The sequence below is a fragment of the Battus philenor genome, unplaced genomic scaffold, assembly GCF_028537555.1.
Source record: "Battus philenor isolate CCGP_79_NKW_IND1 unplaced genomic scaffold, ilBatPhil1.0.hap1 SCAF_6, whole genome shotgun sequence".
NCBI lineage: Eukaryota > Metazoa > Arthropoda > Insecta > Lepidoptera > Papilionidae > Battus > Battus philenor.
The window spans coordinates 827,089-938,616 of record NW_027181726.1 but is presented as its reverse complement, the minus strand read 5'-3'; the positions used below and the strand labels follow the sequence as shown (position 1 = coordinate 938,616).

At 35.6% G+C, this 111,528-nt stretch overlaps 4 protein-coding genes across 4 annotated transcripts; 1 reads left to right on the top strand and 3 right to left on the bottom strand.

The window, feature by feature from the left end:
- Positions 1–1,138: 1,138 nt before the first annotated feature.
- LOC137930293 (uncharacterized) lies at positions 1,139–16,854 on the bottom strand. The gene is made up of 4 exons (XM_068773521.1): positions 16,832–16,854; positions 16,201–16,383; positions 3,427–4,615; positions 1,139–3,118 (listed from the first exon to the last, which is right to left on the bottom strand). Exons 1-4 carry the CDS (start codon positions 16,852–16,854, stop codon positions 1,187–1,189), a joined length of 3,327 nt encoding a protein of 1,108 aa, XP_068629622.1. The 3' UTR covers positions 1,139–1,186.
- A 5,532-nt stretch (positions 16,855–22,386) lies between these two features.
- On the top strand, positions 22,387–25,927 carry LOC137930572 (lymphokine-activated killer T-cell-originated protein kinase homolog). The gene is made up of 5 exons (XM_068773863.1): positions 22,387–22,528; positions 22,647–22,942; positions 23,732–23,927; positions 25,086–25,283; positions 25,388–25,927. Exons 1-5 carry the CDS (start codon positions 22,423–22,425, stop codon positions 25,540–25,542), a joined length of 951 nt encoding a protein of 316 aa, XP_068629964.1. The 5' UTR covers positions 22,387–22,422; the 3' UTR covers positions 25,543–25,927.
- Positions 25,928–30,186: 4,259 nt separating this feature from the next.
- Positions 30,187–95,922, bottom strand: LOC137930449 (ankyrin repeat domain-containing protein 29). The gene is made up of 8 exons (XM_068773702.1): positions 95,676–95,922; positions 40,293–40,403; positions 36,278–36,376; positions 35,649–35,747; positions 34,796–34,894; positions 32,727–32,924; positions 31,832–31,927; positions 30,187–30,551 (listed from the first exon to the last, which is right to left on the bottom strand). The coding sequence occupies exons 1-8, from the start codon at positions 95,685–95,687 to the stop codon at positions 30,357–30,359; spliced, it is 909 nt and encodes a 302-aa protein (XP_068629803.1). The 5' UTR covers positions 95,688–95,922; the 3' UTR covers positions 30,187–30,356.
- An 847-nt stretch (positions 95,923–96,769) lies between these two features.
- LOC137930506 (oocyte zinc finger protein XlCOF7.1-like) lies at positions 96,770–107,636 on the bottom strand. The gene is made up of 6 exons (XM_068773781.1): positions 105,709–107,636; positions 104,855–105,331; positions 100,725–100,736; positions 98,604–98,705; positions 97,918–98,074; positions 96,770–96,999 (listed from the first exon to the last, which is right to left on the bottom strand). The coding sequence occupies exons 1-6, from the start codon at positions 107,634–107,636 to the stop codon at positions 96,784–96,786; spliced, it is 2,892 nt and encodes a 963-aa protein (XP_068629882.1). The 3' UTR covers positions 96,770–96,783.
- Between the last annotated feature and the right edge of the window lie 3,892 nt (positions 107,637–111,528).

Here is a 111,528-nt window from a genome sequence, read left to right as displayed (position 1 = left end):
GGCTTCATCCATATTAAATTTAAAAAAAAAAGTCATTTTAAAATGTCATTGTCTATAAAACAGCAAGACACGTACCAGTTAATTCTATATTTCATTATTTATATATGCTTATATTATATTAAATATATGTTGATCCTTTAACTAGAGTGTTAATTGCTAAATAATTCCACAAGATATTGATATATACATAGGTAAGGCATTTTGTAATAAAAAAAGTTCTTTTGCCGTATTTCCAATAACGATTTTCAAGTCAATCGATACATAAAAATATATCCGTATATGGTATATCTATTACCAGAGACATAATAGATCATTTGCGTTAAGAATGCCATGAATTTATTAACGCGAACGAACTATAATATCTATTCAATTTGTAATTCCTTGTCCCCTACACTTCTACAAATCGTTGTTCACACATTTTTATAACAAATTTATAATTGGATTATATATAGATTTACAATGAAATATTTATTCTAGTTTGGACTCACATTAGTAAAGATCGTGTTACCTTTTACCAAAACAAAACCTTTCTTACAAATACAACATAAGTTCTGACGATAAACTTTACAATTACAAGCAAACGGTGGTAAATAAGTAACTTAAAAATAAAGCAATGGAAAGTATTCACACAACAACGGCTTGAACGTGAAAAATTATTTTATAGATATGTACAGAACTACTTTAACTTATCAATTACTTAGTTATTACATACCTGCGACTCAATTTTCAGTCGCAATTTTTATTTTGAAATCCTATTAAATATGCGTAAAATACGAATCTTACAGTATTTTAAAAATATATAATAATTCGTCTTACCAATATTGTCCGTTAATTCTCAACTTTTTCATGGAGTAAGTTAGTTATTCTTACCTATAGTTTGCACGCGTTAAGAGTGAGTTATAATTGTCCGCCGGCCTAATTAATTTTTGTTCCTAATTAGAAAGTTAAGTAATAGTAAGACAGTGATCAGTTAAGGGTATTCTTTAAAACGCAACGGTTGTGATCAATGTTGTGTTTAGCAAGCAGACAATGATGTTTCACTGCAATCTTAACGCGAACGACTTATAGGCTAGTTTGCTTATAAGCTCTTATATGGAGCTAAATATAAAGCTAGCTCTGTTCAGAGATAATCTTTATTAATGTCCAGACCGTTTTACTTCACGACAATTGAAACCGTATTGTAGTTTCACTTCGCGCCGATCGACTTTGGTTCGAGCTCTTCGTTGTCCTCGTGCTCGGGCACGTAGTAGAGCTCGTAAGCGGGAGCCAGCTCCACCGTCACATTGTCGCAGCGGGGGTCGTAAGGTACGCGGCGTGCGTAGCCCAGGCTGGTGTCCGAAGGCTTGTAGAGACCTTTCAGAAACGCTCTCGATGACGCGACCTCGCCGTACCCTGAGTGGTCGTGCGTCACGGTATTGTTGAACAGAATCGGGAAATTACCTGTGTAGCGCGCTTCGTTGTGGTTGAAGTTATCGACAAACCTCTGGAGCACGTCCTTCCGGAATTTCGCGTCGTAGTCGTAATTAAAGTTGTTGTTCGATTTGACCCTTTCTTTCTCCTGCGCGACCAGGTCCGCGATGGTGATGGGGCGCAGTGGACTCTGCGTGTAAGGCGTCAGGTCGGCGTCGCGGTCGTAATCGTAGTCCTTAGAGGCCTGATTCAGGAAGTCCTTGTAGTTCTTAATGACGTATGACGCCCGGTTGTATCCCTCGTGGTCGGTCACCCCGTAGGTCGTTCTGGGCTCCGTAGTCAATTGCGGGGGCTCGGTGTGGTACAGGTTTCTATTGTAATAATTCGGTTTGAATATCGTTTCTATATCTGGAGAGAAAGGATGATGTTTGCCTTGGTTGGAGTGATTCGATTCGTCCGGAAGCCGCGGGTAGTACTTGCCCAGCGAGATGTCTGCAGCATTCAAGACCGGAGTGGGTGCGTATTTCGGCGCCGCTATCTTCGCGTTGGATTTTATTTTATTTTCAAAATCGCTGTCATATCTATTATACTTCGGCCGTTGCGTGATTCGCGGCGGAAAGTATTGCACTGTCGGCCTTCTGTCGGGCACGTAGTGCGCTAGGTGCGTACTGAACTGGTATTGCGCGTGTGGCGGCGGTGAAGTCACGGGCGGCTCCGTGATGTAATTGGGAGAGGAAAACTTTTTCAATTCCAACTTCGCCAACTCCAAATATTCCGATTCATCTTCTTCGGAGACGTCATAGTAATCGAAGATGTTGAAATATTTTTTTCCTTTTTCTATAATGGATGAATCATATTTTACCTTCTTTTCGACTTTTTCTTTGGTCAAGGTTACTCTTTTCGTGGTCACTGCAGGCTGTGTGGTGGTCAGCGAGGCTGCCGTGTCTGTAGTCAATTCTGTAACGGTCTCTGTGCTTGTGACAGCAGTCGATGTTATTGTAGAAATACCTGTAGTTGTGGTTGCCTCCTCGCTGACCGTCTCCGTCGGCACATATGTGGTTGTTATATCCTGCAAAGTACTCGTCACAGTGGAAGAGGGAACCGTATTCTGAGTGCTCGTATTTTCCTCTGAACTATTAGTTTCTTCGTAGTCTGAATAAATAATGTTACCGAACAAGTCCGCTTTCTTCTTTTTGGTCTTCCGTTTCTGTGCTATTCTCTCCAACCTCTCCCTCAGATCGGGGACGTCACTCTTGCTATCTCTGAACATCATATCTCTCCATTCAGTCTCGGTCTTATTTTTTAAGACTTGAGTCAATGGTTTCGAGGAGTTCTTTGGTTTGAAAACGATTCCCAACGAACTGATGCTCTCGTTTCTCCAGCTGTTGTCATCGGGGTCTCTCACGAACTGTTTGGGCGGCAGTACCTCAATTTTCTTCATGGGTCTGTAGTTTGGATTGACCGTGTACATGACGGTGCTCTTACCTTTGTCTTGTATAGGCTTGACGTTGAACGAGCCGTCGTGGTCGGTGACTTCTGAGTGAGTCGTCTCCTCTGTGTCGTGTGTCGTTGTGTCTGTAGTTATGTGATTTGAAGCAGCCAGTGGTGTGGAGGTGCTGTTGACACGTTCTTCACTCTGTTTCGCAATTTCCTCATTATTTTTAAGAGAAGTCTCTTGTAACATTTCCTCTTTGATTGCGTCTTCATCCTGGAACAATAAAAATGTAAAATTACTATATAAATAAAGTTTCCTTTTATATATCATATTTTGCCCTTGTAATATTATTGAGAGAGAACAGACCGTTAAGATTAATCTCTCTCAATAATATATTTATTGATATAGGGTGTTTTTTGGATTTCAGGTCTTTAGAAATTTGGGTTCTTTTAGGTTTTCCTGTGACTGTCTTTAAGCAGCGACAAAGGTATAATATTATGTACACAAAGTATTTGGATTGCCAATAATCAACGCGTCACCAAGATCATAAATGAATCATTAGTACTATGTATTTAACTTACTAAATATCTCTGCGCTCCCAAAACACCTGCTAAGCTGTTACTGGTGTGAGATTCTTCGTTGTTATCTATTGCTGGCGTCGTGTTATCTACATTCGTAGTGATCTCCGGAACGTCACTGGCAGCTGTAGTCTCCATAGTTTTCGACTTCGACGAGTAATTCAGAAATCCCGCTCGTCTTGACGACACTGACTCTACTCTAGGCTTCGGTACTGTCATTTTGGTCAATACCTTTATTTGTTGAGTTGTTGGCATATCATGGTAGTTTGATGTACTTGACGTGTCAGATTTAAACATTGATTTAGTTGATGAAGTAAAATCTTTAGTTACCTTCGTTAAAGAGATAACGTCAGTTATTACGGAGTCGTCTATAGCAAAGCGAGTTTCGGCACTACCCTTTGTATCATATTTTTGGGTCGATACGGGATATTTGCGAGGGGTAGTTGTTCGTTTTCTGTCTATACCCATATACCTCCTCCACGCCGGCATATTGGCATTAGTGACTTCGTAATCACTATCGGTTGTTGAGGTCGTGAATTCTTTTAAATGTATGTTATACTGATTTGTGGAATTTGGTAAGCTATCCTCAGATAGAGTTACATCGATCCCGGTGATCAAATCATCAAATACAGTGGTTGTTTCGTCGAAATTTCCGTTTGGTCTTTTCTTAATGTTTTCAACAGACGAAGCCATAGAATTGTCCACCTCCGTAGATTCAAACGATTCCGTTTCTGTCTTATTTCTATTTTGCGATTTTGAAAACAAAACTTTTTTTGAAATTGCCTTAAATGAATCATGTAAAGATCTGTTGACTTTTAAATTAGAAAACATTCTACTATGATTTACTGCGCTGCTTGGGGAACCTGTCGCAGGTATTAATTCAGATATTGGATTCATTGCATTCATGTTGATGCCCACTGTAGTTACTTCATGCGGAGACGAAGAAATTGTTTCTACATTTCTGATATCTTCATCGCTGCTCGTGATTGGAGGGTCTATCCTTTTTTCAGACGTGCTTACATATACACCGTTGGGCCTTTTAAAGTCATGTTTGACTTCTAGATGCAAGCTTTCATCGACTGCTAAGTCTTGTGGAGTTTCTTTTGTAGCGTTGTATACACTTCTTATTGCAAATGCGTTCACTTCTGTTCCGGCGAAGATCAACACGCTAACAAAGCAAAGCGCAAACGTTCTGAAACATAAATATATAACGTATTAATATCTATTATGCATAACCTCGTGCAAAAGTCTATGTATGTTGACAATTTTACAAATTTTTTCCACTGTGTTGCTTTATAAAGTTGCTACAACGTATTCCTTCACAATTTTATATAATTATAGTAAAATAACTTTCGGAGAATATTTGCGTCTATCTGAAATTTCACCCGGAATCAACAATGGTAAAGTTAAATCACGAAACTACCACTCTATTTACATAAATATGCAATTGCACGAGGCTTATTTTTGTTCGTTGAATAAAGCCTCGGGCTGTATAACAGTGTCCATCACGCGGCGGTAGCAATATCACATCACACGAACTCGTGCGTGTGATGTCACACGGACGGCACTCATGATGCGATCGCAAGGTTCATTGATGTGGCGAATATGGCAACCGCACAGATGATGGCGCAACCTGAGAATGGCAATTTCAAATAGGGTGAGGGAGAGGATGCACAAACCGTCGTGAAAAACCAACAAAACACCAATGATTTAAGAACCAAAGATTTAAATTAGGAAATAGTTTAAGATACTTAGTAAACCATGTAAAAAAATCGGTAATATTCAAGGTAATTGCAAAAAACAAAAACGGACGCTTATGTCTGTGGAATATACAAAACAATGTAGTTGCAAGTCTTAGTCGAGTTACTCAATGACAGTAAGTAGAGACTTTCGCGTGTGTTAAGGGGCGGCTCTAGCTCGTGAAGCGCTCGTGTGCAATGAAACCCTGGCGCCCCCTAGGCCTGGCCCCCCACCCGCGGCTATAACTATTAACTTTGCCGTCATAACAAGAAAGTTATTTCATATTCCAACAAGCCTTTTTATAAGTAGGTATAGCTTCTAGTATGGTATTAGTTACGCGTTACTGTCTTAGGGAGCGCCGCGGCAACGCCTGTGACGGCGGCCCCCATGTGCAATGCACACCCTGCACTATAGGTTAAGCCGCCCCTGAATGTGTTACTCTGTATTTTTATGAATTTAGATTCCACATTGCATCTAATTTTACCAATAATCACAGCCCCTTTTTATCACATTTGACAACTATATCTAGATCACGGGTATAATCCTTCTTCTTGCAAACATCTTCGTTGTGTCTACAATCTTCAAGAATAAAGTTTTTAGCTCACAGACATCTGTTTCCATGAGCTCAATTTTGACGAAGCTGCACAAAAGTAAAATGGCTAACAGAATAACATCACATACATTGTTGTCATTACCTCCAAGATCTACTTGCCCTGGAAAAGAATCCTTCAATTAATTACAAAAATATGTATTTAATCACTGAGTCATTAGTAATTATTCCATTGTTAATAACAATCAAGAATTTATGACGTTACCAAAAGACTATATAATCAATAAAGGATTGATACATTCACGTATGACCTCAAGCATGAACAACTCGTCAATTGTAGCAATTGTGATAGCATAACGCGATTCTTTCTAAATATCTCCATTGTCTATTCTATTGTAAAAAAAACGTAAGTAGTATTTTTTGGCTTCATCGAATATCTGTGGACGAAGTGAATCATGTATATTCATTTACATGCCAGAAGAGCACAACTATATCAATAGAAAGCAGAATCAAATTCTTCTTTTCAGCCGATGGACACCCACTGCAAGGTTTAGGCCTCCCCCAAAGGTCGCCACGATGACCAGTCTTGCGCTGTCTGCATCCAACTACCCCCGATCTTAACAATGTGCTATGAAAACATGCTCCAACTTAAAGCTAAACGCACCTTGATCGCAGAGAAACCCACATCAACTTTGAGGTTTTATTTGTGTTCATTTTTACAATATCCATAATACAATAGAGCAGGGATGAGCAACACGCATGCAGCCCTCGAGGCAAGTAAATTTTAATTTTTTTTTTATAATTTTTTTATTATGCCAGAATCAAGGCTTTAAAGATAGTAAAAGTGTCTAATTAGTTGTAAATCGGTTGATTACGAACATAAAATAGGTTTAGAACATAGTTTGAACCTTGAATATATACTTTTTTTTTAAGGCCGACTGTTTTTGAAACTGCGGCCCTCCGACCAAAAAAGGTTGCTCGCCCCTGCAATAGAGCAATTGATTCCCAAGCTTTATTATCACTTAGAAATCCTTCACACTTCAAGTTTCTATTAAATTTATTACAACATATTTCAGACTTATAAGACGTGAACAAATGGTGGTAGCCCAACGGTACAAAGCTAAGACTTGCGACCATTGGCCGCGGGTTCGATTCTCGTGAACCTTGACCTCTCGACCTTGCATATTTTAAACTTTTGTCTTCTGCGTACCATAACAAAACACTGCGGTCGCAAACCCGCCTGTCAGCGTGGCGATTATCCCCCATAGATATCCTTGGGTGAGATTGTAAAACCTTTCACAGATGTTCACAGAAGATGAAATAATAATATGGATCTTAGAGAAATGTATGACATTATTATTTTTCGATTTATTTATCAATATTATAATACATCTCTGTACATCTAAATTTAACGATGATAAATCTACCTACGATATCATTACTTTGCGATCACATTGTTTTCGGTACGTTAAGACGCGCCCTGTTGCGCTTTGGCTGAGAGATACTTACAACTGTGATTAAAATGTAATGTGAAATTTTAATATAAAACTTTCGAGCATTAGGAAGGCTGGTAATATTTTTTCCTAGGTTAATAGGACTGTCTATAAAAATGGCAAAGCGCTTGTTTATCAAAAGCTTTAATTATATCAATTTCGTCAAAAGTGTCAAATCTCGATTGGTGCCAAAATCTCTTAATCATTTAAAAAAAAAAACCGTCAAAAATTCGACTTATATCGTTCCACAACCACTGTATTCGCCTGATTTGGCTCCGTGAGACTTCTGGCAGTTCAGCAAACTCAAAAAGACAATGAGCGGAGGCGTTTTGGTATGATTGAGGACATAATAACCGAATCGAAGAAGGTTTTGAAGGCTTTACCGGAACAAGGCTTTTTAGACTTGTTCGAGGACTAAAAAAACGTTGGCAAAACGTTGGATGAATTTAATTTGGAAGAATAAATGACGAATTCATGCTTTATAATTAAATTCATCTTACGTTTTAATAACATTATTAAAAGCAGAGATGATTGGTGTATTATTCGTAGTAATAATAAAGTGCTCGTAAGTAATTATGTACAGTTGAAACTTAAAAAGGAGTATAAATCAAATACTGCATGTGATGTCAAAGTGTGCGGCCCTTCTTCGTCAATGGACATATAGCGACAGAGTTTTCATTCAATAAAAAATGTTATTACATCCATTCGAATTACATTTGAACGCGGGGCGGGGCTCCGGCGAAACTATCGGAATATAACGTCAGGATATTATCAAACATCGACCGGCAGCGAGCGCATCGATATTAAATCACATTGTAACCCATGTTTACATAATATCTATGCGAGGAGCTAGCCGCAACATAAACGCCCTGATATCGCTCTACAATCGCACCGCAGTCGCGTCACACGATGGTGTTGAAATATAACCTTCTTAGGGCAATTGGCAATCCAAACTCAGTCTCTCCATGAATAATTCTTCGAAGTGGAAAAGATCTTACCGGTTCCTTAACCTGGTAATAATTATATAGCCTGAACTAAAACTTACGAATAACATTCGCTATAAATGCTAAAAGGAAATTCCATGTGTCCTTGATAACTTCCCAATCGAATCAAGGTTTTTCTTTCCTGGTCGCACCGGAAAGAAAATTTTAAAAATGTTTCGAATGAAAGACCAGACAAGAGCAATCCGGGGCGGCGTCCTGTCACTTATCAACTTAAGAGCCTAAACAAGTAAAGAGCTTGCCTGCTTAATTAGGTAAAATAGACAAAACATGACAAATTATAAACTAGTAATTAATTAATCAATTACAATTAACATTGAATGAAAACTGTTTTCAGTTTAAATTTGGAATAAGATAAAAAAGGGAATAAGATGCCATTAATAATATTTTAGTATACATATTTAATTCAATAAAATGATTTCTAGCACGTCTATATTATTTCTATTTTGGGAACCAATTTTAAATATAATTATTAATCAAACATATCGTACATCGTATTTCATAAGTTTGTTATTATATTATCATTACTTATTCTAAGCCTAGATTACACTTCGAGTGTAATTTATATAATACGATACAATACATTGTACTTAATGTCAACATTAGAATACAGTAGCACAGTAAAACCGACTCCCATAACATAGCCGGTCTATGTAAATTACGTACACTGTAATGAATTTTGTAATATTATTAATGAGGAAATTAAAATTGTTGAGAATTATTATTGACAACGAACTGACCCGGCAGGGATTGTCCTCTTTTTTGGTCTTTGGAAGGAAGACAGAGTCATGTGGGTTTGCTCACATAATCTCGCATTCGCTCTTCTTCCTTCGTTCTTAATATCTTTTCCCCTATAACTCTAGTAGGAATTAAGTGCCTCCGTCCTAAACATGCGCATCATGAGACCATCAACATAAATAATCAATACAAAACTCATCAAAACGAAGTATAATAAAAAAAAAAGTTATTTCTACACCATACTATTTTTTGTAATGCTTTTAAATACACATCGAGCGATTAAACGGCAGTCAGGTAAACCAACAACTTCGTCATTATTTAACGCACGGAGCAGCTACAGGAGCCTGATAGAGCTAAATACTCCTAAAAGTCTAAGAGTGGAAGGACACGGAAACTTATCACTTAACGATTTCCCAGGATAACCTGTCCTGCAGAAGCATCCTTGGATAAGGTAACGACCCTCACCATCGAGGATTATGACGCGAGGAATACTTATGTGCATTGCTATTTCTATTTTCTGGTGGAAATATCTAAACCTAATGATTTTCAGTCACAAAAACAGGCGACATGCTCGATGTGATGATGTGAAAAACATGGATTTGCAGTATGACAAAAAATCTCCTCAACTGCTCTATCGATTTATTTATCGATATTACAAAACCTCAATGAAAATCGTAATTTTGAAATGGGTTAAGACAAAACAGATTTTTTTTATTTATATATATTTTTTATATATAGATTTGCTTTTCCCTACCCGCTTGACGAGGCCTGCACTACATTTTATGAGTGACGATTCCTGTTAATTTTTAACGTACAAAAAAAATTCTAGCCAAGTTTTTTACCTGTAAAAGCTGATTGAAAATATGCATTTATGTAATTGACACCCATAAATCCTCTGAGGGGTAGAATTTTGTAAAATTCGCAAATTACAAGGCAATAAACATTGTGGTTGTAGAGATATTGTGATGAGTCAGCACATAAGCGAAAATCTCTCGTACAGATGATTGTAAATATGCAGTAGATGCTTTTTTTACCGCTTTAAATCTTTTACACTTATTTCCAACTAACCTGTTCAAAGTAGTCGCTTTGAAAAATTTTACATTTTTTTATTGGAATGCGACAAGCCAATAACTTCTGACAGTAACATTGTACATGAACCTATTTCCAATCACCTTGTATATATTTAGATTATAGACAAATAAATCTATAGAAATCGCAACCAAGTTTATTAATTACAGAGTATGGTCAAATTCATTTTTTGTCTTAAAAAATTTGTGACCGAGCGGTCTTGAAAATTTACTTTTATACGCGAATTAAATTGAGGTAAGCTTGAACATTATCTCCTAGGACATCTGGTCTCATCCTTTTAATTATACCATTTTGAAGATCGTCGACCAAAAAACGTTGAGATGTCTTAATTTTCGCCGCGTTATTTTTCTTTTCTATCTACCGCGTCTGACCTTGACGCGGTGCAGCGGCAACTGTTTGGCTGCGACGGAGCCCACACGACAGTGAACTTTCTACCAGATAAGCCTCATATGTTAACATTCGATTCGCTTTGGAAATAACGCGCTATTGGAGCGGAAACCTCGCCGGTGCGTGCACGCCCGCAATTGTTCGCCCGATCTAGCGCAGCGGCCGAAAGTGCCTAGGCCAGTGCTTCTTAAACTTATACGAGCTCCCAAACCCTGGAAATTTTGAGAATTAATTACTTTTTAATTTTTAAATACTTCAATAGAACATTTGAAGAGAGCGTTCTTATCAAAATAATTTACGTATTTATCATTTATATATATTAGATCAGATAGACGAAATAACTGCCAGAAGAGTCCAATTTGATTGAATTAAATTCTTCTTCCTCTTTTCAGCCGAAAGACGCAACTTCGAGGTACTGCGCTGCCCGGATCCAGCGACTTCCCGTCACCTTAATTATGTTAGCGGTTCACCAATTTGATTTCACCTATTTACACAATTTATTTTTTACATAAAGAAGTGAAGTAAATTAAAATACATGTACCTATCTAAAAATATAAAGGACTTTTACGTTGTCGTCTTTCCATTCTATAGACGCCTATTGCAAGGTATCAGCCTCCCCCAAAGATATATATGAGAGTATATACCATAATCGCCACTTAGCAGGCGGGTTGGCGATTGAAGTATGGTTTTAGGTATGCAGAGGACACTGCTATCCAACTACTTGAAATTTGTTTGTGAGCAGTCGCAGTTTTTTTTTATAATTATTGCACAAAGCGTGAGTTATATAAGATTGTATCCCAGGAGTCGAACCGGCGACCTACAATCTAAAACTCAGTCCTCTACGACTGGGCAACCACTGCTCAGTCATGGCATCATTCAACTTTATAAAATAGAAACGATTGCTCTTATAAATGCGTGCATTTATAAGAGCAATCGTTTATTAATAAGACGTTATGTCAAATAAGTAATGAACTGTAATTCGTTTATCAGCCTCCGCCATCTTCTGCTGCCAAATGGTAGAGACCTTTTTTATTCAGGTCAATAAGTTTTGCATCATTTTACAAAAAAAATATATAGTTTTTCCTAAATCCATACAATTTCCTTAACACATTATCATTTCATTATCACTTCTCTATTTCCTAATTTATTGTCATGTCGACCGATTGCTTATTTATCACATATTTCTACTGGTTTGGCTAATTACTTTTGAAAGCAAAAAGTCTGTCGATATCTTGTCAAAAACTATGAATAAACATATATAAAGCCCCCGGTTTAAGAAACGCTGACCGAGTGCATTGGCAAATTATCTACTGCATATTGTGGTTTTCGTCCCTGCGACAGGCTCTTCTTACTAAATATAACGAGGATTTAGAACTAACAATCTGCCCGTTATCTTTATAAGCTTATATTCTTCTGATAGATACAGGTGTCCTAAATGTCTATCTATCTTTACAGTCTTCTGCTTATATAACAACTTCCAGAAACTATTCTGAAGCAGTCGATCCTTCTGTTTGGTTCTACACCTCTTAGACCCTCACGCAGTCTCCAATTTAAAACTTTTCTTTTACATCTGCTGTTGGCATATTGCTATATTCTCTCTTTTTTAGCACAAATATAAAATATAAAGATTATTCAAATCGCCACCCTCACCGAATAAAATGATCAGTTCGAAAATGCGGTTTTTCAGAATAGTTGAAATTATATAATATTGTTTATATCTCAAATGTTACACTTAATACCATAATCTGTGTATAATTTGAAATATAATTTTATATGGAACAATCTTTGAATATTTATATTTGAAAGAACGCTATGCGTATAATTTTTTATACTCGTTTGTGCTTTACCTTGTTCATATAGAGAAAAAAAAAAGAAAACTTTGTCTATCTCCGCCATCTTGAGCCAGAAGATTATGGAAAAAATTTACTGCAATTGGTTGCAATTAATTAAACTTTTTTGTGTGTAAATAATTCAACAAACGACTCTGTGAATGTGGTCTGTGTCTCTTTAAATAAAATAAAGAAAGACGGAAGAAGATATTAACTTTGCTTAATTAAAACCTCAAATTAATATTTACGAAACAAATTTAAATACATACATTGCCACACAATACATTTCCAAATATACATACAAGAAGTGTGTTCAGTTCAGTTCAGTTCTGGGGCAATCTTTCTGAACAAATTATTAGTAATTATAATTCATAAGTAAATTTAGTTATTCCTAACGTGTGAAATTATGTTTGTTGAATCATTTATATGATTGATATTATAGTGTATACATCAATAGTTTTATTTTATTTAAAACAGCAACTGTTTAATTTCTGGCCGGATCATCTCTACAGATCAGAGATTCACCCGATTGTTGCTTTCTACTTATAATGTTAAAATAATCGACGATTTAAAAGCGCATGTAAACGCCTACCCTAATAAAGATATTTTGTATTTAAATTATTAATTTACAAGATTAATAAAAATGTGTTCAATATAATAAACCAATCATTGTAATGGACTCGAGGAATAACAAGTAAAAAATTACTAATTTAATTATTTTAAAAGAATGATGTCCTTTAATAAAATAATGCTATTGATTTCAATAATAATATTTTGTACATTACTTTTCACATGATACAATCTTATATAATCCACACTTTTTGCATTTATATAGGATTGCCAGTGATCACAAATAAGTTTCCAGAGAATCGATCACCACACCGCGATCGCCAGCTCGCCTGCCAAGCGTGATGATAACGGTATATCACCCCATAGATATCTTTGGAGAGACTTATGCCTTGCAATGTTCATTCATGGACTGAAACGATTAAATTATTTACGGGAAAATGATGAAAACTCAGAGAAAAGTTACGTGCAGAAAAACATTATGTATGAATACATTATATAAAACCTTTGTGCATAAGAATAAATATAAATAAAAGAAAAAGCGATGCACACAAAAGTAACGCACGATATATAGAAGGATTTGTTATTACTTTTCTATATGCTTTACAAAATTAGTAACTGCAAATAATTTTTAGGTCACTGTGTACGGTTTACAAATCAACTCCTGTCTTTCAGACAACTATAGTATGGAAACAGTAGAGGGATATATAACGGGTAGTTAACGTATACAAGGATATATAAATATGTATGTAGCATATATATTTATAATAAATGCTGTTTAATACATAATTATAAATGTAATAATCAATTTAAACATCAAACTAACTTATTTCTCAGATATTAAACTTTCGTGGCCATTTTAAGTTGTATAATGTCGTTATAAGAGATTCATTTGATTCTAGATTCTATCATATACATAAATATCTGTCTCGTGAAGTAATAAAACAAGCAAGTTGATCATTTTCAATAATTTAAAGGGAGTTATTGAAAATGATTTATATTGTTAAGATCGATCAGAAGCAGTAAATTATTTGCCCTATATCCAACCTATAGGTAATCTCTGTAGGAGGCTTTTGTCCACATGTGGACGTCTTACGGCTAAAATAATGATGAAAGTGGATAATAATATAAACAAACAAAACGGTATAGACAAAGTTTGTTAACTATTTTATTTATTTTTAAACGGTTTTATTTAGTTCGACCCGTACGGAATTAATTTGTTTGTGTCAAAATTAGAAATTGAAATTTAAGCACCTTCCCGTTGTCAGATTGATCTGAAATTTGGTACACACATTTAATTTAGATGACAATACAATATAATAAAATCAATAACTTTATAAATCTAAGATGGCCGCCGATACAAAATGGCGGATTACGTATTTTATCTTAACCCCCTCAATATGGGTATCAAATGAAAGGGCTACACTAGTAAAACACGATGATTATGTCAAAATTTAAAATTCAAGATGGACGCCGTTCCAATATGGCGGAATAGGTACATATTTTTCCACAACCACCACAATATGGATATCAAAAAACCGTTTAATTTAAAAGTTTTTTAAATGTATTTATATAATCCTTGTAATACAATAAGTCTTTAAATTTAATTTGTGAGTTCATTAACCTCTGTTGTTGAATTTAATTGCATAATTATTATTATTTTCTGTTGCCCGTAATTTGCGATGATTTCTCCCCGATCCCCGCGGCCAATTCCGGTGTCGATTAAATATTGCAATACCTTCGCTACGCACAAGCCACGCGATGTGCGATCTCTGGCTAACATGAAATGTTACTTTAATGAACGATGTTTAATAAAAATTCAAATTTAAATCAGCCATCTTCATCAGCCTTATCATTAGAAGTAATTAATAGCTTTTTAGTTTTAATAAATCATTTAGAAAACCATTAATAGATGTAAAACATCAATCAACTTATATTTTATGTTCTAAATTTCTCTTTAAAAAAATTACTATAATATTTAAATAGATTGGAAGAAATCTTGTAAATAACCTGTTAAATATGATATAAGAGAAACCTTAAAAGGTGGAAAATTAAAAATTAATTAAAAGGTATAATGTTGTCTAACATGAATCTTTATTTAAAAATATCAAAACACATTGATGACAATGAAAGTGTTCATAATTGGCCAGTTGAAGAATAATTAAAAAAAATTATAGAACTCTTTACTGATCTTTCTTCTTATTAAATAATTGTTGTCGATTTTCATATATTACTTAAAATTATTTGTCATCGTCATTTCTACGTGTAAAATAAAAATGTGCCCCTATACTTCTCACAAGGTTTTACAGGATGTAACGATGCAAAGGTTGTTAAGGAATACTATATTAAGATGTATTTTCTAATTTTATAAATTAATACCTATATTTTTGGTATCCTTCAGTGTACAAAGCCTTGAATGTTACCTACATATTCACCTATTAAAGTAAAGTTTACCACGCATTCATTTCTGTATTCACCGGTAGCTTACAACATAATTACAAAAAGCATTTGCAATTCGTAAAAATGTAATAATAACAACCAAATTAGAGCGACAACCTTTCAGGAGATTGTTTTCAGATTTTATAAACCAATTGATCATCTTAAAAGACGAAGACACGTTCCTATAGCCATATAACAGTAGCTGCTCTTACAACAAATACACGATTGCTTTTGTAAAGCTTCTGTTATTATTGACTTGCTAAGGTGGAACAATGAACAACATCCAGAAGTTTCTAAAGTGTAAAATGAATCCTCTGATGTTATAAATACGGCAATGTGAGAAATGTGCCTGAAGGAAGATATAAAAGAACGCCAGATTCACGACCATTACGAAACATTGCACACTAAAACCTTATAAAGCCCAATAGCCTTCGTATTCTTTACCGAGAACGACACGGGGGTAATAAGTACACAGCTATGTGCTTATTGTCTCGATTTTCAAAAGCTTAAGTTAACAAACTCTCTATTTTATTCCATTTTTAAAGTACTCGACATTAAATCTTCATGTGACTGACATCAGCTCTAAATACACTATTAACTTAATTAATGAAAAATCTCTACGTCAGATTTAAATACAATTGTACAAGTAATATATCCAACTTTAGTTTTCCGTTAAAATTTCAAAGACTAATTTTAAAGACTTTTTAAAGTAATTAATGAAATAAAATATATTAAATTAGATTTAGGGCTGTATGTTTCGAATACTTTTGCCGAGAAATTTCGTGTGAAAAGAGCAACTGTCGAGTTTCAGTCCGACTCTTAGATGAGCATTTCGGGACTCACGGACAGACTAAACTGGCATTTTTATAATGGTGAAATGTTTATAGATTTAATAATTAAATTTGAATTGGATAAAATATACCAAAACTAGCTAATGCCATTACGGAGAGCTGTTTGCAAATACAAAGCCGAGGATCGGGTGCAGGTCATTGATAGAACGCAACAAAGTCATGTCCAGTTTGACAGGAATGTCCTTTGCGTGGACGAACTTGAACCAGAGTTGGAAACTGCACGCTCGCTGACGGTGAATGAATGCACCCGGGCAGTCATAGTCCGCCGCCTCGGCGCTGCAATTGCGGACAGCCGACGGGCATGTACACATTGGCATGTAACAATATGTAAATAAGTTTTTTTAAGCCATCAGTGCGTAAATTTAATGCATTTTTGTAATGTTCTAATTTATTTCGTGAATTTCGCAAAAGCCGCGCACTTGCAGAAGACGTTATAGGTATAACCGACTTTCCCCACGTGTTTTTATGTACACATTATTATTTAAATGTGCCCGTAAAACTTTCGAGAGATTCACGGATAGACATCGAATTGAATATCTCGATTCGAAATTAGAAATTTTATACAACATACAATTTTGGAATAAGATTCAAATTGTCTTTTGCCATAAAAAAAGAAACTGTCAAAAAGCGCGCCAAAAACGTTTCTGTCAATGATGAGTGAATATACGATTTATTTATGAATTGTGATTGGTAATTATTTTTTTCCGCGCTATTTCCCGCATACCTGAGAGAGTGAAGCGGTGACATCTTGTAGCCGCGTCACGTTCGCCGCATGATACACAACACGCGCGCGCCACGGCCGCACGGGTACTGAGCCGGCCCGCATCGGCGCAGGCGCATTGGCCAACCGGCGAAAATTAAAAAAATAATTACATGCTGTCCAATATGCCCGGCGTTAGTATCCTTTTCCGATTCAACACAATTTTTCTATAATTCGATAACCGGATCGTGCTTCTCTATCGGAAACACGACGACCAACTTGAACACAAAAAAATTAACTCGAAACGTGTGACACTAAACTGAGATCCCATTTCGGGGACGAAGGATTTATATAAATCTTTAAAGACGAAATTTAGTTTTTTGTACTAGACTTGGCGGCAGTGCCCAAATGGCATTTGCTGATTCCGAGAGCTTGACGTGGCGGGACGCAGAGTTTAAGCGCTCCTGGGGGCACCTTGACTCGGGCCGCTACATACATACTATTTTACCGGATTAGAAGGCTTCTGAGCTTCGGTGGATGCTCCACAGAGTGACTAGACTCAAGGTCCCCCACTAGAGGACAAGCGACCTCGACTTGGGCTGTAACTCGTCGATAACTCCCGTCCAACATTTCAACACAAGGGCTCCGAAGATGGACGAACTTCGGCTTGGCCGGTTGCTATTGCCTGGCTAACATCACTACTCAGACTTCGGAAAGCGTTATCGTTGGGAGAAGAAGTGACAGAAGAAACTCCATCAACGCTTCTATCTAATATGGTAGGGAGTAGGAGTTCCCTGTAATATACGATTCAACCTTTTTATTAAACCGTGTTATTTAGTTCGACACGTACGGAATTTGTTTATTTGGGTCAAAATTAGAAATTGAAATTTAAGCACCTTCCCGTTGTCAGATTGATCTAAAATTTGGTACACACATTTAATTTAGATGACAATACTATATAATAAAATCAATAACATTATAAATGTAAGATTGCCGCCGATACAAAATGGCGGATTACATATTTTTCCTTAACCCCCTCTATATGGGTATCAAATAAAACGGCTACATTAGTAAAACACGATGATTATGTCAAAGTTTAAAATTCAAGATGGACGCCGTTCCAATATGGCGGACTAGGTACATATTTTTCCACAACCACCACAATATGGGTATCAAAAAACCGTTTAACTTAAAAGTTTTTTAAATGTATTTATTTTCCGACGTAATTAAAACATTATTTAGTACTTTAGTTTATTCAAATGTATTATTAATATTACGGAAAACGTCGTGCCTTCAAACGTAGCACCGAGACCGAGTTTCCGAACGATGGTTTAAAAGGCTGTAAAGCGTTGCAAATGTCTAGACTAAGGATCCTGCGCGCTCTAGTCATGTCTGCAGAATCTGTAAATAAGAGTTCGGCAACAGTGACTATTCGACCGAAAACCACTGTCTCTCTTTGAAGCTCTCGAAAACAATTGCTTGCAAAAATATTATTTATATATATCTAAGCTTTTCCTTGGAAACCACTCAGAATCAATGCAAAAGTACAGAACAGATGTGCCTTATTCTAAAACGGACGGTTTACACTTATTTATACGACAAGTATATAGTCTTTCGTCGTGTTCTTTTGGGACAATTTACATACATGTAAGTTTCAACAACGTCGCTTGATGCAGGCAGTGCAAAACTTACAACATTATTTAGGCGATCTATAGGGAGGCTTAAACCTTATAGTAGGCGTCTATCGACTAGTATGATATTGTTAACTTAAATAACCGTTGGAGATTACTTAAACTAGTTAGTTAAATATATATTTAGATGAGATAACTCAGTGGTAGAGGACTTAGATTTACGAGAGCAGCTCGAGGGTGCGATTCCCGGAATACAATCTAACAACCTCTCCTTTACTCACAAGTTTCCATAGGATAGACAGCAGCGTCTTCTACGTATCATAATACCGCACTGCAATCGCCAACATGCCTGCCAAGCGTAGCGACTATATTACATCCCCCACATATATCTTTGGGGGGAGGCCTAGGTTTTGCTGCTAGCGTATATGAGCTGAAACTAGAGCGACAATAACGAAACAATTACTCATAATAAATAATAAACTTATAATTGCATTTACTAAGCATAATTGAAGACTTATGGAGATCAGAATTCCTCGAACAACTTTATTTCAAATTCGTCTAGGACATTATATAGTTAGACCGTGAATGCTGGTCGCGGTTCTAGAGAAGATCTAGATTAGCCATGGACGTCCGATTGCTGAAATGGTGATGATGATATTGCGCCGTGGGTAGGCCGCCCACTAGGTGGGCTTACGAGATAGTTAAGGTCGCGGGAAATCGCTAGATCCGGGAGACAGGACCGGTCATCGTGGCGATCTTTGTAGAAAACCTATACCTTGCAGTGGGCATTCATCCGCTGATAAGATGAAGTATCCGCCAAAAAAATCGATCTATGGACTTTTTAAAATACATAATACACCTATCCCCCGATTAACACGGTACTTGTTTTACACGTTTTCACTTTTAAACGGTTTTCCAAATAAGTTTTTTTTTTTGTTTCAATAACCGATTTTATTACCGCCTCTCATAATGTAAATGTTTCTGGTTCAAACATCGAATCGGCACAAATAACTTCGAGTGATGAAAGTGAATTCGAACCTTCAATTCTGAAAAAAAGAATGAGAGTAATTTCTGACAGTGACAAAGGATAATAAAACACCTTTTGTTTTATTTTTTATTCTTCTGTTTAATGTACTGTAATTAAATAAATAAACAGTGTATTCGTAATATATTAAATATTTTAACTTGTCAATGCATTTTCTTTTTATTTCTGTGTACACCTAAAATTATAGAAAAGAATCACAACTGTTAAATAACAAAATTATGCGTTTTCTGCAAGCTTTTCGATTTACACGGTTTTGACTTGAAAATTTTTTAATTTTCGATTTACACGATTTTCACAGGAACGTATCTTCCGTGTAAATCGGGGGATAGGTGTACTAAGCAAGTTGTTCCGTCACTGCAGTAACGCGCGGCACGTCACCTTGTCTCAATACGAGCACATTCTCGACGCAGTAACCGCGTTAGATAATTACATGGTCTAATTCATAATTAATGCGTTAACTGGCAGAAAATTATTATATCATGTTCCCATAATGAATAATTTAGCTTCAAGTGCTCGTATTATTACATAATTATAACATAATCCACGTATTATGTTTCAAAAACATAACGTTAATTCTATTTATTTTAAATCGTTTTAAATTCATTGGAAAAAAAAATTACGAGTAAAATGGTAAACAACAACGATTTTATTTATCCATATAGACCACAGAGTAAACAAAAATACATGTCCTGTCAATTTGAAGTCCAGTACAGAGTAAAAAAGGACATTAATAACTTTTTTTACGGAATATATATTCGCTTCTGTGTAAATGAAAGTTGCAAGTCTCCAGCAGAACCCGTTGTGAGTCTAAAGGAAACATTTTCCGCCATCTACAATTGTCTCAATTTCTACAAAAATACTGTTCATCTAATATCTCTCTACTGTACTCTACTGTATCTCTATTGCATTTCACAAAATCTGTTATAATGGATTCAAACCTGCACTTAACACAGCGACTGTCGTTTACCGCTACTCCTGTAATGCGATGACAGTTAATTTCATTTATACAAACCGTTGAAGGCTATAGGCGTGCGCCGTGTGCAGCGAACCGCGCATGAGTGAGCCTTGCTAGACAGAAACGTTGCTTGAAATTCTTCCACTACTTCTTCTCCCAGCGATGACGCTTTACAATGTAGTAGTAATGTTAACCACGAAATAATTACCGACCAAGTCCATGTTCGGACTCATTCTGGCAATCTTTGTTCAGGTTTCCTTCCGGGAGCTCTTGAGCCAGGTCATTCCATGGAGCACCCGCACAAGCGATTTAAGAACTTGGCGACCTCCAAATCCGGTAATATAGTAGTACATAGCAGCTTACGCTTCCTTTGGAGCCCTCAAATTTTGCTATATAAACGATTGTGGTGACTTTCTCACTTACATATTGAAAGTTCATACGAAGTCATCCTTTCTTCCGCGCCGAAGACACGCTTAGAATTTTTTTATAAATTCAAAATTTATTGTAAATCTATATAACCTACGCTACAATATACAAGTCAACATCAACTGTCTTGATTTGAAAATATATCTTATTAGGGTGTAAGTTAAGCGCCATCTACGCTCTGCGCCCTGGAAACAACAAATGACATTTGTCTGTGTTAGTCCTAGTCGAAAAAAGAACAAACCCAACGCTGGATAGATAAAAAAAAGAATTTTAGTAAATGAAAATTAAACTCTCAGGAATAAATACATCACTGTAATTTAGTCACGGAGATATATTATTAACAAAAGTGACTAAACAATATTATTTAGAAATACTTCAATATATTGAAATAAAAAAAATTAAGGAAATCTATGAACAGTCGAAATCTGTAGTAATAGACAGCAATGAATAGAAGAGAACTGAAGGACTCGCCTTAACCAGAGTTAAATTTATTTCATAGAAAATTCTTTAATTTATAACTCGTCATCTTTGTCCCCATAAAGAAAAGAGCTTATAAAGTAACATAATAAGCATGAAACAGTCAATCTGATACAATAGAATAAAATAAGGTATAGAATTATTTCATACAGCGACTACTATTTACATAATACAAGCATTGAATTGTGCGCTCGAGTAAAAAACATCGACCCAGCGACCACAGATAACGGATTGTGTTAACTACACATTTACAATATCCGAATCCGTGATTAAAAATATTCAATGTTGTATCGCTTCAAAATAATCATTATAAATCATTGGTTCAAAACTAAATTACTTTATTAATGGCATACACAGATTTCTTTAACACTAAATTGCACAACCATTACAGATACGTAAAAAAAACTAAATGCTTAATCTACTAAAATAAAGCATGGGTATAATAGTGTTGTGATATCGTATTCGTTTGCAGCGTCGCCTGAGAAACATAAAGCAGTTCATTTATTACAGATGTTACCTTGTCACACACTAGGTCTGTGTATTACAGAAAATATTAAAAAATTAACAATTATTATTGCTTAACTTGGCGATAAGGTTTTTAAGAATTCCAGATTTTAAATTAGCAAAGCCAAGTTAGCTAGTAGCCAGAAAGTTTCCTCATAAATGGCCATTAAAATCAACCCACAAATTTACTACTCGGGGGCTTTAAAGACATTGAAAATGTAATCACAAATATAACCAAAAGAACAATCTCGAGCGTCGACTCACAGGATTTATTCTCTATTTACGGGCAGTACTTATTGTAGCAGGACATTAGATAAACGCTCGGCTCATACAAAATAATTTTTTTTTTACATATTGTTAACTATAATTAATTAAAAAAAATTATTGTTGATATATTAATTTGTGTTTGATAATTAACTATAAAAATATTATACTATTAACTTATTAATTATACTGTTTTTAGACGAAGACGCTGTCACACGTCAAAGTCATCCGTAAATCTACCGTTGGAGTTCAAAACTTTGAAATTCAGAACGTTTATAGCTTTGAAAATATTGTTGTAAAAGAGATTTGTAATATGGCCGAATTTAAAACACCAGTAAAACCTAATAAACCTGCAAATGGAAACGACAATATATGTATTCCACCATCACCTTTTTTGAATCGGCTAGGATATGGGACTGGTAAATAAAAATTAGTTAATTTCATAATAAAATATATTGTAACATCTCACTATCTTATTTTTCTAGATTAAAATACTAGCAAGTGTGTTGTTCATCCTACTTTTCTCTGTTTGTTTAGGTGTATCTGTAATGCAGCTCGTTAGGTCACCAAAAGCAGGACAAATACGTTCTCCTTGGGCTCTCAAAATGATCAACAAGCGTGTTAAGCCAAACCGGGTTTACACGGAGAGGCTGCAAGCAGAAGCAGACTTGTTGCGGCGAATGTCCCATCCCAATATTGTAGGCTTTCGTGCATTCAGTAAAACGAAGATATTGTACTTGGGTATGGAGGCATGCGACTTGTCACTTGGAGATATGATCGAGAAGAAAGTTGAAGATGATTGTGAACCTTTCGCTCCAAAATATATTTTAAAGGTAATATAAATATCCATAAAAATGTTTATTGAACAAAACTTTAAAATATAAAATATGTAAGTTAGTACTTACAAAATCAACTAAGTTACATATGAAATAGCTTGAAGATTTGCTCGTTGGGAGTGGCAATGGATGGGAGAAATTACTTGTGTAACAGTCATTGAGGCATAAAGGTTCATGAGAGACGTCCATAAGTCAGTAGACATGGCATCGGTTGTCTTACCATTGGGTCGACCGAAAACAGAGTCGTCACAGGGAGGTGGGTGCAGGCAGTGCTAGACTAGTCATTGTGGTGATCTTTGAGAGAGAAGTACACCTTGCAATAGGCATCTATTGGCTGACATGAATAAATGAGTGTACCTTTCACACAGTCATTACACTACACACTTACACTAGTTTAGCCTACTCATGTTTAGTCAAGGGTCATGTCTTCTGCTCCGTGAACTTAGTAGCAATGAAGCCTTGGAGCTAACAGTAATAACAATCAGAAACAATAAGGGTCATGTACACTTGCAAGTTAATTGTTGAAGTATAGCTCATGAAGCCTGGTTCCACATGCTCAATACAGATGAACTTGTAAGAGTCATTAGGCTCATAGCACATTATGATCCAAAACTATCTCATCAATCAAAACAAAATCTCACAGCATTATTACCCATATATCTATTTGAAACCTTAGATATATAATAGTAATTTACAGGAATTAACCTTTAACAACGGTCTTCAATGTGGTTCATAGTGGTTTTCTTTCTATCATAACACAGTAAATACCAAGTAGTATATTTATAGGTTGCATCCGATATTGGAAATGCACTTGACTATTTGCACACAAAGATGCAAATATTGCACGGAGATATAAAGTCTTACAATATTCTGGTGAACGGTGATTTTGTTGTGTGCAAACTTTGTGACTTTGGTGTAACTTTGCCGCTTGATGAAAATGGTGTACTGGATAAGGAGAAAGCAGGGAAATCTGTTTACTATGGTAAATATTAAAACATCAACCATTATTACCTGAATTGTGATTTAAAATATGTAATTATTCATGTAATATTAAGGAAAATATTAATTCTAAAAATTTACATTCTTTGTTAAGGCATTCTCTTTCATTTTAGAAAACAGAATATCATATCATTGTATCCATTACAACACATTACTATTTATCAGATGTAAGTTGCTCACAAGAGTTAGTTTGCAATTTCTCAATGCAATTACAAAATTACTTTGAGAAACAGCTTTGGGATTGAATTTTTTTAAATAGGTTTGCAAACACCATAAAATAATATTGATGTTTATGATGAATTTCTTATATATAAATCTCAAAAAATTCATATATATGAGCTACTGCATCTTGGATCCGTGTGCCATCTTATGGGCACATTAATTTCAAGAATTCCATAGATTCACCATGCCAATGCTGGCTGGCTCCATCACATTGTAGAGTAGAAGACTAGGTGCTTGGGGCTGTGACAACCTACCCAGTATATCTCACTCTCTCATGAGAGATATGGAAAGGTATTGTGAAGGAAATTAGAAGGATGAAAGATGAGTATGGAAAAAAAATGTGTGAGATGTTACATAAATAAAGACTGTCCACCCATGATAGGAGAGACCACCAAAGGCCCCAAAAACGGGTCCGAAAAAAAAATCCTCAGTATACTTATGGAGAAATGCATTGGCCTCTTTTATTTTATTGACTAGGTTGTAGAACTTAAAGCATGGTTTTTATATTTCCCATATAGAAGTAATTTCAATGTTCTCAAAAAAAAAATTAGTCAAGATGAGAAGACCTCACCAACATATCCCTGAGGACTTAAATGTCCAATTATAAAAAAGGCTTGTGACATGTCAGATGATCTCACGATTTGACCTTATTAGCTTATTGTTGAATTGGACCATACTTTAAGAAATTGAAAGGCATTTCCTTCCTTATTATTTGTTTATATTTGAAATGTTGCTGGTGATTTTATAATAATTAGGTTAGTATGCTTATATTGGATATTGATTCTTTTTATGTAAAGACCTTCACCCCTTCCTTCATCACCTCACTCTGTCATTGTATTTAGCCAGTTCTGTGACATAAGTATTAATCTAAGTTAATCTTCAGTAAACAAAGATTTTATTGATAAATTGTTTGATGAAGGTACGGAAGCATGGAGTGCTCCTGAAGTTATCCATGGAGGAACAATTAGTAGTAAGAGTGATGTTTGGCCTCTGGGCTTGGTGTTTTGGGAGATGCTAGCTTTGATGCCGCCGCACACTCAAGTAGACGACACACTTGATGAAAGTGGTGACAGTTTTAACGAAGATTCCATGATGGACTACTTTTCCGACAGATATGGTAAATATTATTAATATTTCTGAAACCATTGATTTTTTTAACCCTTGTATTGTCTCAAACTTACCTATTTTTATGTTCTATTGAATTATATGATCTTCTATTAGGCACACGGCCAGTGGTGCCAGGCAATATCTGCCCAGTTCAGTATGAGCAGTCGCTGGCTCTTTTCTGCAGCTGCACCGAGCAAGACCCTGGAAGCCGTCCCTCAGCTCGTTTAGTTTCTGATGCGGCAACCTCAGCATTGATGTCAGTACCATAATGCAATATGTCACTGAAGCTCTACTTACATGAATATGTAAAAAAATTAAAGAGGTAAAATTCAAAATTGATATTCATAATTGAACATAATGGCTATAAGGTGATTGTATGTTTAGTGTTTATACTTATGTAAAATTATTATTCTTTATGATTTAACTACGGAAGAATCTTTTTGACACAAAACTGCATATGCCTTTGGATTGAAAATCTCCTTAAGCAACATGTCATAAGAAGTGCTGCTGTGTTGTGATAGCAATGTAAAGCACAACACTAATGGATTGCGATTATATGTAGAAAATATTTAATTTTAGATTTTCACTGTATTATTCAAGACAATTTTGTCGTACAATAGTGTGAAGTCTATTCAAGGCTGAATGTATATAAATTTATAACCAAGACAACATTGTAAATATCTTAGATATAACTTTTTGACAAATAACACTAACTGTACCGTAATGTGTGGCCATTAAAATAGTATAATCCTCATGGTATGCGGTGACATTGGACTTACTGTCCAGGTAGAGCTGGTCTCTGCCAACATAAAGACTGAATCGCTACATTGCCCACATTTGGCAACCCACATAGTTGACAATATGCATCTTACATGTATTATCGATATAGTTCTATCTAAATAGTAACGAGAAAAATTGAAATTTTATTTCATGCAATTAAACACACTGGTGCCAGTAAGTGCTATTGCAAATATATGGGGAGGTAAATGTTGAGCAGTTGATTTGGAATGGGATGATGGTGACATTAGAAATTTGTAATAATTTACATTGTCAGTCACCAATGACTGTCAGTCAGGACATGATTGGAACCGATGAAACCAATATTTTAAAAAAATATTGATGATCCTTTCTGATAAAAATTGTAAATTTTATCATTTTAAAGACAAGAAAATCCTATCAAATTCTGTATCAATTCTGTTATTTTTTTTTTGTGTTTCTTATTTCATCTGCGATCAGTCCGTGGACTAAAAGCGAATTTGTTGAGTGTTTATAGCTTTGGAAGGGGTCTCCCCGGTGGGAGACACTCCTAGTTCACCATCGAGCGTCTAGTCTTTAAGACGTTTCATGTACTGGATGCAAGTTAATTCAGAAGCCAAATCATTTGGGTGATTGTCTAGCCGATTTTTATAATTAGTAGATGACTGCTGGATCTTCTCCTTTACTGTTTTCATCTCCAGAGCTTCGTGGATTTCAACCATGGAGCGTTTGTTATGGTACGCAATATGCCATTTTATGGCCTTTGTATAATGGATATATTGGAGTTACAAGCGCTTCCCCAGAGTTGGATCCTGTATATCCACACAGGTTTGAGTATCATTTTGTAGATAAGGAGTTTGTTGTACAACGATAGTTTGGAGTTATGAGCCAACAGCCAGTACATAGACCGGAACCATATGTTTACCTCATCACACTTCTTTTTAATGTGGTGTTTCCATGTAAGTCTTCTGTCCAGGTGTATTCCAAGGTACTTCACTGAGTCACTATGGGGTAAGGTGTTGTTACCCAATTGTACAGGTAAGCAGTTTCCTTTTCTAAGCGTGAAAGTAATGTGGATCGATTTAGAGGCACTTGCCTTTATGCGCCACTTCTGCAGCCAGTCATCTACTTTGTTGAGGCTTTCTTGTAGAATGTTTGAAGCAGTCTGGGGATTTTCGCTACTTGCCAAATGCAGTATCGTCAGCGAATGTAGCATTCATCACTTGTGATGTCTGTGGGAGGTCTGTTGTATACAGGGTGTATAAGATTGGGCCAAGAACGGAGCCTTGGCGTACTCCAGCTAAGATCTCATAGGTATTTGATACGTCTCCACTTTCCCGTACCTGGAACATGCGATTCCACAAGTAGGAACTCATCAAGGTATAGTATTTGTGTGGTAGTAGCTTTTTTGTTTTGGAGAGTAGGCCCTTATGCCATACTTTGTCGAACGCCTGTTGGATGTCGAGAAACACAGCAGAGCAGTACTCCTTAGCTTGTCGAAGGTTGTCTCCTTAGCTTGAAGGGAATGTCGTATCTCATCATAGACCCGATGTACTTGCTCTATAGTCGAGTGTTGATTCCTAAAAAGTAATTCTTAAAATAAAATTCTGTTAATTGTAAATAGTTTATTTCTATTATATTGGGTTGTTCGGAAAGTAATTTCGTTTTTTTTCCGACAGAGGTTTAATTTGTATTTTTTCACAGCTAACTTCACACCTAAGTCATTGTTATTATATGTTTCAACAGCTTATATAGCAAGGCTTGTGTGTAAATAAGTTCAATTGATTTTACGCAGTGGTTTTTGGTCGGTGCAGTCTATTATTAATTTTAAAAGTAATGATATATGGGAAATAAAATACAAAACAATTTTTACAACAACTTTATTCAAGTAACATAAATAAAAAATCAACAATTCATAAGTTATAATGGCTAAAAACGTGTACTTATCCAGTAAGCGAGATAGCTTATTTTTAAGCATATGTTACTCATGTAATATATAACTTAATATTAGTATGAGATGTAAATAATATGAGAATCAATAAGTTGGTTGAGCATACCGCACCTTACAAATATATTTAACTATATACAATGTACAAAATAGGACCTTACAGTTAAGGCTATAAGGTTTAATTTTGACTTAAAGCAGGACTTTATTTTTGAGATTCGAATGAAATATCTATATTGAGTCTACCATTTTTATTTACAATGCCGACATCTGCAATAGTATCAAAAAACTAAATAAGAAGGCCGCTATTTAAAATGTGTAAAACAAGTGGTGTTTTAAAATCTAACAGATGTGAGGACCCTTTTGTTTAAGGTATAGATGTGAATATCTCTAGGGAGGGCGGCGCTGTACGTGGCTGTATTTTATTGCCGGTTCGATTTGGCCCCACATTGGGCGCCAGTTGTAAGATCCCTAACGTTAAATTTTAACGAATAAAACTACACAAATGATAATCTAACTTAGTTTAGTGTATATTGTGATGCCATTTTTAAAAATATATGCGAACGACAGCTGTTATTAGACTATTGAAATCTTTGTGGTATCATTCCCTTAAATAAAGGAGTTCCAAATCTGTTACATTATTAAATACCACACATCCTCCATTGTTATTTGTATTAAATTAATTTAGTGCCTTTGTCTTCTAGATTGATTAAAAAAACCTTGTATAATTAGTACAAAATCTATGCATATGCTAGATTCTCTGATACAAATGCTATGTTACTAAATGTTTTATCATTAAGGAAATATGTATTTATTATGAAAGTACTATGCAGCACCGATATGATCCGAAGTAATTTGTTCTGTTTATGTTCTACGTGAGGTATTTGTGAAGACCGGTTGTATGTTAGTGTATATTTGATATATAAAATATTTGTTATTAAATTCAGTGCGACACTTTTAAAATATTGTCTATGATATAGTTTTATTTTTATGTTAGACTAGCTGTGCCCACGACTTCGTCTGCGTGGAATTATATTTTTTTTATTTAAGATTTTTTGAAATAAATGTATCCTATGTTATTCCTTATTATATTAGATACCTGCCAGTATATGTCCCGTCAAAATCGGTCCAGCCATTTCAGATATTAGCCGGAACAAACGAACAAAAATAAAAAAAAATATTTTTCGTTTATGTACTGCATATATATATTCATATGCGCGTAAAAAGTTTTTTTTTTTTAATATTACAAACAGATACTCCAGTTTTATTTATTGGTATAGATATGTTCAATGTTGCCATATTGAAATACACTGAACTTGAGGGTAGATTGTGTTTTTATTAACGTTTATTATTAACATATTTACAATGTACTTGTCATATTAATTCTGTATGTTTATTAGGTTAATATTTTGCATGGGCTATTTAGGATGACACCCAAACTTTATTAAAAATTATGGCTATTGCCTTGTTTATAATAATTTTTACCGTTTACGTCAAATTTTTAGTGGTGCATAACCAATATGGAGTTTTTAGGTTACGGAGATTATTTAAGGTAACCTAGTAGTAATTTGAATAAACATAGTAATGTATATTAAATACACTTGCAAATATAATCCGGTTAGTTTTAGTTAGGCAGCCAGTGCAGTTTGGATCCGTAATATATAATTAATCAACAATTAATCTTTTCAATCTGTGTCGTCGTCATTCATGAAATTGTCGAACTTCACTCTTTTAAATACAATAACATTTTTAATTACTTTATATAGATTTGGAAGTCATATCCAAAACAAAATATTTGTATAAGCTTTGAAGCTATGTAATGCTGAAAAATGAACAATACATTCACACCTTTAGCTTTTACATCTACAACCAATTCTGTATAGGAAGCTAATAACAGTCGGTTTGAAATTCAAAATTCGTGACGTCACTTGTCAATTCTTATTCTTATGTGGTTGAGATATTATGTATTTAACTCGCAAAGTCCAAGTTGTTGAAGAACCGCTTATACAGGTTGGAACTCACGCTTATGGATGTAATTTTAAAGCTTTTTTATATGTCAATAACGTTTTATATAAGGTATGACGGGTAATGTGTTAGATGTTGTTGCGTGTGTAGGTAGCGTGGTGTGGGATTCGGTATAGGTGTAGTTATTCAATATTTTTGTCGGCTATATGTTGTTACACTATATACATGGATAAACATTGACTTAAAATTCAGTGACGTTATTAACGGAACCAAGTTGCCAAACATTTCAATTCAAGGTTTAGTTAATGTTAATCGAAATTGTTGCTGAGCTATGGTTTATGTACAAGATTTTATAGATGATGTCTGAGTGGGGATGGGTTAGCTGTTGGCGTGTGGGGGGGAGTGTGTGCCGCAGGATCAGGAGGTCTCGAGCGCGCGAAGGTAGGCGACGACGTCGCGCTTGCCGGCTGCGGCGGCGGCCTGCAGCGCGGTGAGGCCGGCGGCGTTGCGCAGCCGGTGCGCGGGCACATCACCTACCGCGCGCCGCGCCAGCAGCCTCACGCACGCCAGCTGCCCGAACATGGCGGCTCCGTGCAGCGCCGTCTGCCCGTTCTACACATCACCATCACAAAGGTGATATAAAGTGTGATAAAAATGTAAATGAAAGAAAAAAGATAAAATGTAACAAGTAATGAAAGGTCAAAGAGCAAAAGTGAAAGAAAGCAGAATTGTGGCATAAAAGAATAGAATGAAAGATTATGTGAAGAATGAAAGTAGAGAATGAAAATAAAAAATTATGTGAAAAAATTAAATTGCCGATAAAGACCCTGTCCCACCTAAGATAAGGGTACGAGAGGCCAAAAAAAAAAAGAAAAAATAATCACCATCACATCTCATACATCATCCAGCCACTGACATCTGTCTTTAACTGTAACTAGTTTTAAGGTTCTACCCCTGTTAAGTGGACCGACGCCATGTTAAGGTTTTTTATAGCCTCCGTTTTCTGGGACCTGTCGTTAACCTCTACACGTGGAATGGAGTAATGCTTCACAATTTCTTCTTAATTTCTAAAATTCTTTACATATCTTTCAGACATCTCCATTCATACCTCACCATCATTACCAAGATGGCTTTTATTTTTGGAAATCACAATAAAATATATTACAGCCTCAATTTGTACTTTATAAGTGTCCTTTTTTATACTTTATTATTTTTAAAAACTTTTTTTTTAATTCTTATTTTAAATAATACTATCACAGTAACTTTTATTTCCCGATTATGAAATCATACAACACTCTGCTTACGTAACTTATTTCTTTGTGTTATACTCTAAATGATTGCCTTGCAAAGCTTTAGGGACACAGAGCTAATTTCTTCCTCGCCTTCTAAGTGATGTTCCTAGCCTTAATACTTTTACCCAGTTTCGTCTCACAAACAGACCACATGTTAACGTTTTATAGCCCCCCAAATGACATACCTCTTGGTCACCACAATCTTCGGAGGGACAGGGTTTTAGCCTTTTTTTTTCACTCCTATTTTAATTTTTTACTCTCATTTTCTGGTTACAATCTCAGTCATACGTTCCTCTATTTTTCTCCACAGTGTCTCTGATTTACTAGTCTTCTTCTAAACACCACCATTCTTCCTTCTCTTTCGCTCCTATAATGTCACAGTAGGTTTACTTTTACATCACAGTACGACATTTTAAGGTTGCAAGAAGTCTCTGGTTGTGGACAGCGCAAGTCCAATCATCATGGCGAACTTTGAGGGTAGACATAACATATATGTCAAGACATCTTGCAATAGGCGTATTTTTTATTCATACACATTTTACATATTCTTTATTTTCATTTCCAGTATAATTGTAAATGTATTAACTGAGAGGTACTCACAGGCAGCAGGCCGAGATTGGGCTTGTACTTGAGGAGTTCGGACACGACGGCAGCGTGCCCCTTGTGCGCTGCCTTGAACAGCGCTGTCGCGCCGTCCTGTATGTACATACAGCTTTACTGTGATTGTGGACATGTTTGATGTAATTTAAAATAATATTTAACAGCCTGAGCTGAAGCTCTAATAAAAACCAATAGTGTCTCCGGATCGCTTCGGTCGTAATCCATACGCTGAAGACCACAGCGATCGTTGCGATGTTACAGATGTGGCAGCCGCGCACTGCCATCGCATAGACCAGGGCTTCTTAAACTATGGGTCGCGACCCCAAATGGGGCAAAATTCTAGGGTCGAGAAATTATAATGTCAAATATTTATATGTACCATTTTATAACATCACTAGAGTTGGCGGAATACAGTGGACTTGCAGCGTCTAGACACGCTAATTGGTGGAAGTTTTTAAACTAATATAAAGACAATTTTATAATTTTTTGTGCAATTTTTAATTTCAGATTTTTGTATGGTTCAAAACGAATTCTAAAACTATATATTTTCATATATATATGTATATTGTTATCTAATAAAAAAATCATCAAAAATATTAATTTAAAATCATGAATGGGGTCGTGAATGACAAAAGTTTAAGAAGCCCTGTCATAGACCATGCGATGCATTACTTACTACCCATCCGCCATTTCCAGCTGTTTCTAACCGGAACATCTATGTAGACCGGAGCCTGTCACTGACAGACTACTGTTGAATTCATAGATCCCGCGAGGTCCACAGGTTGACACCATGGTGTCCACCTGTTTGCACTTGTCAACGAGGGGATGCCGAGTAGCGGTACAGATCTTATGGCTTTACTTAACTGTAGCCTTATGTGTGAGTATGTGCGTGTACCTGCCGCACACGGTCCACGCGCGCGCCGTGACGTAAAAGAGCACGCGCTACCCGCTGGTGACCGCACTGCGCGGCGATCCACAGCGGAGTGGCGCGGTCAGCTCTCGCTGCGTCCACATGCGCGTGCGCAGCTAACAACGCTTCACACACTTCCTCGTGTCCGTTCTGCGCGGCGATGAACAGCGGCGTCGCGCCGTCCTGGAATGTGCAAATACTTTCCTGTAACTCCATAAGTTGATAACTAACATTGTATACATGGTGATTAATTATGAGTGTAAAAGTTTTGAAGGGGTTAATATGTAGTTCATTTGTCAGCAAAAAGATTTTACAATCATCTTGTATAAAATAATGGTTCAGAAATATGTTACATTACTTAAGTGTTAGAATTCGACAGCCAAATAATTCTTGGCAGTACCAAGTCTGCAGAGATACAGCGAATAATATATATGATGATTACTAATAAAATTAAGATTTTTTTCTTATACTACCAGAATTTAGTGATATGATTTAATTGCTTAATGGTTTACAATATTTGTTGATTGGTTGCATTCTAACACGCATTCTTTTGGTTTAAATTGACATCAAATGTTTGACTGCTATACATGTATATCATATACCTGTAGTGTTTTATTCAATGTATTGTTGAGAAAAGAACTGTTTTCATTATTTTCCTCGCAATTTCTTTTATTTTTCTCCCTATAAGAACGGTATTCGTTCAATATAATATAATATAGTAATTGTTTGAAATATTCTTAAATTTTGTATAAATACAGTGTACTCTTCGATTATAAAACTAACTGCCTAGTCATTTTGCATCGTGTCCTGCTTCTGAAACATGAGCGCCGTGATTATCTCTACGGATCGCCTTCACTACCAAGATGCTATTTTTTTATTGTTCCCGTATTGATGCTTTCGTGTGGTGTGGAGTTTCTTCAGCCACTTTTACTAATAATTTTGAGTACAAAACCATCATCATCATTCCGTCGGACATAAGCCACCACCACTTATGCTCAATACCACCACCATATATACCCAATACCACCACCATATATACCCTATACCACAACCATATATACCCAATACCACCACCATATATACCCAATACCATCACCATATATACCCTATACCACCACCATATATACCCAATACCACCACCATATATACCCTTTACCACAACCATATATACCCAATACCACCACCATATATACCCAATACCACCACCATATATACCCAATACCACCACCATATATACCCTATACCACCACCATATATACCCTGTACCACCACCATATATACCCAATACCACCACCATATATACCCTATACCACCACCATATATACTCTGTACCACCACCATATATACCCAATACCACCACCATATATACCCTATACCACCACCATATATACCCAATACCACCACCATATATACCCAATTCCACAACCACCATATATACCCTATACCACCACCATATATACCCAATATCACCACCATATATACCCAATACCTCCACCACATATACCCAATAACAGCACAATATATACCCCATACCACCACCATATATACCCAATACCACCACCATATATACCCAATACCACCGGTTGAATTCGGCCAGCACCCATTGTTTTCTAATGGCATGCTTGTCGGTCCTTGTTATATATAATATATACCACAGAACACAAACATGTTCTGAACGTCATATAGCCTACTCATAGCTGCTTAAACTCGGCAACCTCCTGGACTCTGTCGGTGGTTATTTTCTTTCGTCTATCAATCTTCTAATTCCTGATTTTATCTCGTAAAGAAATCCCGGGCATAGCCCTTTTCAAGGCTATGTCAGAGATAACGGTAATTCGGTAAGTAATAACTGGCAAAATAAGTTTATCTTAGATTTTTGTACACTGAGGGATAATGGAAGAGATATATTGTAGTTTCCAGTATGCTGCCCAGATGAGATGAATTCTGCGATCGAAGACCTTTCTGAGCACAACCATATACTGATTTAAATGTAAACTTATGATTTAAACCGAATTATAGTAAGATGTGTTTTATGAGGAGTACAGGCAGCTCACCTTCATGCAAGAATTGACGTTAGCGCCTCTCTGTATCAGCTCCTCTACGACGGGCAGGTGACCGCACTGGCAAGCGACGAACAGCGGAGTTCCACCGTCCTGTACGAATATAAACTAGTCTTTATTTTACATTTTTTGTAAACGGACATATCTTTAAAGCATTTTGTGTCAGTTACCCTAAAAGAGATATTTTATTCTAAATGTCAGCGTGATAGCTTTAAAATTGCGTAATAGTTAAAAATTAATAATTGTAGGGTAGAAAAATTTTCTAAACTTGAGGGTAGACCAATATTCGTAAGTATTTTGGTCGAACTGCCGGATCATTCGGACCTATGACGATATTACGCTGTTATTCGAGCATAAGAAGATTCTCCGAAACTGTCTTGTATTAGAAGCTCGATGTAATCAAAACAATGTTTGTGATTAACACTTCTGTTTTTAATCCGATATATATGATAGTGTGAACACTTCTTTAGCTTTCCCTCACACAGTCATATCTGTTTAATTTTATATTGTGTATATTGCAAGGTATTATAGATTGATTACGGCGCCTTTATGACTTAGAATTGGGATGATATGCAAATGGCACGTTCACACGCACTTTAAGCAGGAGTTATCGATGAGTGACGGCCCAAGTAAAGGTCTCCTCAATTTGGCACTTGAACTTAGTCACTCCATGGAGCATTCACGGAAGCGATCTAAGAGCTTGGCGGCCTCTAAATCCGGTAAAATAGTAGTATGTAACGACCCAAGACGAGGGTTCTCTGAGAGCCCTCGAGCTTCGCTATTTTGGAAAGGTCTTAGGTTAGGTTACTTTATGCATATTATTAAAGAAAGTGTAAATGTGCTATACCGTGCTAGGCGCGTCGATGTCGGAGCCCGCGTCGAGCAGCAAGCGCGCGATGTCCAGGAACCCGCCCTGTGCCGCGAAGAACAGCGCGCTCGTCCCTGTCTGACACAGAGCACATCTCCACATGATACTACCCTTTGTGAAGCACAAGAAACTATAGACAGACTCACTTTGTCTTACATCAATAGTTCTAAAAAACAAACTCATCATCTTTTCAACCGTGGAGTCTCCACTTTTGAGCATAGGTCTCCAGCTTCATATTTTTAATAAGCATACAACGTCTTTGAACGAGCTGGTAGACGCGGCGTAGGTAACCCCCCCTCCCCTACTTTTTGTTGTCGCCGGATGCGAGCAGCGTAGGACCGGTCATGCCTACCGGTTATGCCTTGCATTGGGCGTCCATCGGCTGAAAAAGAAGTAAGCTACCATGGGCTCAGAACGCCGATTTGCCCGGAAGTGCCGGCTAGAAATGTTTTATGAATATCTGCATTAATATATCAGTAGCACTTGTTTACGTCCTTATCCAAAGAGTAATTAAAAATCTGATTAACATATGAGACTGGAGTATCAAGTTACAAAGGGGCATAAGGTTAGATGTTTTTATCTCAAACACAAGGTGGTGAACGTCATACCGTCCTGCAGCAGGCCGGGTCTGCACCCTGGGCGAGCAGCTCTTGCACGCACTCCGTGTGCCCCATCGCCGCAGATAGGATGAGTGGGGTCGTTCCATCCTGTGAACAACAAGAGAATTATCTTTCAAGTCAAATTTGTGTTTAACGCCATCTCTCGTGCGTTAGTTAAAACGCGACTTCTAAATATAAAGTCACCACTACAGATGGCAATCATTTGTATTTATGTTTGTTTAGCACAGATATATTACACTGCAAGTTCTGCACATGCTTCCCCTCCAAGAAGACTTTGAAGAACTTTTTAGTCGGCAACTAATATCACATCTTATATCAACACTAGAAAGCTTTATTACAAATATTAAAAATAAATGAAAATGGCTTAAATTATTGGATCTCGCAAAACATTGCAGCTAAGTAGTGTTTTAAAAAAATTGATGTCCACAATTGGACTACTGTCTGCCTATTTTTATTATAAGAAGTTATATAGCTATAATATGAAAAAAATTGGTTTTTAAATCGATTTTTTATCACGTACACCCTGCGTTCCGTATTACAATATTTTTTTACATTTTCTTTAACCTGTGACAATTACCTTAATGAACGTAGTGTGGCATAGACCTAATAAACTAAAAGCTAGTCTGTTGCTAGCGGTCTCAAACATCTATATTTATTTTATGATCCACATAGGATCATTTGCAATGAGTTCTTGTGTACTTTTGAAACTAGAATCAGATTGACTTCCCCTATAATGTCATCCTTCATTTTATATTCATTCTTCTTCCTCTGTTTCAAAGTTCTATACCCACACCACCGATTGCGCTTTTCTTATAATAATAATAATTTTTAAAACATTTTCATTAATTTTTTTTTTAATTTTTGGATCGAACTCTCATTGCTACCCAAATGGCATTCGCAGATTGCACTGGTTCGAGGTGGCAGGGCGCTGAAGGCGCCTAGCCTAAGACCTGTTTAGCATGTTAGTATTTTTTTATAGACCCGTTATTAGGGCCTTTCTTTCAACCCCTGTAAGTATGGACAGAGACTTTATTATTCATAGATTTAATATTTTTTTTCAGTTTAAGTTTTTATTTCGTCTTTCATATTTCACATTGTCTTTCGCACTATTCTTCATCCTTCTTTAACAAATTCTATCATTCTTTATCATTTTCCACACTCATTTCAAACATTGTACCACATTCTTTAACATTTCATGTAAAAATACAATGAACATTGTAGTTATATATATTTTGCGCACGGTCGCCTAATATAATGATCTTCGATTTAGGTTATGATGGACAGACATCATCAAAACTATCATTAATAAGTCAGTAGATGAATGCTCTCACTCCATCGTCAGAATCGACCGGACCTTGACTGTCTTGGTCACTCGGATAAGATGCACGAATGAGAAGAACTTAGGTTATGGCCAACATAAGTTTTTATCATCATCATTTTAGTCTTAGAACATCTGCTGGAGAACATCGCCCATAGAGTCGGTTGGAACCAGCCTTGATATAGCGTCTTCCAAAGATTTTAACCAGGTCATCTGTCCGCCTTTTGGGCGAACGCTTTAGACTACGCTTACCGATACGTATTGATTACCGTCCGGTAAATCCCTTACTCATTATTATAAAAACAAACATCGATCTGTTAATAGATGGCGTTGATAGTGTATAAACAACTTGACATTGACAATTAATTATGAAACAATTAAGTTGTCCAAGATACAAGGCGGCTTTGCGTGTCTCGATCTACGCTTCTGCACTTGCATCGTTTCTATTCAAATGCATTTATCAACTCGTGCGAGGCGCATTGATAATGCTACTTTCTTTTAATTTGCTACTAATTAGAACGAAGTTTCTTTGTTTTGAATGGATGAATCATGTGATTTTTTCTGTCTATACTACTGTTATTTTAACCACACCTTAGATGATGTTATGAACCTAGTATTGATTAGTATTTAAGTAAGAAAGTTTCTGTTTGTGTCAGTCCTTCTCCAAACTTAATCTAAAGCAGTCTTATTGGTTTACTATTACTTCGACTTGGTGTCTTAAATCTAGCACCACACCACAAACACACTGATAACTGACATGTTGATCTCTTGATGATAGAAATTTTGCCGGAGTTTCTTCACCTAGCGATAACGCTTTTCGAAGTGATATTAATGTTAGCTGTACAAGTCCTCTATATAATCCGACACTGGCTACCAATCTAATAGTAATTCAGTCCACTAAGGTGTTCACAGGAACGCTAAACGAGTATCTGGTAGTTCAAGTAGATATTCCATTTAGATTCCTTGTTTCCAGACATTCTATGACATGTCCCCCACAAATGACATAAAAGCTTCGAGTCTGCAGCGGCAGCAACCGTGTTTTATATACACCTTTCTCTGTCGCACACTTCTTCAGTCGCTCTCGCTTCAACAAAGCGTGTGATTGGTTGGAAAATTGGCATTGTGATTGGCTGTATAAATAAAGTTAGTTCTAGGATTCGTCAACGCAATTTTAGGATTTGGTATAAATATAAATAATTTCGGCAAATAAAATTTAGTTGGTTCTCTGCACTCGAGTTTAACTTTTAACTCTAAGAGACAGTCTCCTAAAAGTCTATCTAACCTGGAAGATTATCAAATGTGACGACGTCGGTCGAGGTTACCGGGGCTCACTCGAGGTTAATCTAGTCGCTTTGTCGCTTCAAACCTAGAAAATGAACGACAAAAACGACTGCGTCGAGTTGCCAGTCTTATAGTCCAAAGCGAATTAAAATTTGAACAAACGATGCATAGTTTATGTTTTTAGTCTTCTATTGTGTGTTCTATTCTATGTGGCACGAACTTTCGAGAAGATTTTTTTATTGTATTATATTGCTTGTTCGACGCGGCCAATGAGATATTAGAATTTTCATTGATTGTTAATATCTGATGTAAGACAATATTTTCGAGCAAAACTCTACATTTTACTTAATTTGACCTATAACCAACTATAATCTAACTTTATGTTTCTGTTAAAATAATTTTGCACTGACAAATTTAAGACTTAGGTTTAAAGTTTATTTCTGCACGTATAAATCTTGAAATTCTTCCTAAACTTTAAACGTCTCGAAAACAGGTCAAATTATGTCAAATCTGTGAGGGGATCTGCTCTCGTCGAGCGAAGGGGACGTACCTCTATAAAGAGGGAATTGACTTCCGTGAACATTTTATGCAATAACCTTTTCCCGACGCCGTATTGATTTTGTTGAAACAAACGCACGGGGCTAACGAAACGAGGGTATTACGAAAATATTGTAATGGAAAATGTATCTTTCCATTTTATTTATAACTCAAAATACTAATATAATTTTAGTTGGTTTTTTAATAATTAATACACATTATTCTTAAATAGTGATCTCCATTCATAGCATCCTCATGACTCGTTCAAAATTTCTGTACGTAATCATATACATATATAAAACGCATACGTCCTGAACTGTGCTTGCCAGTCTATGGTATGGTCACTCCAAAGCAAGAAAATGACCAATATTTAGCCACTTCCGCACATGCAGTGGTAGTCGTGCAATAAAATGCACAACCAACCACTCTGTGTTTGGCACTAATCGGTGTAACATAACTCCTAAAGATGCCCCGTGGAGGGGTGAAACACGTGTTGAGTGATTTGGCGGTGGCGGTTGTGTGATTCGCATTGTTTGCCGCATACGCATTTATCAGCGGGCTGGCGGGCGGTGCATTTTATTGCATGACTACCACTGCATGTGCGAAAGTGGCTAAATATTGGTCCTTTTCTTGCTTAGGATGGACTTCCGCGAGGTAACGCCTGATTCCATTAATTACTTCACTCCAAAACCTGAACGCTTCAGCGGGTGTCTATTCTTCGCACTATATGGCCTGCCTACTCCCACATCAATTTGTCAGTCCACTGGCCTATGTCAGCTACCTTCGTTCCTTTATCAATCTCGTCATTCTTGATTATAAATTTTCATAATCAAGGCACTTAAATATTGTAACTTAAACTTAACTTACCCGATCTCTGGAGTCGATATGAACTTTGCCAGTGTCGAGGAGCTGACGCAGCCGCTGACAGTCACCTCGCAGCGCGGCCAGGTGGAACTGCACGTCTGTTCGCGACTCTTTCTGCGGACAAAGGAGACAACTTTCTTAATAATAACGAATTAGACACAACAGCTTTTAATTTGAGTAAGCTTTTTGTTTTAACGACATAACGTCGCATTTACTTAGAAAGGGTGAAGGACAGTATTTTATTCATTTATTAGGTAGTCAAGAGTCCAGTTTTAAAGAAATTCCAACACAATTCCCGATAATTCAATCGGTACGGATTTAAAAAGAAATTGTACTGATTATAATGATAATGGTGAAAGCTAAGTTTTCATGCTTTAAGAAAATATTTTTGAAACAAAAACACATTTGCGTTTTCAAACGCAGCGGCTCTGGATGCGCGCTTGAAGAATGAGTCGATTTCCTTGCACGCGAGTGTAAAATTTCTATACGTTCCTTTCGCCTTGAACTCATTATCCTGAGCCTCACATACTTGAGTGTTACTGCGTTGTATGTGCAATTAACCCATTAATTTCATAATTAGGTCGCTTATACTTAGACATGGGGCTTTTTAGATCAATATACCAGGGTCAATAGGCAGACGTGATGAATCGACTTGTTGAAATAGCATCTCAAATCTATTCATCAAAGTGGAAGCAAAAGACATATTCGTAATTGCGCAAGAGATATATAGCTTCCTTTATACCTAAGTATAAATAAAATGCTTTACAGTTAATTTTTGATGGTGATTTTTTTTTTGTTTTATATTGTGTATCTTATCATTAGATACCATCACAGAAATTAAAATCTAGTTAGTTCATAGACTAGGAAGTAATTTAAATTTAACTTGATTTACTACGAAACAATACGATAAGAATGTGTCCATTATCACTTCTTATTGTCTCTATTCTGCAAGATGTAAGCCTACCCCAAAATCGCCTCGACGAGCGATTATTTTTACTTTTTCCATATCACTATGGATAATTTTAGCTGATTTTTATGTTCTCATGCGATACCCTATCGGACGAGTCAATACATTCGGATTATATGTTCAGTCACGACGAACTATTTCCATTAGCTCGCTGCATAGATAACTGTTTTATTCCTGTAACATCGCACGCGCAAGTTTTTACGCTCAATCTTCCAACCGTGTAATCGATTATGTGAAGTCATCGCTTGCAATAAGGACGCGATTCGCGTGTACAATCTCATTGACGCGATGTAATTTGTTTCAGGGGGTAAATGTGCGGCGGAACGCGAAATCGTGTTCAATATTAAGATGCGCATATCGATGTATGTAATTGCGCTGTATTAACCGGAGCAAGGTCAGGGCTGTGAAAAACACTAATAAAATTATTGAACTTTTCTTTACGAACACATATGTTTTGGAAGTTGTTATTTACACAAACGGATAGTGAATTGTTTGGCCGAGCTCCTCGTGCAAACTGGGTCATTTCACAAGAGGTGCAGATTATAGCAACAAACTTTGCATCTTAAAAACCTTGAAAACTAACGTTGGAGGAAATATCGACAATTTGGAGCCGGATGTTTTATGAGCAATAATTCAAAATGATGTAAAACTAGCGCAATTATGCATCAACTCGGGAGATGTCCGCTTGAGCCATATAATTTTTATGTAAACAATCTTACACTATCAAATAAAATATTTTTGTACAACAGAGCTCTTTTTTTAGTTTATAACAAACTGGCTGCCGGTTCAAAGTATGACATTACTTTTGCGCCACCGGTTATATGTCTATAACTAGTAAGCTATCCGTCGCTCGCTTTACAAACGCCTAGCGGGTTGAAAGTTAGTTTATCGAAAAGAAAAGATTAGAAAAATTGCAATAAAATTGTTAAAACCACACTTTTCTCTTTCATACAAGCCATAGAGTAAATTATAACACTATTAAACGTACGTAAACGTTTCACAGCTCCCTAGCTGTGACAAAACACCAAATCGAACCAAAAAGATTACCTATAAGGATCTAATCGATTAAGGATATCATTTTTAATAATAATGTTTTGTGGAGAAAACAGAATCACATTATTATTACACTTACGCAGTATTCAAAACAGTAAAATCTATTTTTAAAAGTGATCGATGTTTATCGAGACAAGCTGCCCCGCCCACTTCGTGAACTTAATCAACTCCGTGGAACTTCGTAGAATCCTTAGCAGACTTCTATTCGCCGAAAGGAATACTCCGATCAAATTTCAAGTCTCTATGCTTATTGATTCTAGAGATATGGTGATGAGCCATTACACACGATAAAATCTCGTATATTCACATACACTCCATTTTTGCACCGTCATGTTTTACAAGATTTTGAAAGAACACACAAAAATATTTTTTCCACCAATTTGTTCTAGCACAAATTCATATTTTTGTTTTAATTCTAATTATGACAGTGTGTTTCTGAAATTTATCTATGAACCAACAAAATACAATAGGGGGAATACCTTAACACTAATGGATGTGTTAGTATCTGGTCTACGGAGCAAAATTGTTCATTTGAATCAAACCCGACAGTTGTTTTAGACATAACTGATATATCTTAGAGGAGATATCTCAAGTAAGATTTCCCAATGAGAACAAAAGGCTTTTCACTAGAAAACGGCGCAATTGGATCCTTCGTCGTTTTAAATTGAAATTATGCAATTATAGGAGAGCTTAATTTGGTTCTATTTTCAACCAAATGAATTATTGTACTATTCTTTCCATGATCTGCACCAATGATTCAAAGTGATAATATTTATACATTGTATTTAATAAATGCGATTGTATGTGTTCCTGTGTGGATGCATGTGTGTTTAGTTTCTCTAACACTTGCTTATACTAACTGATAGATAAACAAACCTTTAAAGGTGTTTATCGGCTGTCAAATGATTATACGAATACCAAATAGGAGAACCGAACCCAACCGGGTATGGTTCGTTTTTTTCGATACCTAATAAATTGTGTTAGTGCTGCGCTTTATAAATGTAACCGCGATAAACATGCTTTACAGCGGTTTAGCGAGTGAACAGAAGTAGGCAAGCCGTAGATCACTTGGTCGCGGGTTCGATTTCCGAGATACAGTCTTTTATATAATTTACGCTTTGTGTATTAATTTGATATAATTGCCACTGTTCATAAACAAGTTGCCAGGGGATAGGGAGACACTGCGATCGCCAATCTTTATGTCAAACGTAGCGATTATGTTATATCCCCCATATATACCTTGGGAGGAGGCCGAGGCCAAGGTTGAAACTGGAGTCCCAGTGGCAGAACTATTACTACTAATACGATAAGATATATACAGGGTGATGGGGAACAGCGTGGGCGATTGAACAGTGTAGGCGATCCGAGGTAGGACGCTGCCGTTCATACTTTCACTCTACATTCAGTACACGAACAACAACACTGACTTAACCAAGAAAGCCTCGCCTCTAGTGCCTCATCCTACATCTGAGTGTCTAATGCAGGTTCGAAAACTCGAATGTTTTAGTTTAGTATAGTTCACGGACCCTTCACTCCCGTGAACTCATTTTCGATGAAGCTGTAAGTCCTAGGACTAATAAACGTTACAAAAACAACACAATACAGGGTAAATGGTTACAAGTGTAAAAACAAATCAATTAATGAATGGTAAACCCAATTCAAAATTGGTTTCAGTAAAAATAAATAATTTTTTTTAATGGAATCAGGCGTTACCTCGCGGAAGTCCATCCTAAGTAAGAAAAGGACCAAAATTTTAGCCACTTCCGCACATGCAGTGGTAGTCGTGCAATAAAATGCACCGCCCGCCAGTCCGCTGATAAATGCGTATGCGGCAAACAATGCGAATCACACAACCGCCACCGCCAAATCACCCAACACGTGTTTCACCCCTCCAGGTGGCATCTTCAGGAGTTATGTTACACCGATTAGTGCCAAACGCAGAGATACAATATACAAGACACATAATAATAATATCGTAAGAAAAATCTCTTTCACATTTCGGATTACTACATATTAAAATTAATTATTGTTCTGCTGTATCTCCTTGCAGAGTGTACAGCCAGAAGTGATTGGCTTATTGTATAGTGTGTTACACATGATAATGCAGTTTTGTGTTTACGTGCGTCATCTTGAGACTTGAAAGTGTGTTTCATTAACCCATAAATTTCACTGCAATGACTGACATGATCTAAGATGCTATTAAAGAAACGCAGTTTCACGTGAAAGATGCTTTTAGCCATAGCAATAAGAACTGTAATATAATTTTATTTTTGTGTGTGATGTTTGGTTTGTGTGTGAGCACAACTTTTATAAGATTTTATAAATTTGATTTAATATTTTATAATACTGTGTTAAGTGTTATTGGAATATGTTACATTAATTTATTTTTCTATTGACTTCTGGCATTACATAGTCTGAAGCGATTAAAAGTTCATATACTTTTTCTTAGTATATTATATGTCTATTTGTATTTATGTCCAAATTTATTACACTCTGAAATGTGTAGTACATTTTAATAATTATTTTTATAATGTACACCCTAAACTGCCCTTTCTTTCATGTCTCTCATCTCCATCCAGAGGTTGTCTGGTAGAGATCGCCTCGAGCAATACGATCGCCGCTTATACGTGTATATAAATTGTTTCTTTCTATATAAAGTAATAAACAAAATACCATTACGTTATTTATTATTTCTAAAACCACCCTTTCGACTCCAATGTCGAGTGTCACTCGACACTGATTTTGTTCCACAAGCTCCACTGTCGAGTGATACTCGACATGGTGTAATACTTCTTTTCGCGGAAAAATTTAAAACAGGAAAGATTTTTGTTACTAAAATGTTTGAATCACGAATGAATGAAACATATTCTAGAATCGCAAGATACTATAAGTCAATTAAATTTTATCGATGCTACATAACAGCCTTGGAGTGGAAAGGGTTAATATATAGGATGGTATAGGGTGTACCATTTATGTCAACAAATATCCGATTTTTAAAACGAAAAGTGTTTATTAATTTTTAATAATTAATTTAAAATAAAAAATATCACAGACGGCCTTTACGACCAAAAAGTTCTCGAGTAATGACCATCACTCGGAAGACGCGACGTTCATAGACCCTCAACTAAAGGTACTATGGCGATATTTGAAGGCCTTTGCACTGGGGACGACCTGACGTAGTGGTTGACATAATGATAATGAAAAACTATTATTAATAAAAAAAGGTTTTACATTTATATATCTACAGTTAACGATATGATATAATAAAGTTCGTAATCATTTAAAAATCTGTGCGATGAATAGAAAAAATAAAGAACCACCCATTAAAAATACAACTTTTACATTTACTCTATTAAATCCTTTACACCTATAACTAATCATCCTGTATAGCTTAACCTATTATTTATAATTGAGCTGCTGCGAAGGCACCAGCAGCAAGGCGTTATCGCTATAACATTCACAAATCGTGCACTGAAAGAATTTATTAGATTTTGAAACAAGCGAACCATACTCGGTTGGGTTTGGTTCGCTTATTTAGTATACGAATAATCTTTTGACAGCCGGTAAAGACATTTAAAGGTTTGTTAATGTATCCGTGAGTATATGGATATCTATGTTAAACTTATTTGATAATATGACTTTCAAACCGTCGAAGTTTTCAGAACTAACTGCTTTATTAAATCTAAAATAAAAATACCTTTAACTATATTTATTGATTTATTTAAATTATTAGTTCCGCTTTGTATCATGCAAAATGGTCATTTGACGATTCATGATTAGACAGTTTCATAGAGACTTGAACCAAATTTAATTCGCTTTATAGAGACATCCTTCAGGTTAAAATATAAAAAATAAAATTCGTTTATTCAACATTGGAACTTTTAACAGAACCCTTATAGCTCGACGATTTTATAATTTATTTTGGCTCTGTTTCGCAAGATGTTATAGTTGTGGTGAAAAAGCAGGAAGAATCTCCATTACGTATCTTTTAATAAAGTTTAAAAAATACATATTTATAAACATACACTTTATCAGATATAGTCTAAATAAAATCAAAATAATCAAGCGACATCACTGTCATGCATTCTTGTTATTTAAATATTCGGTTATTGAATAATAAGCCTTTTCCGTCAATTTACTTTTATTATACAGTAATATATACAGCATATTTCATTATGATATTACTAACTGTCCGAATTTCCGAAATTCAAGAGAAATGCCCGTTTTAAAATTGCGGGTTATATCACATACACAAAGTGTAAGTCGGTCACATGCTATGTAGAGTTATGTGTCGATGTCGGTGAACTCGGTCAGAGTTGCACTGTGGCGTGACGTCACGGCTGTTGCATCTCTTAAGGGCTCCCGTTACATCTGGATCGACTGCTATCTCTCTCTTTCAGTCAAGTGGATTGATTGTAACCTAACAACACTAATACGCTACATATATTTTAAAATCAGCACCTCTGTTATTTATGAAGCAATTTTTATAAAAAATTCAGAAATTGTAAAATTAGATGCATTATTGAAAAGAATTAAATTTCCAATTTCAAAAGAGCTCTTTATAAAAGGGCGAGGAACTTAAAGATGGAAGCTATTTTGAATCGCCAAAATGCAATGCAACGTGCTGAATTATGAGAATAAGCCTTTTTTGTGTTGTGTTATTTATAATATAGTTAATTCTGCTAGCCCAGAGGCTTTTACAGCTTCAACTGAGATGAGTTTACGTAGTGGAAGGATCCGTGATGTTGCAAAAAAATTGTACTGGATACTCCAGTTGCACAATGACGTTTGAACGAAGGTGGCAGCTCTTTGCGTGTACTTGGGACGGCAGCATGGACCACTTGGCAGTCTGAAGAAGGATCCGGATCTTCCCTTGAATCGCCAACGCTGTTCGCGATTAGGGGGCGAGAAGCTGCCCCAGGAAACGGATTGTGCGGAAACGGTTTTTATTTTGCGCTCGTGCATTTATACGGTTTTTCATAGCTTCATCTGTACCGTTCCCTTTGTTTTGGACAAGACGATAGCGAGCCATCGGTAGGCATTCTCAGATTCCCAGCAGACAAATGATTTAACGATCAAGTTTAATATATTGACTGTTGTTCTAAATACATAAATACACAAAGTAGGATACATTGTCTCAAATCCAAAAAAAATGTGGAAAACACGGATTATTTAGTGATCCATCAGTAACAGACGGAATGCGAGATACGATAAAATTCATGACCGATCCTTAATGTGTTAACATGCACTTTTAGTCACTATAGATGATTCAAAAATAGAAAAACTCATTTGCGTTTAAAAATATTTTTTGTCAGCTAATAAATTAAAACGAGCTGTGTATACAATACACATTGAAAACAATTGTTCAGGTTCAAGTATACATTACTGAAAGAGGATACGTTGCACGCAATACACCGGTGCGTTTATAAAGACGTTACGGCGTACATTGCGCGCTGTCGCCTGCAAATCGGTTATAAATCGCACAACTCCTCCGCAATGATGTGATTTTAATGACGATACTTATTCTTGTATCTTACCCGCGTTTCCGGTGACGAAAGCATTTATTACGGTAGCTAAATAAATAATAAGAACTATTACTAGTGGGCATTGGTAGACCAGAAGTAGAGGATTAAGACTTGCGATTGTAACTCTCGGGTTCGATTCCCAGGATATATATTCTTAGCCTTTTATAATTCACACTTTGGGCATTAATTATATAGAATTGCCACAGCTCACAAACAAGTTTCAACAGGATTGGCAGTGTCCTCTGCATACTATAATTTCAGAATGCGATCGCCATCTCACCCCACAAGCGTGGCAATTAAGGCATATTTCCCCATAGATATCTTTGCCTATGGTTTGCAGAGCGCGTCTATGTGCTGAAACAACGATTAGTGTGAGATCTCCTTTAAAAGATGTCGTTTAGATGTTGTGCCTGTGTGCGACCTTTTCTCCGGTCAAGGTGCGTCTAGAATCTTCATAGCTTTAGTTTATATTAAAAGATTATGGGGCATCGTGATCAATACAATCTTATGGCTGAACATAGGAAACCCACAACTGGACATAGACTTCCTCCGTAGACTTCTAGCTCCACTACTTGAAAGTGGCCTGCTTCGAATTAATGAACACAATAATTAATTAAAATTAATCAGTATCGAACTATAATATTTGCTCGTTATCACTTAAGTGATAACAATATTGAGTAGTCCCGTCTCTTTCTAACCAAGGTCACCAAAGCAGCTCGAAGAAATGCTCCTCTGAAATGGCAGCGGGCGTGGTATATCGCTCGTGAAACTGATAGCCGATGGGGCCCAAAGAGTTGCGATCGAAAGCCGGTAGACGATCCCCACTAGTGGGACTGACGATATAGTAAATAAGGTCAAAGTAAGTCGCTAGATGTCAGCAGCGCAAGACCGGTCATCGAGGCAATCGTTGAGGAAAGCCTACGCCTTGCGATGGGCGTGTATTTGATATGACATCAATCAATGCTCCGTACCAATATACTAATTACATATATAAAATTATCAAACATACATGCTTTTAACGATATAGCGAAGTTATTTTAGCTCGCTAAATATAGCACTTTACAAACTGGAGCGATGTAATTTTTGCACCGTATCCACCCAGACACTCAGTGCTGTATTGCGTAGGCGTGTAGAAAATACATATATATAGATTAACACAGATCTAAAAAGATGAAACCGTTTTGTCAGATAGAAGGTAGATATTAATAAGAAATAATATTACAGTGAAATCAAATCTGTAGTTAGATTTTCGTTTATATATCCGGGTTAAGTTCCAGAAATGAATTTTCTCTTGACAATAAATCATTCAGAAGGTTGTATAGATATTTTGCTGTTACATTTCTTACTCCTACGTCCATAGTAACACACACATATAATATATATATTCTAAAATATACTGATGTGTCCATTGGTTATGTCAATTAATGTATTGTACATCTTATCTAAAAAATCAATGACTTTAGAAAATATATATAATGTAACACCTATAAAGCTATTTTAAAATTCGAATAACTACATTTTAAAATTAATTATTGTTTATCATCTGTTCCTCCAGACTTTGTAACTGTCGCATTCAAATAAAAAAATGTATCATATTTAAGAGTGATCAGTTTATACATGGTGATTGGAGATAGATGTAAAAGCTTTAAAATTTTCTGACTATTGAGCACTGTTCCATTTTAAGTTTTTACAATTAAAATCAAACATCCTGTAGATCTAAACTACAATCGATGGATTACTACGTTTATTTAGTTTGTATATCACGCACGTGAAGACTCGTTTCAAGTGGTTTATATGGAGTTTTCTCGAAAGCATGTCTAGATGAATCAGACGCGATGTCGCCGTGAGAAGTTTTTATTGGCCCATTGGGAGGGGGACCCGGGAGCGTAGCGTTGTACGTAAATATCGCGTCACATTGACAGCGTCACACTTTTGTATGTTTGTATATTTAATTATTTTATACGTTAATATGTCATTTTATATTTTACAACAATACAATTTTTATATGTTATTTAATTTTTTACGTAACACACGCTGTTTTAATGGGTTTACGATACATATAATTTCGTAATGAATTTTCAATGTTTATAAATAAATAAATTTAAATAAAAAATAATGATATAACTTTCGTGCGTTTGAAAAAAGCCTTCTTTGGAGAAGGCTGCGCTGCTCACATTCAGCGACTTTAACAATATCATTGATCCACCTAATGCTACTGACTATTTTGTAGTCCACTACGTATTATCTAAATTGGTTTTTACTGCTATAAGTCCTTCGTATATTAAATAAATAAATACGATATGTAATCGGTTTATTAAAGCTGTACAAAGCAAGCTATTGCGACATCAATCATGTAATTGCAGCGAATGAGCCGACGGTCGAAAGCAAGCACTCGTGTAGTAATGATGACCTATTATATTCTATTTAGTATTAAGAGACTATGAAATGCCTCGTGCTCTCACGCTACTTGTGTTGATTTCATCGCAGACTGTGTTTACTTTCGACCTCTAACAACCAAAGACAACAAATTAATCACTTGTCAAAGTAATTTATTTTTGATGACATTTGTTTTAGTTTCATCATTATAATTTCATTATTCATGTTTACTGCTAGGTCTACGCTATAGACCAATATGATGCGACCTCAGCTTCCACCACCTCCCGAAGACCTTGACACGGTCATTTGTCTACCTTGTAAAATCGAACAAGGTAGAAAAACGGGCTATTTCTGTTTTAAACTCGTAGATTTAAAAAAAAATATGAGTCGATGATTCAATTGGTGGACTAAGGGCACCAGACTATCACTATAGGACTACTGTAAAGCAACTGCTGATGCTTCAATCCTTTGGACGAACAATAAAGGCTAGGTTTATTGTCGCTTCCATTTAAAACACTCCTTGCCATGGCAGTTTTAGAAAATTTACCTTACAGTCCGCGTGGAGCCTGTACGACCCACACTATAAAAATTAAAAAAGAGTCATTTAAAACGTATACTTTACACTCTTTAAATATTGCAAAGCTATAATTAGCGGGAAAAGGTTATAAACTTTAATACGTATGCGCATGCGTGATGTAAAGTTATCTAAATTCGACCCTACAATTTCTTTGTTTAAGAATCCTTTGTTTTTCAATGAGAATTGCAAATGGCCTCAACGGAAAGTGCAGCGGGGGTCGTATACGCCCCACATACAATGGAATGTTTTAAATGAAAATCGGCTTCGTAAATCCAAGATATAGATAGCGTTTACTGTAAGAAATCTTTGTAATAATGTCTCACAGAAATATTTGCGCAATTCGCAATCATCGCGCGATCTGAATTTTAAACAGGTGAAATTTTAAATCCTTTTTCAATATATCGTGCTCAATAGTCTCTTGTCTCGCTCTCCCGCGTAACGGTTACGAAAAATTTTAAATTTGAAATCGGAATTCTGCAACGGAACTACCTAAAATTATATATTTTTTAACAATTATACTTTTTACTGAGATATATATGTACACGGTGTGATTGTTGAATGTATTCTTCATCTATTAGCAAACAGTTTTCTAGCTTTTTATGAATTCAAATATAGTTTCTGTGAGTTCAAAGTCCGCAGGAACAGATAATAAAAAAATATTTATTTTATTATTCAGTAACCCGAATTTCAAAATGTTTTTTCTTGCTATATTATCATTACGTTATCTATACTGCCTGAAAAGAATTTGGAATATTTTGTACCATACATTAATTGCCAGCAAATGGGCTATAAATTCAATCAGTTAAAGTTTTAATGCCTGTAACCAATCATCCTGTATTATAGTTTGAAACCGACATATTATCCTAAAAACGTTGCTATGGACGAAGTGGTTGTATGTTCTTTCACGTCTGGTTTCTCCTATAACAATTCTTTTCGGCACTTATTGCTTGAAATCAATTGTACGCGGTGAACAATTATCGCGTTGATTCAGCGGTGAAGACAAAGGCGATGTGGCGCGTATTAAACAAAGGCATAGCTTTCGCTTGTATTATATTGCATAGCTTGTACGGATGTGAGGCCTGGACCATAAAGGAAGACCTTCGTAAGCGTATAGAGGCTTTCGAAATGTGGACATATAGACGCATGCTGTCCATAAGCTGGACTCAGAAGGTGACCAACGTCGAAGTTCTGAAACGAATCGGCCATATACGCGCACTAATGCTCACAGTAAAACGAAGGAAAATCGCTTACTTGGGACACGTTCTTCGACACCAACGATACAATCTCCATCAACTTATCATGATGGGAAAGGTCGCTGGTAAAAGGAAGGTTGGTAGGAGAAAGAAATCGTGGCTTCGTAACATTAGAGAGTGGACCGGAATCGCCAGCGCTGCTGAGCTATTACGCAGAACTAAAAATAAGGAAGAGAGCAGGAAGCTGATAGCCAACCTCCACTAGTTGGAGAGGCACTTCAAGAAGAAGAAGATAGCTTTCGCTTTTCTCGCCGGGCAGTCTGACGTTACGTATAATGCGCTTTAGACTGAGTGTCCTCTGAACCGTCTGGAACTTACAAAGTCAAAGCCTTTAAGGTTTAAATTTGAACGTCATAAGTTTATTTATAGACCTAGGAATGCCGAAGGACGACTCTCCGTGTGCTTTAAGAGTACTGACTTAGGTCTAAATAGGTTTAAGTTATTGTATCATCGTTTCAAAGTACCCTCATAAAATAAGTTAACTGTAATATACTTTACTTATTGTATTCTATTAAAAACATTGTATCAATGAAAGTTTAATTGTTTATTTAGGTATATATAGAAATAAACCTTGGGGGCAAGCTCGCCTCAAGGTCGCGTGAAGGCTCCGGATACCGATCGTCGTGGCGATTATTAATGGAAGCCTATGTCATGCAGTAGATTTCTATCAGCTAATATGATTAATATAAAAAATAAGGTATTATTTCTTCTTATATAATACAATTATGGCCTTACTTAAAAAGTTATATCTTTTATCTATAAAAATATTTTCATTCATCTTCTTTAATTAATTATTTTTACGATACTTTGAATATATATTTTTGAAATGTTATTAGAAATTATGGAAGCGGCTTCAATGATTTATTGTAATTATTTTGGAACTTTTAAGCAGCGTTAAAGCTGATTTTATTAACGATCTCACTATTTCGTTGCTATCTATATTTTTATAATACTAAAGTTCTTTCCGTAATAAGCGAGTCCTTAATACTATGACATAGTTCTTTTTCTATATCAAAAGAGTTATTGGTTCGTTATTTAAATATAGCTTGCTACTGCGTAATGATTAAAAATAAATTTGTATTATGAAAACGTATCTCTCGGCTATCGGCAAACGGGCGGGAATTATGCAGAAATCAATAACCGGGGAGCCCCCGGCATTGACGGACGCGGTCGGAAACCTTCTCAATTTAATTATTAAAAATTAAATCAAGCGACTTACGCAAGCCGGTAGACGCGGCGTATACTGGCCCCTCACTAGGTAGACGAACAACATAGTTAAGGACCTATGAAGTCGCTGGATGTAGGCAGCGCAGAACTGCTCATCGTTGCCATCGTTTCCTCATGGGTTGAAAAGTAGAAGAACGATTCTCGGCTTCAGCGCCAGTTCGATTCCCGGGATAGTCTTACGTATAATTCATACCTCCTCTTCCTTTCCTTTTCACTTTATTTGGGGTCGGGTCTCCTTATCAATTTGCGCCAGGCCACTCTATCCTGGGTAGTCTTTGCATCAAGTTGAAAGGTTTCCAGTTCCTTTCCGATATTAGACCACCACGTAGCTTTTGGACGCCCTCTCCCTTTCGGGAATTCTGGGAGGCTTAAGGCAGTTCTTACCACGTGGTCATCCGGTTTTCGTTGAATATAATAATTAATAAAACATAATTAATACCATTCGCATTAATTATGTAGGATTACCACTCCCCACAAACAAGTTTCCAGGCAGCAGGGTCATCTGCGTACCATATCACCACACTGCAATCGCTGGTGTGCCTATCAAGCGTGGCAATAATGGTATATTCATTCATAGATATCTTTGAGGGAGACCTATGCCTTGCAGTGGGCGTCCATCGACTGAAAAGAGAAATAAAGCGACTTGTGTGTTTTTATCAACGTAACCTTTCCATTACCTGATAAGATATGACTATGTTGGTGTTAAATATTATTAAGTAAAGATGATCATGTATAATTTCAATACAATTGCTTGGATTTCACTAAGATTAGTGTATTGGATTAAGAATTAAAATTGTCATATCTAACATATGATAACTCCTATTATACTTCACATTCAATGTCATAGAAAATTAATTTGAATATCTTTATTATTAGGAGTCAACTGCTAGAAATACGCTTCCTCTATAGATTTTCAATAGGTCCGGTTGGAAGCGGACTGCATCCGTCTTCCATCTTCCATCCTTCTTCTTCTTTTCAGCCGATAACCACCCACAGCCAGACATAGGCTTCACCCAAAGGTTTCTACGGCCTTGGGCTGCCCGAGTTCGAGTTCCAAGTTACGTCGGTGAACTTGGTACTTCAATAGATCTCATTTCTGATTCGATCTCAAAACTCCTTTCGTAACTCTCTTCTTTGATCTTCGGGTGACCTTGACTTTGGGTTCTAATATCTACCTACTTTACTATTAATCTTATTTAAGGTATCCGTTTAAAATTATCCAAAAATATTGAAGCAATAATTAAAATAACGTCTCACAGCGATGCGTGTAGACCTATCCAAAAGTGGTTAGTTGTATTATTACGTTATGTAATATGTCATCATAATAAGCCTTCGCGGCGCCCGAGAGGCGCTGTCTGTCATGATTGAAGACGGAAGTTTTTTACTTAGTTATAATAATATGTAATAACACTACGTCTTAAAGAATGTCATCTATCAAAGTGACTTGATAGATAAGTTATGTTGATGGCATTAGTCGATTCTATTTCAAAGATGAGCTAAGAAGAGACCGGAAGTCTTAGACAGATGATTACAGGGCATGGTTTTTTTTGTAAAGGCATCTGTTTTTCGGCACCTCCCGTTCACTTCTACCGTGTGTGAAGGACGTTACAATCTCAGGTAATATTTTTTTTCAGATATTTTATTTACATTTGTTCCTTCTTTCTTCATAAGATCTCACGGGACATGGTTAGCCCTGTTTGTAAGTGGAAAGAAAGCCAACTGCTTCGCAAAATGCCAGGTGTTTCAGCTGGAACAACAGAACCTTTGGCCCCACTTATGGGTGACCTTTCGTTATCTTCTACCATAGTAAAGCGGGGACAATTTATACAATTGATAATATTTACTGGATATTATTATTGTCATGCTTCTTTCTCGTTCTTCCTGATATCTTCCATTCATTTCTCTTTTTTCCACATCGGTTCACTTCCATCGCCTTCTCTGCATTATACTTTTTTTATTTACCTTAATTATATTTTATTACTAGCTGATCCTGCAAACGTTGTTTTGCAAAAAAAATTGAAAATTTTATTTACATTTAAAAAATAAGGGTTGATCGTAGAGGGGTGAAAATTTATGGTTGTATGTATTTTTGTATGCTGTATCATAAAAAAATAAAAACAAAAAATTTCGTTAAAAAAATAAAAAAAAAATTTAAGTGTGAACAACCTTTATCACTTAGGGGTATAGAAAATAGATAGTAGCCGATTCTCAGACCTACTGAATACGCATATTAAATTTGGTAAAAATCAGTCAAGCCGTTTCAGAGGAGTTCAAGTTCGAACACCGTGACGCGAGAATTTTATATATTAGATTATTTTGTTTCGCATACCCTGAACCAAGTTATCTAAAGAAAGCATTGCGGGTGGGACTGTACCGCGCTTTGATCGAAAGAGCCCCTCATCAGCAGAGGACAATCACCGATGTTGTAGAAGTTAGAAATCTATAAATATACAATAGAGGATAGTAACTTCTTTAAATCGTTACAGATCGTTTCTGTGTATGTACAGTACATGTAATGAAACAAATGTATTCGTGTAATAAGTTTTTGTTGTACAGCTTGCATTAGTGTTTCCAAGTACGCAGTCCGCGGCGGTCAATCTCCGGTTACGATAAAAACAGCTGAGCGGCGACAGCAAGGCCGTTAGTTGCGACATCGAGTGTTTTTGTTCCCGCGGCGTTTGTTGGAAACAAAACAATTGACTTCTTTATTTGTATTTCGGAACGCTAAATACTACTTTGCAGTAAATACGTACATTTTATGTATAATATACTTTTTTTTTGTAAAAGGCCCCCGCTGTTGGGTACCTCTCCTTCCAACTCTACCTGTTTGGGGACAGGGATTTTATTTTATTAATAATTTTTTCGCTCTACTTATTTTTTTATTTCCATTGTCTTCTTTTATTCGTCACAATATCTATCTTGATACTCTTTCATTCAACAATTCGATCTATTTTCCTCTAATCACTGCAGTTAGGTATATTTACAATTTGCAATACCTCAGATTTTTCATTTTAACTATGTAACTTTATCACAGTTCTTTTATTTTATCACAGCTATAATATGCTCGGGATTTTTTTATAAGATCGAATCCGAAACTAGAAGAAGGAAGATACCTAACATAGTCTTGCAGATTGGCAAATTGAAATGGCGGTGGTTGACCGCTTGGACCTTTAGGTGGAGACCACGGAGCTCCTGGCACAGCATAGGATATACCTTGTTAAGGTCTTGGGAATAAACTGGATGCAGGCCGTCTTCAACTGCGTCTATTCTAAAACTATGAGGGAAGCCTATATCTACAAGTCAATGTTCTATAGATGTAATGATATAAAACATAGTTATTTCTGTGATAATCCTATAAAATTAATGCACAGTGAGAATAATATGAGCTTGTATCTCGAACATCAAACCCACGACCTACGATCTCCAATCCTCAAACGCTAGGTTACTTATGAATCAAGCTATGTGGACTGTCTTTTCGTTTAATATATACAAGGTCAAGCAACTTGAGTTTTTTCAATTGAAATTTTCTTTATACAATAACAACAAAATGATTTCCGCTTCAGTTTCGGGTTGAGCCTAAAAACGATTAAAGGCTAACAAAGCGGAACCGTCGCTGGAACCTAATTAAAATACCTTTTGAGTTAGTTTTAGAAAACGAAGATCGAGCGCGGATGCTGTTACGCAACGACTCGCCGGCACACAACAATAGAAGACGCTACGCTAGGGTTGACAAAACAGAGCAAATTCCAAAAAATAATTAAATTATTTTTTTAACTAGTTTTAGTTCTTAACTGAGAGGTAAGTAATAGCATATAGTGTCTAAATTAATGCACCGGAAAATAAAAAAAAAAACTAGCTTCCACTCTCTCTATTGATTCGAGTGAAGTTTATGATGTTAGCTCGGACCTTTTACAACTTGATCGGAACAGAGTTCACGGATCGGAAGGGTCCGTGAACTATAAAAAATTTAATATAGGTCATCATATCCTAGCTGCACGAGGTCGACAACCAAATCAGTGCGACGTAGTGCAACACTCACCGGCCAATTAATCCTCCCCCAACTCTGAAATCGATTCAGCTGAAATATCTTCAGAGAAAAGGATCACACCTTTCTCTGAAAATCGAGTAAATTATATATAGATACAATTAACCAATACAATACTTCAGCCGATGCATCTCACATAGACTTTTTTAATAAATTAGTTCGCGGATTTCGGATCTCAGTCTGAAGAAGCTGTAAAAGCCAGAACGGCTAACGGCGTCCAGCACCAATCTGATATAGCCAACAACGTCGATCGCACGAAGGATACAGAACTACACTAGTTTATGTGTAGTGTTGATGGAAGTGCTTTGGAGGGCAACGAAGACTAGTCAGCAATGGTGGGACACTTAACCTATCAAGGAACGCCCTCACCGTTTGAGGAGTCGGTGGCGGAGTTCGCGAGGCGGAAGACCGTCTCTGCTTCCACTACAAACTTCATTTTGTCACGTCTGTGACAGTCAGACGGAACAAATAAATAAACTGAACGTAATTCAGAATGACTTTTTTATATATATTTCGTACACAACTAGTGTAGACAGTAGTAATACACAATTAATATCGTATTTTCATTATGCTAATGTTCACGACATCCTAATATGAATGTTTTAGTCATGATTGACGTCTGACGTTTAACTCATAGGATATGTATACATATTTGTATGTTTGTTTATTCCGGCTAATCTCTGAAATGGCTGGGCAGATTTTGACGGGACATACGGCAGGTAGCTGATGTAATAAGGAGTAATTTAGGTTAGTTTTGTTTTCCAATTTTTTTTTTTTTAATAACATTTTCATTCCGTGCGAACGATGTCGCGGGCACATGCAGTTGATAATAAAACTTATACACAATATTAATTAAAGTGTTGGTTAAGTTTATTAAATGTATACACTCGTGTGGTGACAACCCTACTGAAAGTAGGTGGCAGGTTGAACCGGCGGCGCCCGTCGGCTCGACGATGGACGCGCGGATGTTTTTTGTCAGCCGACGTGACGCGAGCACGTAAACAACTCTCTATTTCTACCGCGCACGGTATGCTCTGTTTGAGCACGTCCCACTGTTGGACGGAGGCTTTATATGGAGCGAAATCCTCGTACGAATTGGAACATTGTACGAACCCCTTACATACAACCTTATGGAGATGGTATCATGCTTTAATACATGGCCTCCTTCATATTTAACAAGTTACTTGAAGATAAGATAAATACTTGAAATAGATAAAAAAAGCATCGACGTGACGTATTGTTTTGTTTCAACGGACAATTGTTCGTAAAACAAAAATAAAGATGCTTATCTTAGACTGTTGCAATCTCCCTAAGGGTGAAATAAGGCTGCTAAGGACTTCGAAGGTATTGGAAGGTTTGTCTACTTGTAAAGTTCTCACTTTTCCAGATCCAAAATGTCTTTATTAAGTTGGGCATTTACATGCGCTTTTAAATCTGCGATTATTTCAATATTATAAGCAGTAAGTTGTCACGAGTCGGAACGCTAGTCTATTGAGAAAAGCAGGCCGGAAATTCAACAGTTGCTCTTTTTAAATGAAACCAATTTCGACACATTTCGATCAACTAAAAACATTTTTTAAGATCTCTATTCCACAGATATAGCATCCGTGCCTTTGTTTTTAATATCGCGTTTAATATTAAAAAAAAACTCACATTTTTGCATATTATAGTTTTTGAGTCTCTTAAACTATTTACTAACTTAAATCTAAAACTATTTAAAACAAGTTGAAGTCAAGTAATTATTATAAATAATTGGTGTATTGTTCGTTTTTAACGACGCTCTAACGATGTAGTTTTTAAAAGTAATCGCTTTAATATTTCATTTTAATAACGTATGGCGTATGATTTTGCTAACAATGTGACTGCCAGATGTTGGCAATATAGCGACCATATTTTCTGTGGGACAGAAGTGGACATAGGATGGCAGAAGATAGCTCTTTACCTGCACTGGACAGTCTGATTTCACCCCGAGTACCGCGAAGACTGAAGATTAAAATTGGTAACCCAGCGGTAGAGGACTGGAACTTGCTATCATAGGCCGCGAGTTCGATTCCCGGGATAGTCCTATATATAATTTACACTATATGCCTTAATTATGTCCTTTATTAAGTCCAGACAATGGACAACAGCGTCTTCTGCATACTATAAATACCACACTGCGATCGCCAATCTGCCTGCCTGGCGTGGCAATAATGGTATATTTCCTCAGATATCTTTGAGGGAGGCCTTGCAATTTTAACAACCACGCATCAAGGTACAGTTATTTGTAATAGTTTTATTCATATCTATGTTAACTACAATACATTATTGTCTAGGTTATCTAATACATAAAATTCTCGTGTCACGGTGTTCGAACTTGAACTCCTCCGAAACGGCTTGACCGATTTTTACCAAATTTTATTTGCGTATTCAGTATGTCTGAGAATCGGCTACTATCTATTTTCCATACCCCTAAGTGATAAGGGTGGTCCACCCCTAAATTTTATTTTTGATTTTTTTAGACAATTTTTTTGGTTTTTATTTTATTATGATACAGCATACAAAAATACATACAAACCTAAATTTTCACCCCTCTACGATCAACCCTTATTTTTTATTTGTAAATAATTTTTTTTTGCAAAACGACGTTTGCGGGATTAGCTAGTAAATTTATATAAATTCAACCGTGAGCATATTATAATATGCTATTAATTTTAGAATTAAAAGTAGAAAAACAAAAGCACTAAGATATCACGTGGAACTTTATTATATATGTGTACACTTAGACATTTAATAATCAGCTGTCGTACGGAATGTGCATTGTGTACTATCTATTTCTACAATCACCTTTTTATTACGGAATCGAGACATGGCGGGCATCATCGTCTTAATGGGCATTGCGACACGCAAATGCGTTTTGTTTTTATTGCGTACAACAAAGAAATAGAACACTTTGTTTTCGTACAAATGTAAAAAAACGTTACATAGATTGAATTATTGCTTAGTTAGTACGCTCGAAGTGTCAACAATCAGTTTCTATTTAGCCGTTACGTTTAAATTCGTGCTTTCAAATACAACTGTCGCTGTGAACTTGACTATTTATTTGATCGATTTAATTGATTACCCTCTAAATCAGCGATTTAGTGGTCTATATCTACCTATAGGGGTCTATGCCAACCTGCAAAGGGTCTACGTCAGCGAAAAAAAATTTGGGGGTCCATGACATGAAAATGGGGGTCCACAGACCGGATATCATTAGCCGAGGAGATTTAAGATTAACCCTTACAAAATTGACGCTAAATGTTGATAATTTATTATTAAAGCATCAGGTTCATCCTTCTCACTAAAAATATTGACTTATTACTTATGTTATATTATTTATAGTTTATTTTATGTTTATTTAATGTTACGTATATTTTACATAACAGATACAAAATTTTATTTTGAGTAGTTTTAATTTAAATTCAATTAATAAATGTATAAATTAACATGTGTTTTTACTTTAAGTTTTAACACTAAACTTGACTACAGTTAGAAATTTACAGGAAATCAATATCAGGTAAGTAGTGGGTCTACCCAACATGGAAAAACATAGCAAGGGGTCTACGACACAAAAAAGTTTGGGGAACTCTGCTCTAAATGCACGGACAATGCTGATTTTTAACGCAAACGTATTATAGTGTATTCGCGTTAAAATACTATAGGTTAGCGTGTGTTGCCAACAATCACTGCCAATTTACATTATCTGGGATTATTGACAAATGTTTTTTTTTTTTTTCAATATTTGATGAGGCAAGGACTCTAGGTGATCCCTGAAGCTTATATATATTGGCTTAACTCCTCCAGTGCTATGTCAGAGTCTAAATTCATACTTAAATAAAGACATTTTGAATTTTATTGCATATTTACGATCCAGTATGTTATAAAAAAGCAAGAATCGACATTCCTATTCATTTTTTATATTCTATTTCGATCGTTTTAATCTCATGCACTCTTTCCATTGTATTTATTTTGTATTGTTCATATAAGTAAAATATTTTTATTACTAAATCTATTGTTCTATTTAAACTTTATTCACGTGCGAATGATAGGATTGCAAGAAAGCTTCGCCTGAGTCGTTCATTCGATGCAAATGTCAGGCCGATACCCATCGTGCAAAGTTCAACCAACTCCGCCTACATTCCACAAGTGAAATTGCCGAACGAATTTTAACTTGCCCACTCTCGACGGGTCCACCTGACCGTGAACATATTGTCTATTACGGATTAGACACGGTACTTGTTCATAGAGAAGTCTTCGTGTTTCCGCGTGGATCATAGCTCTTGCGTGTTATATGCGGCGCGAGCGTTTCTTGTTTGTCCGTCTGTTGTGTCATGGATTTATGGTTATGGTTGATTTTAATAGACAAATAGTTTTATGGGCCCTTGTTTTGGAGGACCTATCGCTGCTCCTTCTATGTGCGGGACAAGGACCTTATAATTCGGCTAAACGAACTTAATTACAAACTTTCTTCCTTCACAATATCTTTTATGCCTTCCTTTGGTGGTTCCACATGATTTATTTTTTCTCATTTGCGAATCTTGTTCCAAAAATCCCCTTTTCCCCGCATCTACAATCACTGATCAACATTTTACATAACACATCAAAGATTTTTGTGAATCATTTTTATATCTTCTAGTTTTACAATTAAAGTTAAAGAAATTTAATAATTTTTCCTGTATTGTTTGTATATAATTTTATCAATGTTTTGTTTATTTTCTGCGAGTCTCACCGACCCTTAGTATCTAAGGTCGACTTTTATTTCTTTTTTACTTTTTACTAAGACTCAAGGAATGTAGGACGCAGATTGTCGTCGCTCATCAGGGAGGCGTAGCTATCTTCTAGAATAAGAAAACGACCAATATTTAGCCACTTCCGCCCGCCAGCTGGCTGATAAATGCGTAAACGGCAAACAATGAGAATTACACAACTGCCACCGCCAAATTACTCAACACGTGTTTCACCCCTCCACGGGGCATTTTCAGGAGTTATGTTACACCGATTAGTGCCAAACACAGTGACTCTGTGACACATTTATCAGCAAGCTGGCGGGCGGTGCACTTTGTTGCACGACTACCACTGCATGTGCGGAAGTTGCTAAATATTGGTCCTTTTCTTACTTAGGATGGACCTCCGCAAGGTAACGCATGATTCCATTAAATAGCTTCTAGTAGCATGGGATATTCGGCAATGTTATGCACCACGGTCTGATCCACCTTCAGGTCATGGATTCACGAGTGACTCTCCTTGAGAGGCCAGAATGTTCTCGAGTTACGACCACGGTCGAAGCGGCATGGGTAGGCCATAATATGTGGACGGACGACATACTCAGAAGAAGAGAAGGTCGATGAAAGTTTCTGGATGCGGACAGTGCAAGATCGGTCATCATGACGATCTTCGTGAGAGGTCAATGCCTTGCAGTAGGCGTCAGACGACTGATATGATGATAATGATGAACAAAAGATATATTATAAAGTATAAGTTGTTCTTGTGGACATCACATACGTTTTTTAATGGAATCAGGCGTTACCTTGCGGAAGTCCATCCTAAGTAAGAATCATTCGCATTGTTTGCCGCATAAGCATTTATCAGCGGGCTGGCGGGCGGTGCACTTTGTTGCACGACTACCACTGCATGTGCAGAAGTGGCTAAACATTGGTCCTTTTCTTATCTCATACGTTCGCGTGTATATGGAACACGAATAGCTTTCGAAACGATTAATTTTTGGACACAAAAAATATATATACAGTGCCGAAATTAAACTCAAAGCTGTTCACAAAATATTATCACGGTTAAGGTGAACGGTAGCAACAAATACCCGGTGGAGTTGATCAACAAACATTCATCTATTTTCAGAAGTAGAGCACGAGCTTCGAATCGACGCAGCTAAAAAGAGAATAGAAAAAATCTCGAATGAGATAACGCCGTGAATAGAGACGCGACCCGATTTCGTTTTAAAATTTTTAATTGTGCGACGACTCGCAGTTTTTGTTAGGCCGGTAAAATGGCACGGGACTAACGCGGAAGTAACGTTTATGTTTATGAACTTCTAACGTTACTTTTTTGTTTTATTTTGTACTTAATGGCTTCGAAGAAGGAGTTGCCAGAACCTTCTACTAGCGCTCAGTATGCCACCGAGATGGTTTAAGTGGCTAAAAGTGATGATTGTCCAGATGATTTCTCTCCGAAACAAAAACAATTGACGGTGGAAATAATACTCTGATAGTATTGTTAATAACTAATAGATTTATTGGCTAACTTTAGGTGTAATTTAATAAATAAATAAAAGTAAAATCACAAATAAAAAACATGAAACAATAAATTAGAAATTAAAAATAAAATAGCAATTGTGACCGAGAATATATGAGCGAAATAAAGTAATGTATGAAAAAAATTGTAAACAAAGAAAGGAGAAAGTGCAATAAAAAGAAAAAAAAATATTTACACCCGTATTGCAACTTCCTTATCAAAGTAGGGGGAATGGGAGGTCCCCAAATATATATAAAAATAGTTTTATTGAAACTGTTTTGCACAATTAATTCAAAATGCAACATCAGCCATTATGAAGGCTGTCAGAGATAAACACAGAAGCACAAAATAAAAAACCATGTTCATTAATATGGTCCTTACACTTTTTAAGTTCACGGACCCTTCCGCTCCGTAAACTCAGTACAGATGAAGCTGTTAAAGCCTTATAACTAACAGCAACTACTTCTACAGAGAAAATGCAATGCCTTACACATATATAAAATTCTGACTTGCTAACAAACAACATATTATTTAATTGAAAGAAACATAACATTATAATTAGGCAGTGCTCTAAAAACGAGTATAAACAGAATTATACTGCGTTTTTGATGATCGGTAGCTATAGCTTACAGCTAAATAATATTATAAACATCAATAATGCCTATAGACATATTTTAATTAATAATTAAATCTCTTTGTCGTGTACTGTTTTAGTGTACAATTTTCGTCTAGACATTAAATTTTTTGTAATAGTTTTTTACATGCAATTTTATGCTTCTTTTTTATTTTAAATAATTTTTTCAGTTGGTATTTTCTTAACACTCTCCTCTTCAGTTCTTCACAATCTCTATTACTCTTCTTCCGTTCTTCAAATTTTCTTTCATTCTCGCACCATTTATTTACACTGTTCATTTGCCACACCCATTTTGCATAACACAGTATAGTTTCAATTTTGATTTTTATTTCTTGACTTTTTTCACCTTAATTATATTATATCTTTATTTTTTCTTATTGTAATTTACAATTGGTTGTCATATCCTTATTTTTATTCGACTTACGTTGCATTTTTTATTTTCTTATTAACTCTTTTATTATCATTCGGCAATACCTCAAATAGATGTGGCGACACTCTGTCTCCCATTAGGGAGGGTATGGTCGTAATTACGATAATCCAAGGGTGCCTTCAATGTAGTGTAGCTTGATGACCTGTTTGTGACTTCTCAGAGAGCGAATGAACTAGCAAGCAAGTGCGACGAACTGCGTCATAGCTAGACTAACTTCAAAAGACTTAATTCAAAAGGGCTAAGCTTAATCCATGCCGTCGTTTCAAAAGATAAATGTTCGCTTTCAGCTGTAGGAAGTAGGATTTAAAATGGAGCTCGCTAAACGCTTTTGAAGTACGTAGGTTTTCTTATGTAACCTTTTGTGTTTGTCTTTTGAAGTTCAACTTTGTACTTTTCTTTTGCGTGCGCTTATTATAACAGATACTAAATCTGTTGTCGTGTGATAGGAATCAACTTGAATGAAGAAGATTTCTCAATCTTCATTTTAAAGGAACATCAAAAGCAGATCATAGCAGGTTCGAAGGTGTTTTAGAATAACTATGACTTCTACACTCTTGTGTATCTGATCCCACCTGTGACCACGGTTGCTACAAAACATCCGAAATATACTTTTTAACACTATGTACGCGATTAGCGGGTGGCGATGATATACCGTTCGACCATGTAAAGCCGAGGAATTTCTGAGGTGTGATCTAGGCAGTGTATTTACATGTAAATAAAGAATATTTACAATTCACACAACCATAACGCTATGTCAGCGTTCATATGGCGTCTGAATTCAAATCATCGTTCGAATTTGAATTCAAATTCGCATAAATAATTTCACTCAGTAAAATGTATTTTGAATGTAGTTGCCAGTAACACGACGCGTGAACTCTACAAGTATTTTAAAGAGCTATTAATTATATAATTTTTTAAATTTTGATTGTTTTTTTTTTGTATCATTTATTTCTATAGTAGTTCTAAATTTCCATGGATTTCCTGATTATCGCTGTAGGAGGTACATTAGGTCATCGTCAGCGGCGTATCGAAAAGGGGAATTCCACGGAAATATAATTATTTACATACATCGGGCGAAAGAGAGCGCTGTACAATATTTCTCGGCTTGTGATTGGCAGACGATTTTAATTATTTGAGCATTGTTTAATATACACACTTCTACTTCGGACTATGTGTTGTTATTACTTCCAAGACCTACTTCTAGGTTCTTGAAAGAATCCCACAGACACCAATACAATTTTTTTTGTAATATCCCAATTTCGTTTATAGTTTGTCGAAATAAGCAGGTAATTTTCCTGTATATATACTCTTGCAGCTCTCCCATTGTGATATTCTTCCACTAACTTAATTATCAGTATCAAATCAACACTTATATGCGAGAGTTTATCACGTAATATTGTTAATTTTATAACGAGTGCGCTGTTAGAAAAACTAGCTTAATCTATTATCTCGTTCCGTATGGAATGTTTTAACTCAATTAGCGTAATGGCAATGTCCCAAAGGACATACGCTATAAAGGGACTTTACGACGTCTGCAAAAGCCGATCGTGTCCTGCGACACTGTCTTAAAATCTCTCTCATTTACACTCTCTGTCTAAACATATATTGATCACTATTTCACGCATTATATTTTCAAGAATATAGCATGTATAAATAGCTTATGCTATATATATATCTAGTCCAAGTTACTCCTTAATAAATCAGCTACCTGCCAGTATAATTCTGGTCAAAATCGGTCCAGACATTTCAGTGATTAGCCGGAACAAACAGACAGACACAAACGGACAAACGGTTATTATAATATTACAAACATACGATTCAGTTTTACTTATTTGTAGATTTAGACGGCCTAGACCAGTGATTCCCAAAGTGGTCTATATCGACCCAAAGTGGTCTATATCGACCCTTAGGGGTCTATGACAACCTGCAAGGGGTCTACGTCAGCGAAAAAAAATTTGGGGGTCCATGAAATGAAAATGGGGGTCCACGATAGTGCTATTAATTTCTTAGTAATTTATTATTAAAGCATCAGGTTCATCCTTCTCACTAAAAATATTGACTTATTGCTTATGTTATATTATTAATAGTTTATTTAATGTTACGTATATTTTACATAACAGATACATAATTCTAGTTTGAGTAGTTTTAATTTAAATTCAATTAATAAATGTATAAATTAACATGTGTTTTTACTTTAAGTTTTAACACTAAACTTGACTACAGTTAGAAATTTACAGGAAATCAATATCAGGTAAGTAGTGGGTCTACCCAACATGGAAAAACATAGCAAGGGGTCTACGACACAAAAAAGTTTGGGGAACTCTGCTCTAAATGCACGGACAATGCTGATTTTTAACGCAAACGTATTATAGTGTATTCGCGTTAAAATACTATAGGTTAGCGTGTGTTGCCAACAATCACTGCCAATTTACATTATCTGGGATTATTGACAAATGTTTTTTTTTTTTTTCAATATTTGATGAGGCAAGGACTCTAGGTGATCCCTGAAGCTTATATATATTGGCTTAACTCCTCCAGTGCTATGTCAGAGTCTAAATTCATACTTAAATAAAGACATTTTGAATTTTATTGCATATTTACGATCCAGTATGTTATAAAAAAGCAAGAATCGACATTCCTATTCATTTTTTATATTCTATTTCGATCGTTTTAATCTCATGCACTCTTTCCATTGTATTTATTTTGTATTGTTCATATAAGTAAAATATTTTTATTACTAAATCTATTGTTCTATTTAAACTTTATTCACGTGCGAATGATAGGATTGCAAGAAAGCTTCGCCTGAGTCGTTCATTCGATGCAAATGTCAGGCCGATACCCATCGTGCAAAGTTCAACCAACTCCGCGGGTCCACGATAGTGCTATTAATTTCTTAGTAATTTATTATTAAAGCATCAGGTTCATCCTTCTCACTAAAAATATTGACTTATTGCTTATGTTATATTATTAATAGTTTATTTAATGTTACGTATATTTTACATAACAGATACATAATTCTAGTTTGAGTAGTTTTAATTTAAATTCAATTAATAAATGTATAAATTAACATGTGTTTTTACTTTAAGTTTTTAACACTAAACTTTACTACAGTTAGAAATTTACAGGAAATCAATATCAGGTAAGTAGGGGGTCTACCCAACACGGAAAAACATGGCAAGGGGTCTACGACACAAAAAAGTTTGGGGAACTCTGGCCTAGACAGAACAATTACATTATTATTTTTTTGGATTTTTTGATCAATGCGGTTCTTTTGGACGAGGAAGGTGTTCTCAAGTATCTCTTGTGCGTCTGTCAACCGCATTCTTAGTTCTAGCTCTGTTTTGATAAGAGCTCAAACAAACTCTGTTCTGTCTTTTTTTAGAATTCCTAGTTTGTAAATATCATGACTTATTGGTATTACATATGTACGTATTGGTATTACATATATTACTCAGATGCTTTATAACGGTTTGAAGTGGCAGTGGCACATCGTTTACATAATCGATGGCCGTTTTTTTTTTGTTTTTTTTTTTTATGACCCCCGCTATTGGGGGCCTCTCGTACCCGTATCTTGTGGTGGGACAGGGTTTTTTTTGGGCAATTTTTTTTTCACTTAGTTTTTTTTTAATTTTTTTTTTTAATTTTCGTTCTCTGCTTCCATTCTTCACATGATCTTTCATTCCATTCTTTTATACCACATTTCTTCTTTCTTACCCTTTTGCTCTGTTCGTCCGGTAGACGTCCCACTAGGTGGGCCGACGACATAATTAAGATCGAGGGAAGTCGCTGAATGTGGGCAGCGCGGTACCGGCCATCGAGGCGATCTTCCGGGAAGGCCTTTGCCTTGCAATGGGCGTCCATGAGTTAAAAAGAAGAACGATCCTATAAAGGAGTCATAATAAATTACAACCATTCATATCCAAGCTTTATTATTTGAAAATATCTTTTCACTATATATTTGGAGTTTTTATTTAATACATTTTTCTAGAATATTCCACATACGGGGTAGTAAAATTTCTAAGTCAAACTTAAAACTTTCTAAATATATAATACAATATAAGCATATTATTAGCATCATTAACTTTCTAGAAGTAACGTATGATATTAGATTCGTCCGATATATACCGTTTTGACATCCGGTATAAGTCATGCTAATTTTAATTTGACTGTATCATTTCGTGAAAGTAAATTAGTTTTAATATGTACATAATGCAAATTAAATATGGTTTTATACATATCTATTCTAAAAATCATTACCAATGTAAAATTATTTTGAGTGCATGGCCAATTTCACTGACCTCCGACGAGAAAGAAGTTTGAAATTTCGCAAAGTAATAAGCACATATATTTTTAAAAATCCGTATTAATATTCTCCTTGATATATTAAAATATTTTTATTGAAAAGCATACGTGGTATAAAATGACTTGCGACGAAACGTATCGTCTTTAAAATTGGTACGACATTTTTTCTTCTGTAGGCGTAAGGGTTTGATATGTGTATCGCCTGATATTGCTGATAACTGTCTTTTATTATTGAAAGATGACAACGAATCCTAGAAGAGTTGTGTTTCTTCTGCCACTTGATGCTTTCGGAATTTTCAGTAAAGTTAGACAAGTAATAGCAACAAGCCTTATCGAGATTCGGCCTTCGAATCGGAAAATTAAACAGGTGTTATTGACGAATGACCAAGCCAAGGTCATATCTAGAAGGACCTCAGTCCGTAGGCGTTAGCCAAAGTGACCTTCCAATTTGGTAAAACAGTAGTATATATCCTGAGTCGTTCTTCAGTCTTCGAGCTTAGCTATATTATAAGAGATTTTTTTATGGCCCCCGCTATTGGAGGCCTCTCGTACCCCAAATTTGTTGGGATCAGGGTCTTTGTTTACAAATAAGTTTTTTAATTTTTTATATTTATTCTTCACTGTGTGTGAAGTGATTATAAGAGATTTGAGGCTAAGAGCCCTTTTCACTAAAGCCTTGAACCTGTTTGAACCCATTTAAAAAAAATAATCATGTATATAACGTTGGACAGATGGCAGATGACAACGATAGGATACTAAACCTGTTTTTCTACTTGTTCATTAAATTACAACAGTAGTATATTTCATTGTGCTTTTCGAAACATACCACTACACATAGTATCTGGCATTTGATTTGGCAGGTATATACTAAACATTTATAAACAAAATCGAATTTAAGTACTCTATATATGACAAGCTGATGTGTCAAATCAAATGCCAGATATATGTTCCTTAATTGAGTGGATCGTCATCGAAATCCGCGGATCGAATTCAATACGAATACGGTCTGATGAAGCGGTAACCGGTTTGGTTACTAATTGCCGGCGCGTGAGGTCAGCGACCGCTCCGCCCTTGATTTTTATTCGCCTGCAACAATGCAACACGACAGCTGCGATTGCACAACAGATGCGCCCCGGCAGAGCCTACAAAAGGCTTTGTTAAGCGCCACAAATATCGACTTCATCTTAAAATTACCAACCAATAACCGTTAATAGAAACAAAACAGTATAGATAAGTAGGTACCTAATAAACTGCACATAAAATAACTAGTCAATTAATAATAGGAAAAATAGAATAAGAAAAGTGTAGTGATGAATTAAGAAAGCACAACCTAAAGAAAACTGTGACAAAAAAAATAGAAAAAGTCAATAATAAAACAAAGAATAAAAAAAATGTACCTAGCCACCTAAAAGTAATAAGACGATGAAGAACAAAATGAAAGATATTGTGATGGAAATAAGGTAAGAATTTAAAAAAATTAAGAAGAATGACAGTGAGTGAAGGATAAAGATGAAAGATCTGAAAAACTTAATTGTAAACAAAGACCCTGATCCCAACTAATTAGGGGTACGGAAGGCCTCCAATAGCGGGGACCAAAAAAAAAACAATATCCGTTTGTAAACATAAAGTCAAGAGACAATACTTCGTGTACACGATTTCCGAAAGATATGTTTCTGATCTAGTCGCAGTAAAAATCATGTAAACAGGATATATTTTGGAAAAATTGTATTTTCTTATATTATTACATATGGCACTTCATTTACACATCATCTGTATTCAGTTATCTATGATAGTAAACAATCTACACATTTTGTTGTTGTCGTTCTATATCTATGGGGAGATATACCATAATCTCCATATTGTGATATTATAATATGCAAAGGACGCTGCTACTCGTCATCTGGAAACTTGTTGATCAGTGGCAATCCTATATAATTAATGAATAAAGTGTGAATTACATAAGACAAAGAATGACATCCTGGGAATCGAACTCGCGACCTACTCAGTCTCAGTCCTCGATCACTGCGCACCAAACTCCACTGCACGATCCAAATAAGATCTAATACCTTATATACAGTTTGATTCATTTTAAAATTTTGCTTACTTTTAAATTACAATTAGTTACGTATTTTTAATTGCTTTATTTGTGAATGATGTTGTTTATAACAAATATTTTTTTTTTATAAAATAAAACACTTCGATAATGTACAATTATAATTATTAATGTAATATTTATTAGGTTTAATTATATTTTTACGATTTCATCTTTATAAAATTCAGTTTACTTATAAATAAATTGAAATTTGCTAAAAATTTTGTTTTCCAATTTAGTCGTACATAACGGTACTCCGAACGGACTCGAATGTACAAATACGTAAGATCCTTGTAGAAATATAAATAATTCAATGTTAACCCAAAACAACACAACGCCGTGGTATTGAAATAAAGCAGGTCGCTGCACTGTAGGCTGCTTGCACACTGAACATTGATTAGAAAAATAAAAACATATACCTTACTGTCCAACATTGTTTTTACTTACTTTATTGGAAACTTTAGAAATACTCATATCTAAAGTAAGTGATTGTTTGGGAAGCCTTTACACATGTTTCCAATAACCTTGTATCAATTTAAAATATGTTACACAGATTTATTTTTCTATTAAAATACGACAGATTACGCGACAGACAACTTCTGGTAATACAAAGGCATAGATAGTAAACATTGATTGATTTTGAATACAAAGTAATCCGACAAGACGATACAGTCAAGGTAGCAGAAAGTCGCTGAATGTTGGCATAACAAGCCTGATCATGGTGTTGATCTTTGAGGGAAGCCTGTTCCTTGCAGTGGACGTCTATCAGCTGACATGGTAGTGACGTAGTAATCTGAATTTCAAAATCTCTTTTTTTTACTTTATTATAATGGTAATTACTTTCATAAATACTGATTTTTGAATAGATTTAGCGTCGGACATAGATATCATTAATACAGTATTTATATATATGCCTTTCTCTGTCGCACACATTTTCCGTCACCCTCACACAAACGACACATTTGATTGGTTGTAAAGTAGGGATTGTGATTGGTTGGACAAAGTTAGTTCTGGGTTTGATTAATGCAACTTTCAGGTTTTGTGTAGATACAGGTCAATAAATTTCAGTCTGTTCTCTGCACTCAAGGTTTCTCATAACTCTAAGAGATAGTCTCCTAAATGGTGTAAACATACTTTAATTGACAATTAATAAGCTACGTGAATGCCTTTAATATATATACATGTAAGGAAAATCGCCTAGTAAATTAAAAAAAAATGTTGACGAATCAGGTTTGCGGTCACCTTTATTTCGTGAGTAATCTGAACCAGTCGATCGTATTTCGATTGCTCTTACATAACTGTTAATTAACTAAATGTTATCTTCACTAATAACTAGGTGTTAACTGATGTTATTACAATAAGACAGGTTTATGTAACTTGTTGATACATAATGTTGATGATAATAGAGGTTTCCTAACAGAATACCTCTGACTCTGTGTTTGGCACTAATCGGTGTAACATAACTCCTGAAGATGCCCCTTGGTGGGGTGAAACACGTGTTGAGTGATTTAACGGTGGCAGTTGTGTATTTCGCATTGTTTGCCGCATACGCATTTATCAGCAGCCTGGCGGGCGGTGCACTTTGTTGCACGACTACCACTGCATGTGCGGAAGTGGCTAAATATTGATGGTTTTCTTACTTAGGATGGACTTCCGCAAGGTAATGCCTGATTTCATTAAATGATAGAATACCATTATTATTTCAACTGTAGCACCTCCTCTGCTGAACAAAAACCTTTTCTAATACTATCCGTTGGAAGCAGTTTGCCTCTAGTGTCTTCCAAAGATCTTCACAGGGTCTCTTCGCCTTTTGGGTTGACGAATTTTCGGTCCTTGGTCTCAATTCTACAACCTTAATGCCCCTGTTAAAGATACAATAGAACAATGTGAAATCAGGCCATAGATACCCCAGAACAGTAATTTTCAACATTTTATGTGCCATGCCCCAATTTAGACTTTCTAAAATTCTTGCGCCCCCCTATGTAACATTATTTTAATATTAAAGAAAAATGCTTGTACTCATGTCCACCCTCAAATTGTCCCATGTCGGGAAACACTGGCCTAGAAAACAAAGTATGAGTTTAGTTAAGATAAAGAACTTTTAACAAGCTTAGAGACGTGAAGATAAATACGAATATCTGGGATAAATTCCACTAATTCATTAAGCATATATAATAAAAAATAAAACATAATATTAACGATAAATTAAAGTAAATAAAAAATACAGAAGCGAGTAAGCTAGTGGAGTAATTGGACTAATGACGGATTGAGGTAAATAGTACAACGGTACAGATATTTTTATGAATGTAGGAAGCACAGTTTATTCTAACAAATGAGCTTTAATAGTTATAAACAATCATTAAAATGATAAGAATCCTTGGCAGCGATGTCGCCTGATTATTTTGCACTTTTTTGCACACAATTTTGCACAGCGCGAAGAACAGACGCGCGCTGGGGCCTAAAATTCTGCAGTGGGGACTATGAAGTATGGACGATCCTATGTAGATAATGGTGTGAATACACGTGTAAGCCTATTCTAATGCTCGTTTTTATTTAACCTGACGAAACACTTATTATTAGGTTAGGTAGTTCTAAATTAAAAATTAGATTTTAAAATTGATAATGTCCGCTCAAAGGAATGAGATAAGTGTACCGAGAACGCCCCGCCGCGCCAGCGGGGAAGGCGGTCACTGGATTGGCAGTGACGTAATGTCACTGCGTCTAAATAAATCACCGCACTGATAGCCTACGAGTGCTGTTAAATGTAGGACTCTTATAGTATCACCATAAACGTCCGTGTAAAATCAGGACATGAGAAATTGTTTTAATTTCAAATTTATAAATATAACTCGAAATAATTTTACATCCTTCCTAATCCTATTTCAGTCCCAAATAGTAATTTCAAATCTTTTAAGTATTAGACTACACATTAGCCTTTCTAAAATTATTACACCCCTCTATGTAACAAATTAAAGTGAAAGGATTAAACTCTTGTCGAGTTCACTTTCGTATTGCCCCCTTGTGGATCGTGGGCTCCTCATTAGGTAGCACTGATCTGAAGGATTTTAAAGTGATAGAGAAACAATTGCTACATTGAAAATTAAGTAATCACTTAAAAAAACTCGACAAAAGTTGTTGTGTACTAAACAAATTGAACTCTTCCGACATAATTTCTTGAAGTACACTAGTGATCACTAGAGTTGATCTAAAATGTTTTAGTATATTAATTGTTTAGGTTACCATACGTGTAGTAGGGATGCTATTGTTTAAGGAGCAGGTGTCAGACCGCCGTAGATGAACTCACTAAATTTTAACTGCCACGTATTGTAGTCCTCGTGTTTTATCTATTAAATTCAACCACGGGAGACTACAATAAATAAATATTCGTTTATTGTTATACATTTTGGTTCGATAACCACAAATCAAAGCAATTCTGTACTGACAATTTTTATTAGTGAAGTGTACATTTTAAAATAATATAAATCGTGGTCACCCTACAGCTATTTATGCGTTTAATTAGAGTCAGTCGTATCGGGCGGCTTGTCTCCGCGCCTGCAGCGCTGCAGCCGTTATCGCGATCTAAGTAAGGTCGACTTTGATTATATTTCTTGCTGTCTTTACACTTATGCAGTTATCTAGAATTAATTAGTTCATTGTTAAAATTACATGACGTTAATTTTCAATTAATTAAATTTTACATTTAATTACCATTTTCCTCGTATGGCGAACAGTTGGGAAATTACGAAAAATAGTTCGACCAAAATCCTTTAGTACGTAAAGAGGAAAGTCTACGTTTTCTATCTCATTCCTGATTCAATCTTATTGTCACTGGAAAATTGGCTTTAAAAATAACAGTCATTGACACATATACAAGTTAATAAAAGATATAAACTAATTTCTAATCACCCATCATTGAGTAATCACTCTGAAACTCTATTGGAATACAAAATGCCTATAACTTCTTGCAGTACAAATTCTGACAGGATTCTACAGGAACAAACAGTAAGCAATTAATTTTAATTTATAGAGATAAAGATAAAATTCATTTATTAAACATTGGAACTCTTATTGATCTTCAACTTTTTATATATTTATTTTTAATCTATTTTACTTTTGAATCTACTCTGCTTCGCAAAATGTTATAGTTGTAGAGAAGAAGCAGGAAGAAACTCCACAACAACACATCTTTTATATAAAGTTAACATAGATTTATACATATACACTCTCTCATACAAAAATAGCCTAAATGAAATCAAAACAATAGGCGTTATCACTGTCAAGGATTGTTGTCAATTAAATAATCGCTTATTGAATTATAAGCGTTTTCCGTTAATTTACTTTTAATATGCGTTTTCAATTTGTTAATATATCTTATTCCGTTTATTACAAATGAATTAGAGAATTTTGCAGCCGAAACTTTGTTAAAGTTAATTTTTGTGCCTTATAAATATAGCATCGACGTCTCCGATTTTTTATTATATAGTGATCTGAATTTTAAACACGGTATACATGTCATAATATCATTATTTTTTTGAATAATTGATTTTTGGATATAGTGTACCATATATTAATTGACAACAACTAAGCTATAAACTCACACCTTACAAACACATTTAATCTATAACCATGTATATATAAACAAATTGATGAAAGAAATTAACCATAAATTTAGTTTTTTTTGTTCAAAGCGCTGTTTTTACTTAGCGTCCTTTGCGGAAGCGAGGGCATGATGAAAGGCATCTGACGTCACAAGTACTCGACCAATTTAGAGGACAACACTCACGCGGCGACATTGAACCCGGTGCAACATACAATGCCACTGCAAGAATGTTTCTTTTGATACATATATACAGGATGATTGGTATATGGTATAGGTGTAAAAACCATAAATGTGTGAAAGTATAACTAATTTGCTATCAATTGTATTGATATTTATTATTTTAGATTGTATGTATGGTAGACTATCCAAAAATCAATGGTTTCAGAAACAATAAATAAAGTAATTATAATATAGTAAGAAAAAAGTTTTTTAAACTTCAGATCGCTATATATTAAAATTGATAATTGTTTACTACCTGTCCCTGTAGACTTAGTACTACGAGAAGTTATTGACTAGTCGCATTTTAATAGTTCCAAGTGATCAATTTACATAGGGTGATTGTAAATAAGTGTAAAAGATATTTGCTGACAAATGAGTTATACATTCAACCCTATAAAGCAGTTACATCTAAAACCTATCACTGTATTCTTTAATTGGACGCCCACAGCTTTAATTGGACACACAGGCCTCCACCAAGACTGCCACAATTACTGGACTCCCACTGCCTTCATTCAATGACTTCTCGCGAGCTTAATCATGTCTTCGGTACTCCTTGTGGGACGCCAACCCATGTCGCGTATGCAGCCTCATGATCAGCACTCGTGTAATTTTTGACCCCAACAACAATAGGTTGAGCAACGCACCCCATTCACTGCCATTTCATACTTATTTCTGATTCGACATCGCAGCGAAATTCCTGGCATAGCTGACGTTGCTGTCTGGTCTGCCACTCACTTTGCATATTAACATGTATCTGTTTGTTCAGATCACAGGCGACATGAGAACACGTAAAGAATAATAAACATAAATGCCTTCCCAATCCCGCTATTTCCGAGTTATTAAAACACAAAACCTGTTAAAAATATCTAAATATTTATTTACCTTTACGTGCCTATTACGGTAAACGTATTTTATGAAGCATTCAACGAAATTCAGAATAATTATAAAACAGTTATAAAGAGAAAGTACCCATAAGGTACTCATTTTAATATACTCCAAATAAAGTCTTAATAACTTCAAATAATGCCACTCATGACATTACAATTTACAGAAATAAATTATTAATAAAATAAATTAATTGAAATTTTATTTAATAATTCAAACACAAAAGGGCATCACCGGTCATAATGGCAGCCATATGTCTATCTAAACTACTCCATTCCTACTCCCGTGTAAGCAAGTGAACGGGACAGATGATCAAAATGGGCGTCAACATATATAGAGTAATATAAAGATTCGTTTACATGAGTACTTTTTTTAAATAAATCGTTCTAATTTCAACGTTCATCATCATTTTAGAAATATGACGATCACAACTGGTTGAAAACGCCTTGCATCCAGTGTCTTCCTGACGAAGTAAACAGGTTCGTCTGTTCTAGCGGACCGATGTTCTACATTCCTTTGGAGATCTCTGGTCACGACTTCAGAGCCTGGTTATCCCAACGGTCATCTGTTCTGCGTGCTGTGTGCGCTACCACCACTGCAATTTGCCGATCCGCTGGGCTATGTCAGTTCCTTCCGTTCGTCTAAGGATCTCATTTATGATTCGATCTGGTTGTTTATTTATTCATTTTTTGTTAACATATTGTCAGGTGATAAAAAATTCTGTTCAAATTTCTTCGTTTCTAAAAATTCTTATGTACTAGCTATAATTGTCCAAAAAAAGTACCAATGCTAGAATAAACAGTTATAAACGCAAGTACACATCATATCATATTTATTTATTTGACCTACCTCCATTAATTTTTCTCCGCGCGACCCACTTTACTTCACCGTTTATTTGTAAACGGTTCGACAATGCTTTCAGTTTGACTTCCTCGTTCTAATTTTTATAGTGTAAGAAGTATATTACTAAATCAAACCAAAAATACACTAAACATCGTGCAAATAATGATGTATGTAAACGCATCTTTATCTTGATTTCACGAACCAATGAGATAACCTATAAATTTTCCGGTAATAAATCTGTCCGACGAATACGGTATGGTACATTAGTCTGATTACATCACAACTATAAGTAAATCGAAAGTTCTAGAAATAAAAAAAGGTATTAATTTAAAACAGTCGAGCGCTTGTATTATTATATAAGACTTTGACGAATGATAATAGAGGAAATTATTCCATTATCGTTATAGTACAGGCTATGAATGTTACGTAAAATGATAGGCAAGTGGTTTACGCCGCGTCTATGTGTTGTGGTAATTGTCATTGGGAAAATGTAGAGTTATTTTTTAAGACTCACCTTGAATATGAATAAGTTATATTCTTTAGACTATTATAAAACCAATTTTTCCTATATATGTTATGTTCATATGTAGATAATAAGTCATGTTTAAATATATTCCAGTCACTAATTACTGTTGATATTTTAAAAACATACAAGTAAATAATAAATAATAAAACCAGAGATATATGCTCGAAGTTTTGATAAGAGAACGAATTAGAATTGAGGAGATCCATAAAAGTATTTAATGAAATCAGGCGTTATTTTGCGGAAGTCCATCCTAAGTAAGAAAATGATCAGTCAGGCTCTGTGTTTGGCACTAATCGGTGTAACATAACCCCTGAAGATGCCCCGTGGAGGGGTGAAACACGTGTTGAGTGATTTAAAGGTGGTGGTTGTGGAACTAGCATTGTTTGCCGCATGCGCATTTATTAGCAGGCTGGCGGGCGGTGCACTTTGTTGCACGACTACCACTGCATGTGCGGAAGTGACTAAATATTGATCCGTAAAAGAACCGATGTCACTCACGTGGTTCAAAGAGTTGTTCGAAGTGGCAGTATATTGGGCATATAGCTCGTGCAAGCTATGGCTTATGTCCACGAGCTGTGGAAGAATCCGGACTAAGTGAATCGAAGACATAGCTAAGGTCATGGGAATCTGGATGCGGGCAGTGCAAGACCGGTGATCGTGTCGATCTTTGAGAAAGGCCTTACTAGAAGAAATAGATTAGAATACAATAATCATCACCCTTTTGTTTATTGAGACATTAACTATTAAAAGTCCTTAGCATTTCTCCTACAATAAACATAAGCACGTTTTCAAAGCGACCATTTCAAGCGACTTATTGTGCTGTACCCACCAAGGCCGTCGAAATAATTGCCGCGCATGCTCCGGTACAACTCAAGTCAAATAGGAATTTTTAATCGAGGACATGGAAATAAGAAGCAAACTGTATCTTAGTTTCGTTGTAATTAGTCTAGTTAGAAAAATATTTCAATTAAAATTTAACAAATTATTTTAACACAACTATCATTCTCGTCGAGGTATAGGTAATTTTTTATTTCGTAAATATTAAATGTGATTGTTAAAACAAAAGCACGGACTCTGTCTGTGGGATTCAAGTTCTGGTTTAAAAAGTAACATTTTTTTGAATCTACAATTTCAAAGTGCAGAAAAGGAATTGAAAAGGTAATTGTAACTATTTACGGATCGACAACTAGCAGACATGGTTTGTCGCCTCACTAGCAAATTCGAAAATGTTTCAAAAGTGTTTTCCATGTTAAGGCAACACATGAACTTTAGGTCAATATACATTCGAATATTCGATCTTTACTATAAATTTCTGACTACCTTATCGTTTCCATGCTCTAACAAAATGTTAGTACAATTAATTTAAAAAACCAAATAGACAATTACAGTGAACCGTTACGGCGAGCAAATAATTGTAAGGAAACAGCTTAATCTCTTCCTCTGTAATAAATTTACGAGAAAATTTCCGTTGTATTACGGCTGCGTGGGCGTAGATACGGCGCTGTGCTAAGATATGAATTGAATTAACTCGCTGCGTTCATTATCTATGACAAAAATATATGGAAATGTCAATGTAATTTGGTCAAGGTGTTTTAAAAAAACGACTCCTGGCGTATTCGGGGCAACATTCGTCGCCATTTGATAATCAATTGGTCTCGTCGGAAACTTGGTCTGATCGTATGTCACAGGAGACATAAACACCTGTCATACTAGATAGAAGAGTTGATTGATTTTCTTCTACGACTTCTCCTACCGCTAACGCTTTCCGAAGTGGTAGTAGTGATATTAGTCAAGCAATAGCAACTAACCAAGCCGAAGTTCAGCCTATTCGGACGCGCCCTGGAATGCTGAGCTAGTATTATCGAGTGAAAGCCCAAGCCGAGGTTTCCTCGTGTGGACTGGAGCTTATTCACTCCCTGGAGCGTTCACCAACGGGACCTAGCAGCTCAGCAGCCTACCAATCCGGTGAATTAGTAATAGATAGACTCCCTTGAAGCCTTCAAGCTTTGGATAAAAAGAGGTCTTAGACAAGGCACTCTGCGCTTTTCAAACCCGCGATATCTGCAAATACCACTAGGGCAGCAGTGAAAGTTCTATATATACGTGAATAATTTAATTACATATTTAATATAAAAAATTACAATTTTTAATTTTACTTGTATTTCTTTATATAATATAAATATTATGTACATTAACATCACACAGTTCCATAAGATATCTTAGTTTTTAATCATAAATTAAAAGTATATTATTAAATGAATTTTATTAATTCATTCCAGAGTTAGATGATCGAAATGTGTGAAACTTTGTTTGTTGATTTTAAAAGAGCAACTGTTCAGTTTCAAGCCGGCTCTTCTCAACAGATCAGCGTTCCGAGCCGTTAGTAACTTACTACTTATAATGTTAAAATAATAACGCCTACTTGAATAAAGATATTTTGAATTGAATTAAATATGTTAGAAGACAGGAAAAAGGATGACATCCAAGTGAGTGGTTGCAAGGTTCTACTTGATCACGAACGAAGTTAGTAGGTCAAGGTTACTTTGAACTGAGGAAATTATAAAAGGCTTTATCTATATCAAGGAGAGCCTTGCACTTGGATATTTTATTTTTGAAGGCCAATTGTTTAAAACTTCTTGTTTTAGTATATTTCATAATCCTTGCCGATTAGATTTTATTTAGGCCGATTGGCTATAGGTGTACAAGTTTTAAAGAGGTGATTGTATGGCTTATTTGCTATCAAGTAATATGGTACCATCGTTTCAGGCAATAGACGCGCACTGGATATGTATAGGGGGATATACCATAATTGCCATAGGCAGACTTGTTTGCGATCGCAATATGTGGTATTATGGTACGCCCTATATATTACGTATGTGAAATAAAATCGAATAGTTCGACATATCCAATACCTCGATATATACATGTAGTGCCCGTAAAGGATTGCCGTCAGTGACATTTAGTTTCATATTTGGGAAGGTTGAATGTTGAGTGGGCGAGAGAGACGCCACCTAGTTTCATAATGATTACTTTATACCAGCTGATTGGAAATAGGTGTAACAACCATTCTCAATATTGGAATAGGGATTTTAATACTAAACAGATCAAGATCTGTTACTAACATATATTTATTGAGATATCTTCCTAATTTTAGATTCTAGAACATTCCGGTTTGCTTACGATGTCTTGCTTAACCCTTCTTTGCATGATTTTTACTATTTTTTTTAATATAAATCAGGGTGATGTAATTATTGCTCTAGATTAAAGGAAAAATATTAAAAAAAATCCTAGTGTGAATAAAAATATGTATTATGTAAAAAACAATATGATGGAAATTTACATCATCATGCAGTTTCACATATTTAGCCCTGTACTAAATAAATAAAAAAGGTGTTTACTTAGTCTTCTTTATTCGTAGTGATAATTCAAAAAACAATAATTATTTTATTTAGGCACCAATTGACGCCACATTTATTACACGAAATTGTAGAATAGCCTTTACATTTAGGAAATTTGCACCGGGGTGACCCATGTGTCAATGTTCAGCACTATCTTTTCTTATGTCTTTTGGAGGTGGTGGAGCTGGAGAACCTTTTCTTTTTTTGATTGTAATTCTTCTTCTAGTACACTGGTACCAGGACGCCCTCTTTTAGCTGCTTTAGTGGTTCCTTTGTTGCATAGCACAAAGGACAATTCATTTCTGAACTGGCCCATTGTAAGCAGACTCTTTTTAGGTTCATCACATTCTTGAGCATTTTTTTTATAAACAATCCAAGAGTTTATAATAGCAAGAACAAATAGATGAAAAAAATACGCAAATACCACTTTTTAGACCCCATTTTTATATAATTTCTGCCCAAAAAGCTATCCATGAGATCTACTCCTCCCATATGTTTATTGTATTCTTGGACAATAAACGGACAAGTAATATCAGTATGTATACCAGTATGATCTTGTGGTAGGAAATTTGTTTACTGGCATGTATAATAATATACCAAAGAACTTACACAAATCATATTCTGTAAATGTTATAGATAAACTGGGATTACTCTGTTTTTTATATAAATTTGTCTCTTTCAGTAATGTTTTGATAAAATCTTCAGTGATAAAATGGTTAAAACATTGATATGGAGTTTCTAGGTGTGATAGACCACCTGAAGCAGCAGAACTCCCCAAGAAAGTAATTTTATCTGTGTCACACACCAGATTCCTTTTTTTCCAAATCAAGTTTCTTTTTCAAATGGAAAACTGGATGAAGACTGCAAATTAGATGAATTTGATGTGTGAGAGGGTTCTTGATCGTCTGGTTTTACAAGAGGAGGTTCAACGTCAGCAGTTTCATCCACATAGTCATCATCATTCTCCTCCTGCAACACTTATAATTTCATCAGCATCGTGGTTTTCATCATCGGAATCTTGGTCATTAAGGCCATCTTCTGAGAGCCAACCGCCTTATAACTTACAAACATAATCTGCAATATCTCTTTCATTCAAGTTTCCCCAAAAAACAACATAAAATAAACATTTACAAAAAAAATTTCCCATACATTACAAGTGAAGTTACTGCATAGTGATGTAAATTTCTATCACAACGTTTTGACAAATTCATTTATAGTTTTTTGATATAAATTGTACATAAAATAACAAAAACATGAAAACAAACCTTTTTTTCACTCATTTTCATTTTTTATTGTATTTTATATCTCCGTTTATTTCCATAAAACAATTTTCAATCTCGCTCCTTTCTTCCAGTCTCAACAAACAGCAGAATAACAAGTTCTAGGTCTGGTAATTCACAGTGACCTTTGCTATTTTTCGACAACCGCGTTTTGTTGTACGCAATAGTCGCTTAAAAAGTTGCGAGCAACAACAAATTTACGTTACAAGGGTTTTGAGTATCTTTTTTTGTTGACTAAATGTTATGATGGAAATTTCCATCACCATGCAAAGAAGGGTTAAGTTTACATATGCCAGATCGAATCATAAAAGACACCAAGGTCATTGATGTGACAGCCAAGGTCCGAAGTGGCATTGGGCGGGACGCATCGCTCGAAATGTTCTCGAGTGGCAACCAACAGCTTATAGACGAACATGGATAACTTCCTCCTAGATGTGTTTTCTTAAATATTTCCCGTTTTTAAGGGCCTCTTGTTCTTTCTACCGTGCTTGCAGGGACTTTACATTATCATTTCAACTCCTCTAGGTGTACCAAGGACACAGACATCGTAACAGGCAAAACAGGCAACGTAAGACTGTTCATCAGCTATCGTCTGATACGATGATAATGCTAAATCACTTAAAGTATGTGTAGCGGAATTTGAACCTGCTATACACGAGCATATACCCAGCCTATTGCTTCTCAAACAAAACTTGAGTCATCATTTAGAAAGCAAACATTGCGTAGACACTTGCGAAGGTAGTTGCCGAGATAGCGTGGTACGGGGCCAGTGCTAATATTTAACAGGTCGATGACCTTGAGACAAGGTATCACTTCGCTCGCGGTTCTTACGCGAAGATTCCATTGACCGACGCGACCGCAAATATCCGATGTCAACTCACTCGAATGAGCAATTACCAAATCAAATGCAGACCATTAGTAATTGATATATATAGCCGTGAGAATTGGAATTTAAATTAGAGATATATATGTATATATACAGAAAGATATTACTTTTGTTCTGCTTCTCTCAATCTTGAGATTGTAAAAAAACGAATTACTGTGATCAAAAAGCAGGTAGGTAATTTTTAACTAGATTGGTAGGACTATCTATAAAAAGTGTCAAGCTTCTATTTATCAAAAAATGTATTATTATTTGATTTAGACCGAACTATTTTGAAGAATGTTTTGTGTCTTAAACGCTTCAAGCCTCAACTGTTACATTTTTTTTTCCTATTGGAATGCTACAGGCCAATTACTTCTGGCATTATAAAATCTACGGGTACAGATAGCAAATAATAATTAATTTTATTATGTCGTAATAAGAATTTTAAAAACGGTTTTTGTTGCTATAATATCATTACGATATTTCTTTTTCTTTTCAGTCTTTTTCAGTTCAGTGTCTGAAGACTGAAAAGAAAAAGGCATAGGCCTGCCCAAAAGATCGCCACCATGGCGCAAGAGCGCCGCCCATATCCTGGACCCACGCTGCGTCTACCATTTACCTTTCTTGGCTAACGGCCAACGGTTGCATGAGTGATCTGAACCACTGCTACTTCAGATGACCAATTCTCTAAGTCGGCGACCTTGGTACTTTTGCGTATTTCCTCATTTTTTCTCTGGGCGACCTTGAGCCGTCTTATGATGCCGGTCGTAAACGACCACTTCTTGGATCCAAATATCATCACGTTACTTATTATATTTCAAACCAATTATTTTTCTAAAGGGCGTGTACCAATACGTTAATTGCCGGCAAGTAAGCTATACATTGAACCCTTTAAATCTTTTATACCTATCATCATGAATAACACTTAAATATGACGTCACTTTAATAAGTAACATTAGACTATAACAAACGAAATTATAAGTTAATATTAATGAATTACGGGGTTAAAAGGCTCGAAAGGATGCTGGGGTTACTTCAATGCTTTTCCGAAAAAAGGCTGCACTCCGCAGTGCGGCAAGAGCGGCTGCAATACAATTATCTTAATGAAAATTTATTTATTCAAATGTTTGAACGCCTGGACGTGACCTAGGCTCTTTTGTTGGATAGAAAAACTATTGCAGTAACGAGCATAAAAATTTATACACTTGGGCTGTTTCCAAGAAATGATTTTAATTGGACATGGGACAGCATGCCTTACGTAAAATAAATAGATAGTCGGCGAATGATGTATAGGTGTTATATATAATAAATTTGTTCAATGCATAATTTGTTTGTTATCATTTGACACGAATTGAAACAATTTTACAAGAACATTCCACATTTATATACCGTGTTAAAACAAGCGTATATATGGAACAATAAACAGCTGGTTTATTGTTAAAATATACACAAAATTATAGCAATTGATAAAGAAGAAAGTTGCCAGATTAATTAATCTAAAAACAACTAAAAATAATGTTGCTATATCTAAACTAAAAATAGACACATTACACGAGTTTCATTCCTTTATTCGAATTATATTCTACTTAAAATCTTTTAGTGATAACTTGCGGACGTTAAGAGAAGAGAGAAGATTCCAAATGGAACATTGTTAGGTAAAGCTCACAGTATCCTTAACCCTGTCTTGTATTTGGGTTGTTAAGAGCAGAATACCAGTCTCAGGTATCAGAGAGAATAGAAGAGTACATCGTCTCACTGATGAGCACAAACCTTTGTGGAGTTTTGCAAGACAATAGGTACAACAATAAAAAGCAATAAATAAATAAATTGAACAAGAATATTGAAAATAATAAACAAGAATGATAAATTAACTTTTATATTAGAAATGTAAATTAAGTGCATCATAGATAGTAAGAAAATAAGGACAGAAAGGATAGGTTTATTTACTTTATTGGGGATAGACAGTAACAAAAGGCAGTAAGAAAGTACAAACTTAGAAGCTTAGAAATATAAAATTAATTACAGTTGTTACCTTATAACTATCTCACTGAGAACATAGGTTTATAGTCAAACAATGATAAAACAAATAAAAATAAAAACATTACCAAACAGGGATTAAAGACTATGGTATAAATATTTATATTATGTTTGTTTATACATTTATATTATGGTTTAAATTGCATTGTATGTACTCAATAATTTCGAACGAAATCGTTTTTTAAAAGATACGAGAGTGCACGAGAATATATCAATATCACTAACATATGAATTGATGATGATTGTGTTAAGATCATTGGAAGAAATGTACGACGGAATTACATCAAATAATTCACAGTGAACACATGTGGCAGTCAACTTAATTGAAATATAGATTCATAGGTTTAATTTCAAACGTAAATATTTGATATAAACAGGAATTCATCCGACCGAGGCACCCCGAGCAGGCAAGTCTGCGTATATGAATCGAAACGAGGTTCTACGAATCGATAGTAGGCACAGACGGCTGTTTCAGCTCACACCTGCTCCGACCGCGTGATGCAATAAGCACAAAGCTGCTTAAGTTATAACTTTAACCCTTAAATGCACAATGATGAAAAACTGCAATATACCACTTAAACATAATATGAGTACTACACTTAAAAGTAAATGCATAGTGTTGTATATCTGTAACATTAGGTTGATTTTAATAAATAACTATTAAAAAGATTACATATACATATATTTCTTTTTTTCCCTGCTATGTAGTGTACTTATCTGCAAGATATATATTTTTAAAGTATAAATAAAAGTCATGCATTTAAGGGTTAAAGCTAAATAAGCATTCTCTAGTCTTCTAGACACTGTTTTACCTTTAGGTGATTTTTTAAAAGCACAAAAATACACAGTGTTAATGAGTATAGGTGTAAAGTTTTAAAAGAGTGAATATATAGAATTTTTTGACCTCTGTCTCGCCTGATGACGATGTCTAAAATACTACATGCTTGCCTAGCATACTCTTAACTTGAAAATTTCCAAGTTATAGTTAACTTAATCGGTTTTATAGGATACACTTGGGAGAGTGCTCGAAGGCTCTTTTCGAACTGGTTGAACCATATCCATTCCTTTATCGGGCTAGTAGGCGCAGGCAAAAGATTGATCCATACGTTGTTGACATACCTAAAAGTCGAACTAAACGGTTTGACAGCTCGTTTATGGTGAGAGTCGCCAAGATTTGGAACGACCGGTCTGGGTCTATTATTCCTGAGTTGAACTCTAGAGCCTTTAAGCCTTTAATTCAACGGTGATTCAGAACACTCTGCGTCCAGGTATTACAAGTTAATATGTCATTACATGTTATATCATGAGTCAAAACTTGTTTCTTGTTACCGTGCGATCTTTTCAGTTCTTTACGCGTTGTTCAATTGCGAATTTGGTCATCAACGTCTCCGAATCTCAAACTTGCAGACTTGAGTGTTGATGAAAGTGAAACCCAGATATACGTAGCTTTTAACTACTTTGCATTCTCTTATAATTTCGATACATGCACTTGCAAAAAACTTTCATACGGATATACTATTTAGGAAAGTACAGTGTGGTACGGGATTGACAATCAAGCAAACAATCACGATGACTTCATCTGAATAGTTATTGCATCCTTTCAAACGTACAAAGCCATCAATTGCGCACGTGGGAGCAGCATCTCCGCTCTACGTCAGCGATGATGACTTCATTTTCACGATTCTGCAATGCATTCAAGTATATCTCTACTATATACGTCTATTTTTTATTTCCATTGGCTTATAATTTTTCTTTGTTTTTTTTAATCGTTACTTTTGAGCGATCTATGATCCACCCAAAGTAAACAACGACGAGTTTTTTTGTGGTCAATTTCCAATTTTCGTTTGAGCACATAGACGCCCTCTAGAAGGCATTGGCCTCCCCCAAAGATATCTATGGTGGGATATACCATAATCACCACACTTGACAGACGAGTTGGCTATATAATACGGTAATATAAAAATTAATTTCCAATTTTATTATCACTGGAAAATCCTTGCCAACAAGTGTTTGTATGATGTATTTTTTAAATTTATTACATAATAATAATAATAAAGGCTTTACATGGGAGGTTGTTGTGATACCGTAAACAGTAGCCTACAAAAGAGTCACTTAATTCGTAGAATCTTCAATGTATTCGACATATCGCAGCTTATGTTTTAAAATTGACAACTTTTTATAACTAATAATTGAAAGGATATTAAAATCTAGCAAAGGATGTTTCCATCTATAATTGATCAAAGAATTACTTATTCATTCTAAGAATATTTGAGAATGTCTATGACGTCGATAGACATTTTTCATTTCACATGCGTGGGGTTACATAAACTAGGAACGGTGAGTGCACAAAGCAAATTATAAAGCAGACGCTAATTGTCTCTAAGTGGAGATACGTTGGTCACATGATTGAATGTACTCGTGTTTTATTATTTCTATGAGAAATTATTATTTTTATTAATTTTTGACATAAAATAGGTAACGTCACTATTTTTGATTATCACTGCAAGAGATTAAACGAACAAGAGAGAAAACAAACTGATCTTCCGTGCGAAAAGGCGCCATAGTTACTTTACATAATCAGAATTTAGTCATAAAATTTAATTATTTATTTAAATACGATTTTTATGTTATAAAGATGGCCGCCATGATGGATAACGTTTATATATAATTATTATTTTATTTTTTAAATGTTAAATTTTATAGCTAATTAGTCTTAAGTGAGGTAATTTAATTTCAAAATGACAGAAGTGTTTTATTAAACAATGTAGTAGTTAATAATATCACTAGATGTCGTTATTATTAATTATTCTGAGATTAAGTTAATGACAGGACCCGGCGATAAATATTGCATATCGACCTTTGAAAAGAGACCTCCTGCACTACCTATGTTATACTCTACAAAGCTAAAAGTAGCCGATTGTCTCTTTCCAAAGGTCGATGTGCCATATTTATCGCCGGGTATTGTACACAGTTTTTAAACCAATGAAATAAAAAAAATTTGTAATGTCCTTATATTTTTGTACCTATATGTTGTCTGTACACTTTTAATTAGATATGAGTACTCATTGTTATTGAAAGTTAAAAAATAATATAACAAAGTCCAAGGGTTTTACTGTAAATAGTCCCCCACCTTTAAATAAAGGCAATCCTTTCGTAACAGCATTACACCTAAGTCATAGTTTAGTCTTAGTAAATATTTTACACCAAAGTGTTCTTTCTTTGAAATAAATATTATAATTATTGTAACGCTGTGAAGTTTTAGTTTTTAACACACCATTCCGACCTCCGAACATTACGCAATTAATATAATTATCAATACTATAATACACAAACTACACAGTTAAAAAAAGACAATATACTTTATATTATATTTTGAAAGAATTGCGTTATAAAAATACTACGTAAATAAATGAAATAGGCCACAGTTTGTGTGTCATTAAAATCTCCAGTAACTGATTATCATCCGCCATCTTTGTCATAAACATTTGATACCTATCCACTTGACGCGAAACCGCACTGGCTGGTAAGATTATCATCGGCGAGGGTTAAACAGGGTCAAGTTCAATGCGGATTCGATTTCCACTGTTATTTAAATCGACCTCATTTCAAAACAAATTTATTTTGATATGTAGGCTTTTCGACCCCATTTTTGTTCGCTAAAGCAAAGAATTTGTCTTCTATTCAGTCTGATATTAACATGAAGCCTTCGTTGATACACAATTGCCTAGAAGAAACCTATTCATACTTGAAGACAGTTATCATTGGAAAACCGACTTTAGTAGATTTTTTATGACATCTCGTCCTATTATGTTAAATTTATGACAGGAAGTTTTATTAGAGATAATTTATCAGTAATTTTTCTTTATTAGCGTTCTCTTCTGTCATCCTTCTCAATTTCTTTCACTATATTTTCTTTCACCCTTAACATTTTCTTGTCTACTCTTTTCTTTCATGTACAATCCTTCCACACATCGCCTCTTTCTCTGACGCATTCTTTTACTACACAATTTAGTTCATAATTTTTTGTTTTTGTACTTATTTCTATTATTATTGTTGCTTATTTTACAATTCTCTTTTTAATCAAACTTATATTTAGTTTTATTTTATCTATTACTTTTTTTATTATAATATAACAATGTTATAAAAAAACACTCCTAGGTTATCGGTGTAGCTGTTCACACTATATATAGTATAGTATCTACTCTTATTGCGGGTTGAAAGGATTTCACTTCATAAAGGGCCCCCCCCCCCCCCAAGTAACAGGCATTTTTTTTTTCAATCAGAGACATAATTAGTGCCAGTACTTTTTCAAGGGCTAACGCAACCGACCAAATCAAGTCGATATGCTAACCACGTGCTAAATGAGTGACAGTCCAAACAGAGGTCTCCTCACGGGCATCCTTCCTACTGGTCACATCATGCAGCACTTGCCAAGTGACGTAAAATGTAAATGTGGCGAAGGATAGCAGGCGATGGATGAATGCTGCTAAATGAATGCTGCAAAAATGATAGAAAAAAGAATATGAAGTATGAGAAAGAGAGAGAGGGTAAAAATAGCTAAGTTTGTATATATTCATGTACCAAAAATAAGATAGAGGAATAAGAGGTCCCCAACAACGGAGACCACAAAAAGGTGAAGGTTTCCTAATTCGGTAATAAAAGTAGATCCGCGCTGAAGTTCCAGAAGGAACACTCGTGCTTAGTAGTAAAAAGAAAATTTAGGTTTCAGCTGATGGACGCCCACTGCAAGGCATACTCCTCCTTCAAAGATCGTCACGATGGTCCTGTGCTGCCCGCATCTACTTCCCTGGACTGTAACTATGTTGCCAGTCCACCTAGAAGAGGCTTACCCACGCCACGTCTACCGGGCAGTGGTAGCCAATGTAGAACCTTTCGAACCCATATTTATATATGTTATAACATATTTATTAATATTTTTAACATGTTTATATCGTGATTTCAAGTTACTAATGTGATTAATGTTTGGCTTTGGATAGATTTCACAATGCGTACACGTTGCAGCCAGTGATGGTCATAGCATTAATAAATACATTTAAAAAACTTGTAAGTTAAACGGTTTTTTGATACTAATAGTGTGGTGGTTGTGGAAAAATATGTACCTAGTCCGCCATATTGGAACGGCGTCCATCTTGAATTTTAAATTTTGACATAATCATCGTGTTTTACTAGTGTAGCCCTTTCATTTGGTACCCATATTGAGGGGCTTATGGAAAAATACATAATCCGCCATTTTGTATCGGCGGCCATCTTAGTTTTATAATGTTATTGATTTTATTATATTGTATTGACATCTAAATTAAATATGTGTACCAAATTTCAGATCAATCTGATAAAAATGCTTAAATTTCAATTTCTAATTTTGACCCAAATAAATTCCGTACGGTTCGAACTAAATAAAACCGTTTAAAAAATGGTATATTCTCTCTTATGTAGTGATATAATGAAGTATCACGTTTAGTGGTAGTTAACACTTATTATGTATCCAGGTCTTGTTCCAATGCTCCAGGCGTTATGTGTATGTAAAAATATTTCTTTCTGTTCAGTCTGACTAGCGATACAAGCAAAGAAGTTTAAACAGAGCGTCTGGCAAACTGTACGAGTCAACAAAATAAGTCTAGTACTATTAATCAGCATTCCAACATTACATTGAAAACGACAGGACAAAAGTGAATGGAGCTGCGAGTGGAGGTTAGTACTTAATTTATTTTAGTAACCTTTGACTCCATGCCAACTTATGTCTTGAAGCGATTTAATGAAATACAAAGTATAAAGGACTTTATAATATATAACATAGCGTATATATTGCATCTCGTAAAATACTCGCTGTTTCAATCAAATGTCATTTATGCTAAAGTGAGACAGTAGTTCACTTTTATATTTTGTGTGATCCTAGACTTTAAGAGATTTGTTAATATGATCATCATCATTTTAGCTGTAAGACGTGCTCTGCTTGACATAAGCCTCTCTTGTGGATTTTCAAAAGGCAGTGATGGAATTGCTCTTCCATATTGGAAGGTCAATGACTTTAACAACGTCGTCTGTCAATCATGCGAACTTCGTAAACTACATTTGTCTGTTTGTGGTTTCTACTCTAGAATCTTAAGGACCCAGCGGTCATCTGAACGCCTACCCTGCCCTGTTCATGTTGAAATAATAGTGGAAATAGTGTCCACATTGAACTTGACCCTTTTTAACCCTCATCGATGGTAATCTTACCAGCCAGTGGGGTTTCAGGTCATTTAGAACTACAGCTGAAATGATTATGCTAAGTAATACAAAATACTATCTTTTAATGAATAAATATTTGAATAGTATCCGAATGTCATGCTATCATATTAGCGTTAGACAAAACGGGTGGAAAGGTGTCACTTTCTCGGTGTGGCCACTAAATCGGCGGCCCCGATAAATGGCACGATGTCGCACTTCGCCGTATTTGGAGAGAGATCTGGTTCCCATAGCGTGATGCCTTCCGTGTGGCCGTGCCTGCACTCCTCCGCTGCGACCCGGCGTGTATCCCACGCCTCCGTTGCATTCCGCGCGTTTCATTACATTTACGATCTGTTGTCGTATTTAGGTCGTTCGACATGTTACGCTTAGTTTGTTGCAATAAAAGGCTTATTTTATATTTCTCCATTCCTAACAATCTATAACACTTTTAAGTTATGTTCTGTTTTTGTAGATGTCAGCTGATAGAAGCCCACTACAAGGTATATGCTTCTCCCAAAGATCACAACGACTACTGGACTTGCTTTGCTTTTTTCCAGAGACTAAAGAGAAAAGGTCTACCGCGCTCCATCTCCCGGTTCAAGGTCGCCACTTAACAGCCATCGGTAGCTGGAAAGATATTCCCCGCCCACTGCCACTTTAGACAATTACCAGCAATTTAGCAATTATTGCATTCCTAATAAAAAACTGATCACTTGTGTTCTGAAGTCCTTTAATTGTTGTCGTCACAAAACAATCTCTGAAGCGCCATTTGGCATACCCACTACAATTTCTTCTTTCTGTTGAAATTGACCTTGATGCTCTTGTGGGCTGTTACAGCTTCGTCGATATGTTTTCGCAGAAACATAGTGGTCCGCTAACTATATCCGCCATATTGATTATTTTCATTAGTCTTTATTAATTTAAAATTAATTTTTATGATGCATATATAAGCATCCAATAAAATGCTTGAAAGAATTTCAAAATCCTTAGATGAACTTAGATGTCTTGATTTCATATTGCTAACGGTTTGAGTTTAGACCTGACTTACCGCAATCGAGATACAGTTTAAACTCCTTTATACTTATTTGTGTTTAAATTTACTTCGCTTCAAAATGCATTAATTATCAGCTTTTGAAATACATGGAATAGACTTGGATTGTAAAGTATTGTAAAAGCATGGATAAGGCTTTGTTTAAAGTCATTACAAATGACGTTAATTTTTATTAGTGTGTAGTGTGGAAGAGAATGTGCACCATGTGTTGATAGAATATGCCAAGAGTCTATTGAAATATGTCGTACGATGTTGGTACCGCGCAATCTATTTTGTCGGAAGTGGCTTAACCGTTTTGCTGATGGGCTTCCTGCCTCCATATATATTGAATGTTGTGCTGGTGAAAACTTATGATGATCACAATGATGTTGACATATTTAAAAAATTGATAAACACAGTCTAAAATTAAAGATTAAAAAAAATTATTCAATTTATATATTATAAAAAAACAATGTTTCAGAAAATCGGTATCAAAACAAAGATGGTACCTTGGCGCGGCAATGAAAGTTTTGTAAAATAAAAAAAAATATTACTATGACAAATTATTTAATCATGATCTTTCCTAAGCTTGCCGGATCATGGTCTCAACTCCAGAAACTTAAGATCCCAATGGCCACGTGATCTGATCGTTATATGGCTTACCACTGTCACTTCAACATACTCGTCTGACCAGATTGTGATTGTACGTCCTAAGGAAGTATAAACAGCTTTAACAAAATAAGTTACTGGCAGAAAAAAAAACATGAATAATCTAATATTTTAAAATTCATTTAAAAGTAGGTCAATATTTACGAACTGTAATTAACTTCACATTTTAGTTAACTTGTACATATATATGTACATACATACATACATACGTACATATATGTAATTTAAAAAAAATCAATCATATTTACATTCCATCACATACTGGTATCAAAAATAACGAAGAATTTGCAACAGATAAAATTAAAACGATAAATTTGATTTTATCACAACAAAATATATGACAGATAGATTTTTAAGTAATATTTAATATTAATATCTATAAAGAGATAATAATGTATCTTAAGTCATATACATCCGATTACCCATAAACATAAATTATGCAAATAATATTGCAAACAGAAATATTATCAGTTACAAAATCGATATCTTCAATATTGCGATTTAAACCGAGCAATATGATCGCCAGCAGGGTTCACTGACACGGGGCCAGACCGGAGGCAGACCTTGCCTATATGCGGAACCCACCCCGCCGGGCAGACCGTCGCATATATACGCAAATAACTCAGGTGACAACCAACCGTCGTCGAATAAATTCTACAAATAATTTTGAGCTTAAATAAATTTTAAAATGTCAGCTTATATGGATAAAGATCTGTTGAACTTTATATATATGCTAATTGGTTATTGACATAAAATCTTTATATGGATGAATGTGGAGTCATTTTGCTGTCAACATTTGGTACAACCTATCAAAAATGATTTCAGAAATAATGACTAATGTAATAACACAGTATGAAAAAGCATTTACAAAATTATGATTTTTAAATTTTTGTATTGCAAGAATTTATTTGCCTGTCACATTCCAATGCAAAAATATTCCGTGTGATTCCTTTAAATAGTAATTAAAAATATCTGTTAAAATTTAATGATATTTACTGATAAAACCAATCATCCTGTATCACATTAATAAAAATCAAATGAATGTTTGGTCTAAATGAAAAGAAAATACATTACCAATTTTTTAAAATTATTTCAGAAATTACATTTTTCTTTATTTAATTCATGCAGAGATTTCAGGTTTACATATTTCCTTCATATATCCATATATATTCATTCTATATTCTTCTAAACTAGAATATTAAGAATTATTCCACACAGGGAAATGTTTCACCTTGAAATAAGTATTGCATACATATTTCATATAATCCAAGTGCTTCAGTAGTTTATTTATGTAATAATAGTGTCAAGGTAAAGAAAACTAGAATACAAGAGAGAAAAAGCAGCATTTCTCTTTGTTGGATTGTCATCCAAACAAATCACCATCATTACATATTAAGTGAACTGTGTTTTTGCCATCAACAACAAGAAGAACACACTATAATACCACAGAGTATTTATATTTTATAATTATATCCTCATATTTTGTGACACAAATATAGTAAAAATTTATGTGGATTTCTCTGTAACAAGGCTTCCATTTTCAAATATTTCTAGAAATTCAAACAAACTTTGCCTACTGTAATATAATTTAAAACATATTTCCTATTTTCCACCTGTAAAATTTCCAGCATCAAAATTATCTAATTTTTATCACTACCAAACTTTTAAACCTCCTTACTACTTGGATATAAAATTTCACATACCTTAATTAAGGAAAGAGCAAAAAATCTATTAAAAAACTTAAAATTATTCCTAACAATTTAAAGTACATCTGTATTTAACATCCTACATGATACAGTAAACAAACATTTAAAAAATCTGGCTGAAAAAATATTAATTTGTATGAGCTACAACAAAAAACATGAATTTATATACTTGAATCAAAAATATAAATACACTACTTCCCTTTCGTAGACTCAAATAAATAAATTAACAATTATTTATCATTCACAAATGTATGAAATAATATTAAACGGACGTAGCACCTTAGTAGGTAAACAAGTTATATGTAATCAAATACTTATAATGAAATATATCAAAAACGAAAACGTAACTTACCTTTAACGACATTCTGAATTTTCAATCGATTTTATTTTCAAAGCACGTGGAAAAACATAAACATCATTCAGATCAAATTTAATTTTACACTGCAAATTAAATGACTAAAACAATCTTCGTTTCTTATAACAAGCAATATATGTTATTACGTAACAAAATATTTATCACACTTTTTACTGTCGACACTGGTATCATATACTCAAAGGGACACAACGTTTCGTATTTATTTATTTATTCAACACGACACATCCACGCCGCACGAGTCAATTTTTACATCTATTAGATTTTTCCCTCGCTTGTAAGATCGTATCGGTAACTTGACATTTGAATTTAAAAGTTATTGTAATGTTGCCACTATATAATTATTTTTAATTATAGTAATCTTAAATTTAATCAATTAAATTGTATTAATAATTATTTAATTACCTTCAACATATTTCGGATTTTTTTATTCAAGTAAATTAATAAAACGGTTTTTGTTTACCTATTGATTTTAGTGCCATCTAGTTAAACCAAAAGTATTTTCGTTAGCATTTAAATATTCCGTTGGTTTGAAGGCGCAGACAGTAGATGGCGCTTAACCCAAGTCATGTTGTATTAGTAGCAAAACTCAAGGGCTCCTTTAGCAGTCTACATACTGTTTTATTACCTATTGGGACCTACAACGCCTCTATGTGCTGTAATTGAGAGTTATTATGATCCATAGTATACATGCTGTTCACGGCGGAGGATGGCTTGCTTTTCGACTCCAATACTACGAATATTATATATTTTGCTTGTCCTAAAGTCGTCGTCCGAATACTCGAAAGCGTATCTCGCTCTCAGGATGGCGTGACGTTTGGAGATTTCATAAGAGAATATATTGTTACAGACCTAATATTATGATATCGGACTTCACAGGTTTTTTTTGACAACATCAGAACGTAGGTTTATTAATGACGAAAAAAACAACACTTAGTGCAGACAAATATAATTTTTATTTCCTGTAAGCGCAACGTCAGTCATCGGTGATTGCCAGTGTCAAATATAATGCAAAACGTAAAATGAGTTTACTCAATTTTTATTATTAAGAAATCATTCATAATATTGGTATACAAGAAATTAGTTATTAATTATCATTATCCTTACTACCAGAAACATTTTTCATGAGGTGGGTTTTGACAGCTTCCAGTGCAGTTTTCGGATTGTATTTATCAGGGTGCATGGAGACGTAATGTGCGCGCAGTTCGGCCGCCATGTTTGTTTGATATTTACAATCGCAACATTCGTACAAAAACAATCCCTCGTGCCTTCCGCTACGAAGTACATGTTTCCGAAGATTCTCCTGAAAATTTGATAAAAGTAAAGGACTTTCAATAATGTTAAGTTGCTGTGAAATGCAGATATTTATCACTTGAAAATAAAGCGGATTTTTAATTAAAATTACTAACTTTTCATTTATATGATGGCAACATCGAAACGGTATCTATATTTTTCTTTACATACAAATATATACACCAAAACCTCGCTTTGCGTCGTTACGTTATGGGTTTTTATTGAAGTTGCGTCGCTGCTTAATTGGTACTAATTTTCACAGTGCGTCGTTTGATTTTCGAGGTTGCATTGTTTTGCGTTCGAGTGTTTAATTTCTTTTTAAATTTTCTTCTTTTTTTCTAAAAGATGGCAACACTTTTGTTTCTAATTGCGCCATGCTATCAAAACTAGGGGATCCCTTTCTAACTAAAAATCAACGCAATTTGAATACAGTTTTATTTTCACTGTTTTGCTAATTCTAAAAGTTCAGTTTCAATTACGTAGTGTGTTGTGCTTTTTTTAAAAGATAATAATAAATTTAAATAAATTTTTACGTGTTGTTTCGAGTTACAAAAAAGGTAAATATTTTTCCAATTTATTTATTGCCTGAGTTATATTATTTTTGTTCTTTAAATGTTTACTTTGTTCAATTTTCTTCTTAACAAGTAGTATTTTCGTAACCCTGGATCTTCTTTCTCATCATCTTTACATGGTTTGGTATAAAAACTTTTAATTCACTTTGCGGAGTTTCAATTTGCATCGTGTTTTTTTGGAACGTAACTACGACGCAAAGTGAGGTATTGGTGTATTTTGTTTTCACTATATAATTGCGGATTTTTACTTATTATGTGGATAATTATTTTTGTTGTATTATAAGGGTTTGTATTTCCAATTGCGAATTTTTAGTTTTAATAGTATTTAAACAATAATATTATTGTATGATACTCACCAGGCTGCCACAAGTGAACTGGCAGTGTGGACAGGCGTACGGTTTTATGCCCTCGTGGCAGAGCATGTGTCTCTTCATGTGGCTCGCTTGGTCGCTGCTGAACGGGCAGATCGGGCATTTGTGGTTTCTAATGTTTTCACCGTGAGCACGACGATGCCTTTGTAAACATTTAAATTCTTAAAATAGCGACATCTTGTGAATGATTGCAAAAACTTTACTTTCGTAAACAAGTTTTGTTATAATAACATTGATAACTAATAGATGGCGTTGTTATAAATTTTGATCTAAAATTTTATTAAGCTATACTGGGTTTAAAATTCCTTTTGATTACATAAATGTATTTATTAATATTTAAAAAGGAAATACAGAAATTACACAGGTAAACTTTACAGGTCCATTACATGTCAATACCACTTTTAACATTGTCGAGTCGTCAGAGGAAACTATAGGATGTTGAAGTCCATAACAGTGCAAACGTCAGGTTTATTTTTTTTCTTTTCTGAGCTATCGGCATTTCGCCATTATTCCTAACTGGCATAAATTTAAATTATAAAAAAAATTATAGTTAATTATGGTTGGAAATACCAATGACTTTTCTATGTTTTACTGGATTGCATGGACTCTGCCAAGCATAGTACGAAGTAAAAAAATTTACATTACCCTATCAATATACTAGTATGAGGTACCTTATAAGCTGTGCCGCCGTAGTAGCCACGTACAAACAACCTTCGTGTGGACACCGGCGCTCGGCTGCCGCGCAGTCCCGCTCGTGTTCAGCAAGTGCCTCCCTGAAAACAAAAAAGTAAGGAATCCGGTTAATTGTTATTAAACGGTTTTATTTAGTTCGACCCGTACGGAACTTATTTGGATCAAAATTAGAAATTGAAATTTAAGCACCTTCCCGTTGTCAGATTGATTTAAAATTTGGTACACTCATTTAATTTAGATGACAATACAATATAATAAAATCAATAACATTACAAATCTAAGATGACACAAACAACACAAAATGGCGGATTACATATTTTTTTAACCCCCTTAATATGGATATCAAATGAAAGGGCTACACTAGTAAAACACGATGATTATGCCAAAATTTAAAATTCAAGATGGACGCCGTTCCAATATGGTGGACTAGGTACATATTTTTTCACAACCACCACAATATGGGTATATCAAAAAACCGTTTAACTTAAAAGTTTTTTAAATGTATTTATTGTTGCTCCAGTTAAACCACCACATTGAAACCTAAACTCATCTTGGTGAAACACTCTGTACGAGTGCTTTGCATTGTTTGGCAGTGATCTGAAATGGGATTTCCCATTTTGAACCACATTGGCAAGCTCACAGGTATCCAACAATCCATAAAGGGCTATGCACGGAATTTTTTTTACGGGAATTAATAAGGAATAAAAACCGTAGACGAATATAAGTAACCGAGTATCCATTGGATTGCCAAATTGCGAAAGCGACAGTGGTCAAGCTACGTAATGCGGAGAATAGATGACTGCTGAGGCCTTAATTGTCTGGAGGGATCACAGGTAAGCGCAGCACTAGACTTCCGCACATGAGGTGGACGAGCGACCTTGTTAAAGTACTCAGAAAAAAACTAGATGCAGGCCGAGATGGGGAGAAAAGTAGAGGGAGTTAGTATCGCCTCCCTAATTGTCGACGACAATCTATGCCCTACATTTCTTATCTTGTAAAAATAGTGGAGTAAATCACAATAAATAGGTACAAGACTGGACCCTAGATACTAAGGGTCGATAAGACTCGCAGGAAATAAATAAAACTGTGATATAAATCACACGAAAGGCAATATAGTCAAAGTAATAAATATTTAAAAAAATGGTGTTTAATTATAATTGTAAAACTAGAAGTAATTACATACAAATGAGTCACAAAAATCTGTGATACGTGGTATAAAATTGTGGTCAGGGAATATAGATGAAGGGATGAAAGGTGATGTATGGAAGATTTTTAAGAGAGGAAAGATAAAACATTTGAAGAACAAGAGGAAGGCGTAAAAGGTGTTGAGAAGGAAGGAAGAAGACGTCGTTTCAGCCCATATAAGCCTACTGCAAGGCATAAGTCTCCTCCAAAGACATCTCTGGGAGGGTATACCACAATCGCCACGCTTGGCAGGCGGGTTGGCGATTGCAGTGTTTTATTATGGTACACAAAGGATGCTGCTGTCCGCCTCAAAAAGTGTGAATTGATATAATATTGTATCCCGGGAATCGAACTCGCGACCTACGCATCGCATGTCTCAGTCATCAACCGCTGGACTACCACTGCTTATCAGGAAGAAGTATGTAAATAAAAATTAAAAAAACTACAAAACTCATGTACATGGCAAATGTAACGTCTCTGTCCCACACATGAGAAGGGCTTATAAAAAAACGGTTCTTTTAATGATGAACATGATGTAACCATCTAATTCAATTTAAAATCATTCTAATTTCAAATATTAATTACAAATTTCCTCTCTATACTTTTTTTTAATTTATTTAAATTTGCTTGTCTTAATCTTCAATAAATGGAGAAAACGTCACAAAAATATAGATTGACTGGAAATAGACGTGAAAGCTTGCTAAAAGTGCTATACATTAATCCCTTTAAAGCTTTCATACATGTAACTAATCATCCTGTGTAACAATGTCTTTAGAGGAGTAGTAACTTAGTGGATACGTGCAGTGGCTTTCAGTTGCACGTTTCGCGTTCAATCTGAGGCGACATAAACATCTACCAACAAATTCACGAGAACACCGACAAAAAAATGGTTAAGAACCTGAAAAAAACGTTACGAATTTTTCATACTATATAAGGCTTTTGTGCAGTGATAGTCTACTGAAAAATGCATTATTTATACGTGTGTATTTATAAGTTAAATGTATTGCAGATCTTGATCACTTAGATTAAAGTAAATTAGAAAGCTGTGTTTACGTTGGCTAGTTAAATTAAGCCTTTGCCTGCTGATTATTTCGTGTCGGAGAGAGAGTTGCAGTAGACTGGTTATATCTGGTGAAACTGAGAAGCTATATGACTCGCCCGTGGTGAAATGGGAGCTCGAGGAACTTGGAGAACTTTCGAGGGTCGAGAATTTGGGTTTTGGAGGTAGAATTTTTTGCCTCTGTTCTTACAATTGAGGCGTAGTGAAAGAGAGGGAGAGAGAGCAGTGTGAGCTGTAGTCGCCAAGTGGTAGAGTACTGAGGCTTGCGATCGTAAGTCGCGGATTCGATTTCTGAGATATAATCTTAGATGATTTACACTTTGTGCTTTAATTATATAGGATTGGATGATAGCAGATGGGCAGCAGCGTTCTCTGCGTACCATAATACCACACTGCAATCGTCAATCCACCTTCCCAACGTATCGATTGTGGTATATTCCACAATAGATATCTTTGGTGACGCCCTATGCCTTGCAGTCGACGTTTATGAGTTGAACGTCGAACGACACAAGTGATCTCAAACGTTGAAATTAAAATGAACAATTATGGAACATATAATAATGAATAAAAAAATAAAAACTTTTATTATAGGTTAAATCAATGCGATTGTTAGTGTTTATGTGTGTGTGTGTGTGTACTTGTTAAACAAAGTCAGTTTGGGTGTACATTTCCGGACTAGAATGTTATAGCACATATTTTACTAACACTTCTTTATTATAACCTATAGATTAACAAATACTTTGAAGGGGTACGAATCCTACTGTTCCCTTATACACTCAGGCCCGAGGCGTTTTATCCGGATACGTGGTAGATTCAATTTTATATCAATAAGACATGTAACCCATCCTATGTTCAATAAAACACGATTATAATTTTAATTTTGTTAGGACAATTTCATTTCTTCACTTTATTTATCGTTTGTGAAATATTTATACGTACTGTGTTCAAAAAGTAATGTGAAATTGTCATTTAAAATTCCCGGGCATAAAAGGCAGGCAATTTCTTTTCCGAGGTTAGTAGGACTGTCTATAACATTTTCCAAGTATCACACGTGTTTTTGTTAAATGTTACAATGTTGTCAAAGGCGTCAAGTTTCGATTGGTGCCAAAATTGCTTAATTTTTTTTAAAAATAGTCAAAATTACGATTGACATCGTTCCACAATCACCGTATTCGCCTGATTTTCCTCCATGCTACTTCTGGCTATTCAGCAAACTCAAAAGACCAATCGAAGAAGGTCTAGATGACTTTACCAAAAAATGACTATTCCGAATGCTTCGAGGATTGGAAAAAGCGTTGGCAATTTTATCGGATATACCTTTAATAAAGAATCTTATTAACAAATTCACTATACTTTTTTATCATAGTATTATTTCTTCTAGTTTTATAAATTAGCTACAAGAAATTTTGATTTAAATTGAATCGTTTAGTTATCTGTCGATGGGAAATTATAATAAGTAACTGGCAACACGGGCACGCCGTTGTCACATCGGGCTTCCGTTCGTACGTCGGTGCCCGACTGCATTAATGCAAGGAGGCGGCAATAACGCATAAGATATTGCACAAGTTTGATCATCAGCGGCGTTAGACGCCCTCAATGGCTTTGCAATGTTCTGGATACGATGAAAGTTCGGCTAATGGCCTCCCGACTTGATTCACGCGGTTTGCGGCCCGAATTAGATCCTGCCGAGCGGTTATCATTCGGATTCTGCGTCTCACCCGCCGCGGGAGCGAACGCGAAAACTTTAATGACCGCAGTCTCGTCTCCGACGGTCTTTGATATCCAATCAGAATGTCTCACATTATCATAAAACATTATCTTTTCACTCATATATTTATAATAAGTACTTTTATAAGCCAAGGGAATGAATTTAAATTTAGAGTCCATTTTCCACAGACATTAGCGTCTGTGCATTTGTTTTTACCAATTTTTTTTGCTCACGTATTTGTAGGTTGATGTCTTTACTAAATTTATAAATATATAGAACAAGTAAAATGAAAATAAAGAAGAGTTATAAAATAGCTGTGATATCAGAAATGGAAATCAAGTACGATACAGAGGTTAATAAACAGGAGTTAAGAATAAATAAATTGTTAAGCAAATGATAAACGTAAAAATTGTAGAACTATAGACGGAAGGTGATGTATGGAAGAAAAGTAGAAAGTAGAAAAAGAATAAAAAATATTGTGAAAGAAATTAAAGGAAAGATGAGAATTTAAATCAATTAAAAAAATAGATAATTGTAATGTAAATATAGACCCTATCCACTAATGATAGGGGTTGAACAAGAGACCCCAAAAAAAATGGATTAAATACGTTTAATCAACAAAGAAACCTTTAACAGAACTCTTATTGTTCGCCAACTATTCTATTTATTATTTACTCAATTTTATTTTTGTCTATAGGTGTACACATAGGTATAGTTGTGGAGAAGAAGAAATAATAAACTACACAAAAACACAAAAAACGGGGCGTTATAAAAAAGCAAATTGTTGCAAACGATCAAAAAGAGATCTTTTTAGGAGCACTTGAATTGGAATGCTAAACACGGTACGAATGACGGCCCAAGTCGGGGTCACCAGAAGCATCCGACTATAAAATCTATAAAATTAAATGTTTCCGAATCTAGTGATATATATCTAACGGAAGTGAAGCCCCTAAGGTATCCCTCGAGCTTAGTTATTGTGAAAAGGTTAAGTTTAGACTTTTCATGCCATGCCTTCGACACGGTTACGGTATAAATATCAAAAGGAAAACAGCATTACCGAGGCTTCGTATATTTTCATTAATACAGTCGTCATGATTTAATTTTGATATAAATATGACACAATTATCGAATACTTTATAGGTGAACTAGTTTCAGAATTGTATTATTTATCATACAGATGCAGATATGCATAAATAAATACGTCCTCGCGATGCTTTTTAAAGCAAATCGTCGACATAAACCACGTATGATGGTTGTAAATTATTTGACAGCTCTCCCGCGTCGCGATCCCGTTTGATCTTCGCTTATTAAGAGCGAATTTGCGACGCGACGGTTCAAGGAATTTCCACCAGGGTGCGCCGCGAGGTGAGCTCGTATATCGGGCGTAATTATCCTCGATACAAATATTTTGAGCCGACGCCGTGATAAATAAGAAGGGACGCGGTCGCGAGGTACATAAACAACCGCCAATTTGGCAGCGTCAGATCACATCATTCCGTCCGACTGCCGCTTGGGTTGGACACGTGTGAATAATAAAATTTAAACGCCGCCATCACTTTGTCGCACTAACATTTCGACCCGGCGCCTGAGATATCCGCTCGGAATTTATTAGCGTACGGTATAAAAACGTCAGCGCTGGCAACACCGCGGCCCAGGCACTATCAAAGCGCGTCAAGTTATGAATGTTTCCCGAAGCTTGCAAGCGACAAGCATCCGTTGCTATTTGGAGCCGCTGTTCGCTTTAAATTTGGACGAGCGAATGACAGAGACGTTGAATCTCTAGTCTGACTCACTAGCACCCGCTAGACGCATCTAACAGATGATCGCAATCGATTCTGCCTTTATCGAAATCGTCACGCCTCCAGGAATTTACAAATTGTTATCATAAAAACAAGCTTTCATATCTATTGTAGATATATATATTTAAAACGCGTTTACTTTTAATTTTTTCCTTTTCTGTTATAAAGATCTTACTCCTATAATCGTAAAAACAATATTAAATACAAATTTACACTGTTATAGGATTTTAATTGTCTATTGTTTAATAAGTTTTGTTTCTGAACATCACAACATAACATATTGCATTATAATCCAAAAGCAAAGCCGTACATGCGTTACGAGATAAATAAAGATCCTGAGATATGGAGGTTACCATGTTAAAGCCATCGCCAAATTCTACATACGTGTCGCGTTAACCTAACAGTGGATTTTCTACTTCTGAAACGATGATGGTATGTACCAAATCATCTAAATTATTGTATATAAACTTGGCTTACCTATCAGTGAATTTCTTTCCACATTGACCGCACTTCATTCCCACCTCTTCTACAGGAACTTCGGGGGTTATCACCAACGCTGATGCACCTTCTCCATGTTCAGTTTTCCAGTGATTGCTGAGACTACTCTGCCTCGTGAAGTTCGCCCCACACGCCGCACATACGTACGGCCTCTCGAAAGTATGTCTCTTCAAATGATCACGCAACGAGGACTTGCCGAAACTCTTCGGACAGAGTGGACAATCGAACTTCTCTATCACTTTCCCTCCTCCACTCTTAACCTTGGTGATGGATGGAGAGTGAAGTACTTCGTGAAAGAAACACTCCGCCTGAGAGTCAGTTGTGAATTCACACTGACTGCAGTTCCACAGTATGGAATTTGTTAAGGTTGTGACGTTTTGATACTGGCACGCCTTCGATCTTATATGTCGAGTGACCTCTTGAAACAATGTAAATGACATACCGCATTTTGAACACCTGAAAGATTAATTACCTGTTATAACTTTGTTAGTTCATTCGCACACACTTCGTAATTTATTAATTTATTCCAACAGAAAGTTAATTTCACAGTGACCAGGTGAAAGCATACCATTGATCGCTACAGAATGATCTGATTGTATTTGATAGTTACCCATTAAACATTTTTTTAACGCGGCCGATCTCTGACGCTACTTTACTAGTATTATTCTATCTTTATTTTGAACGAAGTAGGTTTTGGTAGACGTTGAAGATTGTTACAGCTTGACAAAATGACGCACACATGTTTCTATAGCTCACGTCACCTCAACAAACTGCACTTTATTCGTGCCTGAATATTTTCTATAGACAAATATTATAAATAAGAATGTACTTACCTTTTCTTCATATTTGGATGCACATTTTGTATGTGTTTCTTTAATTCGATGACGTTTTTAAGACGAAACTCGTCGGTGCAGTAAGGACATTTCTTACTCAAGTCTGTATCACATAATCCCTTTTCTCGTAGTATTTCTTTTCTTCTCACTCTGTGCTCAGACGTCTGACGATGTTGCTTGGCTTCACTCGATGACTTGAAAGTTACAGAGCAGACGAGGCAGAAGAAAGCCCTTTGCTTGTGTTTAGACTTTAAATGTGCTGCCAGGGTTAGAGAGGATTTAAATTTCTGTTTACACTGTTGACATTTATGTAGCTCTTGGTACACATCGGTTGCTGTATGCGGTAGCTCGTGGCCAGTTCTCCTGCAGTGGTGTTTGATCTCAATGTTGTACCTGAATTCTTTCGAACACGTGGCGCAAGTGAAAATGGTTTTCTTTCTCAGTATGATAGGCATGGATCTATTGACCACGGCTACCACTTCGCTATGCTCCGGACCCGATATATGGCTGACCATTGCGTCGGATGACTCGCACTCGTACTTACAAAAAGAACACCAAAATCTACCCTCCATGGACTCTGTTCTTTCTTTGTGTTCGTCAGAGAACCAATGTTGCATGAAATTAGAAAGCCAATTTGTGTAGAAACGACATGGACTACATTGGAATGGAGATTGGTGGATGATAACATCAATGTTGTCTAGAATGAGCTGCTGGTATGCTGGACTTTGAGTGTCGGTGGCTTTTCTAAAGTGATAGTGAGATATGAGATGTTTCCCCATCAAGTTATGTCTGACTCTTGACTTGCAAACGGAACAGTGAACGAAGCAAGCCTTCCTCTTCCTTTTGGGTTTCACGATGTTAATGTTTTGTTTTCTATTGTTCATCTTCAGCTTCGTCCGCTGTGGTTGCTGGTAAATGCTATCGTTCAGGAAGCGTGAAGGTCTACTGGCTCGTTTTTCGGTGACGTTTCTAATCGGTTCCAAATGACCAGAAAATTCTAGTTCGTGCTCCGGTAGCATTTTCCTCATATGTAAATTAGACATTAAGTGTTTCTCATAAATCGCTCTAGAGCCGAGACGTCTGTTGCAAGGGCCGCACCAGTATTGGACCGAGCCTTTGGTCTGTATTGTTGTTTGCATGATTTGTGTCTTTTCTGGCGCTCCGGGCACCCATTTGCCTTTAGTGTGTCCGGGTGGAGGTGCATCGAAGTCTTCTTCGCGGTCGTTACTGTCCGCGATTGGCAGAGGTTTCCATTTGCCGCCGGTATGCTCTTGTTCCTCTCTCATATCCCAATCTTCGTGTTCAGGCGAAGCCGGGCGCCATTTGCCGCCAGTGTAATGTGGTGGCGGTTTCCATTTGGCACCATGTTCTTCTTCATCGTCTTCTTCCGATTCATCACATTCATCAGAATCATCGTCGCCTTTGAAATCATTAAAGGTTGCTATACTGTATGACGTCGATGGTAATTCTTTCTTGACGTTTCCGCTAATGCTTGCCACGGCGTTAATGAGTTTTGTTTGATTATCTTCATTACTTCCTATCCTTAAGCTATGTCCGCCGATCCAGTCAACTCCCCGGAGATCTGATTCAACTGGGCTGATGCGAGGCAGTTCTCTCGATGTCGACGTGACAGTTAAAGCAGTCTTCCTATCTATTCTTGTTTTGGAAGTTGGTGTGGGTGGTGTGAGTCTGGATAGAGAAGTCTTTTTGACGCTGCTCTGGAGTTCCAGAGACTGGAAGAAGACATCGGCGCCGAGGCTGTAAATTGGTTCCAGAGGATCTATGGGCAGGCCGGACTTCGTCTCGGATTTTGTTTTGCCACAACGCTGTTTTCTATGCTTGATGTAGTTTTCCAGACCGACGATGGTAGCGTTGCACTTGATGCAGAGATGATTGTCGTCATCGTCGTCATCTCGGGGAGACAGCATCTGAAAGTATTACACCGTAGAGTAATCTATAATGGACTAAAATAATGTAGTTGCAGATGGTGGATTAGGGAGGGGGTGGTTTGACTGGGCGGAATTAATTCTTTCGATCGCGTGACGTTTGGAAGTTAGCCGATGAGTCCCGAGCCATCACAGTTGTAACAAAACGCGCTTCGTTCAGCCCGCGTTGGTTCGTGATGATCGATAATATATGCAGCTCGCTGCTGCGGAAGTTCGCGATGCAGTTCGTAGACGCCCGCACGCGGCGATCCATCACCGCGCCGGCATTAACTCAAACGAACTCGCGGTGGAATGTGATTGTTTTATTCGCATTGATAACTGGGTTGCCGCCGGCGCAGTATGGTACAAGTTCGAGCGATAAATCATCGGAGGGGTTTCTTTAGGAGGTATATATTCCAGGGTCGTGCAATAAATTTTTAAAGTTCATCAAACAAAAACAAGTAAAAAGTGTATTTATAATACACATTGGTAATGAATGCTCTATTTATTAAGGACGTTTGTGAAAATGATCACAAAAACCTAACTGACTTTATTGGAGACTTTTCTTAAACAACAGATACTGTAGCTATTCAAGTGCAAAGTTCGAGTTTACTTCGAGAATATGTGGTAAATCGTGACGCGCGTCAATCGCCCCGCGTTTGACAATCAGCTGACAAATGACGAGCGACAAATGGCCGCCGCCGCGTGTCGTTAACGTCATTACTGTCATTACACGCGGTCCGCGCGGTTCGAGGAATCTTTTAATTACGTCTCGTCTTTCGTCGTATTCTTCGGCGCGTTACTTCGAGTTGCCGCGCGTTTGCTTCGCCGGTGCGAATTGACGCATTGATTTTGTTTCAGTTGCATGTCAACATGAGCCTAGTTGTGATTTCGAATATATACTGGAAGATAATTCAAAAAAAATTCCTTTTATTCACTTCAGGATTGATTAATAGTTAATATCCTATAAAATGACAGTCTAGTAGCTAGAAATAGCTCTTTTTATTCTACGTTTTATTCATTGAAAGACGGTAAAATGAATATAATGGTACATCATGAGAAATGCTTCCCCTGGTATACATCAGAAGAACCCAATTTTATTGAAATAAAAACGAAACTTGACTTCCATAATAGCATCCTTCAACTTAAAAAACATTGCTACATGAAATCCAAATACATCAATCATTTAGGTAGTATGATTAAATGATTGAAGAACCTAAGATTTAAGTTAGGATAAATACGAGTAGTTTAAGTGACTTTATATACGCTGTGACGTCCAGAAACACGAGCAAAAAAACGGGAATAGTAAATAATTGTAAACAATGGCACGGACGCTAATGTCTGTGGAGTATAAAAAAGAGGTTGAAAGCATGCCCATTGCCAATCTGAGAAGAATCCATAACCCCGAAACCAAAATAGTGAAACATTTAGAACATTTAGACAATAATTGGTGAAGCATTTTGTTTTGTAATTCTCTATTTCATCTTAAATTTGTTATCTTTGCTTGTTACATATTATAATTGTGTGTATTTATATTTTTATTATCTTCTTGTTTTAGTTTCCTTCTTAAAATCTACTTCTTTAAATTATATGTGCGTTAGAATATGTTATCATATTGTACTATATCGATGTAAATTTAATAATACATTTGCCTAAAAACAAACAAAATTATCACAGATTGCATAGATCAGTTCCAGATTATCACAATATATATGTTGTCTAGAAGATTTTCTTGTCGCCGTTATTAATTCCGCCACAAATGCATTTGTCCATATAGGATGGCATCGTCTAACGATGCACCGACTTAACTTTCATCGCAGAACAAATGCGGTCGGTTAATAGGCATTTGAAACTTTGCGTCTTGAACTTAACTCCGTATATTCTAAGAAAGCTAAAAGCGTATAGATACGTTTTTAAATATCGCTATTATAAGTTAAAAAATTATTCATCTCTACTTTTACTTACAAACTTAGGTCATTTTTTTAATTTAACAGAGGCATTATCGTAACAACTCTATCTAAATATCGAATGTAATTATTAATAGCGATACTAACCAGTTCCATAGATTTTTGTATACACCTTTCTTTGTCGCAGACATCTTCCATTGCTCTCACACAAACGACACGTGTGATTGGTTAAAAAGTAGGAATTATGATTGGTTGTATCAATAAAGTTAGTTCTAGGATTGGTTAACAGTTTCAAGGTTTGGTATAAATACACGGTCTCGGGAAATAAAATTCAGTCTGTTCTCTGCGCACGAGTTTTAATTTTAACTCCAAGATACAGATTTATAAAAATTTATTAATAAAAAACAATCCTGTTTATAGTGTATGCGTAAGTGATAGTTCTACACATCAAGGCGTCTCTTGAACAACTTGTCCTAGACCAGTATTTTTCAACCTTTTATATGCCATGCCCCATCTAAGCCTTTCTAAAATTCTTACGCCCCCTATGTAACATATATGTTTTACATATTAAAGCGAAAGGGTTAAACTCGTGTCGAGTCCACTTTTAAATTGACGCCCATAAGACCTTTCTCATCTTCCCCATACATACTTGGGGCGAACAGGTCTCTTTTTTTAAGATCACAGATCCTTTCGCACCGTATACTCAGTTCCGCTGAAGTTGTAAAAGTCCTGGACTAACAGTATTAATTTCAACTGAAACTAATCGAGATCTCTTTTACTCTTACCCGAAAAATGAGTAGTCTTATTTTAGAAAGAATAACACCTTGTTAGTAATTCTTCGACTATGCAATCTGATGCCTAGCCAAAACTAAGTTAAATCTCGTAATGTTTCTACTACTCGAGAAAAAAATCTCAGAGACTGTTATGTTTTTCAGCAATAGTTTACTTCGTTATTTAAAGACGGTGGACATATTGTACAAAGTGTATGACTCCCGGGAATGAAACTCAATACTTATGATCATTGGTAGTCGTTGACCACTAAGCTGCTATTCGATATATCTTCTTAGTCACATACTTTGGATAGCAGTCATGAAACTCTTTCTCTCTCTATCTCTCTCTCTCTCTGAGGAACTACATAAATTGAGGAGTGATTCCATGATGGCCTTCACTTAACCTCCTTTAACATAACGTGGCTAAAGTATTTTAGAATTTAAGGGTGGACAATTGCCGAAAAGTGTTGCTTGATGAACTCTTGGATAATGGAGATGGGTATTGATGAGGAACCGCGTCCCCGGTATCTGGAACATTCTTCTCCAGCAACAAGCTTCGTACTCTATTTTGCGATTCAATTTCCTTCGCAGTTATTTAGATATTTATCAAGAAATAATATTACAGTATCGATGCGGCGAACATATAACATATAAATAGAGCAATAATTTCCCCATATCACTCACACATGTCGCCGATCAATCACTATCCATCTTTTATGAGGCAAACGCTGCACATGCGATGTCTTGTGTCCTAGGACCGCGCGGGTGTGAGTGCGCCTTTATTTTGTCATACGAACATGATGTTTGCATGTGTGTGTGCCTGCGCATGTGTGCCGACGTCCGTCAGTCACGCGTCCGCGGCGGAGCCCGGGTACCTTCAGGCGCTTCGCGGACTGTTCTCGCTTCGGACAAACCCATTGAATACAATTCAATAAAATACGAAAAAAATTGCATCGATTTATTTACGAAACGACTGACAAAGTTTATACATTTGTGAATACGCTTATTAATTATTGTATTTTATTAATTGATTAGTGCTTTTCACCTGGTATGCTCCTTAATAATAACTTATATTACTAATTGTCTACGTTACACAGTGTTTAGTCAGAACTTTAAGACATCATTATCATGGGACGTTCATGTCTGAACATTACTCCCCCTCAAAGATTTCCAATTTAGTTTGTTTTTGGTTCTTGTTTTTTGGGATCTCTCATCTCC

What these genes read in the sequence shown, in the direction of transcription:
- LOC137930506 (XM_068773781.1), bottom strand. Translation starts at nt 107,636, where the DNA reads ATGCTGTCTCCCCGAGATGACGACGATGACGACAATCATCTCTGCATC. An exon ending in CATCCAAATATGAAGAAAAG is followed by an intron (nt 105,332 to 105,708) that starts GTAAGTACATTC and finishes TTAATCTTTCAG; the next exon opens with GTGTTCAAAATGCGGTATGT. An exon ending in ACGGCGGCACAGCTTATAAG is followed by an intron (nt 98,075 to 98,603) that starts GTACCTCATACT and finishes ATGTTTACAAAG; the next exon opens with GCATCGTCGTGCTCACGGTG.
- LOC137930293 (XM_068773521.1), bottom strand. Translation starts at nt 16,854, where the DNA reads ATGTCACCGCTTCACTCTCTCAG. An exon ending in GTATTTGCAAACAGCTCTCC is followed by an intron (nt 4,616 to 16,200) that starts GTAATGGCATTA and finishes TTTATGTTTCAG; the next exon opens with AACGTTTGCGCTTTGCTTTG. An exon ending in TGGGAGCGCAGAGATATTTA is followed by an intron (nt 3,119 to 3,426) that starts GTAAGTTAAATA and finishes TTATTGTTCCAG; the next exon opens with GATGAAGACGCAATCAAAGA.
- LOC137930449 (XM_068773702.1), bottom strand. An exon ending in ACGTCAATTCTTGCATGAAG is followed by an intron (nt 32,925 to 34,795) that starts GTGAGCTGCCTG and finishes TGCACATTCCAG; the next exon opens with GACGGCGCGACGCCGCTGTT. An exon ending in CCAATCTCGGCCTGCTGCCT is followed by an intron (nt 30,552 to 31,831) that starts GTGAGTACCTCT and finishes GGTGATGTGTAG; the next exon opens with AACGGGCAGACGGCGCTGCA.
- LOC137930572 (XM_068773863.1), top strand. Translation starts at nt 22,423, where the DNA reads ATGGCCGAATTTAAAACACCAGTAAAACCTAATAAACCTGCAAATGGA. An exon ending in CTCCAAAATATATTTTAAAG is followed by an intron (nt 22,943 to 23,731) that starts GTAATATAAATA and finishes GTATATTTATAG; the next exon opens with GTTGCATCCGATATTGGAAA. An exon ending in CTACTTTTCCGACAGATATG is followed by an intron (nt 25,284 to 25,387) that starts GTAAATATTATT and finishes ATCTTCTATTAG; the next exon opens with GCACACGGCCAGTGGTGCCA.